The following is a 144,179-nucleotide window of genomic DNA, read 5'->3' as shown; positions in this document are numbered from 1 at the left end:
AAAGCCCCTGCATAGTTCACCTAAGTTTTCTGCCATTTGGCTAACACTTGGTTTCACAAAACTTGTGACCTGGTAACCAGCACCTAATTTCTCCTGAAGCTGCTGGCCTACACCCCCACCATGACTGCTACCAAGAAGCAAAAGTCTTCTTTTCCTATTCTGATTTTATCCTAACCAGTCTTTTATCTTTAAGTTAATTTTCTGCTTCAATCTACATTCAACTACATACGGATGAGGCCCTTTATCCACTACTTCAGACAGCAAGCCAAACTGATTTAATAACTGAATTTCTAAAGTACTTTCAACAGTTTCCCTTTTTCATCTTTGCTTGCTACCTTTTCCCAGCACCCCGTCTCTTTTTCCTCCCTTAGTCTATGTAATTCCAAATTTGCGTTTTCTAATTCAGCCTTAAGGGCACAAATTTTAGCCTCCTGTTTAGCAATTTTTCTGTATTTTCCACATAACCATGGAAGAGTCTTCCTTGGCGCTACATTCGCCCCAACAAAACCATAACCTACAGTCTTCACAGAACAGCCCCTGCTTCAGATTTCTATGGCAACTACCAAATTTGTCACTCGTGGTTTGATGGAAAAATTTACACTAAAGCAGAGAATAACTTGGCACAAGAGCACTGAAGTTTTGTAAACTGTACTAATACATAATGCTAATGTAAATTAACTTTTAGACTTACTTTCAAAAGTTTTAATTAACAACATAAACTTTATGTGACACACATGAATTAAACGTTGAAAAACTAAGTCTAGTCAAAAATAAAGATCTACACTCACACGAAATTTATGCCTAACATGTAATAAACTAATATAAGGTGACAACACATATGTATTACTCTACATGGTTATAATTTTTTAAAAATCTATAGTTATAACAGATACAGGGTGTTTCAAAAATGACCGGTATATTTGAAACGGCAATAAAAACTAAACGAGCAGCGATAGAAATACACCGTTTGTTGCAATATGCTTGGGACAACAGTACATTTTCAGGCGGACAAACTTTCGAAATTACAGTAGTTACAATTTTCAACAACAGATGGTGCTGCAAGTGATATGAAAGATATAGAAGACAACGCAGTCTGTGGGTGCGCCATTCTGTACGTCGTCTTTCTGCTGTAAGCGTGTGCTGTTCACAACGTGCAAGTGTGCTGTGGACAACATGGTTTATTCCTTAGAACAGAGGATTTTTCTGGTGTTGGAATTCCACCGCCTAGAACACAGTGTTGTTGCAACAAGACGAAGTTTTCAACGGAGGTTTAATGTAACCAAAGGACCGAAAAGCGATACAATAAAGGATCTGTTTGAAAAATTTCAATGGACTGGGAACGTGACGGATGAACGTGCTGGAAAGGTAGGGCGACCGCGTACGGCAACCACAGAGGGCAATGCGCAGCTAGTGCAGCAGGTGATTCAACAGCGGCCTCAGGTTTCCGTTCGCCGTGTTGCAGCTGCGGTCCATATGACGCCAACGTCCACGTATTGTCTCATGCGCCAGAGTTTACGCCTCTATCCACACAAAATTCAAACGCGGCAACCCCTCAGCGCCGCTACCATTGCTGCACGAGAGACATTCGCTAACGATATAGTGCATAGGATTGATGACGGCGATATGCATGTGGGCAGCATTTGGTTTACTGACGAAGCTTATTTTTACCTGGACGGCTTCGTCAATAAACAGAACTGGCGCATATGGGGAACCGAAAAGCCCCATGTTGCAGTCCCATCGTCCCTGCATCCTCAAAAAGTACTGGTCTGGACCGCCATTTCTTCCAAAGGAATCATTGGCCCATTTTTCAGATCCGAAACGATTACTGCATCACGGTATCTGGACATTCTTCATGAATTTGTGGCGGTACAAACTGCCTTAGACGACACTGCGAACACCTCGTGGTTTATGCAAGATGGTGCCCGGCCACATCGCACGGCCGACGTCTTTAATTTCCTGAATGAATATTTCAATGATCGTGTGATTGCTTTGGGCTATCCGAAACATACAGGAGGCGGCGTGGATTGGCCTCCCTATTCGCCAGACATGAACCCCTGTGACTTCTTTCTGTGGGGACACGTGAAAGACCAGGTGTACCGCCAGAATCCAGAAACAATTGAACAGCTGAAGCAGTACATCTCATCTGCATGTGAAGCCATTCCGCCAGACACGTTGGCAAAGGTTTCGGGTAATTTCATTCAGAGACTACGCCATATTATTGCTACGCATGGTGGATATGTGGAAAATATCGTACTATAGAGTTTCCCAGACTGCAGCGTCATCTGTTGTTGACAATTGTAACTACTGTAATTTCGAAAGTTTGTCTGCCTGAAAATGTACTGTTGTCCCAAGCATATTGCAACAAACGGTGTATTTCTATCGCTGCTCGTTTAGTTTGTATTGCCGTTTCAAATATACCGGTCATTTTTGAAACACCCTGTATTTTGTTACTTATTTGACAGATACTATATCACATGGTCATCATTCAAGAAATCATCTACACTATATTGTATGTCCACATATATGATTTGCAGTTTGAGACAGATCCTTGGACACTTTCTTACAGTTACCAAACATTCACGCCAAGTTCTGAGTCACCGTTCTAAGGGGTGCTGTTAGTGTTAGCCAGAAACAGTTATAATCAGTTCTTGAAGGCAGTTTCCAGAGATTTTTATATATATATCCACGTGGGAAAAATTATATATAAAAACAAAGATGAGGTGACTTACCGAACAAAAGCGCTGGCAGGTCGATAGACACACAAACAAACACAAACATACACACAAAATGCAAGCTTTCGCAACAAACTGTTGCCTCATCAGGAAAGAGGAAGGAGAGGGGAAGACGAAAGGAAGTGGGTTTTAAAGGAGAGGGTAAGGAGTCATTCCAATCCCGGGAGCGGAAAGACTTACCTTAGGGGGAAAAAAGGACAGGTATACACTCGCACACACGCACATATCCATCCACACATACAGACACATGCAGACATATATATTTCCGCTCCCGGGATTGGAATGACTCCTTACCCTCTCCTTTAAAACCCACTTCCTTTCGTCTTCCCCTCTCCTTCCCTCTTTCCTGATGAGGCAACAGTTTGTTGCGAAAGCTTGAATTTTGTGTGTATGTTTGTGTTTGTTTGTGTGTCTATCGACCTGCCAGCGCTTTTGTTCGGTAAGTCACCTCATCTTTGTTTTTATAAAAGCAAACAGTGCAGATGACAAATTTAACATACCATCAAGTATTATCAGTTCAAATCAAATTTTTATTCTCACATAAAAGCCTCATACAACCAAAGACCAACATTTATTTATTAGTTTATGTATTACTTTACATGGTTGCCATTTTTTTAAAAAATCTATGGTCGTAATAGATATGGTGTTACTGTTGTTGAGAGATACTATATTACATGGTCATCTCTCAACAAATCTTCTACACTATAGTAGCATTTGCTTTTAGAATATTTTTCCTGGTCTCCTTCAGTATTATTATTATTATTTTTATCTGGGTCACTTTTCCCCTTACAAATTTTATTTAGAAATTTCATGCCATGCAGTGTGGACTTTTCCTGAGTCTGTGGGTAGGTACCACGTAATCTGCAACACATCTAACACAATCAACAATGTAACATAATCAACACTATAACACAGGAATCAGCTTAATTTTTCAAGAAACTCCTCAACTGAATAGGAGTGACCCATGAAGAAACTCTTCAATTTCCACTTGAAAGCGCATGGATTCCTGCTAACATTTTTTTAATTCTTGTGGTAGCTTACTGAAAATATATGCAGCATTATACCGCAAACATTTCTGCACACGAGTCGAGGACGCGCGATCCAAATGCAGATTGGATTTCTGCGTAGTATTAAGTGAGTGAAAGCTGCTAATTGAGAATAAGCTGATATTGTTAACAAGAAACGGCACTACAGAATATAAAGGGTGTCCCAAAATAATGTATATTGACATGCCTTTCCTCTGTTATGCCATAGACACTTCCATTGCCTGTTGAATGTCTGTTTCTTCCGCAACATCCCTTCTTCATGTCATGCACCGTTCCTTCGACACCGAACTTATCATGGATTTCTGTAATTGTTACCCTCGTTGGTGGCGGTGTTCCAAATTAAACCCTCCAACGTCGTCGCACTCACATTCTCTGTTTTCCAGTAACATTTGAGCAGCCATTTCTGTTGAGCCAACCAAACACCATGTTTGTTTGTATTCCTGAAACAAAAGAAAGTGTTGTTGTTATGTTTTCCATCAACTTCTGCATTACTGCCCGCAAAAATTATATTTCTACCTCCTTTAATTACAAAGATACTCAGTTTCAGAGTGTGCATACATTATTTTGGGACACACTGTGTATATTGAGATGCCAATCTCAGAATACCCAGACTAGTGAACAGGGGTCGACAAGACGTTCACGAACTTGCACCAGTTATTGCCTGAACTGCCTACTTCTGAGCCAAAAATATCCTTTGAGAATGGGAAGAGTTACCCCACAATATAATACCATACAACATAAGCAAATGAAAATAAACAAAGTAGACTAATTTTCGAGCCAAACGATCACGTACTTCGAATACCATTTGAATATTAAAAATAGCAGTGTTAAGCCTTTGAACATGGCCCTGAATGTGGGCTTCCCATGACAGTTTACTATCTACATGAACACTAGAAATTAGAACTGTTCAGTTTCACCAATCATATGTCCATTCTTGTGAAATTAAAACGTTAGGTTTTGTTGAATTATGTGACAGAATCTGTAAAACCTGAGTCTTACTGTGATTTAGCATTAGTTTATTTTCTACAATCAATGAACTTATGTCACGAACTGCACTATTTCAAACAGACCCAATGTTGCACACATCTTTTACTATCAGGTTTCAACAGGAAGTTCTTTAATTCACTCTGAAACCTATCTTTAATCGCTTACAAGACCTTTGATATGCTCTGGTAAGTTATCGAATATATGAGAACCCGTGTATTTGACTCCTTTTTGTGCTAATGTTAAGCTTTTATAGATCATATCAACACAATCAAACGCCTCAGTTAAATCAAAAAATATGCCTAGCAATTCGAAACCTTTTGTTTAATCCAACCAGTACCTCACAGAGAAAAGAGAATATAGCGTTTTCAGTTGTTGAACCACTTCTAAAGATAAACTGTACATTTGCCAGCAAATTATGTGATATAAAATGATCAATTATCCTTACATGCACAGGCTTTTCAATAACTTTAGCAAGCACTGATGGCATAGAAATAGGTCTAAAATTGTCTACATTACTCCTTTCTCCCTTTTTATAAATCTGTTTTACTACTGAGTACTTTAATCATTCACGAAACTGACCATTCTTAAAGGAAAAAATACGAATATGGCTAAGTACACAGCTAACATGTGCAGCACAGGTAATATTCTGCTAGGCACACCAACATATCCAGAGTCCTTAGTTTGAGGGATTTAATTATACATTCAATCTCCCCCTTATCATTATCACAGAGGAGTATTTCAAATATCAATCTCGGAAAGGCATTTTTCAAGACAGTTATACAAAGGGCGTTCAAAAAGTTTCACACAGTCGTCTCTAATTTATTTATTTATTTATTTGAGGAGGAGAATGAAATTTTTTGTGAACATACTTGGAACATTTAGCTATAGGTTGGTATATAAAAGTATTTCCTTTTATTTACAGGTGAGCCATAATGGACAATGAAGTAAATGTCAGGTTGCGACAACAGTCGGTGATGGAGTTCCTCTTCAAGACTGGCGATGACTGCCACGTTGATTCACAGAAAGTTGCTCCCTGTTTATGGGGAGGGTACAGTGGATCACAGCAGTATGCAGCAGTGATTGCAGAGGTTTAAAGAAGGTGATTTCTCTCTACTGGACAATCCACGATGCGGTAGACCATCGATGGCCGTGAGTGATGTGAATAAGGAGACCACTGATCAAATCATCTGAAATGACAGATGTGTGACGACACAACAGTTTGCTGAAATGACTCATTCGCCACTGGGTAGTGTGGTATCACTGGTACAGTCACTAGGGTACAGAAAAATCTGTGCATGTTAGGTGTCCAGATTATTGACATGAGAAATGAAAACGACGAGGAAGAATGCGTGTGAGGGTCTCATAAAGACCTTTACTGAAGAGTGGAAACAGTATTTTGATGGCGTCATTACCCAGGATGAAACATTGTTGTTTTTCTCCATACCTGAGAGAAAAATCCAATCCATGGAGTGGCATCATCCGGGTTCCCCTCGGAAGAAGAAACCAAGACTTTCACGAAGACTTTTTCAGTGTGGTGTCATTTTCATTGACTTTTTGCAACCTGGCTCCACAATTAACTGAGATCATTACTGTTTGTCATTGGACGAGCTGCGATGTGCCACAAGACCCACAGACCACGGCTTCAGGGATGGCTCATCAGACTGCATTATGACAATGCCAAACCCCATACAGCCCTTATGACGCAGGAGAAAATCAGAAAGAAAATTGTTCCTCATCCTCCCACCAGTCCGGACTTGGCTCTGCCTGATTTTTCTCTCTTTGGTCATCTGAAGCCCCCCCCCCCCCCTGCGCAGTAAAACATTTGATAGTGAGAAAGACCTTATTTCCTGTCTCAAGCAATGATGTAAAAGTCAATCCCTTGAATTTTATAAAAGTGCATTTACATCATGGAAAGAACGTTGGACCAGACACGTCACAGCTGATGGAGGCTACATTGACTAGGCTCAATGTATAGCTAAATGTTCTAAGTATGTTCACAAAAAATTTCATTCTTCTCCTGAAAATAATAAAAAAAATTAGACAACTGTGCAAAACATTTTGAACACCCTTTGTAAAAGTCACCACATGTAACTAATTTTTTGTACTTCCTAGATAGTGAACCCTCTCTAGTTGGGCAGAAATGCTCTGAAGTCACAGTTAGGAGACCAATAAACAACAACAATTAGACGTTTGGTTTCACTAAATTCAACTGCCTGTGCACACCATTCAAATACCTGTTCATTGCAGTGCCATGATACATCTATGGGCTCAAATGGAGTGCAGTTTTTTACGTACATGCCCAGCATGGCTGAGATCTTATTTTTAGCCTAAAGGCTTTGAGCAGATTAGCTTTTCAATATTTTAAACTGGTTTTCTTCAAATGGTCTCTCACTCAATAAAGATAAAATCCTTTATATGAGATTCCATACTGGAAGAAATTAATATTATGTGTAGAGATAAGAAATACAAAAAACTGAGGTTACAAAATTCCTGTGTGCTTATATAGACAGCAAATGTAATTGGTCAGCACACATTCTTCATCTTTATAAAACACTTAGCTCAGCAATATTTGAACTATGGGTTATTGCTTCAGTGGCTGAAGTAGACACCTTTAAGACTTTGTACTTCGGCTATTTTCATTCATTAACGTCATACGCTATTATATTCTGGGGGAACCAGCCTCTCGCAAAGAAAATTTTCACTGCACAAAGAAAAGCCATTAGAATAATGAGTGGTGTCCATCACAGGCACTCTTGCAGGCGCTTGTTTCGAAAGATGGGGATCCTTACCACCTCCTCACAATATATCTTCTCCTTGTCGATCTTTGTCTGTAAAAACCCTTCTGCCTACAAAGATACCAGCCAATTTCATGACTGCAACATAAGAACCAATAACAGTCTGCACATTGAACTGAAAAGCCTAACTATGGTTCAAAAAGGATCTTATTACTCCAGCATTAAGCTGTTTCATGTTCTCCCACCACACATCAAATGCCTTCACAACAGACTGCCAGTATTCAAACACACTCTCACAGTGTACCTGATAGAGAAATATTTTTATAAAGTTGATGAATATGTGAAAGAAAATGTATATAATCACTAAACTTGTAAGTGTTGCAAAATTAGTATAATTAATTTTATTCTGTGTACTATCATAGATATATGACAATTATTTATTGCTATTCCTGTATTTCCTTTGGAATATTTAGTTTATCCCAACTCCTGTATATATTACACATCCTTAAAATGTAAAAACAATTTTTTGTTAATTGATTTTGTTGTTCACCAGAATGAGATTTTCACTCTGCAGCGGAGTGTGCGCTGATATGAAACTTCCTGGCAGATTAAAACTGTGTGCCCGACCGAGACTCGAACTCGGGACCTTTGCCTTTCGCGGGCAAGTGCTCTACCAACTGAGCTACCAAAGCACGACTCACACCCGGTACTCACAGCTTTACTTCTGCCAGTACCTCGTCTCCTACCTTTTGTTGTTGTTTGGTTGATTTTTATTTACATTGTATCTTCATTTGAACTCCCCCCATGAACCATGGACCTTGCCGTTGGTGGGGAGGCTTGTGTGCCTCAGCAGCACAGATGGCCGTACCGTAGGTGCAACCACAACGGAGGGGTATCTGTTGAGAGGCTAGACAAACATGTGGTTCCTGAAGAGGGGCAGCAGCCTTTTCAGTAGTTGCAGGGGCATCAGTCTGTATGATTGACTGACCTGGCCTTGTAACAATAACCAAAACAGCCTTGCTGTGCTGGTACTGCGAACGGCTGAAAGCAAGGGGAAACTACAGCCGTACTTTTTCCCGAGGGCATGCAGCTTTACTGTATGATTGAATGATGATGGCATCCTCTTGGGTAAAATATTACGGAGCTAAAATAGTCCCTCATTCGGATCTCTAGGCAGGGACCACTCAAGAGGACGAAGTTATAAGGAGAAAGAAAACTGGCGTTCTATGGATCGAGGCGCGGAATGTCAGATGCCTTAATCGGGCAGGTAGATTAGAAAATTTAAAAAGGGAAACGGATAGATTAAAGTTAGATATAGTGGGAATTAGTGAAGTTCGGTGGGAGGAGGGACAAAACGTTTGGTCAGGTGAATGCAGGGTTATAAATACAAAATCAAATAGGGGTAATGCAGGAGTAGGTTTAATAGTGAATAAAAAATTGGAGTATGGGTAACCTACTACAAACAGCATAGTGAACGCATTATTGTGGCCAAGATAGACACGAAGCCCACGCCTACTACAGTAGTTCAAGCTTATATGCCAACTAGCTCTGCAGATGACGAAGAAATTGAAGAAATGTCTGAGGAGATGAAAGAAATTATTCAGATAGTGAAGGGAGACGTAAATTTAATACTCAATGGTGACTGGAATTAGATAGTAGGAAAGGGAAGAGAAGGAAACGTAGTAGGTGAATATGGATTGGGGGGAAGAAATGAAAGAGGAAGCCGCCTGGTAGAATTTTGCACAGAGCATAACTTAATCATAGCTAACACTTGGTTCAAGAATCATAAAAGAAGGTTGTATACTTGGAAGAAGCCTGGAGATACTGACAGGTTTCAGATAGGTTATATAATGGTAGACAGAGATTTAGGAACCAGTTTTTAAATTGTAAGACATTTCCAGGGGCAGATGTGTACTCTGACTACAATCTATTGGTTATGAACTGTAGATTAAAACTAATGAAACTGCAAAAAGGAGGAAATTAAAGGAGATGGGACCTGGATAAACTGACAGAAACAGAGGTTGTAGAGAGTTTCAAGGAGAGCATTAGGGAACGATTGACAAGAATGGGGGAAAGAAATACAGTAGAAGAATAATGGGTAGCTTTGAGAGATGAAATAGTGAAGGCAGCAGAGGATCAAGTAGGTAAAAAGACGAGGGCTAATAGAAATCCTTGGGTAACAGAAGAGATACTGAATTTAATTGATGAAAGGATAAAATACAAAAATTGAGTTAACGAAGTAGGCAAAAATGAATACAAACCTCTCAAAAATGAGATCGACAGGAAGTGCAAAATGGCTAAGCAGAGATGGCTAGAGGACCATTGTAAGGATGTAGAGGCTTATCTCACTACGGGTAAGATATATACTGCCTACAGGAAAACTAAAGAGACCTTTGGAGAAAAGAGAGCCACTTGTATGAATATCAAGAGCTCAGATGGAAACCCAGTTCTAAACAAAGAAGGGAAAGCAGAAAGGTGGAAGGAGTACATAGAGGGTCTATACAAGGGCAATGTACTTGAGCATAATATTATGGAAATGGAAGAGAATGTAGATGATGATGAAATGGGAGATATGATACTGCGTGAAGAGTTTGACAGAGCACTGAAAGACCTGAGTCGAAACAAGGCCCCTGGAGTAGACAACATTCCACAAGAACTACTGACAGCCTTGGGAGAGCCACTCCTGACAAAACTGTACCATCTGGTAAGCAAGATGTATGAGACCGGCGAAATACCGTCAGACTTCAAGAAGAATATAATAATTCCAATCCCAAAGAAAGCAGATGTTGACAGATGTGAAAATTACCGAAATGTCACTTTAGTAAGTCATGGCTGCAAAATACTAACACGAATTCTTTACAGACGAATGGAAAAACTAGTAGAAGCCGACCTCGGGGAAAATCAGTTTGGATTACGTAGAAATGTTGGAACACGTGAGGCAATACTGACTTTACGACTTATCTTAGAAGAAAGATTAAGGAAAGCCAAACCTATGTTTCTAGCATTTGTAGACTTAGAGAAAGCTTTTCACAATGTTGACTGGAATACCCTCTTTCAAATTCTAAAGGTGGCAGGGGTAAAATACAGGGAGCGAAAGGCTATTTACAATTTGTACAGAAACCAGATGGCAGTTACAAGAGTCGAGGGGCATGAAAGGGAAGCAGTGGTTGGTAAGGGAGTGAGAGAGGGTTGTAGCCTCTCCCCGATGTTATTCAATCTGTATATTGAGCAAGCAGTAAAAGAAACAAAAGAAAAATTTGGAGTAGGTATTAAAAACCATGGAGAAGAAATTAAAACTTTGAGGTTCGCCGATGACATTGTAATTCTGTCAGAGACAGCAAAGGACTTGGAAGAGCAGTTGAACGGAATCGACAGTGTCTTGAAAGGAGGATATAAGATTAACATCAACAAAAGCAAAACAAGGATAATGAAATGTAGTCTAATTAAGTCAGGTGATGCTGAGGGAATTAGATTAGGAAATGAGACACTTAAAGTAGTAAAGGAGTTTTGCTATTTAGGGAGCAAAATAACTGTTGATGGTTGAAGTAGAGAGGATATAAAATGTAGACTGGAAATGGCAAGGAAAGCGTTTCTGAAGAAGAGGAATTTGTTAACATCGAGTATGGATTTTAGTGTCAGGAAGTCGTTTCTGAAAGTATTTGTATGGAGTGTAGTCATGTATGGAAGTGAAACATGGACGATAAATAGTTTGAACAAGAAGAGAATGTTCTGAGGCATCAAGGGATCACCAATTTAGTATTGGAGGGCAGTGTGGAGGCTAAAAATCGTAGAGGGAGACCAAGAGATGAATACACTAAACAGATACAGAAGGATGTAGGTTGCAGGATAGAGTAGCATGGAGAGCTGCATCAAACCAGTCTCAGGACTGAAGACCACCACCACCACCACCACCACCACCACCACCACAACAACAACAACAACAACAACAACAACAACAACAACATTTGAACAATGTAGAATATGACACGCTCCATATCCTTGTGATTCAAAATGGTTCAATGGCACTGAGTACAATGGGATCATCAGTGCCCTAGAATTTCGAACTACTTAAACCTAACTAAGCTACGGACATCACACACATGCATGCCCGAAGCAGGATTCGAACCTGCGACCATAGCGGTCGCACAGTTCCAGACTTTTAGACGCCTAGAACCGCTCGGCCACTCCGGTCGGCCCTTGTGATTCACTCACTACCAGGATCTATGGAATATGAAATGAAATAGATAAATAAATAAATACTACAAAACATATTCTTATTTATTAACACACCAAGAACTCTGATGCAGCTTGCCATGTCCAATTTTTTGTCCATATAGATTATTTCACTTATACATCATGCTGATTGTTTTGTGGTGAAATGAGCAATTTCTGTTTTTACAAAGTTTAATTGCAAAATATTTTTTATCCATGCCTCCACTGCTAAATATGGCTGACTAACCCTGTTGAGTCATCTGCACGAAGTGTGGTATATGGCTCAACCTGGCTTGGCTTATCATCGATGTAACACAAAAATAGTAGTGGCCCTAATATCAAACCTAGTAAAACACCTAATTATGTGTGTTTCCAGTCAGAAAGGAATTCTGAGTCACCATTAGTAACGAGTACTCTTTGTTTTCTGTTTGCCAAGTATGATGACATCCAACTTGGAGATTTTCCTTGAAAACCATAGCTAGTCAGCTTTTGAAGAAGCCAGTGATGATTTATAGTTTTGAAGGCTTTGGCAAGATCGCAAAAGATGTCCGAGACACACATCCCATTATCAAGATAACTGCTAACTTCTGTGACCAATTCATCTATCGTATGGGTTGTGCTGAAATTTTTCTGAAACCACACTGATGGCATGAAATAATGTTGTGGGACACATTATAATTTTATATCTGGTCGCATGCAGCTCTTTCAAATATCTGCAACAAGTGAGGGTCAATGGAAGCATCCAATACCACACGTCTGCTCTGACCCACGACGTAATGGTGTTGTGGTGTGTGATGTCATTACGGCACGGAATTTTTGAGTTGGTTGTGTTTGTAGATGTGTTGCTGTGTTTGATGGTGCCCCTCCGGTCATGTACGTGTATGGGCTGAGTGTAACATGTTGTACTGAATTCATTTGAGGTTTACTTTCGAAATCTATGATCAACTCTAAGGATAATTCCTGGTGGATCTAAATATGCCTCAGTTACACCCCCCCATAAAACTGGAAACAGGCAAATCACTCACCACTGGAGACTCATTTCACATGTAAGTTTCCTCAAAAATGTTTTAGAAAGTATCCCACAACAAATTTGCATCAGACTCTGCATTTTGGTTCTCTCTGAGAGAGAGAGAGAGAGAGAGAGAGAGAGAGAGAGATGTTACAAATGAATTCCTTGCATGATTATCAAATTAAACAAAAAATAATAATATTAGTGCCAAAGCCCGTGTTGTTTAGTAGATGCAATTCTAGTCAGGAAACTGAAATATTAATGGTGGTGTTCTTGTGAGGATGGGGTGTTGCTTTCTTAACACAAAGTAAATGATCACATTGACAAACTGCACTGTCCATTTACAATTAGACACAAAAAACTGTTTGCAAATGACATAACTATAGAGTGCTGTAGACTGATTTCTTGATGCATGAAATTTTCCTTCATTTTAGGATAAGTACTACAAAAATCAAACATATAAATGGAAATGTTTTGGCAGCAGTGAAAAGTCAATATTAAGTTCTTACTTTGTATTTTATTAATAAATATTTCTGTTAACTTCAATGAGAGACATATTGCATCAGAGTGTGACTGAACTGTGCACCTGTTTATGCAACATACCACTCATTTCATCCACACCTTGGGTGCCCAGTTCTCATTTGGTAGCAACTGCAAACATATAAAACAAATGCAAAGCTTTGGAATGAAACATTTCAGCAGATAAGCAGCCATTGTTTTATCTTTCAATTCTTATTTCAGATTTATGTGAAAATGTATTTACGATGCAACAATACACAACATTGTTACATTATTACTTTGTAAAGCAATTTAAACTTAGACTCTGTAAAAAGGTGAGGCTTGTGCTATGCCTGGATAATGTTCGTCTTGTTGATAACGTAAGTCTAAAATTTAAAAAAAAAAATTTTCAAGATTGTAAACCTAGTTGATGAACACAGTTCCGTGTTAATATTTTGATGTACACTTTAATTCACTTGACAACTATCAATCTCATAAATACATCTCATTGGATATTTTCTTTTGTCTTTGCTTTTGTGGGAGTATACAAATGTTGCTGGTTTTTACTTTGTGTTACAAAAGATTTATGAATTTTGTTAAGTCAATAATGAAATAACTGGACAGAACAATTGTTTTTTCCCCCCCTCTCTCAAAGGTGGTCACAAGTTTCCATTCCATGGAAAAACAGTCTTTATGAACACTGCCATAGTACTTGGTTTTATTTAATTTTTTTATGTGCTATTACAAATATACACAGTGTCTGAAGTTTAGGTAATGCTACTCAAAACAATCATTTGAGACTAGTAGCTGTCACATTAAAAAAAAGACAATTTATATCATTTAGAAATACTGTCATGCTAAATTAACAGGCAAACAGATTTGCCTTTACACTGACATCACAGCCTGGCTGTTTCTAAAACAAATAGAAACTACTATACAACCATTTGAAAACGCAAAGATTTTTACATCTCAACTACAGTTGAGTCTCTCTACAAAGATCCCTACCAGTTGCTCTGTACTAGGCACAGCAGCTTCATGTGAGTACTGCAACCAATCATGTTACACATTTTGTGGAAGGGGAAAGGGGGGGGGGGGGGTAGGGGCAAGCACAATTACTGCAACAACAGAAGCTACCAAACCCTCACTATATACACATACTCTTTGTAGTAGGAGCAATTTGCATGAAACAAATACTTATATTTCTCATTACATATTCTGTAACTACCTCAAACCTAATGGGCTGGAGGAGGGGGAAAGGTGAGAGAGAGGGGGAGGGGGATGATATTAATATGTGTGAAACTAAGGTTTCTGTTCAACTCACCTATTTTCAAGTGATCATTTTCCTATCCTGTCTGAGCTAATATACAACTATATAACCATGACCATTAAAACACTTATCTACATATATTAACATATGTTATGCAGGAATAAAGACAAAGTGGACAACAAAAGACCATTTAAGTTCTACAGAATATCAGATTTTTCCCACAATGAATGTGTTGTTGTGGGTATTAGATCAAGTACAAAGGACATGACCTATGCGCAAATTATGTACACGAACTGTAAAAATGCTTCGATCACATAGAAAAATAGGAACAACGCATACACAGATCAGTGCTTTCTATTACACATGTTCGCAACAAATTTAATCTCATATGTTACATTTCTAGCAGCCTAACGTCTCTTAAATATTAATTTATTTATTACGGAAAATTCTGTTACAGTCACGAAAACTCTGCAAGAGGGAAACTGAAAACTGAGTTTCCTGCTTTTTACATTTATTGAACATGAAATCAGATCTTGTGCACAGTTTTCCGGTTTTCTTGGGCACTGCTTCCACAATGCCAAATATAGATGTAAACCTCTTGGCAAATTATTGAAGTATAAGCATCATTAATTTTCAAATCGCACAAACTTTCACAAAACTGCTTTATGAAACAAATTCATAACCATCATTTGTGTGTGGTAGCAGGTAAGTGTTCTATAAAACTCTCGCACGCCAACAGCAGTAAACGACTTCTAGCATTTGGCATACTGCAATCCTATGTAACAACGCTTTAAATACGAGGCTAAATATGGAGTTCCATAACGTTCGCAAATAAAACTTCGGAACTTAACGTAAACCAAAACTGCTTTCGTCTACACTAAGCATTAAATAGCAACGAATATCAGCACCTAAATGACATTTGCTTTTCCCTGTAACTGACGACTAAACTTAGAAAAAGTCCTTTACCTGCCCATCCTCTTTCTAAAATAGTTGCAACAGGAAATATTGAAGGTCATGAAATATACTACCTACCTTCCTTCCATACTTCATCCGTTCATCGAGTGACCATAATGAAAAATATATATAGCACAACAAAAGAAAGGGAAAAGTTTTACCGCGAGTATCACATTTTACCTATTTTCTGGAACCATTATAGGTACAGGAATTCACGACAAGCGATCAATGCTTCTGGAAGGTTTCAGCAATGCATCGAGATTTCTAGAACCGTGAATCATATCGTCCATTAAGAACCGTGAATCACATCGTCCATTAGCGAAAAATACAGAAATTAGATCTAAAAAAATGAAATGTGGACAGAAACTATCCTATTAGGTCACAAACGCAGACGAATGCATCAATACATTTGAAAATTTCAACAACGCATCTCTCGAAAGCTACAGACCTTTATTGATTTTCTCTGAACAGTGTCTCACTCAGCTGCTAAAATATTTCTACAAATAAAGCAATCAGTAAATCTGTATGTTAACCTCTAATCAACTGGATATACTGCGCGTCGCTAGCATGAACCATTAGTAACGCATTCACATTATTGGTAAACGAACCCACGATTTATTGCAGGGCATAACATGCGCTATTTGTGATCGGTAACTGATGGATTTCAGATCATTTGACACAGATTCGAGACAGCGTACAAAAATAAGTTTCATGTAAATATCATGACGTGGATATCGATGAAGTTACTGTGGCTAATTAAGCGAACAGCAGCGATTTAGCAGAAGTTAGCAAAGTGCCTGGGAATTGAAATATAGCATTTCTGAATTAGGTTGCAAAGTTACGCAATGAATATATCATAACGCGGTCGGAATTATTTCAATTACGTCTACAATTTAATTTCTTTAACACAAAATAGAGCCCACACTACACCATAATACACTAACATTACAGATACAGATCTTTCAAACAACCTTCGGCATAAATAATTTCGTTCGACATACATTAAATAACTTGAAATTAAATATTTTGTCCATTCTAACAACTTAAGTAGCTATTGATCCATTCACACAAAATCTATAATCGGCACAAGGTAGCAGCATGACATGCATTATAGGAAAACATACTACTGCTTTCACGATCAAGTTTTTATGTATAGTCACTTCAAAAACTGATAATCGCTTTAAAATTACCGTTATTAAAAGCCATAATATTGAAAACAGCTAAATATTTCTGGAAATTACTAGATCCGGCGCGAAGGCGTGCAGGATGTTTACACAACACTAGTCAAAACACAGATTCGGAACGATTTTCATTGGGGACTAAACAGCTAAACGGAGCTGAAATAAAAGTTGTGAGCATACCAACGTACCTTGCAGCTTTTGAAAACTTTTACGTTGACATAATTGCTTCATTTGATTCTCTTGGAAGTTTTTTAAAAACTGTATTCGCACTTTGAACAACAAATGTTCTAGAACATGCCAGAACTTTCTGCTTTCCGGTGCGTCGAATGTTCCAGAGAGTTGGCAAAGTCTATATAAGTGTCAGACGAGCCCCGCTCGGCGTTACTTTGCTCGTGGAGACTCGCGAGAAACGGTTGCTGTTGTTTGCGTTGCTATAGTTTCTGAACCGCGGCTGTGAAGGAGCTGTTAAAGGTATGTTGAATTAGACTTCTGTTAGCTAATTTGGTTGTGAAGTTAACTCTGGTAGGGTAAACTTGGTATGTAATTACAACTAACATTATTTTACAGATGCCGGAGGACGTACAGATGCAAGATGCGGCAGAAGTCGAGACCTTCGCCTTCCAGGCGGAGATCGCTCAATTGATGTCACTTATTATCAATACATTCTATTCAAACAAGGAAATATTCCTTAGAGAGCTGATCTCCAACTCGTCAGATGTAAGTTCATAGTAGTATGAGGTACATAGTTACTGCATACTGGGTCCCCGTGACAACTTGAGTAATTTTCATTTGTCTACAGGCCTTGGATAAAATTCGTTACGAATCCCTCACGGATCCTTCGAAACTGGATTCTGGCAAAGATTTGTGGATAAAAATCGTTCCCAACAAGAGTGAGCGGACACTGACAATAATTGATACGTAAGTATTTAATGTAACTTTTTGTATTAGTTCGTGATTGTTCCAGTGGCAATGTAACTGTGTCGCTATGTTCTTCCATTATAGAAAAAAATCCTGTGCTATTGTACATTTACCTCTGTACTCTAAACCATGAGGTGCATGGCGAACTGTAAGCCTCTTCGTAGCAGTTATTTGGGTGTAGGGCCTACTTTACATGTGATAACATAGTGCTTGGTCAGTCGCCATGACCGTTTTCGGTGGTTGCTGTAAAATTTCCGCCTCTTGCTCACGGTTCCCACTTCAAGTGGGAAGATATTGATTTGCATGTAGGGCTCGTTGCTACATATTGTTACATTGTCAGCGGAACATACTAGAGTATTATATTGTTTACCGGAATTTGAGTAGACATAACTTTACAGCTATGTTCCACTTCAATGCACAGTGAGAAAGTCAGTTTGTAGTTTGGTGGGATGACGTTCAGGCTGAGATCGAATTCATGGGTTATGTCCTCGCAATAGCCAATTTTTAAGTTGCAACTTGAATTTGCTCTGTGATTGCCTTGTGGAGTCATTATCTTTGGTACATGGCAAGAAAACATACCTGCCTGACCTACTACTCAAAATAGCATTCAGGATTACATGATAAATGAAAATCACTTTTTGAAGAATTTAGCTAGCAGCAGCAATCACAGTATGTAAATTCTGTTAACAAATAAATGGGAACTACAAGGTGCATTTTAAGTTCAGTTACATTACCAGAATAGGGCAGCTTATATTGTGGGTGAATTGTAAGTCATGGTGGGTGGGATGATACTGTTCCATAATTTTAAATATGGAACTCCCTTGTAAAGTGCAGGTTGCTATTGTTCAAAGTATAGCACTGTATTCATTAAGTAGACATTACATTAGTTGAAACAAAGTACAGTCTGAGGTTTGTGATGCAAGAAATAGAAATTTACCTTGAAGTTAGTTTAGGAAACGTAATTTGGGAATGGCAAGATAAATAAATGTACAGTTCATATCTCTTGATGTTCCACCAAATAGCACTGTTTGGAATGGGTTATCAGTGTTAAAGTTGCTGTCTTAGGAAGGATGAATTTTCAAATTTATGTTCAGTACATGCCATTTACATCTGGACTTAAATAAAACTTAAGCCATATACTGAAGTTAATTCAGTGCAAACTTTCAGAGATAGATGTTACTGCCTCATACCAGGTTACTATTTATGGCAGATTTTAACTACTGTAATTCATCAAAGCTTAATGATGGAGCTGCCTCATAGGGAATTGAAGGCTTTGTGGAAGGAAGTGGTAACCCACAATAAAAGTTGGAAAGGGGACTCCCTAATCTGTAGGCTAGCCTAGGCCTGGATTAAGCTGGAAGGTAATTTGGCAAAGTTAGCAGGTGTGAATGCCAAAGATGGACTTGCAGCAGACCCTAATGTTTCCATTTGTGCCATATATCCAGTAAGTAGAGCTGACGGGTAAACCTAGAATATCTGTATATGGTTAAACAGTTCAAGTTTGGACAAACTTGAAACCAAATTGCCTTTTGATCCTACCTAAGGGTTGTGCTACAGGAAAGTCTTAAACCAGTATTTCAGGGGTTCTAGTGTCCTCATAGGAAGGGGAGGGTTGTTCTTTACTTAACAGTTCTGTAAGATCGCGTAGAGGTCAGGTGCTGTAAATCATATGCACAAAAGTAATTCTTGAAGATTTTGAAAAGTTGTTTCTGACTTTGTTGCTATTAGTCGATAAATACATAATAAATAAATCATACGGCTCTTCACATTGAGTTTGGTCTAAACCATCTGGTCTGGTTACATCAGATTGACACTCACTGTGCATTTATCTTATGTTCAAAAGCTGATAGTTTATGGATCAGGAAACTTGTACTACTTTAGTCTCTTTCCATGTAGTAAGGAATTAGTGTCTCGATTCCACTTCCTTCTAAAGTTACTAGTTCCATTAAATGGTCTTAATATTTAGGGCTGATAATCTGAAGCAGTGGCCTTGTGTTGTCAGCATAAAATGACATCAGGTGAACATAAATTTCTTATCATGAAGCATGATAATCCGTATGCTGGGGAAGGTTTTTGTGTCATGGTAATTATAGTGACTTTACAAAACAAATTCTATTTTGTGCATATCTGATAAAGAAAGTACTAAAGAATTGCAAACTTGAGATAGTGAGTAAATCAATGCATACAGTTGTCCCACTTGAGTCTGAATCATTTCTTGTACGGGTCAGGTTGAGATGAGAAATAATGGCTGTGTAATTAAAATTTGCACATGACAGCTGATTCCATAAGAATTATTAGTGTCGTACGTCAGTGATGGCTTCAGTTGACAAAACAAACTGCAGGTGTAGTTATTCTTGAGATATTGGTTGTCATATCCGTAGACAGGTTGTTCGCTGTGCATCCGAAACTTTCCTGCACTTCGGTACTCAAGTGGTCGTAAAAATTCTCATAAAAAGTTACCAATATAGATGACGAATTTTGGAAGTGACAGCACACAGGAAGGACTATTTCATCATATGATTAACTCAGATCCATTTTGTAAGCACGTAATCAGAGCGAAAACAAGTCCCTGTAACTTAAACCATGAGGGTTTGTCCAAATTTTCATAGCCAAACAAAGAGAAACAGGTAAATGGAGTATCAAAGTGACCAGCATGAGGTCTAGTTTAGCAGCTAAATATTTAACTGCGTGAAAGTAGTCAGGGTAATTAACATAAAAATAGTAAGCTGGGGAAAAATTGAAATATTTCATGACAATATGCTGTAAATAGTGTCAAATTTCATCTGTTCAAGACCTAGCTATTGTGCACATAAAGATAAATTGGTGCATTATTTAAATGTTGAAAAGGTTTCCTTTGAATCAAGTACATTAGGAAGGCAAACGTGGAGTCAAGAAGATCATGCTTTCTGAATAAAACTTCAAATCATAAATATGAAAGAAGTCAAATATTTTTCGAATTGATTTGTGTAAAGTAGGTAGTTCAGAGAAACTTCCTGTGTGTCTTTGAATGATGCTTCAAAACATGAACAGAAACTTGAGGTCTGCAACGTTTCCCTAATATTTCTTACTTCTAGACAAATCAATACACAATGTTTGACTTTATTTTGAAAAATTTGTAAGCTTTACTTTTAAAGACTAGAGTAATTGAAATGCTTGGCCTTGACGTTGACTGCTGATGAATTACATTCATTATTGCAAATTGTGACACACTGGGATAGGTGTGAAGATCAAGTCCTTAATATACTTAGCAGTGTAGTGTAAACAGTAGGCATTAAATGTAACTGAGTCTGTTGTTGTTCTTGTTGTTGTTGTTTTCAGTCCTGAGACTGGTTTGATGCAGCTCTCCATGCTACTCTACCCTGTGCAAGCTTCATCATCTCCCACTACCTACTACAACCTACATCCTTCTGAATCGGCTTAGTGTATTCATCTCTTGGTCTCCCTCTACGATTTTTAGCCTCCACACTGCCCTCCAATGCTAAATTTCTGATCCCTTGACACCTCAGAACATGTCCTACCAACTGATCCCTTCTTCTAGTCAAGTTGTGCCACAAACTTCTCCTCTCCCCAATCGTATTCAATACCTCCTCACTAGTAACGTGATCTACCCACCTTACCTTCAGCATTCTTCTGTAGCACCACATTTAGAAAGCTTCTATTCTCTTCTTGTCCAAACATGGTTATCGTCCATGTTTCACTTCCATACATGGCTACACTCCATACAAATACTTTCAGAAACGCCTTCCTGACACTTAAATCTATATTCGATGTTAACAAATTTCTCTTCTTCAGAAATAATTTCCTTGCCATTGCCAGTCTACATTTTATATCCTCTCTACTTCGACCATCATCAGAGTATTCCAGTTAACGTTGTCAAAAGCTTTCTCCAAGTCTACAAATGCTAGAAACGTAGGTTTGCCTTGTCTTAATCTTTCTTCTAAGATACGTCATAAGGTTAGTATTGCCTCACGTGTTGAGTTTTGTCAGGACTGGCTCTCCCAAGGCCATCAATAGTTCTAATGGAATGTTGTCTACTCCCGGGGCCTTGTTTCGACTCGGGTCTTTCAGTGCTCAGTCAAACTCTTCACGCAGTATCGTATCTCCCATTTCCTCTTCATCTACATCCTCTTCCATTTCTATAATATTGTCCTGAAGTATATTGCCCTTGTATAGACCCTCTATATACTCCCACCTTTCTGCTTACCCTTCTTTGCTTAGAACTGGGTTGCCATCTGAGCTCTTCATATTCATACAAGTGGCTCTCTTTTCTCCAAAGGTCCCTTTAATTTCCTGTAGGCAGTATCTATCTTACCCCTAGTGAGACAAGCCTCTACATCCTTACATTTGTCCTCTAGCCATCCCTGCTTAGCCATTTTGCACTTCCTATCGATCTAATTTTTGAGACGTTTGTATTCGTTTTTGCCTGCTTCATTTACTGCATTTTATATTTTCTCCTTTCATCAATTAAATTCAATATTTCTTCTGTTACCCAAGGATTTCTACTAGTCCTCGTCTTTTTACCTACTTGGTCCTCTGCCGCCTTCACTACTTCTTCCCTCGGATCTACCCATTCTTCTTCTACTGTATTTCTTTGCCCCATTCCTGTCAATTGTTCCCTTATGCTCTCCCTGAAAGTCTCCTACAACCTCTGGTTCTTTCAGTTTATCCAGGTCCCATCTCCTTAAATTCCCACCTTTTTGCAGTTTTTTCAGTTTCAATCTGCAGTTCATAACCAATAGATTGTGGTCAGAATCCACATCTGCCCCTGGAAATGTCTTACAATTTAAAACCTGGTTCCTAAATCTCTGTCTTACCATTATGTAATCTATCTGATACCTTTTAGTATCTCCAGGATTCTTCCAGGTATACAACCTTCTTTCATGATTCTTGAACCAAGTGTTAGCTATGATTAAGTTATGCTCTGTGCAAAATTCTACAAGGCGGCTTCCTCTTTCATTTCTTCCCCCCAATCCATATTCACCTACTATGTTTCCTTCTCTACCTTTTCCTACTGATGAATTCCAGTCACCCATGACTATTAAATTTTCATCTCCTTTCACTACCTGAATAATTTCTTTTATCTCGTCATACATTTCATCAATTTCTTTGTCATCTGCAGAGCTAGTTGGCGTATGAGCTTGTACTACTGTAGTAGGCGTGGACTTTGTGTCAATCTTGGCCACAATAATGCGTTCACTATGCTGTTTGTAGTAGCTAACCTGCACTCCTATTTTTTAATTCATTATTAAACTTACTCCTGCATTACCCCTATTTGATTTTGTATTTATAACCCTGTAATCACCTGACCAAAAGTCTTGTTCCTCCTGCCACCGAACTTCACTTTCCCACTATATCTAACTTTAACCTATTCATTTCCCTTTTTAAATTTTCCAACCTACATGCCTGATTAAGGGATCGGACATTCCACGCTCCGATCCGTAGAGTGCCAGTTTTCTTTCTCTTGATAACGACGTGCTCTTGAGTAGTCCTTGCCCAGAGATCCGAATGGGGGACTATTTTACCTCCGGAATACTTTACCCAAGAGGACGCCATCATCATTTAATCATACAGTAAAGCTGCATGTCCTCGGGGAAAAATTGCGGCTGTAGTTTCCCCTTGCTTTCAGCCGTTCGCAGTACCAGCACAGCAAGGCCGTTTTGGTTAATGTTACAAGGCCAGATAAGTCAATCATCCAGACTGTTGCTCCTGCAACTACTGAAAAGGCTGCTGCCCCTCTTCAGGAACCACATGTTTGTCTGGCCTCTCACAGATTTGCCATTTCTCTCTAGCAGTATTTAATCTGCAAGTTTGAATTCTTTTAAGTTCAGGGATCAGGATAAAAATATAGCATAGCAACAGCTGTAGCATTGAGGTAACAAGGACACACAGTGCAGTGAGTGCAAAATTAAGTAGACAAGAGATTTACCTCAGAATTTAAAAATTGGGTACAGTGTCAGTTTGAAGCCTTTCCTTTTCATTTATTTTCGTTTGTTCTTAAATATCTTTTTGTCTGTTCTGTACAGTCAGTCCCTCTGTAATGACCTCATAAATAACAGTATTCATAGTCAGTCTCATTTACTTGCATGAAAGAACTGCAGCCCTTAGTGATTGAATCTGCAGTGTAACAAGAATGTAAGAAGGAATATGTATTATCTTCACATGGCAAATTTTGTCCAAAAATTTATTAGAGCACATTAGAATCTGTTGACTGCATGTAGAACTCTTAAGAGTTGGAAATTAGAACAAATTGTGGCTTTGGGCTTACAATTAGTTTGTCCACTTTCTTCACCAATATGTGACATTAAAACAAGTAAAGTTTTGTCACTTGTTTCAGCTCCTAAATGCCACCTAAAGATGCAGGGTGTGTTTTAAACTTGGTAGTGTGCTAATGCTTTGTTGGTCCTACCCTTAATGACATAACTGTTTACAAACTTTCTTTAAAAATTTGTAGCTGTGTTCTGCAAATTAGTAAACAGCTGCCTCCCTGCCTTTTCTTTGTTGGCTGTAGTTACTTCGTATTTGCTGGTTATTGTCTTTGCACATTGACCCAATAACAATTTTCATAAATCCTTTCGATGTATCTGGATCCCACTCCACTTACTGCTGGGTCTGGATGTTAAGTCCTCCCACCTCTTCTTCCTCCATTTGCTGCCAGGTCACACCTCTCCTTTCCAGATATTGGGCTCACTCCATTTTCCAGTGTTCTTCTGTGCCCTCTAGGTCTTTTTCCATCCGTCTTTAGTTATTCCATAATTTTTGGAAGTCTCTGCCAACTCATTGTTTTAACATGCCTGTACCATCTTAGTGTGTCTCTCAGGTACTTTCCAATATCTACATTCCTTACTGTTCATTCTTGATTTTTTTCCCTCCCCTTAAGTGTCCTGAAAAACTTAATTCTCCCCACTTGTGGTCTGCTTGAGACCCTTTCTGTCATTGTACATGTTTCTCCCTCATAGGTGACAATAGAGTGATAACTCCTAAGTAGGAGTTTAACTTTTTCTGAAATGTTCTGTATTCCAAATCAGATATTTGTTTCGTAGAAATTGCCTCCCTTCTGTAACCTCAATATTAATTTTGTTGGTTTTTCTTCTGTCGATAAATATTTCATTCCGTAAATAAGTGACTGTACCACTTTGAGGGATTCTCCATTCAAAGTAATATTCCTGTTGATCCCTCTCTCTTCCAAATACCATTACTTCACTCTTACCTTTATTTTTTAATCTGTACTCTTAAAATTATTTCCTTCTATGCATAAAGTTGTAACTTCATCTACCTTTTTATTGCCCGCATATTGCCATACCACCTGCAAAAACCATCTTTCTGTCTCTAAAGTCCTTCTCTTATTTTGAAGTATTCAGTTCCCCAGTGGTGGTCCAATTTTCCTCTGTACAATCTTTTCACTTATTTGATTTAGTAAAATTCTTTCAAAAAATCTTCGCTGTATGACTCATTAGGGCTATTGCTCTAGTTTTTATGAAGTCTTTTTATTGCCTTTTTGAAGATAAGTGTCTCCTCTTTTCCAGTTGTCAGGTATTGTACTATATCTCCACACACGTGACAGTATTCTATACGGCCACTGCATTCCCACTGGACCTGCTGCTCTTTAACCATGTCCACTGATACTTTATCAGGTCCTGGGGCTTCCCTCCCCCTCCCCCATTCATCATCTTCATAACTATTTCCATTTCTTCCCATGTAATTTGACCTAATTCTGAATTCTGCTTCCCAGCTTCTCCAAATTTCTCCATTATCTGTTTTTTTTTTTTTTTTTTTTTTTTTCCCTGTGTACTTGCTCCTTAGTGTTAATCAGTTTTTAAAATATGTTATCTCAAGAGACCTGTTTCCTTCTTTACTGCTACTTCAGAAGCCTGCCTTTTATTTTCATCATTTTTTAGAACATTGCTCTTAACATCAAATTTCTTTGTAAACACTTCCTGTGCCTGTATCTTTGCTGTTTCCACTATTTATTTGCACTTCTTTTTTTTCTGTATCTTTTGTGGTCCTCATGTTTTTCACCACTTTCCCCATGCTCCATTTTCTTCCAACTGCATGGATTGTGGTATCATCTCACAATGTCTTGACTTTCCTTTACAGATGCTCTGCCACATAACTTTTGTGCTGCTTTGACTACAAATAAACTCCATTCTTTTTCTACATCACAGTAAACTTCTTTTGGAAATCTTTGTGTGATTCATTCTCTTCACTTCTCAGCACTTTCACTCTCCTTCAGTTTCCAATCCTGTATCTGCATCACTTTCTTTCCTGTTTTCCACACTCATTTTCCATTATCCCACCAGTAATTTATGGTCTCCATCTGCATTCACACTTGGAATTATCTTCTCCTTGCCCTCCACTTAATTTCTCCTTCCCTTACAAGAGTGTGCGCATGCATGCATAAAGTAAGATTACCTGCAGTAAACATAGAATATGCCAGAATGTGGACAAGCATCAGACCTGCAGACCCTTTCAGAAATGGTACTAAATACCAAATAACTGCTGATCCAGTATTAACTGGCAACCCATGGCAGAAAAGACATATCCCACAACTAAGCCACACTGATGTAATTACATCTGAAGACATTTAATGGAACTAGTCAAAACTTCAGAAGTGTAAGCAACCCACATACAATGATGGTTACAAAACCATTGATTTGCAGAATATTCTACAAACTTTTAGTATAGGAAAGTCTCCATTCAGTAAAATATTAATTTGGTTTTTTCTATTCCAGTGGCATTGGAATGACAAAAGCAGACCTAGTCAACAACCTGGGAACTATTGCCAAATCTGGTACCAAGGCCTTTATGGAAGCATTGCAAGCTGGAGCAGATATTTCAATGATTGGTCAGTTTGGTGTGGGCTTCTACTCTGCATACTTAGTTGCTGACAAGGTGACTGTTGCTTCAAAGCATAATGATGATGAGCAGTACTTGTGGGAGTCATCTGCTGGAGGATCATTCACTATTCGCCCAGATCCTGGTGAGCCATTGGGCAGAGGAACAAAAATTACACTGTACATCAAAGAAGACCAGACGGAATTCTTGGAAGAGAGGAAGATTAAAGAAATAGTGAAAAAGCATTCTCAGTTCATAGGCTACCCAATCAAGTTGGTTGTTGAGAAGGAAAGGGACAAGGAACTCAGTGAAGAAGAGGAAGAAGAAGAAAAGAAGGAAGGTGGTGAAGAAGGTGATAATGAATCTAAGCCAAAGATTGAAGATGTTGGCGAGGATGAAGAAGATGAGTCAGGAGACAAAAAGAAAAAGAAGAAGAAAACCATCAAAGAAAAATATCTGGAGGATGAAGAGTTGAACAAGACAAAGCCAATCTGGACAAGGAATCCAGATGATATATCTCAGGAAGAGTATGGTGAATTCTACAAGTCTCTAACAAATGACTGGGAAGATCATCTTGCAGTGAAACATTTCTCTGTTGAAGGACAACTTGAATTCCGGGCTCTGCTGTTCATTCCTCGACGAGCACCTTTTGATCTCTTTGAAAACAAGAAGAGGAAGAATAATATCAAACTGTATGTCCGCAGGGTGTTCATTATGGACAATTGTGAAGATTTAATTCCTGAGTACTTGAACTTCATTAAGGGAGTTGTGGACAGTGAAGATCTTCCATTGAACATTTCAAGAGAAATGTTGCAGCAGAACAAAATCCTGAAAGTAATCAGGAAGAATCTAGTCAAGAAATGCTTGGAGTTGTTTGAGGAATTGACAGAAGATGCAGACACTTACAAGAAATTCTATGAGCAATTCAGCAAAAACCTTAAGCTTGGCATTCATGAGGACAGTACAAACCGCAAGAAGCTTTCTGATCTTCTGAGGTATGCAACATCAGCATCTGGTGATGAAACTTGTTCACTTAAGGACTATGTTGCAAGAATGAAAGAAAACCAGAAGCACATTTACTACATTACTGGTGAAAACAAGGACCAGGTAGCTAACTCCTCATTTGTTGAACGAGTGAAGAAGCGTGGCTTTGAAGTAGTGTACATGACAGAGCCAATTGATGAGTATGTAGTCCAGCAGATGAAAGAATATGATGGCAAACAACTGGTGTCTGTTACAAAGGAAGGTCTTGAACTTCCAGAGGACGAAGAAGAAAAGAAAAAGAGGGAGGAAGACAAGGCCAAATTTGAGAACCTGTGCAAAGTCATGAAAGACATACTGGACAAAAAAGTGGAGAAGGTTGTTGTTAGCAACAGGCTGGTGGAATCTCCGTGCTGTATTGTAACATCCCAGTATGGATGGACGGCAAATATGGAACGTATCATGAAGGCACAAGCATTGAGGGATACATCCACAATGGGCTACATGGCTGCAAAGAAGCATTTGGAGATAAATCCTGACCATCCTGTTATGGAAACTCTCCGTCAGAAGGCTGAAGCTGACAAGAATGACAAGGCAGTGAAGGACTTGGTGATGCTGCTGTTTGAGACTGCTCTTCTGTCTTCAGGATTTACTCTGGAGGAACCTCAGGTACATGCATCAAGGATTTACCGAATGATTAAGCTGGGTCTGGGCATTGATGAAGAGGAGCCTCAGGCTGCAGAAGAAGAAAAAGTAGATGCTGAAATGCCACCACTTGAAGGTGACAGTGAGGATGCGTCTCGAATGGAGGAAGTTGATTAAATTTGTTTCCATGTGTAATTAAGACTGAATATCATTCCTCATTCTATGAATGCTGTAATTGATGACTGTAATTAGCTGTCGCCTTATTTATGTCCTGTTCATTATAGGCTAGTCATTTTTGTTATTGTTTTTTTGTAAAATAAAGTAATTATTTTACAGTATTTGTGTAGAAATCATTGTCCTGACCAAAGCTATAGCAAGTATCTGTATAATGTTATGAAGTGTGCTGCAATAACAGATGTTTAATGATAAATGTAAGGGCATGTAGTTGTCAAACATTGCTTTTGAGTTGGAAAACTTTGTAGTTTCCAGTATATGTAAGGATGCGATGTATGTTAATGGCATGCATGTTTTGAAAAGTCTATGGGCATTTGGTTACAGGATGGCTATAAAATTAAAAACAGGATTTTATTGAATTTTGTATTTAATAAGGTAAACCCAAATGTATATACAACATCCAAAGTACTTAGTTAGAGCAACTCTGAAATTCTAATGCTACAGAAGGGGTTAACTTGTTTTCTAGTAGGTAACTAATGTTTACTAATGCTGGACAAGTAAAGCTATTCTAGTACTTCAACTAACCTGCAAAGGGCTTAAGTTGTTACTTACTGTACAATTAGAAATGGAATGCACACTTGAAATGGTTTGCTGCCCAATGAATGGGTGGTACTACCCTTTGTATTTGTTCCCATTCCTGTAGGAAATTCTGCTTATTTCCATTAGAATGTTTATGGGATAATTATTCCAGCTGATAGAGGTGGGATGGGTAAGAGCAACAATAAAGTCACTTACAGCTTAACTTCAAAAGCATAAGAATGTACTTTTGTAAGGATTGGGCAAAGAAAGAGCAGAAGCAAATTTTTCTAATTTGCTTGCCTGGATAAAAAATGGCAGGCATCTTCCCTCAATGGCAATTTCATCATGTCCTTATATACGAATTTAATTAATAAAGTTTACTCCTGGTTAAATTTTTGAGCAGTTGGATAAAGTATAGTAAATAGGAATGAAAGTAGCAGTGCCTCAAAGTGCAGTTTGTTCAGTACTTGTAGTGCTCATCTTGGGATGAGCTATGGGGTGAAAACGGTAATAAGCATTGTTTTATAAGTGATGATGTAGTAATAGTAATATATATATTTTTTCACTTAAAAGTGTAAGACACATCACAGATCATTTGAGACCTGAAAAATCTCAAAATTCATGTTACTGTATTATATATGGATCAGTAGCATTTCCTTAGTTTCTCTGTGGAGGTTTTCAGGTGTATAAAGTTACAATGGGTGAAACTTCGGTAGCAGGTGAAGCAGTAAATCGTGTGCAGCCAACTGCCTTCCACTGTTTGCTGTATTTTGGGCGATTGCAATGAAGGTTAAGGGTGTTGCCGAGACAAATAATCATACAGAAACCTTGTAATTCTTCCTGCATTTATGCACCAGAACATAAACACTTGGGTGTTAAGGTGGTGATTGGGTTTTCATAACATTGATATCCCTGACCTGAATACATAAATGTACTAAATCAAGCACAACTGAAACTTGTTAGGGTGATTGGCAGTATATAGTACAAATGACAGGTTACAATTGAGTGCATCTCTGCAGGTAAGAAACAAGGAATCACAATTTTGTGTGAAATTAACATAATCAGTGCCTCAACATACTGTAAAACCTATAAAATTTGTGTTAACAGCATGGCAAGTAACTATTAATAAGGTTAAAGTATTAATAAATCACATAATTGTCCATTTATGAAGGGGTTAATAAGGCTGAGACTGGTTATTTGATAGTTAACCTTCAAAAAAGTGATTATCTCCTGTATTCTTGCACGAAGGAGAAAGTTGCTGCCTGTGGACTCCAAACCAGTATAAAATGGCCTTTTTCATTTCGACAAACCTTTGTTGCATGTGTGAGAGAGAGAGAGGAAAAAGACTAGGTTTAAATGGAGGTTGGATACCCAGTGAGAAGTTAAAATATTCCTATATTGTTCTCTAACCACTCTGAATTATGTAATGAACGTGTGTTGTCCATGGCAAATAAGGCAATCTAATATGAACAGACAGGATATATAAACAAGTTAAAACTAAACAGAAAATGTCTTAGATACATGTTCCAGGTATAAGTTACCTGTGTACTTAAGTTATAGAATTGTAAATCTTTCATTGTAGGGTTCATGGTAAGTAAGCCTCAAGTCATTCGCTACTTCATTAATGATAAATTTGTATGGGATAAAAATATCCTAACTTTATCTTAGATGCACAATATCTGAGTACTTCTATTACAGAAGTTTAAGCATTTTCAATATGCCATGGATATTGGTGAAATTTTGTATGTTGGTGCATGTACTTTCTTAATGGTTTTTATACAATGAACATTTAAGCATGCTGAAGGGATTCTACCCTCTTTAAATCGACCACAGATTTCGTAATTGTTATAAATGAGAGAAGTCGACAACATAAAAATATTCATAAACTTTTGATAAATGTGTCCAGTGATAAACCATCCAAAATGAAACTTTAGTTCTCCCTAAATTCCAGTATCTCCATTTGAATTAAACATGCTAAAGTCAGAATTTCCGTCTAGAACATTTTCATGTTTCCCTTGAAATATTGCCACATTATAGACAGATATTAAAATTTAGCTCTTCTTGCTCCAAACTTTTCTTACACCCCTTTGAAATGGGTGGCCTTGGTAGTTCACAGATTGTACTCTTATAGGTCTTTTAACAGACAAACATTGATGTGTAGCAAACTGTGATAAAATTCCTCATCACAGAAGCATAATTATACCATTTTCATCCCTGAACAGTTGCGGAATGTATATGCAAATGCAACAGCAAATATGAACCATGCTTACCACTCACTTTGGCTCCAAAACAAGTTAGGAAAAATATCTGTAAGTCTGCTTTCAGTGAAAAAATGGGAAGTCTAGGATGGAATAATGGCAGTATTATGAAAAGGATAGATTGCTACTCACCATATGGTGAGATGCTGAGTTGCAGACAGGTACAACAAAAGGACTGCTAACAAGTTGGGCTTTCAGCCAAAAGGCCTTTCTCTGTGTTGGACAACATACACAGACATATTCACACAACGTGCACTCACCTGACCACTGTATCTGGCAGCTGAGGCCAGACTGCGAGCAGCAATGCATGACAACCTAAAGTTGTCTGCATGAATGGCCACCAACAAACTATGGCCAAGATAGATGGACTACGCAGTTGCTGAGCACACTGCCCAGCCCAACATTCTTAGTTTAAGTGACTGGTTCACAGCCTGTGCCATCACCAGCTTTTCTGAATTGCACAGGTAGGCAGTCTCCCTTCTCTTTTTTTTGGCTCCCCTGCCCTCTATCAGCATATCCACTCTACAGTGAATAGCAATCTATCCTTTTCTTGGTATTGTCTGCTTTCAGTGGAGAAGATGAGTTGTTTCTTTTGTAAGTGATACATTGCAATACTCTAACTCATCTTAGTTCTCAGATCATAAAGAAAATGATAAACCATAGATTTTTTTTCCGTATCAACACAAGACCATAACTTGTTTTAGGTATGAAATGGTAAACTGCAAATTTTCATCCCATGTTTTGCCACATTTCGCATACAATCACACTCAAATTTTTACCTCTTTGGGCTAGTTAAGGCATGTAAAGGTGATGGCCTTGATATGAGGTTTTATATCGTAACCGTCCTTGTGTAATTAACTGACCATTCCTCTTCCGCTAAATTTATCGCACGAAAACAATAAATAAAATAAGACTTTAGAAAGGGAAATAATATGAACATGTTTGATTTAGATTTGTTCTCTCCTTTCCTCCCTCATCCTCCTACATTGATTCTGTGAATGGAAAAGAAAGGAGAATAAATAGTAGTGGTCAATATACACTCTATATAGTGCCTTGTGTACAAAAATGGATGCAGATGTAGGTTAAGAGGATGAAAAGATTGGATGACATTCAAGAAATGTGCACAGTATTTGTTGTAGAAAGGGGTAGTGTACTCTGCCTGTCAGAGAATCAGACAAGAAAGAAAATAGCCGAAGTCTCAAAGTGTGTGAAGAAGAGAGAGCTGTAATTCATCAGCCATTTAAATGCTGGGATATGCAGTGTGTAACAGGCTTCCCCTCTTAGAAGCAAACATGCCACCTTTAGCTTGAGTATGCTTTCACTTTGCATTTGTCTTAAGAAAGTGCATTTAATGAATAAATGTTAAATGCCATTGTGTCACCATATTGCTTCCTGCAGGAGACCCTATAAAACCAGAGTTCATATCTTTACTTTGTGGTTGCTGAGTTATATTTTAAGTAGTACCAGTATTAGAATATAAGTCAATAGTGCTCTATATGGAGCAATCGCCCAGAAATAGCACAAAAAAAGTAGGTAGCAAAAGCAAAGGAGAACTATCCACTCCATCCAGCAGATCTTTCAAGTCCCTTGCCAACATTTGCAAGTAAGGGGCAGTCAAATGAAAAAGAGAGAGATAGAAAAAATAAGTAAACTTAAATATTCAAATTGCCATAACTGTTAATACATTTATCTCACTATGAGTCAAGACAGTCACCCTCCATGAAAAATTGTTTGCAGTTGTCCGTGGAACCAAGATTATACCCAGGCATGCACTATCTCTCTCATTTTCATTTGGTTGTCCCTTATAGAATATGAAGGAACCATCCAGGCATATTAGCCTGAAATGATTCGGTAGAACCTAAATCAAGATGGCCAGACAGAGCAAATTCTATCCTCCAGAATATGAAGTCAGTATCTTTACAATTGCACTGTGACAGTCTGTTGTTCCATGTTAGTTTGATAATTCACAATTTCCACCAGATAATTTATAATACAGAACAACTGACTCCAGGCCTGCACACATGTGTAATCTACATCAGTTGTCCGCTGTCATCTTCTGCACTTATGATAAAAATGATCTTTTACGCACCCAATATCCAGTGCTGTAGCCAGTCTGTCATGGAAGGGTCATCATGTACGCTCTTGGTTGTAGCCCCGTAGCAACATAGGGATCGCACTGCTGATGCCTGAGCTGCAAATTCCCCATGTATGCTAAGGAGTAGATGCCTGTCTTGTTGAGGCATCAGGACTCCCGACAACGGCTATTGTGCCAGGCGGCCTTTGTTGTGGCTGGGTTGCTCGCTTGGGGAGAGCCCCTTGGAGTGGGTGGCATCAGGGCGGATGACCTACAATGAATCAGACCATGTCGTCTTTTCTGGTAACTGAATAGTCCCAGCCGTCTCTTAAGAACGGAAGGCTAGAGGTCAGTGCCAAGAAATTTGAGAATGGTTTGAAAAGATCTCAGAATGAAATATAAAAAATGTACTTACATCACTGAAACTTTTTTTTTATTTTTCTGTGCAGTCTCCTTGTAGATGAATGCACTTGGTCCAATGATGTTCCAGTGCCTTGATCCCATTTAAAAATGAGTTTCCTCCAGGCCTGCAAAATAGTTGTCAACTCTGGCTATCGTTTGAAGTGAATCTTCGTCCACCAAGAAAAATGTTCAGTTTTGGGAAGAGATGGAAGTATGATGGAGCCATATCAGGTGAATGAGGCAGCTGTGGCAACAGTTCATACCCTAGTTCGTGTAATTTTGCCATAGCGACGGCACATGTGTGAGGGCACACATTGTCTTGATGGAAGATGACTGTCTTCCTTGATAAACTTGGCCTTTTCTCACGTATCTTTTGTTGCAATTTGTCCAGAAGGTTAATATAGTATTCTCCAGTAATTGTTTGCACGCTGGGGAGGTAATCTACAAACACAATCCCTTTTGCATCCCAGAACACTGATGCCATGATCTTTCCTGCTGAAGGATTGTCTTTGTTTTCTTTGGTGATGGCAAATCAGCATGTTTCCTCTGCTTTGACTGTTGTTTTGTCTCTGGGGTATAGACGTGCACCCAAGTTTTATCTGTGGTCACAAACTGGCGCAAAAAATCTTGTTCGTTTCTCCTAAAACCAGCCAAACATTGTTCTGATATGTCCGTTTCCATGCATGTTTGATCCAGCATCAAGAGTCGTGGCATTCATCTTGCAGATAATTTTTTCATTTCGCTTGGCAACAGTTGAATATGAAGGAGCAGAGTCCCCCAGTACATTCTGGAAATCAGCATGAATGTCCTTTGCTTTCATACCTCTCTTTACGAAGTACTTAATCACTGCTCGAATCTCTATTTTTTTCCATCTTCGCAAATCACTACATGGGAACAACAACAGAGCCACATCAGTGCCACAGCTCTCTTCCAAGAGCACTAATGTGGCACATGTTTACAGGCAACAGTCCAATGAATATCCCTCGAACAACTCATTGCGCTAGTGCTGACCTCTTGTGGTGATTCCGAGAACTTTTCAACCCACCCTTGTATGATCCCAAATTGTTCTCCTCCCTAGCTACACCACAGGAGTAACATAAGTCTACAAAACCAAGAGAGCCATATTTGCCTCAATATTTAGTTTGTGGCAGAATTGATGGGGACTCCTTTCTGGCTACAAAGCCTCTATTTTTTGTTGAAAACATGGAGGATAAATTTGGATAACTGGTGGCACTGTCCAAAATGAGAAACAGGTCAGTCCTGATTAAGGCAGCATCCCCAGCCAAGTCATGGGCGCTGCTCACCTGTGACAAGCTGGGTGATATTCCCATGTTGGCCACTCCCCATAGAACCCTAAACATGGTCCGGGGGATTATTTTTCATCGAGACCTTCTACAGCAGTCCGGTGATGAGCTATATGCAGATTTAGGACAATGGGATGCTCACTTTGTCCAGTGCATCTAGGGGGGAGCAAAAGATAGTAGGGTTGCTACTGTTGCTTTTGTCTTGCCCTTATTGGGTGATTCATTACCTGAAAAGGTCAACATGATGATATGCTGCTGTGGCGTATAACTATACATCCCTCCCCCTATGGAGTGCTTTAAGCACTGGAAATTCAGGCAGTCCCTCCCCAGTGCAATTCCAATGCCAGACTTAAAGATAGTGAATGTCCACTGCATCCGAATACTCCATGTGTCCCTCCTTCCACCTATGTCAGCTGTGGAGAGCACGATTACCAGTGCTGCCCAGACTGCACAGTTCTTCAAATTATGGAGTACAAGACCCTGGACAGGCTGACTTTCCAAGAGACTAAAAAGAAATATTACCAGTTGAACCCCATTTGACTGACGTCCTCCTATGCTGCAGCTACAACAATGTCACCTTTCCTGGCGATAGTAGACCCCTCATCTCTGCTTCATACAGTGGCCCTTCATGGCTGCCCGACCAGCCCCCCCCCACCCCCCCACCCCACCTTGGTGGCTGAGGGACCTTCTTCTTCTGTCACTCCCAAAGCATGTACTTTGAGAGCAATGCCCCCCCAAATGCCGCGGACATCAGTGCCCTACTCCCAGACAGAGAAGCAATAGCCAGCTCCTTTCACACAGAAGGGGTCCCTTGGGACTCTACCTTCCAAGAACCCTCCCCCCCCCCCCCCCCATGCAAAATTGGACACCAGCCAGTAGCTGGAGGTGCCACAAGCTGCCTCACACTGCTGGTCAAAGGGCTTCACAGTCTTCATCACTACTTGAAGCTACTTCAGAGAATCCCTTCCCACGAGCCCCTAAAGAGAAGTGAGAGGGCAAACAGACAAAGTAGAAGTCTGCTAAGAAACAAGAAGCTCTGATGGCCCCCTACACCATCATTTCCAACCAGTTCTGCATCAGAGGACAAGGTGGAGATTTTAGCATCCTCTGAGGACCTAGGTCTCACTGATGCCTCAGCAGCGATGGTCATAGATACAAGCACTCAACTGGTGGCCATAGATGACCCTGAGGTTTAAACTGTCTCGTTGCTTTCATGCCTTCCCAGACTACAGAAAGCATCGTCCTCCAGCAGAATTGAACTTTTTTTTCCCCTGCCTGGCTGAGCTACGACTCTTAAGCATTACACCTGCTTTCTGCATTGTCTTTCATGAACCTTGGTTTCCATCAGTGTGGACCCCCACCCTTTGTGGCTGTTGGAGGCATTACAAAAGCCACATTGACTGTAACAGGATGTCAGGTGTAGTATGTGCATATGTTCTTACCTCCATCTGTAGCAAACCTCTGCCCCTTCAAACACCTTTAGAAGCTGTGGCTGTCAGGATGAGGACAACACAGGAAATTACCATCTGCAACCTCTACCTTCCTCCACCTTTCCTACTTTTGGGTGTTTACAAGCTCCATAACTCTTTGTGGGGTGGAACCAAGATTACTGGCCATGGTAAAGATGTCAAGGATCTACTAACTCAACTCGACCCATGCCTCCTAAATACAGGTGCCCCCACTGGTTTCAGTGTGGCACATGGCACATATTCGGCCCTTGATCTCTCAGTTTGCAGTCCTGACCTCCTACCATCTACACAGGAGAGCCCATGATAACTTGTGTGGCAGTGATCACTTTCTGCTTTTCCTATCCCTCCCCCAGCATCTCTCACCTCGGCAGAAGACAGTGCTTTGGTGGTTGCCAGATATCACTAGGGCCATTAGATATTGTTGGTGGGCCCTCCAACATCATAAGTGGCACCCATCAATGGAGCACCTCATTGCCTTCAAACGGCTCTGTGCTCCAGTCTGTCAGATAATTACAAGACAGAAGCAGGAGTGCTAGGAATGGTGCATCTCCAACACTGGAATAAGAACCTCTCCTTGCCCGGTTTGGACTATGATAAAACGCCTTTATGGATATCAGACCTCTGCAGGCATACCTGGGATTTCCACACATGGAGCTGTATATACCAATCCAGACGCAATCGCAGAGGGTTTTGATGAGCACTATGCTCGAACCTCTGTGTCCGATAATGACCACCCCATCTTTTGTTCCCGAAAACAGCAGATGGAACGACAACAACTATCTTTTACTACACACCACACTGAACCATATAATGCTCCATTCAGTGAGTGGGAATTTCTCAGTGCCCTTGGACATTGTCCTGACAGAACCCATGGGCCAGACTAATCCATCACCATATGATTAAACCTCTATCAGTGGGTTACCAGTGCCACCTACTTGCCGTCTTCAACTGCATCTGGAGTGATGGCGAATTCCCATCACAATTGTGAGAAAGTATAATCGTTCCAGTGCTTAAAACTGTTAAGACCCTATTAGATATGGACAGCTATCATCCTATTAGCCTCATTAACATCCTGTGTAATCTGCTCAAATGTATGGTGAGTTGGCAGTTGTGTTGACTCCTTGAATCTCAGAGCCTTTTGGCTCTGACCCAGGGTGGTTTTCATCAAGGTTGCTCCACCACCGACAACTTGGTATACATGGAGTATGCCATCTGAATGGCTTTTCCCCATTGTCATCACCTTATTGGCGTCTTTTTTGACTTGACAAAAGCCTATGATACCACTTGGCGACTTCACATACTTGCTACACTGCATGAGTGGGGTCTCTGGGGCCCACTCTGACTTTTGTGCAGAACTTTTTTCACTCTGCACCTTCAGATTTTGAGTCAGTGCTTCACACAGTTCCCCTCATATCGAATAGAATGGGGTCCTGCAGGGCTCTGTACTGACCATCCCTCAAAGGCCATTAATGGTCTCACAGCAGCTTTGGGTTCCTCAGTATCAACCTTCTTATATGCTGATGACTTTTGCATTTCCCTTTGCTCATCTATGATTGTTGTGGCTGAATGTTGACTGCAGGGAGCCATCCGAAAGGCTCAGTCATGGGCGTTCATTCATAGCTTCCAGCTTTCAGCCACCAAAACTTTCGTCATGCCCTTCTGTCGCCCTTGTACAATTCACCCGCACACACAACTTTGTCTTGATGATCATCTCCTTAATGTATTGGACTCTTATCGCTTTTTAGGACTGGTTTTCAGCATCTGCTTAATTTGGCTTTCCCATCTTCATCAACTTACACTAAAGTGCTGGCAGCACATTAGCATTATTCAATGCCCGAGTCACACCAACTGGGGTGCAGATCACCCTACACTGTTGCAGCTGTACAAAGCCCTTGTACAGTCCTGTCTTGACTATGGGAGCCTGGTATCTGGTTCAGCATCACGCTCAACATTTCAGATGCTGGACCTTATACACAACTGTGGAGTTGATCTTGCGACAGGAGCTTTCCGAATGAGCCCTGTGAACAGTCTACTCGTGGAAGCTGGGGTTCCTCTATTGCGGATCCAGGACAAAACTGCTTGCCAGTTACGCTGCGCATATTTGCAGCTCACCTAAACATCCAAATTACTGTCAGATCGCCATGTTATCGAAATTGAGTCTCCCACAACAGTGGCCCAAAGTGGGGATTACAATTGCAGTCCGTGTCCGGACCCTTCTCACTGAACTCTAGCCTTTTTCTCTACCATCTGTCCTCCAGATTCACTCACATACATCTCCATGGTGTATAACTCAACCACAGCTTCATCTGGACCTGTTACAAGTGCCAAAAGACTCAGTTCATCTTTCAGCCCTCCGCTGCTTATTTCTCTCTGTTCTTGATGCATGCCAGGGTTCAGACGTAGTTTACACGGATGATTCGATGATTGATTGTCACACTGAGTTCACTTATGCTTATGCAGGACATACTCAACAGTGCTGCTTGCCATATGGCTGCAATGTTTTCACTGCAGAGCTGGTAGCCATCTTTCACGCTCTTGAGCATCTGTTCCTGTGCCGGGGAGGCCTTCCTCATTTGCAGCGACTCCTTGAACACCTTACATGCTCTTGACCAATGCTATCCTTGCCATCCTTAGGTAATGGCCATCCTGTTATAACCTTTAATCACTAATAAAGTGCGTGGAGATACAAAAGTAGAAACACTCGCGGGTTACATGTTACTAACTCCGTATCTGTCACTCGACTGCCGGGCCGTGACATGCGGCCGGCGCCGTTCATAACCAGGTGGCGCTCCCGCGCTCGGCCGAGCTGCGGAGCGCCTCTATCGCCGTGTTCGCGTACTAACGTAGCGGCACTTTTGAATGTCGTGGCACTGTCACAACACTTTTCCCCCCTTGAAAAAAAAAACGCTCACTTTCGTGGAGACACGGACAGTGCGGAGACATCCATGGCCTCTTGGGAGGTCCCGAGAAGATCCCGCGGAGAAACACGAGAGTATGGTCGAAAATGTCCAGGACGGAAGCTGGCGCGTGGAACGTGCCTCCTGGACGAGATGATGGGTGAAAACTCCGGAGCAGCATCCATAGGTGTCGTGGACCTGGGGGTGTGCTCCAGCGAGATGGGTCCCGGAGAAGGCGGCGTCGCGACTGGGGCCGGTTCCGGCGTACTCGGAAGCGGTAGCGACGGCGGCGGCAACAACACGCCCGGAAGATCGGCAGCAGCGACAGGACTGGCTTCTCGGACTGGTGGAGACGAAAGAAGGGGCGGTGGTACCGGCGTGGCCACCACTCGTGGGCGCATCTGGTCGTAATGGCGAACAACCATGCCGCCGTCCGTACGTATTTCACAAAGCCGGCGGCCGCGAAGAGCCTGGACCACCTCTGGAATCCATTTAGGGCGAGATCCATACCCCCGTGCCCACACGTCGGCGCCCACCGGGTATTTTCCCGCACTAGGGGACACAGTACAAGGCCTGACAGGGTGAAGCAGATGCAGTAGGGTGCGCGGTTGGCGGCCATGCAAGAGTTCAGCAGGGCTGCGATCACCCAGAGGCGTGAAGCGATAAGAACTCAGAAATTGCAACAGAGCGTCATCTGTGGAAAAATCACTAAGGAATTTTTTCATTTGGCTTTTGAAAGTGCGGACAAGGCGCTCGACCTCCCCATTCGATTGCGGATGGAAGGGCGGTGCTGTAACATGATGAATCCCTTGTCCAGTACAAAAATCACGGAAGGCCTGCGAAGAGAACTGAGGGCCATTGTCCGTGACAATCGTGGATGGGAGACCTTCTAGCGCAAAGATTTTTGACAAAGCCAGCGTCGTCGCCGCAGTGGTGGGCGACGGACAGCGAACAACAAACGGAAACTTCGAGAAGGCGTCAATCAACAGTAGCCAATAAGTGCCGAGGAAGGGGCCGGCTAAGTCAGCGTGCACCCGTTCCCACGGCTGCGCCGGATCAGGCCACGGAGAGGGCAGAGTACGAGGCGCAGCCAGTTGTTGAACACACTGAGCACACGCAGCGACCATGTGGGCGATGTCCGAATCGATACCGGGCCAATAAACGTGCCTGCGGGCCAGGGACTTAGTCCGAGAAATCCCCCAATGGCCCTCATGCAATAGTTTGAGAACAGCTTTGCGAAGAGAGGCGGGCACCACAACCCGTGGAGATGCGCCATCCGTGGCCAGAAGAACAACACCCTCACGAACAGACAGACGAAGGCGCAAGGCATGGTAGTTGCGAAGGGGATCCGACGCCCGGCCCTTGGTCCTGTCCGGCCAACCCCGCTGAACAAAACCAATCACCTGACGCAGGACCGGATCCCGCGCAGTAGCCGACGCGACCTGCGAACCTGTAAGTGGAAAACCCTCGACCGCACGACGTTCTTCCCCATCAATGTGGAAACAGAGGAGTTCATCGCGATCGAAAACCGGGTCGGGGCCCATCGGCAAACGCGACAACGTGTCAGCGTTGGCGTGCTGGGCCGTGGGGCGATAGTGAATCTCATAGTGAAAACGAGACAAGTATAAGGCCCAACGTTGCAGACGGTGAGCTGCCTTATCCGGAAGCGACGCCGAGGGGCTGAACAGAGAGACCAGCGGCTTGTGGTCAGTGATGAGGTGAAACTTAGAACCATACAAAAAAACGCTGAACTTTTTCAGAGCATAAACGATAGCGAGCGCCTCCTTTTCTATTTGAGAGTAACGCCGTTGGGCATCGTTGAGGGTCTTGGAAGCGTAGGCGATGGGTCGTTCCGACCCATCCTCATACCGATGGGCGAGTACAGCCCCTAGGCCATACTGTGACGCGTCAGTCGCCAGAACCAAGTGCTGACCCGGACGGAATGTGGCAAGACAAGGCGCCGACTGCAAATGAGCCTTCAGGCGGACAAAAGCCTGCTCACACTCGGCGGACCAACAGAAAGGAACGTTTTTGCGTAACAGCTGATGCAGAGGATGAGCCACCGCCGCCGCGGAGGGAATGAATTTGTGATAATAAGCAACCTTGCCTAGAAACGCCTGAAGTTCTTTGACCGTAGACGGCCGGGGTAGAGCGGTAATGGCCGCAACGTGCTGTCGTAGAGGACGTATACCCTCACGGGACAAGTGGAAACCAAGATACACAATGGAGGGTTGGAAGAACTGAGACTTGTCCAGATTGCACTTCAACCCTGCTGAATGCAGAACCCGAAACAGTGAACGCAAATTGCGAAGGTGCTCCTCAGTGGAGGCCCCCGTGACAACAATGTCATCCAGGTAGTTGATGCAGCCGGGAACGGAAGCCGTGAGCTGTTCCAAAAACCGCTGAAAAATGGCCGGCGCGCTAGCGACGCCAAATGGTAACCGCTGGTACTGATACAACCCACAAGGAGTGTTGATGACGAGAAATTCCTTGGAAGATGCATCCAGTGGCAACTGATGGTACGCCTCCGATAAGTCAAGTTTGGAAAAGAACTGGCCCCCAGCGAGCTTGGTAAATAACTCCTCAGGACGGGGAAGAGGATAAGTGTCAATGAGGCTTTGAGCATTGACAGTGGCTTTAAAATCACCACACAATCGCAGACTCCCGTTTGGTTTAGAAACCACCACGACGGGCGATGCCCATTCGCTGGAGGTAACAGGAAGGAGAATCCCCGAAGCTGTTAACCTGTCTATCTCAGCTTTGACAGGCGCACGCAACGCCATCGGAATAGGGCGTGCCCGGAAAAACTTTGGGCGAGCCGTAGGTTTAAGAGTAATGTGGGCTTCAAAATCCTTGGCCCGACCCAGACCCGCAGAGAACACGGACGAGAATTCAGAACACAAGCCATCCAGCTGTTGATACGGAATGTCCTCAGATATGAGGTGCACATCATCATCAATGGAAAACCCGAACAACTGGAAAGCATCATAACCGAACAGGTTTTCAGTGCCCGCATGATCCACCACATAAAACGTGAGGGGCCGAACAACAGACTTGTAGGCAGTGGAAGCATCAAACTGGCCAACGATAGGAATTTTCTGCTTATTATAAGTTCGTAGATTTCGCGTAACTGGAGACAAGGAAGGGGAGCCTAACTCCAAATACGTGCGAGAATTAATGAGAGTTACTGCAGAGCCAGTGTCCACTTGCATGCGAATGTCTTTATCCAGAACACGAACAGTAACAAACAACTTATTCGTTTGAGAAAGCACACAGTTAACATCCATGTCCGATGCCTCGTCCTCGTCGACAGGAACTTTAGGGGACTGACACACAGAAGCAATGTGGCCTTTTTTCCTACATGAATTACACGTGGCCCAACGTTTTGGACACGCGGCTCTGTCATGCTGTACGAAACAACGTGGACAAGAAGGAAGGGCGGAACGAGCCTGCTTCTGTGGTTGCTGTTTTCGCTGCGAGCGTGGCGGCCCAACGCGACGTTGTTGACGCGAGTGCACCGCCGCCACATCGTCGTTTTCCTGTGAAACAGGCACATTGTCTGCGTCGAAAGTGGTGTGTACAGCGCCGACATCACACCACGCGTCTATTTGCGCACCAGCAGCGTGAGACACTTCAAACGATTGAGCGATGCTGAGAACTTCCGACAACGACGGGTTTGGCAATTGTAAGGCACGTTGCCGAACTTCTTTATCAGGAGCAAGCCGTAAAATAGCGTCCCGAACCATTGAATCAGCGTAAGACTCATGATGAGTGTCCGTGACAAACTGACATTTCCGACTCAGACCGTGTAGTTCCGCCGCCCAAGCCCGGTAAGATTGATGGGGCTGTGTACGACACCGGTAGAAAGCCACGCGGGCGGCAACGACATGGGTGTTTTTTCGGTAATAGTTAGACAATAAGTCACACATTTCTTGGAAGGACAGAGAGGCAGGTTCCCGCAGAGGGGCTAACTGAGATAACAGCTGATAGATCCGTGGGGAAATCCAAGATAGAAATAACGACTTACACATAGGAGCGTCGACAACACCGAAAGCCAAGAAGTGTTGCCGCAAACGCTTCTCATAATCCTCCCAGTCTTCAGCGGCCTCGTCATAAGGAGGATACGGAGGCAGAGAAGAGGAAGAAAGAAATCAAAAAACATAATTCCAGCTTATTACATCAACATAAACAGCCATTGGTTAAGAATTTTCAACTGTCAGCAGATATTTTAACTCCATCCAATTTTAAGTCAGTCAATGTGAAATGTCAGCTATCTTTATTGCATCAAAATATTCGAGGACTGAGAAATAAAATTAATGAATTAACTATCTGCATAGATGAATTAGAGTCTTCAAACCCAGCTGACATAATCTGCCTCTCTGAACATCATGTGACCACTGGTATAGAACTTTTAAGTGTTACAGGGTTTAGGTTAGCATCTCACTATTGTAGATCAGAAATGGAGAAAGGAGGAGTTGCCACATTCATCAGGAACTGTCATAAATTTAAGAACATAGACATTCATAAATTTTGCCTAGAACAGCATATGGAAGCATGTGCAACAGAATTAGATTTTCACAAAAAATCTTTCATAATATTAAGTGTATATCGAGCACCTGCAGGTAACTTTAATCTGTTTGTAAACCACCTTGAAGCTGTACTGGCCCATTTAACAACCAAAAACAAAGAAATAGTGGTTGCTGGTGATTTCAATGTAGATTTCCTTAAAGACTCTCCCAATAAGAACCTATTTGAGTTAGTAACACTATCATTCAACTTAATTCCCACAGTAAAGTTCCCCACTAGGATAACCACTTGCTCACAAACAGCCATTGATAATATCTTTATAGAAAAGTCAAATGAACAAAATTATATTACAAAACCAATAGTCAATGGCCTCTCAGACCATGACATGCAGTTCCTTCTGTTAAATGTTAATACTGAACAGGATATAAAATCTGTTAAATCTGAGCTCAAGAGGGTAATCAGTAAGCCAAAAATTGATTATTTTAGGACACTCCTCAGAGACATTCACTGGACTGATGTTTACAGTGCTCATGGCATGAATGAAAAATATAACATTTTTGCTAATAAAGTGCTTACCTTATTTGAACACTGCTTTCCCCCAAAACTTACCAAGGTTAGAGCAAAGTCTACAAAGAAGCCATGGATTACTCGAGGAATAGGGGTATCTTGTAAAACAAAAAGAAAACTGTATCTGTCAATCCGAAACATTTCCAATGTTGATGCTATAGCACATTATAAGAAATACTGCAAAATATTAAAGACTGTAATACGGATGTCAAAGCAAATATATTACAAGGAAAAGATAGTCATATCAGATAACAAAATAAAGACAATATGGGATATAGTGAAGGAGGAGACCGGTAGAACCAGACATGAAGAGGAACAAATAGCATTAAGAGTAAATGATGCATTGGTGACAGATGTGTATAGTGTTGCAGAACTTTTTAACAAACATTTTATAACTGTTACTGAAAAGATGGGGTTGTCAGGTTCGGTAGATGCTGCTATGGATTACCTTAGACCAGACATTTCAAGTAACTTCCATAATATGAATTTGACCCTCACTACCCCAACAGAAATAATGTCCATCATAAAATCTTTAAAATCAAAAACATCTAGTGGGTATGATGAAATATCAACAAAGTTAATTAAAGAATGTGATTCTGAGCTAAGTAACATATTAAGCTATCTGTGTAACCAGTCGTTTATCAGTGGAATATTTCCCGAATGGCTGAAATATGCTGAAGTTAAGCCACTGTTTAAGAAGGGAGATAAAGAAATAGCATCAAATTTCCGTCCAATTTCACTGTCGCCAGCATTCTCAAAAATTTTCGAAAAAGTAATGTACAGTCGTCTTTATAACCATCTTATCCCAAATAACATACTGTCAAAGTCACAGTTTGGATTTCTAAAAGGTTCTGATATTGAGAAGGCTATCTACACTTACAGTGCAAATGTACTTAATTCATTAGACAAAAAATTGCAGGCAACTGGTATATTTTGTGATCTGTCAAAGGCATTTGACTGTGTAAATCACAATATCCTTTTAAGTAAACTAGAATATTATAGTGTAACAGGAAATGCTGCAAAATGGTTCAAATCTTATATCTCTGGCAGGAAACAAAGGGTGTTATTAGGAAAGAGACATGTATCAAGCTATCAGGCATCATCCAACTGGGAACTAATTACATGTGGGGTCCTACAAGATTCCATTTTGGGGCCCTTACTTTTTCTTGTGTATATCAATGACCTTTCATCAGTAACATTACCAGATGCCAAGTTTGTTTTGTTTGCTGATGATACAAACATTGCAATAAATAGCAAATCAAGTGTAGTCTTAGAAAGATCAGCCAATAAAATATTTGTAGACATTAATCACTGGTTCCTAGCCAATTCTTTGTCACTAAACTTTGAAAAAACACACTACATGCAGTTCAGAACTTGTAAGGGGTGTCCCAAGAGTATATGTCTAACATATGATGACAAGAAGATAGAAGAAGTGGACGGTGTTAAATTCTTGGGATTACAGCTTGATAGTAAATTCAACTGGGAGGAGCACACCACAGAACTGCTGAAGCGTCTTAACAAATCTCTGTTTGCAATGCGAATTTTGTCAGACATAGGGGATATAAAAATGAAAAAGCTGGCATACTATGCTTACTTTCATTCCATAATGTCATATGGGATTATTTTCTGGGGTAATTCATCAAGCCAAGCTAAAGTTTTCCGGGCACAAAAACGTGCAGTAAGAATTATATGTGGTGTGAACTCAAGAACATCCTGCAGAAGCCTGTTTAGGGAACTAGGGATACTAACTACAGCTTCCCAATATATTTATTCCTTAATGAAATTTGTCATTAAAAATATATCACTTTTTCAAACCAACAGCTCAATTCATGGAATCAATACTAGAAATAAGAATAATCTTCACAAGGATTTAAAGTGACTTAGTCTTGTACAAAAAGGTGTGCATTATTCAGGAACACACATTTTCAATAACTTGCCAGCAGCCATAAAAAGCTTAACAACCAATGAAATTCAGTTTAAGAGAAGCCTAAAGGATTTATTGGTGGCCAACTCCTTCTACTCCATTGATGAATTTCTGAGGAAAACCAACTGATTTGTATATAAGTACAACATAACTTCTGCACAATTTCAGTGCAGTAATGTGTTCACTGAAAATTTGTGTGTGTGTGTGTGTGTGTGTGTGTGTGTGTGTGTAAGTATAATCTAACTTCTGCACCATTTCAGTGCAGTAATGTGTTCATTGTAAATAAATATTACAGTAGTTGTATTACATATTTCTTACCTTATAAATAAATATAAAACTTTTTTATTTTAAATTCAGTGCAATAGTATTTGTAAAATGACTCTTAGTGTTCATTAAAAAATGACGATCATTCCACTTGGGACCTGTGGAATGGTACATTAGCTTATTTGTTTTAGTTTAAATATTTGTCATGTATTGTTGTTTTTCTGACATGTTCCACATCCTGGAGGACCTCCTCACTACGGATCAATTGGAATGAAAGTAAATCTAATCTAATCTAATCTAAAGACGATGAGTAAGCGACGTCGACAACGCCTGAATAGCAGCCGTCAGCTGTGTTTGTTGCGCCTGAATAGCAGCCGTCAGCTGTGTTTGTTGTTCAATAAGCGCTTGCATAAGCTGTTCCATGTCTGCCCCGACACGAACACACAAGTCCACAACGCAGGGGGAAAAAAAAAAAATATCCGACCTCGTCGCCAAAAAGTGTTATAACCTTTAATCACTAATAAAGTGCGTGGAGATACAAAAGTAGAAACACTCGCGGGTTACATGTTACTAACTCCGTATCTGTCACTTGACTGCCGGGCCGTGACATGCGGCCGGCGCCGTTCATAACCAGGTGGCGCTCCCGCGCTCGGTCGAGCTGCGGAGCGCCTCTATCGCCGTGTTCGCGTACTAACGTAGCGGCACTTTTGAATGTCGTGGCACTGTCACAACACATTCAAGAGTCCATTTACATTATAAAGGGACATCATCCTCTAGCATTACTTTTTCTCAACAGAAGTAGTCTATACCACAAATATTTTCAAATTGTAGGCTGGTCAATATTATCTCAGCTGGTTTTCTGAAAAATTACATATAATTTTATAAACAATTTGTTATGTTTCAAGCTAAAATCTATAAAAAAGAATTACTTTATTTTCATTGTTACAATCAATATGTACTACCTCTGAATGTACAATTCCAATAACTTTTTTTTTTGGAATACTTTTTTTTGGAAACATTCGAAATTATGAAATATTTAGTATACTTAAAATTTCTATTATTAATTATGCAATCTGGTACTGTTTATTATGTTTATTTATGCATCCATTTATAAAATAATAATACAAACTACTAGAAATTCGATTTGTCATGAAAGATTGTAAACCCTTTGGAATATTGATATTACTGCAGAGTGAGGAAGTAGTGGGCATGCCTCTGATGTGATCGGACATGTTTTTCGGCTTTGTTAATGTAAAATTCAAAAGACAGTGTGATATAATAAAATGTGACACAAATAAACATTAAAAAAAAACAAAAGTCTGCACCGGCATTCTTCAAATTTATTTACATCAGTTGGAACGTGAGAACCTAAAATGTGAAAATTTCAGCTTCAAGAATCAGACCCTAGACATGAAGAACTGGAGCCAACTGCTTGAGAAAAGAAAATTAGTAAAAAGTTTATTGTAAATCTTACTCCTCTCAAATCTTATGAGAAGACTTAACCATAAATACAGTAGCGACAACAAAGGAGGGAGGGGTAGATTACAAGTGTGGGTGTCATCCAGGATCAATTGACTAATAATGAAGTATTGTCTGTTGCAGAAGGGAGGGTGATTTTTGTCATTGGCAGTTTATGTATGAATGGTTTCCCAATCACATTAAGAAAGCAGACTGAGGGCTGCCCAACACAGCAAATCATATCAACAGTGACAATGTACTACCGATAATGATGGACCAGATCGAATGAAAGAGGACTTTTACAACTACAGCGGGGATGTCAAAAGAAAATATAAGTACAAACTATTTATAAAGTTAATTTGTTTTTGGAGTTGTGTGCTTGTTAACAAAATGAACAGGGACAAGGGTAGGAGTGAGGTAAAACTGAAAGCTGTAGGATCCATCAGGACATGTCTGAGCCAAGTGAAACTGTATTCAGCAAAGAAGCAGTAAAAACTCATATTTTGCTGTTAATTTCGGCAAAAATAGAGGAAATGAAGACAGATAACAATAGTAAATCAGACAAAGTACAATATTAAATGGACGAACTCAGCAATCAAGTTTCAGAGCTAAAAAATGGGTCGTCAGAGGAGTGAAAAAGTGTGAATGAAAAAGTTGATGTTTTATAAAATAAAGTTATTGTTTTGGAAAATGAGTTGGAAGCTGAGTCAGCGAAACAATCAAAGAATGTTGATGGCATCAGAGTTGAACAGAAGGCTGTAGCGGAAAAAATGGAACAAAATATTGCCAGTTTAAACCAAAAAGATTTTGAATGTTGCAAACAATATGCAGATTAATGTAACTGTTTTAGATAGCAGGAATTTCAGCTGTTTAGGAAATTTATGTGAACCAAAGTTTATGTGCAAACAATGGTACAGCATGGTCAACACTCCTATCAAAATTTTCCATCAAAAAGTTTACATCCAGTGGATTTTCCGCATCACTGTACAGATAGTTTTGTGTCAGGCATGAATGACAGTCAAAAAATTAAATTTGTTAAAAAATGTCTCGATGGTGAAACTCTGTCATGGGTAAATTTAAATTTAAGTCAGTGGGAAACATCAAAGTTTTGAGAAAAGTTTTTTAAATAAATAATACTTGACTTGAAAAATCCTGGTGGCCTTATACTTTTCCCCTGATTTCTCCTGTAATTGAGGGCCTACACCCCTGCTATGACTGTAATTCGGCTGACTTGCAGTAGCAAGAACAAGTTACCTGAAAAAGTGAACTATGTTAGCATCTAAAATAAATGAAATTCAGATAATATAGTGCTAATGGGGATGGAGAAGGGGGAGAGAAAATACTTTTTTTTAAATACGATGGAACAATGTGAACTACTTAGTGTAATGGCATGCAGTATATTCAACAATCTGGTCAATGAGTTTGCTGTTAGCCACAATTTAGCTATGGCATTTGTTCAGATAGACAGCTAGTTGCTTATCTTACCCAAATAGAATGCTGCATAATTACTGCAGTGCAACTCAAATATAATGCAGGTACTTTCACGTGTGGCTCTGCCGTTTGTGTGGCCCTGCTTTTGGAACAATACAAAATACTGGTGACTGGTCTTCAGTAAAGTATGGTGGGTGGCTATACATAAATGGCATGGGTACTGATAGATCAACCCCCTGTGAATTATATTCTGCTCTCAGTGTTTCACCAAAATAAGTCTGTAGATTACCTGTAACACTGGCTTTACGGGAAATAATCCAATAATGTACACTACACAATTTGTGATTAATGTGACTTGTTCCACACTTAATAACACTAAATGTGATAAAATAGCCAGTTTCACCTCTCACATAATATGTGATGCAATATTTTGCAATTAAATCTGTGCCCATTTGATTGGTTTCTGTTTCTGAATGACGATATACTTCAGCCTGCTTACTGTCCTCATACTATGCACATCTGCAGATGAATTCCACAAGAGTAGATAAATGTAAATTGTTGCACAAAAGCACATAGCTTTCCTGTGATGCACCACATTGTGTGCATCTCAACAAAATTATACATCCTCATAGCTGTTCTGTTCTGTTGCACAATTTCCAAATTGATAATTATAGTTGCTCTTGTGAGAAACTTTTAACTTTTTTGTCTCTTACTGTGAGACAAGAGAGCAACACCTCAAGGATTTGTAGGTGGACATATCTGAAAGCTGGCTGAGTCCCTCCACCAGGTAATTCCATTGGTTCAATAACACAGCAATGGAGCCTTACTCGAAATCAAATGGTTCAAATGGCTCTGAGCACTAGGGACTTAACATCTGAGGTCATCAGTCCCCTAGAACTTAGAACTACTTAAACCTAACTAACCTAAGGACATTACACACATCCATGCCCGAGGCAGGATTCGAACCTGCGACCATAGCGGTCACGCGGTTCCAGACTGAAGCGCTCAGCCACACGAGCTGGCAAGCCTTAGTCGGCAGGTATTATTATAATGTTGGGATAAGTTTTAGGTGGTGAATTATCATTATTCCTTACCAATTTTATAAAGTGATACATAGTATTAACCTGATATTTACAACTCTACAGCTACATTAAGAGACTTAGTAGGAGACAAGGCATTCGGTTACTTTAAAAGAGTTTCAAAGTGAGGAGGCATCCCTTGACAGAGGTATAACAAGCTTTTAGAACTCTGTCATGAGCCAAAACTAGTTGTGCAATGCATGATGTGACAAATATTAAGCAAATAAGAACAGATTTCTTTACTTCATGAGCGAATACCTAGAGGAAATATAGCCTATCCATACTGTTGTACAGGATTTTCACAACAAGTAACAATACTTTAGTGATGTGAAAATGTGTGTATGCTCAGATTTCTTCTGACTTTGAAAATAACTGATACAAAAGGGAGGAATTTTGCATGAGAAATTCGAGGTTCATTGATAACAACATCCCTGTTTTGGATTGGGGAAAGTGAATTTTTTAAATGGTGACTATGTGCTGGGGATGTGACTGCAGTTGGAATAGTACATGCAAGCCACACTTGCTTGTCTCACAATATGCAGTAGCCCACAGAAGGAGTGGGTACGAGGCCTTGCTTGACCAGAGCTGTGGCTTAGCCTCATATGACCAGTGGGTACAAAGAAAACTCTGACCTATCAGGTCTTGCCCACAGCTGCAGGGACAAGTCCCAGTGGCAGCGCTCTCTGGATGGCTGAATAGTGGAGCAACCAGTGTGCTGGTTGAGCAATGATGGAAGTGGACATGTCTGTTGCAAGAGAAGGTTCAGGTCGCCAAGTGCTTGCACTGGACAATTATTCCCCCCCTGTAAACTGATTGGCTGACTGCTTGGTGGCCACGGTGACAGTTTCTCCGGCCTTTGAGCATCTGACACAGATGGAGATGTGTGTGTAACTGCCTGATTGGCTGGTGCAGGTGGGAGTCGCTAGTTCCCTCTTCTTCTGGTGTGGCTGCGGCTCCCCGGCAGTCAGCAGACGGCACATGCTTCACGATCACGATTGTGTGCGATTGGATGGTTTTTTGACCAGATATGTTTAGTGTAAGGGGGAAATATTGTGATGGAGAAGGGTGCTTGCGTTCTCAAACGTTGGCACTTACAAGACCTCGGAGATATTTAGTGCTAAAATCTATCTGTGGCAGAAATTTAATTAATTGATTTGCAAAATGTTTGTGTGTGACAGTCAAAAATCGAAAATATGTTTTATTACAAAGAAGAATCGTTGTGAGTTAGTGGTGAGTGTTTTAAGCAATTATTTGACTCCTGTAAATTGTTAAACAATTAATTTGATAGGGTCATGCAAATGGGCTATTTCTCACCATTTTTGATATTGCAAGTGGGGGAGTGGGGGGAGGGGAGGGGAGGGCTGGAAAGGATTTCCGAGGAGTGTTAAAAGTGGCTCAAATTGGGGAGTGGTGACGAGAACAGTGACCCTTTTGCCAGAGGACTCAGAGAGGTGGGGGACCCGTGGGTGCATTTCTCAGGACTGATTATCCTCATGGAGACATAAATCGATCCACAGGGGGTCGTACATCAATTAGCATAACATTAGGTTAAGGGGAGGTGACTAGTTTGCCCCTGAATGCATGCTTGCCCCTGAATGTATGCAACCTGATCAAAGAAAATGGCCCATAACTCTCTTTGCCCCAATACTGCCCTCCTGACACAACCCTGCTGCTTCGGCTCCCGGTCTCTCGTCCCGTCTTGATTACTTGACAATCTCTGCTCATATGAGCTCACCTTCAACCAGTGCTGCTTTCCAGTGGCAAAAACAGGAGTCACCTGGGCCCATCTTCCAAATTTATTATTCATTTTCAGGCTGTTCTTATGAAATTGATGGTTTTTGTAGTATGAACATGGAGATTCATTGTATGTTTTCGACTTTACTACAGACATAAAGTTTATTGCTATTATTCCCAACAGACTTTCATTAGATGTTCTGAATATGTAGACACTGCCAATATGTGCAATATGCGAATATTGGAAGACATGTGCCTATCGGCTTTATAACAATACAGCTGGTTGTTCCCTCCCATTCAAGACTGCAAAAGTTAACATTTCACTTGATCAACTTAGAGAATAGATGCTTAGAACTTCTCCATATTTGCTGTGTGTCTTGCTCTTGCTGATGCAGTTCCCTGAAGCAGCTCTCATAGTGTTTTGTGGTCATCAAGAGTTGCAAATAGTCTACCTGTGGATCTGTAAATGGAAATGCAGCTAGCTAATTTACTTTAAATAAATTCCAGGTTGGCATCATCATGCATTTATTAACAGGCACCATAAAATAATTCACAATGACTCCAAAACCTACAGAAAATTGAGAACATTGGCAATAGAGAGAGAACAGAGCTGAATTTCATCCTAATATCGACAGAAGTGATTGCTGCACAACGAAGTTCTTTACTGTTGTTGTTGTGATCTTCATCTCAAAGACCGGTTTGATGCAGCTCTCCAATTCCTTAGTACACTTTATATAACACTGGAACTATTTGTGTACTGTTAGCAGAATAGTAATTGTAATTTGTTTCCTGATATAGTTTACTGTATAGGAGCACTGTAGTAGCAAAGCTTTAATGATGCTTTGGTTCCCTCCAGCAGTTACTCTGGGATTCACTCTTACAGCTTACTCAGAGTTTCTCACACCACTGGTGCACTTTAGTACATATGGAGTGACCAGTCTCACCCTCTGCTTTCCAAACATGGGAATCAATTCCTACTTGTCACTTTAACACTCTACAGTGCTCTTCAAGAAAGTGAGTTATACCTGTTAACTGCAGCATCTCAATACAATGTTAAAATTAGTAAATAAAATGTCCAAACTAAGAGGAACATCACAAGGTGATCATTATGATAATAAAACACTATACACTACCAATCCATAATTTACCAAAGATTGACAATCTGTAAATATTAAGAAATAACATTAAGTCTAGAACAGGAAGTAACACACTGATGTTGAAATATGTGTTGCGATCACAATTTTTTATTCCACATTATTATTTCAATCACTTTCGGGTAAACATGTGCTTATGTACATACATTTAGCAGTAGCAGATTGTACATTATGTCATACAAGAAACAGAAGATTATGAGAAGCTGACATGGCCTTCGACTTAATTGGTCAGTTTAATGCCTGATCCCATGTGGGTTAGATTAGGAAATGTTATGACCAGAAGTTGGGTTGGTAGTGGGGTTTGCTGCCAAAATTGATTAAATTCATCTGCTGTGATATTTACAGCACTTACGGTTCCTTCATAATTTATATCTGTACCCAGCTCTGCTTTTATAATCCTCTATGGGGTTAACAGAAGTGTACGATTCGACCCCTCTGCTTTGACCCCATGGTGTCTTGGTGTGGTGTGTGACATCATTATGGCATGGAGCCTTTGAATTGGTTGTGATGCTGTATTTGATAGTTGCCTCTGGTGGTGGATGTGGACGTGCTGAGTGTAACCTGTGCTACTGGGTTCATTTGAGTTTTGGTTGTCACCGTGCTAATGTGGTCTTCAATTTAGGTAGTTGGTGTGGTAACGTGGGTTGTGGAAGTGTTTTCAGTCAGTGGTTAAGGTTGTTTTTTGTTTATGTGTTTGGTGTTTTCGTTGGGTTTGATTAGTTTGGTGTTTGTTGTGCAGTAAGAAGCATTAATTTTTTTTTTTTTTTTTTTTTTTTTTGCATTTTCTGTAGGTATAGGTATAATTGAAGTTCATGAGTATATCATTGTATTCTGAGAGGTGTGATGATATGATGCCTGTCTTACAATTTTTATGTGTGTGTGTGTGGGGGGGGGGGGGGGGGTTATTTGGGTTGAGGGGGTTTGGTTCCATTTTTCTGATTTGTAAGTATTGGTTTTTGGTATTGATAACTGCAGTCAAGGGAAATGTCCGATTCCACTTTGGGGTAATTATTTTTGGTATCGGTAGCTGCAGTTGAGCTACAAAGGTCGAGGGAAATGTCTGATTCCACTTTTTTGTGGTTGTACGTATTTGTTTCTTTGTATCGGTAGCTGCAGTTGAGCTATACAGGACAAGGGAAATGTGCACTTCCTGTGGTTTTGTTGGTGTAGCGGAATGCTGCAATTTGGATATTATTTGTTCTCAGATGGTGCACTGCCTTTTTTTTAGTGTTGTGTAGTTAGCTTGTCCCGCCTCCAAACCCCCAATTTCCCACATTTGTCCCATTAGTTTAATTTTGTTTTTGGAATGCAACGTTATTGTGCCATTTTTATTTTTGTTCATGTTTGTTGGCGTGTTTCAATAGTGACGTCAATGTCACCATTTTGTATATGCTCGAAGTAGCCGTTTCCGCTGTATTGATGACGCCATGGGTCAAAGAGATGGGTGGAATCGGGTGCTTATTCAATGCTCCTCCATGTCATTATTTCAGTTTTCATTACCAAACATTTGGCTATTCTAAGTGCACAAGATGCAATAGCATGCCTTGCTTCTTGTCTCATTGCACAATTTTATAGGCTTACAATATTACAAGTAGGTAAGTTTTCAGCAGTGAAGAACTAGAAGCAGTACCAGTAAGCAAACAAGCACTGGTTTCGGAACTACGGCATCATTTGCTATCGATACAAGTATAGTGAAAGTGGAATAAAATTCATTATGAAAGCATCCTTTTCACGTCACATCCCTTCTAGGCTGTTCGAAATATATCAAGAAAAAGAAGGTACATTAAGGTGGCCAAATGTGTCGTATTACTAGACCTATCACGCATTCCAGACAGAGAAACGCTCTAAATTGCTTTCCTTATACTATGTTATTCATGTAAACACTGTCATTTTTAGTACTTAAGACAGCTGTTGCATGTGCACGACAGAAGTAATGAACAAGAAGCAATTGTACATAGTAGTCTGCTAACGTTTAGGGCTGTTAATTATGGTGGCACACACTACCCACTCTTGCTTCAAAACACGTTACAGCATAAAAGTAAAAAGTTTGTAGGGCCACCGCCCTTCTTTCTTTTATCTGCATAGTGATTAGTGATGGTTAAATGTTTGAGCAGTTTCCAAAGAGCGCCAGGCAACAGGCCGTACTGTGTATGCGCAGCTACGATGAAGTAGACACCCCATGTTTGGTGCTTGCTCTGCTCATATGCTTTTTGTCGCATTTCTGTGCATGGTGGGACATCATGTGACCATGTGCAGCCCTGCGGCACGTTGTTGAGAGGACCTAGGGAGTTGCACCTGGAGCAATTGTTTTATCAGTTCTACCCAGATAAAGAATGCAAATAAGGAAACAGTTCTTGGCATATTATTCATTTCAAAACTAGACTCTACAGCTCAAAGTACCATAACATTTTGCTATGTGGTGACTTTGAGAATTTTTTTTTTTTTTTTTTTAATTCATACTCTGCAATATTGTTATGAATCATTTCCAATCAGGTTTACGTCTACACGGCATTGCAAAAAGCTAGTAGGAAGGAATACAAATTTCTTTAAAAAATAGTCCCTTGTGAAGCTTACACCAGTACGAAGGACAATAAATTTCATGCCTATTTCAAAAAGTGTAAAAAATTAACAAGGTTGTCTGTGAGGCAAAGAAACTGTACAACTAACAGATAAGACCATTCTACAATTTAGCATAGCAAGGCATTCTATAAAATGAAGATGGAAATACAAATTATGAAATAACGTCTGGCCTAGAGGAAGTACTAGCAAAGTGTATTGTGATCAAAAAACACTGTTTTACGGAAGGCAGATTTGTAAAATTCTGCTACAGCTGTCAATATATTTGAAACAAAATATTAAGTTCAAAACACTGACAAAATTTGCCTGCTTAGTCACCTTCAAACCTGTTAGCACCAATAGTGCGGAATGATATGTGATTTATTCATCTCATTATGTAGAATTTTCAAATCATTTGGTTTTATGTACAGGAGACATGTCAAGGTTTACAAAAGAAACTTTTTTCACTTTTTAAAGAGAAATACAAAAGTTTACATTATATTTTACTTTTCTAAGTTACAGCTACACATGTACATAAAATAATACATGTAATACAATCCCTGTGTTCAGACTGTGAAGCTGTCCTCATTGATTTCAGAATAACAACACTTTTCCACCAGAAGAGTAAAGAGCAATCTTTTCAGTGAACCAAGGTCCATTTTAAATATATTACTGCCTTTTATCGAAAATTTTTAACCCCATATACTCTGGCATTTGGGCATAAAGTTTCAAATGATGTGTTGAAAGTTTGAAGGTATCTCTGTGGCGAGTGCTGTAGTTGTGATATTTACAACACTTGTGGTTCCTTGTTGATTTTTATATAGGAACAACACCATCTCATATTTGTAAAGTGAGGGGGATAGATAGTATTTTTAGATTTTTTAACAGTGGTCATCAGGATTCCCGTTTTTTTGCAACACACGTTTCTAATTACTTTCTTTTGCAATTCTAGGACCCTAATGACATTTGCTGAATTTCCCCAGAAGATTATGCCATAAAGAATAACTGACTCAAAGTAGCAGTGTTAAACTATCTTTCTGGCATCCATGTTTGTGGCACCTGACAAAATACACATTGCAAATTCTAAGTTGTTCAGTTTATTAGCTAAGTAATCTATGTGTACCTTCCAATTTCAATTTTTGTCAAGATTTAGGCCTAAGAACTTCACATGGTTTGTTTCTGTGATTTCCTGATCATTGCAAGTTATCTTTATTTCAGTCCTTTCTACTGGTTTAGCTTCAAATTGCGTCATTTTGGTTTTAGTTACATTTAGTTTTAGTCCATTTTGATAGAACCAAGATTCGAGTTTTTCTAAAGTATTTTTGGCTTTTTCTGGAATATTTTCAGATACCTCATTTTCAATTAGAAATGATGTATCATCAGCAAATAAGACTGAATGAACATCAATAGCAAGTGGTAGGTCATTTACGTAAAAAATAAACAGATAGGGACCCAATATCAAACCTTGTGGGACTCGTTGGGGGAACTGTTTTCCAGTCTGAGGAATAATTGTTTCCATTTGAAGTTAAAATTACTCTTTGTTTCCTACCTGACAGGTAAGAGCTAAACCATTTTAAAGCAGTGTCCCTGATTCCATAATCTGTAATTTGCGGAGGAGTAATGCATGGTATACTGAATTGAAAGCTTTAGTTAGATCACAGAATGTTCCTGTGACCTTTCTACCTTTATCTAACATGCAGCATATTTTTTGAATAAACTCATTTACAGCATTCACAGTGCTTTTACCCTGTTGGAATCCTAACTAGTTTTTAAAAATTATATCATTTACAGTAAGAATTTTATTAATTTGTTTTGCTGCAATCTTTTCAAACACTTTAGAGAAGACCGGCAAGAGAGAGATAGGACGGTAATTCCCCATATCCTCTGTCGATCCTTTCTTGAATGGAGGTTTGATGTCAGCATATTTCAATACCTTTGGAAAGCATCCCTGTTCAAAGGTTGATTTATAGTAATTGACAGTGGTTGAGTAATAATATCTTACACACATTTGATTACAGATGTTGTTATTTCATCCCACCCATGTGAGGTTTTGTTTTTTAGAGACAATATTTTCTTTTCCACATCCCTTTGGGTGATTTTTTCAAATTGTGTAAAAGCTCTGTTCTGGCTGTTTTCCAAATTTGTGATGCCCTGATAGAATGTCATATCCACTTCCTATCTTACTACATTTAGGAAGAATTCATTGAAACAACTTGACATCTGAACAGGGTTTACTATAATTTCATTTTCAAGTCTAATTTTCAAAATCTCGTGAATTTTCACTTTGGCTCCTAATTCAGACTGAACAACTGACCACACTGCTTTTGTCTTATTTCTGTGTTCTCGTATGAATTTATTATTTGCCATTTTTTTAGCTGCCACTACAACTATCCTAAATACAGCTTTACACTGTTTGACATAAGTAACAAAATCTGGATTTCTGTTTGATTTTAACTCATTGTGGAGCTCTCTCTTTCTGGCACTAGAAATTTTTATTCCTGTTGTAATCAATTTGAGTTTACCATTTACTTCCTTCTGCTTATATCTACGAGGAAATGATTAATTAAATACCTCTGAAAAACTATTTAAGAATTTTTCACAGTTTATTGAGTTTAAACTATTGTGGTCTACAGGCCTGCTTATTATACTTAATTTACTGTGGAATAAATCCATTTTACTTTTACTGAGATCCCTTTTTATATACACTTGTGGAGGCTTTAAGTTGTTTGCTTTTGGGAGCTCAATAAACAGAGCTGAGTGATCTGAAACACCCAAGTCTAAGCAATATTTGTGCTTATTTCCACTGTCAAATTTGCAGTTAGTAAAAATATTATCAATCCAGGTCACTCATCTGCTGTTTTCCCTAGTGCCTTCAGAAAAATTTAGCTTGAAACCAGATTTCTGAATTAAGTCACGAAATTTTGTGGAATCGTTGCTTTCAATAAAGACATTTAAGTTGAAGTCTGCTGCTATAACAACTTTTTTCTTAATTTCTTTCTGGAGTTTTTCTAGGAGGCATTCGAATTTGGCTAAAAACACTTTCGTTACCCCACATCCAGGAATTCTATAGATTGCTATAACCAGTGTGTTCAGATCACTTAGTTCTACAGAGCAACTTTCAAACACGCTCTCTTCTTTTAAATAATTAAAACTATATCTTACTGTATAACTTACAGAAGAATTGCCAAGAATGCAGGAGCCTCCACGAGATTTGCTTATTCTACAAAAGCTAGCAGCTACCTTGACATTATTAATACTATTTAATACTTTTATACTATCTTCTGTTAACCAATGTTCGTTTAGGCAGATTATTTTAATATTTATGGATTCTGAAAGCAGAATTTTTAGTTCGTCGATTTTTGAGTATTTACGATTTGGTAGTTCTGCCCCTAAGCCATTTATATTCCAGTGCATCAACAGATCATTTTTGCTTTTGGTTATTTCACGTGCATCCTTTGTTTGGTGCCTAAACTTTTTATTTTCAGTTTGAGTTTTTCTTTGTCACCCCTATCAGAATGAATTATTTTCCCTTGCTTCTTAGGATTTTACAACCCCCCCCCCCCCCCCCCCCCCCCGCCCCATGAACCATAGACCTTGCCGTTGGTGGGGAGGCTTGCATGCCTCAATGATACAGATAGCCGTTTCGTAGGTGCAACCATAACAGAGGGGTATCTGTTGAGAGGCCAGACAAATGTGTGGTTCCTGAAGAGGGCAGCAGCCTTTTCAGTAGTTGCAGGGGCAACAGTATGGATGATTGACTGACCTGGCCTTGTAACAATAACCAAAATAGCCTTGCTGTTATGGTACTGCGAACGGCTGAAAGCAAGGGGAAACTACACCCGTAATTTTTCCCGAGGGCATGCAGCTTTACTGTATGATTAAATGATGATGGCGTCCTCTTGGGTAAAATATTCCGGAGGTAAAATAGTCCCCCATTCGGATCTCCGGGCGGGGACTACTCAAGAGGACGTCGTTATCAGGAGAAAGAAAACTGGCGTTCTACGGATTGAAGCATGGAATATCAGATCCATTAGTCAGGCAGGTAGGTTAGAAAATTTAAAAAGGGAAATGGATAGGTTAAAGTTAGATATAGTGGGAATTAGTGAAGTTCGGTGGCAGGAGGAACAAGACTTTTGGTTAGATGAATACAGGGTAATAAATTCAAAAGAAAATAGGGGTAATGCAGGAGTAGGTTTAATAATGAATAAAAAAATAGGAGTATGGGTAAGCTACTACAAACATCATAGTGAACGCATTATTGTGGCCAAGATAGACACGAAGCCCACGCCTACTACAGTAGTACAAGTTTATATGCCAACTAGCTCTGCAGATGATGAAGAAATTGATGAAATGTATGATAAGATAAAAGAAAGTATTCATACAGTGAAGGGAGATGAAAATTTAATAGTCACGGGTGACTGGAATTCGACAGTAGGGAAAGGAAAAGTAGTGGGTGAATATAGAATGGGGGTAAGGAATGAAAGAGGAAGCCGCCTGGTAGAATTTTGCACAGAGCATAACTTAATCATAGTTAACACTTGGTTCAAGAATCATGAAAGAAGGTTGTATACATAGAAGAACCCTGGCGATACTAAAAGGTATCAGATGGCTAGAGGACAAATGTAAGGATGTAGAGGCATATCTCACTAGGGTTAAGATAATTACTGCCTACAGGAAAATTAAAGAGACCTTTGGAGAAAAGAGAACCACTTGTATGAATATCAAGAGGTGAGATGGAAACTCAGTTCTTATCAAAGAAGGAAAAGCAGAAAGGTGGAAGGCGTATATAGAGGGTCTATACAAGGGAAATGTACTTGAGGACAATATTATGGAAATGGAAGAGGACATAGATGAAGATAAAGTGGGAGATATGATACTACGTGATGAATTTGACAGAGCACTGGAAGATCTAAGTCGAAACAAGGCCCTGGGAGTAGACAACATTCCATTAGAAATGCTGATAGCCTTGGGAGAGCCAGCCCTGACAAAACTCTACCATCTGGTGAGCAAGATGTATGAGACAGGCAAAATACCATCAGACTTCAAGAAGAATATAATAATTCCAATCCCAAAGAAAGCAGGTGTTGACAGATGCGAAAATTACCGAACTATCAGTTTAATAAGTCATAGCTGCAAAATACTAGCGCACTTTACAGACGAATGGAAAAACTGATAGAAGCCGACCTCGGGGAAGATCGGTTTGGATTCCGTAGAAATAATGGAACACGTGAGGCAATACTGACCCTACGACTTATCTTAGAAGAAAGATTAAGAAAAGACAAACCTACGTTTCTAGCATTTGTAGACTTAGAGAAAGCTTTTGACAATGTTGATTGGAATACTCTCTTTCAAATTCTGAAGGTGGCAAGGGTAAAATACAGGGAGCGAAAGGCTATTTATAATTTGTACAGAAAGCAGATGGCAATTATAAGAGTCGAGGGGTATGAAAGGGAAGCAGTGGTTGGGAAGGGAGTGAGACAAGGTTGTAGCCTATCCCCGATGCTATTCAATCTGTATATTGAGCAAGCAATAAAGGAAACAAAAGAAAAGTTCGGAGTAGATATTAAAATCCATGGAGAAGAAATAAAAACTTTGAGGTTCGCCGATGACATTGTAATTCTGTCAGAGACGGCAAAGGACTTGGAAGAGCAGTTAAACAGAATGGACAGTGTCTTGAAAGTAGGGTATAAGATGAACACCAACAACAGCAAAACGAGGATAATGGAATGTTGTCGAATTAAGTTGGGTGATGCTGAGGGAATTAGATTAGGAAATGAGACACTTAAAGTAGTAAAGGAGTTTTGCTATTTGGGTAGCAAAATAACTGATGATAGTCGAAGTAGAGAGGATATAAAATGTAGACTGGCGATGGTAAGAAAAGCATTTCTGAAGAAGAAAAATCTGTTAACATCGAGTATAGATTTAAATGTCAGGAAGTCATTTCTGGAAGAATTTGTATGGAGTGTAGCCATGTATGGAAGTGAAACATGGACGATAAATAGTTTGGACAAGAAGAGAATAGAAGCCTTCGAAATGTGGTGCTACAGAAGAATGCTGAAGATTAGATGGGTAGATCACATAACTAATGAGGAGGTATTAAATAGAATTGGGGAGAAGAGGAACATGTGGCACAACTTGATTAGAAGAACGGATCGGTTGGTAGGACATGTTCTGAGGCATCGAGGGATCACCAATGTAGTATTGGAGGGCAGCGTGGAGAGTAAAAATCGTAGAGGGAGACCAAGACATGAATAAACTAAACAAATTCAGTACGATGTAGGTTGCAGTAGGTACTGGGAGATGAAGAAGCTTGCACAGGATAGAGCAGCGTGGACAGCTGCATCAAACCAGTCTCAGGACTGACTACCACAACAACAACAACAACAACAACAATTAACATTTTACGAAGGTTCACAGAGCCTAATCTATTCAAGTGCAGGCCGTCTTTTCCCAGACACTTATAGTTTCAGAAACTTCGTTTCAAATAAACTAACTGCCTCAGAAGAAAAACATAGCACAAGCAAATTTCTCCACAAAACCGACAGAAGTTGCGTCATTAAAACATTAATGGTTGATTGCTACTAACGTGGAAATAATATAAAATGAGAAAATTGAAAGTACTAGCTTATTTTAGTCTTTCATGATTATGAGAATGAAATCTGATTGTTTTTATTTGACGTGTGAGCTGTTCTGTGAGAGACTAGCAATATCACGAAACATATACACGCAGGGCAGAATAACCCCCCTACTTTAATTCAGCTTGCTCTGCGCATGCGCGAATCTGGCAGCTTGGGCGCCCCAGAAAAATTTTTCAGAGTAGCATGTGGCTACTTGCTGCTACTGCTCATACGGCAAACAGCCACGTCTTGACGTTACAAGTAGCCAGAAGCGGAAGAAGGCACTGCTCATACGGGAATTCAGCTCTGCGCATGCGCAAGAGCCCGCTGGCAACTGCTCAAACGATTTGTCTACAAAGTAGTGGTGGGCAGGAAATCGCGTATCTGTTAGAAATCGCAGTGACTGAGAAGTCACAGATATCACAGTAGCAACTTTACAGAATCTAACTGCGATTTCAGTCACAGTTAGCAGTCGCAAGTAGTATTTCACATTCAAAGACGTGAGCCATCTATTGGTCGAATTTAGCACTGCTTTCTGCGATTTCAGTGACAAGTCGCAACTAAGAGTCGCAAGTAGCAACTAAAAAGCGCGGTTAACAGTGGCATCTGTTGGCCGAAGTTCGTACTACGTCCATCTCTGCGGTACGCTATGGAGTCTAACTGCGATTTCCGTGACAAGTCGCAACTAAGAGTGGCAAGTAGCAACTAAAAAGCGCAGTTAGCACTGCCATCTGTTGAGCAAAGTTTATACTACGCTATTCGCTACCGAGTCAAACTGCGATTTCTGTGACAAATCGCAACTAAGAGTCGCAAGTAGCAACTAAAAAGCGCAGTTAACATACTTTTCCTAGTGTCATCTGTTGACCGACGTACGTACTTCGTTATGAGAGCCTTGTGCCTCACGAGATCGATGTGCTGTGTGTGCATATGAAGGGCTTATTTCAATAGTGGTACAAGTCCATTTTTGTTAATTTTGAGATATAGAGTCGTTAAGTTAAATGAGTGCTGAAAAATCTGCAGTTGAGATACCAGAAATATTCAAGCATATGGCTTCTTGCTAGAGATGAACCTTTATTTATGTTTGTTTGAATCACTAATTTCAGAAGCATTATAGACAGAAAAGTGTAGGTAATGGACTTGTACCACTATTGAAATAAGGCCTTCATATTATATGACGACATGCACATTCAGCATCAGTTATGGTTGGTCAAATACTGCTGTGACTCTGAATGTATTATATTAATAAGAAGCAACATTGCCTTTTTCTCCTGAAAATATCAAGTAACGTAACAAATGTGTTTGATTCTGCTTCCAATATGACAGTTTTGGTTAATACTCCACATACCTACAGGACTTTGCAATGTTAACACAGCAGAACTCAGACATCTGTATAAGTGTAGAGAAATGAAAACAGTCATGTGAATGCCTCACTTATGTTCCGACACTGCTCAAGACTCGGGAGAAAAGTTTTACACCTGGTGTTCTACATGGCAACTTCACACACAAGAACTTTTTGCCGACACTACTACCACCTACATAAGTAAGCTTTTCCTGTGTCACTTTCAAGTAATGCACTTAAGCTATTCCTGATTTAACTGGAAGATCTGTACTTCCCACTTTCATATCAACAGCCTCAAAATGCATATTGTAGACTTTGGGATATGTTACAGGTCAGTGTCACACCAAGATTGTGGAGAAAGGGGGGTGGGGGGCGGCACCTCGGTATCCAACAAGTGTTTACCAATAAATAAGTGGCGGAAAATTACGGGTATAGGACGGCTTAACATGTGGAAAATGAGATTTTTATTATTCACTCAATGTATTTAACATTTATTATTCCTTTAAATCGCACAACAACTTCAATAAAACACTTTAATCAGTCACACACTTATTTCATAATTATTTCACTTTTAAACTGCAAATCCTCTAAGAGCTGTCTTGAATCTTCACGAGTCTCTCTCAACAGCCTTGATGTGGATAGATATGTACAGCAACCAGTAATCAGTCAGAACCGCGTCTGCAAAAACACAAGGATTATTAAACAATTTTTGCTGTCACTTTACTAGCAATATAATTGACAGAGTAGATTGCTAATATTTGCTATATCACATTTGCTAATATTTGCTATATCACATTCGCAAGAACGATCTCACTGAAGTAATTAAGTCCATCAAAACGCTTAGAAACTAACCTCTCGTCTGACGAAAACGGTCTAAAGACTGGCAATTTCTTCAGCTCTGTTGACAATGATATTTTGAATTATCACTTTACTGAGTGACTGAAATGTAGTTCAGGTACCTATGAACATAACAATATGTTAGAATTCATTTTCTAAACAGGAACTATTATGGTACTGTGCGGCTACTTACATATTAATTACACTATTAATATTTTCACAGTTGTTTCTTTAATACAAAATTAAAGCCAACGGAAGAATAAACGTAAAACATACTTACCAATGACAGGTTTGTTGAGATGCAATTTTCTGTGTGGACAGATGTAACTTTTTCATACGGTAGTACGTCGCAGAAGTAGCAGAAGTCGCAGAAATCGCGGAAGTAGCAGAAATAACAGTGGCGGAGGGATACGCGACTTAGGTTCCTTAACTGCGACTCTTAACTGCGACTAATCGCAGTTAAGAATAACAGATACTGAAAAGTAGCATTCACAGAAATCACTGATATCGGAAAATCGCAGTGTAGCCCATCACTACTACAAAGTTATCAGTACCCAACGAGTTAAAACTCGTTGCCAGTACCAGTCTCAGAGTACATACAAACCTGTGATGCGAAGTTCACGGTAGGAACTAAATTGAGTGACATTTTACTGATGGCAATAATTGTAGACTGACATAACTTTGCAATAAATTCACATTAAAATCACCAACAACCACTATTTCATTTTTTTATCAGTGAGATAGGACAACGGAGCTTCCAGATTTTTAACGAAGAGGTGGAAGTTTCCTGAGATGCTCTGTATATACTTAGTATTATAAAACACTTCTAATGAAATTATACAAATGTCTAAATGGATCAGTAACGTGCACTGCAATAAATACTAAGTTAATTGGCACCAGATAACTGTCTTAGCGCCTGCAGACAACATCAGGTATGGAATGTTGGTACAACTGTAACCCTGCCAGCTGTGGAACAACTTTGGTGCAGATAGTATTTTGTCAACATGACTATAAACATAACCAAAGAGAAATCGATAAGTTTAGGAAAGTTGTAGTGAAAAGCGAAATGCATATTCGTTCTCGTGTATCATAATGTCATTGATATAGGTGTACTAACAATGTGGTTTTTTTATTTATTGAGTTGGTTTGCTTTGTTGGTGCAAGTGTGCTTTGTGACTGTGGCTGTTGGTAAGTGAAGAACTGTTTATTTGTTGGAGTTGCTTTCATAATACTAAAACTGTTAAGTAAGCACTCACATAATGTTAATAAGAGAGTTTACTTCTAGTAGAGATGCGGAGCGTAGTGGTCCGACATTCCTAGGTTTCCTGTAATAGATGGAGTGGAAGGGACACTTCTGCCCATGCCACTTTTCGTGACCGCTGTGGCTTCTGACTACCTGGTTTCCTTAATGTTTTGTGTGGCTTTTGCTACGTCTTCCCAAAATAGATTTCCCCATATGTTTCAACGCCATCATTAACAATGAAATCAATTTACCTGACACATAATTTATTAGTAGTTTAATAGAAAATTCATGTAATACACCGGACGAAGTTCTGTAGTGGTTAAAATGGTGAGTTTGAATTCGGAACGAATGGGTCTCCAATTCTACCTACCGCCATCCAGCGTGTACATTAAACCCTTATGTTTCCATTATTAACATCTCTTCCCCGTCCCTCTTCCTGGAGGCCTTCACACTGGAGTATGGACCTTCATTCTGAAGCGGAGACAAAAATCCAAATTCGAAATTATCTTTGTTCCTCGTATTGTTGGTATGTAAATCACAGATTAAGTATAACTGATGTTTTGTTGTTAGCATCAAGTAGCACTACACTGCCAATGTGCTGGAAAGAATTTCGAAGTCTATGATGTGGAGTTATTAATTTTACTTGGTGCTCTTATTACAGGCTTCGGTTCATTTAATACTGCTTCTGAAGATAATTCCATAAAATGACAGAGTGAGAGTATGTTAAGTATTCTAGTGTTCAAGTAGTGCACAAAGTGATAGGTACTTCAAGAAGAAAAACTTTCTTAACTGATTTCCCTGTTTATTTTGAAAAATACAGTGACAAGACTGTGTTGTTGTTGTTGTTGTTGTTGTTGTTGTTGTGGTCTTCAGTCCTTAGACTGGTTTGATGCAGCTCTCCATGCTACTCTATCCTGTGCAAGCTTCTTCATCTCCAAGTACGTACTGCAGCCTACATCCTTCCGAATCTGCTTAGTTCATTTGTCTCTTGGTCTCCCTCTACGATTTTTGCCCTCTATGCTGCCTTCCAAAACTAAATTGGTGATCCCTTGATGCCTCAGAACATGTCCTACCAACCGATCCCTTCTTCTAGTCAAGTTGTGCCGCAAACTCCTCTTCTCCCCAATCCTATTCAGTAGCTCCTCATTAGTTATGTGATCTACCCATCTAATCTTCAGCATTCTTCTGTAGCACCGCATTTCAAAAGCTTTTATTCTCTTCTTGTCTGAACTATTTATCGTTCATGTTTCACTTCCATACATGGCTACACTCCATACGAATACTTTCAGAAACGACTTCCTGACACTTAGATCTATATCCGATGTTAACAAATTTCTCTTCTTCAGAAACGCTTTCCTTGCCATTGCCAGTCTACATTTTATATCCTCTCTACTTTGACCATCATCAGTTATTTTGCTCCCCAAATAGCAAAACTCCTTTACTGCTTTAAGGGTCTAATTTCTTAAGTGACAAGAGTGTAGGTGTCAAATAGTGTGCATCACATCGGAAGGCATCTCAGTTTTGAACTGTTTGCATGGCCACTCTCCAGTAGCCTCTGGCAACGAATGAGACTTAGTCCTTCACTAGGTGCCTTACTGTGAGTAACAGAGGAGGCAATAAATGCTCTCCTGTAGAGTGTGACTTGGTTATACTTTGCTGCTGATGCTATTTTATTCAATGTTGCATGCACTTTGTATGACATGACAACATGGAAAGTATTTACCTTTTCTCTACCACCATGCACAAAGAAACCTCACCCCCTTCCACACTTTTTCTCAGTTCAGAGGTTTCTTCCGCACTGATTGTGTTGTCTCTGATTTAGCTTCTTACTCATGTAGCTGCTAGGGTACTTCACGCATGACATTTACTGAAATGTAATATGTGACAACTGATCTTTATTTCTGGTGCCAACTGGTCATCTGTATTTGTCTGAAACAGTATAGTACAAATCTTTGTGAGACCAGACCCTACACTGTTCCTTGTAAACCAATCAGTTCATTCCAATTGAAGTCAACCAATAAAAAAAAATTAAAAAAAATGTGAAGTGTGATGATTTAGGATTTCATAATTTTTTCCAACTTTCAAAAAAAGCTAAAATCCAAATTAAGATTTTTTGGACAGTATATTTCTGAATTATTAGTTTGTGAATTTTCTAAAAGTGTGCAATTTCTGCCACATTTTGAAATCTTAAACTGACCATATCCCTAACTATTTTGCACACAGAGGTGAAATGCATACCATTTTATTCAGTTTATTAAAAGCATTGAAATGTGTTCTATTTGACAAAATTCATTAAAATTCTAAGTTTTGCCAATTTTTTAAATTTAGAATTATTTTCCTTTTTAGTTGTACACTGTCAGTGTGTGGCAAGTTTCATGTTGGCATTCCAAATGAGGCATATTGAAAGAACAGCAGGAAATTTATATTACAAATATATAACGAAACAAAAACATTCACATCTATTGACAGTAATTCACTTCATTGGAGATGAAATGTTTAGAAAAAACTAGCAAAGCACTGGTGTGGCAAATGAGAGCAAGTTGGTGCATACATGTGTAACTCATTAAGCATGCTCAGGGGGTTTGGCAGAAAACTGCTGTTGTGATGATTTGAAATGCTTAATAGGGCAATAAAAGCACATGCTGGAATGCAACAAGTGGCAACCACGAAGTGTATAATCCAACATGTGCCTTTCAGTTTTTTGTTGGGTTGTTAAACACTTTAATTCATAGCACTCATACATTTTGGCCACTTTGTTACCGGTTAAATAAATGCACCTAAAATAACAGTTGAGGTTGTTTTCTTAAACATTGGTTGGTTGGTTGGTTTGGGGAAGGAGACCAGACAGCGTGGTCATCGGTCTCATCGGATTCGGGAAGGATGGGGAAGGAAGTCGGCCGTGCCCTTGTCAGAGGAACCATCCCGGCATTTGCCTGGAGTGATTTAGGGAAATCACGGAAAACCTTAATCTGGATGGCCGGACGCGGGATTGAACCGTCGTCCTCCCGAATGCGAGTCCAGTGTCTAACCACTGCGCCACCTCGCTCGGTCTCTTAAACATTCATAATAATCAGTTGTGGAAATGCAATATTAGCTTCCTTCCAATTGTTTGAATGGGGAAAAGGAAATATGGGCAAAATCGAAGATTGTGGTATCATCTGCTGGCTTTGACACACTGCGTCATCAAGGGGGCGGACACTCGGTTTCAGTATGGCAACCATGATGGCACTCGCTAGACACATGAACAAATACAATTAATTTAAAAAAAATTAATCGCAGAATATGAAACTGTCAAGACAACTGGAGGGATATAGGGAGTTTTGGGCAGGGACATAGTAAGTATATGACAGTTGTAACAATGGAGACATACCAAAACAAATACTAACCCAAAAATGAAGCAGAAACTCTTATCAGATATTTCACACATGACCTTTCTAGCTGAGATGAAGTCCACAATACCGTGAACCCACACATAGCTGTAAAACCTGGTATCCTAAATTTCACTTGACCTATGAAGCTAAATGAAATCCATGATTCCACAAAGCCACACAAAAGTCAATAATTCCAGTATCTAATATTTCACTTGACGTATGTAGCTAAAACAAAGCCCAAGGTACCATAAAGCCTAACATAACTAATGTAGGTAAAACAAATTCCACAATACCTACCAATCACATTCCAAAGCAATTACTAGCAACTAACAACCTAACTCAAAAATACATAAGAAAATGTCATCAACACTGTATTCAATATGCAAGAAACACACGCTTAACCCCCACCCGCCACACACACTCTGTATCGTATATACTACAATGAAATCATAAAAATATATTTGCCAACAAAAGTCAGCTGACACCCACATCTATTGATAGCAAAAATGTGCCATTAACACAATCTCCCCAATGGCCAGTGTAGACTTCTCAATCTTTGGTCAGTTTCATACCTTCTGCACAAATGTAACGCTTCAAGTAATTGACAGTTAAACTTAATAACTGCAGGAATTTAATTATGGTCAACAATTCGAGCATGCAGAGACCTACCCATCAAATTTGTTATCCACAACTAATAAGAAATGAGACATAAATTGAAATCTCGTACCATAAACAACACACTGCACCAATAATTCCACACCCAAGAATGAACTATCAACATCAAAATAACTCTCTAACAAACTGCCACAAACCCCTCCGATATTATTCTCGCAAACAGCACTCAAGGAGTGCAGTGAGTCACTGATATCACAAACAATTTAGAAAGATAAATATCACACACTAGAGTGCACCACCACTTAACATCAATACACCCTCTACAAATGTGATCCATTTCAAATATGCCACGCCTTCTTGATGTCACACAACACAACACATTTATATCATGGGTCATAGCAGACATGTGTTATGCAAACTTCGGTTGGCCCTAAGCATGCCCTCAGTCACTTTTTTGTTTGTGACAGATTATGAACAGGCAGCATATGAAAAAGAGTTTGGCAAAAAGATTTTATGAAGCCATAGCAGTCACAGGGACTTGGCAGTAACATGCATTTATTCCTATGAGCATTGCCACAGGTACAGCAAGAATTGTTTCTGATTTTAAGGATTTTGGGGTTCATAAAATTCAAGTGAGTCCAGATGCAGATAGCACGTTTTCGAACAAATTGCAGTACGTGTTGCTTGTGCCTATGACAGTAACTTGTGGGTGGCTTGTCTGTCCAGAGATAAAAATGAGAAGTAAACCTTTAATTTATGCATCATCGTGGACTGCTTCTTTCTTTTCCGTAACCAGGAAAACTTGATAAACGGCCGTTCCGAAAAAAGTCTTAATTTGTATACTAAATTATATTACTGCCATGGAAGAATGTAAAGATTATCAGATGAAGAGTTGTGGAAGATGTAGATGTAGGATTATACTAGAAATGAACATATTGTTACATCAATAATATGGTATTATTGCTTGGGAGAACTAGGTTATGTTATTTAAGAGAAAACTGCAATATATCAGCTTAAATTAATAGGACTGTCATTGGATAGCTATAATGTCTTACTTGGTGAAGATAATAAAATGTTGCTCATTGTACTGAAATAAAGCATTGTTAAATCATAACAGCTGCACCATTGTTTGATTAATTATATTGGGTACATTAATTTAATGGTAAAATAAAGGCATAATTAACTAAATTATTCATAGTCTTAATTGATGATTTGTTATTATGGTGTATGCTAAAATATTTTCAAAGTTAACATGGGAAAGCTGTATCTGAAGTTAAGTGTGTGATTCTAATAAAGTAATATATTGACTGCCACTGAATAAAAATTAATAATGATTTGAGCTCCTTGTTTGATTTTAGACGTGGAAGGATTGCAGTAAAATTGGTAATAAGTTCAAAGGACTACAGACTATGCACAAGATGTTGCACTTATCAGCAAAATAAAATTTATTTTAACATGTTCCCACTGGAATAGCATAGCGTCATGATATTTGGCAAGCACGTGACTTACATAAATTTTAAATTCAGCATTGCTTCATCAAATAGCAAGTACTTTGAAAGCTTACTAGAAACTGGATAAAATTTTACAAAATTTAGGTCTGTAAATCATACAGCCTTGAAGATTTGGTGGTTCAATGTAACAACCATTGCGTAATTTGGAAGTTTTAAAAATTTATTAGTAAAATAATGAAAGGTCAAATTTTTTTTTTAATTTATGATATTTCATGCAAACACTGCTACTACAAATGTACAAAAAATTATCAAAATTTGGTATATTGATAACAAGACTATTTTTTGATTTCCCATTTCCTGACCCACTTGTAGACCCACTCAGTTGTAATATATATTGGGTTTGATATGGTTCAATTTGGGCCATTAATTAATATAGTTGTCATCGGCAAACATTAGTTTTCGAACATACTTTAAAGGCATTGGTGGTTATTTATTTAGGTTCAGAAGAGGAGTGACCACATTACAGAATTTTTTTGAGACTTCACATTTATTTTTTCTCACTGTGAGTTAAGTTTCATTCCTTTCCTGGTTATTGTTGTGACCCCTCTGCTTTCTGTTATGAAAAGATGGCTCTACCCAAGCAAGGAGGGCACCAGATTAGTACTCCACATTAGAATTTTATTTTCTACATTGCCTTCTTAGCAAAGTTGTGAAGTATCCCAACAAATCAGTTTAAAGACTTAGCGGTATTTCTTCAATGAGTCATGTTGATGACAAGCTCATTGATTTTCAGCCAGATTGCAGCAAACTTTTTATTTTTATTTTTTTTTTCAGTTGAGTATTAAAAACCACAACATTTCAACAAGTGTCTTACCAACTTGAGATATTACAGATGTTATACAAGAGGTGAAAATACCATTTCCTCTTGGTATAGGTGCCAAAGTCTTGTGAGGTTGTGCCAGAGTAGGAGGCTGCTTTCAGTCTGTGCATGGGCATTCATGATCCATCTTGTGCTGTCCACTGTTGGACACACTAGAAGTGGATAGATGCTTATACAGTATCCCACGCCAAACTGAGTTAATAACCCTAGTCTCTGTTGATCAATGGATCCTAATGTTTATCGATTCTTTTATTTTGCCATCCTAGTAAGTGCTGGCTTGGCACAGTAACTTTGTGTTCTCAAACTCAATTGTATGTTCTTCATTCCGGCTGTACTTGCCACACCTTATTTGCCTTTCTGTTCTAGGGACACATGCCTAATATATTCTTTGCTTCCATTTACAGTGATTCATTTGCCTAGTATATTGGTGACCCAACCTCACCAGCAGGGTGAGGAGATAGCAATCCCCCCCCCCCCCCCCCCATGCCACACACACACACACACACACACACACACACACACACACACACACACACACACACACACACACACAAACAGGGTTACATTTGCAATATCTTTACACTTTGGCAAGAAGATGGTGTGAACAACAGTGGTTCTGCTGCTTTCAAGTCGTATGTAAATCATTTATAAAAAGTGAGAATAACCAAAGGCCCAACAGAGGGCAATGAGGTGCTCCATAATTAACTTTCCAGTATCCTGAAAAGTAATTCTTATTTTCTTGAGATGCTGAGTCGCAGATAGGCACAACAAAAAGACTGTAACAAATAAATAGGCTTTCGGGTAGTAAGGCCTTTGTCAAAAATAGAACTCACACACACACACACACACACACACACACACACACACACACAGGCACGCGCACACAAATGCAACTCATGCACGTGACCCCAGTCTCAGGCAACTGAAACCACACTGCCAGCAGCAGCACCAGTGCATGATGGGAGTGGCGACTGGGTGGGGGTTAGGAGGAGGCTGGGGTGGGGATGAGGGGTATAGTATGGTAGGGGTGCCAGACAGTCTAGTGCTGTAGGTTAGACGGAGGGCAGGGGAGAGGTGGAAAGGGGAGGGTGGGGGGGGGGGACTAGCAGAAAAGGAGAGAATTAAAAAGACAGGGTGTGATGGTGGAATGATGGCTGTCTAGTGCTGGAATGGGGACAGGGAAGGGGCTGGATGGGTGAGGACAGTGACTGACGAAGGTTGAGGCCAGGAGGGTTACAGGAACGTAGGAGGTATTGCAGGAAAAGTTCCAACCTGTGCAATTCAGAACAGCTGGTGTTAGTGCGAAGGGTCGATATGGTGCAGGCTGTAAAGCAGTCATTGAGATGAAGGATGTCATGTTTGGAAGCATGCTCAGTAACAGGGTGGTCCACTTGTTTCTTGGCCACTGTTTGTCAGTGGCCTTTCATGCAGACAGATCTCCTGTTGGTTGTCATGCCCACATAGAATGCAGCGCAGTGGTTGCAGCTTAGCTTGTAGATCACATGACTGGTTTAACAAGTAGCCCTGCCTTTGATGGGATAGGTGATGTTTGTGACTGAAGTGGTGTAGGTGGTGGTGGGAGGATGTATGGGACAGATCCTTGCATCTAGGTCTATTACAAGGGTATGAGCCACGAGGTAAGGCGTTGGGAGCAGGGGTTGTGTAAGGGTGGACTAGTATACAAGGTGTTTCAAAAAGAATATACGTATTTCAAATTCATATATTTATTAAACTTTAAGACATACGAATATGAAACTTTACACACATATTTGAAAACCTCTCAAGTTCAGATTACCGATGTTCAATATGTCCTCCATCAGCGACATGAACAATATGACATCGAAACTCAAATACCTCCCATACTCGGGCAAGCAAGTCCTTCGTCACTAGTGTTATGGCAATACGGATCCGGTTCTTCAACTCTTCCAGGTTCTGTGGGAGTGGTGGTACATAAACGTTGTCTTTGACGAAACCCTACAGGAAGAAGTCAGAGGGTGTCAAATCCGGTGACTGTGGAGACCATCTGAGACATGCTAAGTTGCCAGCTCCTTGATGACAAATCCAATGGTTCGGTAGAGTTTCGTTCAGATATTCACGCACTTGGCACCTCCAGTGAGAGAGTGCCCCATCTTGTTGAAAAATGAAGTTGTCTTCGTACTGCCTCAGAAACGACCTGTTTTGTAACATAGCAAGATACTGCCGACCGTTAACCATGTTGCCATCAAAGAAGAATGGGCCGTAAACAGATGATCGGGATATCGCACAAAACACATTGACTTTGGGTGGATCTCATACATGTTCAATGACTGCATATGGGTTCTGTAGGCCCCAAATTCGAACATTGTGTTTGCTTACCTGACCACCAATGTGAAAAGTCGCTTCATCACTGAACACAATGTGTTGTGCAAAGATGTTACCATTGTCAGTAGCATCAAGAATCTCATTACAAAATGCCACACATTTGCATTTGTCATCAGGATGCAGAGCTTGAAACATAACCAACTGACGCCTCAAAACGCGCCAAAGTGTTGTTGTAGGTAGTTCTAACTCCCGACTGGCACGATGAGTTGGTTCTGCAGGACTATGTTGGAAAGCAGTTTGAATTTGTGGAACATTTTCTTCATGAACGTAGGACGGCCAGGACTTTTTCCTTTAGATACACATTCTGTATCTAGAAACTGTCGATACCATCTGCAAATGTTCCACCCATTTGTAGGATCAATTTGGTACTTCAGCCCGAAACATCTTTGCACTGTAATCACGGAATTGCACTTTGCAAACTTGAGAACACAAAATGATTTCTGCTGCAGAGTAGCCGTTTTAAATATATGACAATTACCAAGCAAGACAGAAGACAACTGGCATCTAGTGGCTATTAATATAAATGAAACTATGTATTTGTTTCTCCAATAGCCGAGCCGAGGCGCAGTGATCGATAGTTTGGACAAAATAATACTTTGTAATACGTATATTCTTTTTTAAACACCCTGTATTGTGTAGGTTTAGTGGATGGCGGAATACCACTGTGGGAGGGGTGGGAAGGATAGTGGGCAGGACATTTCTCATTGCAGGGCGCGACGAGAGGTAGTCGAAACCTTGGTGGTGCTGAATTACAAGTGGAATGTTCCTCTGTCTGGACTGGATGGTGGTACTTGGGAGGTGGTGGGAGACTGGAACGCTAGGGGACGGGCTATTTGATTGTGTAAAAGGTTGGGAGGACAATTACTGTCTGAATGCTTCAGTGAGACCCACAGTATGTCTCGAGAGGGACCGCTCGTCATTGCAGATGCGACGACTGCAGGTGGGTGGGCTTGGTATAGAATGGGTGGCAGCTGTCAAAATAGAGGTATTGCTGGTAGTTAGTAGGTTTGATGTGGACGGAGGTGCCGATGTAGCCATTTTTGAGGTGGAGTTCAACATCTGGGAAGGTGGCTTGTTGGGTTGAGTAGGACCAGGTGAACCAAATGGGGGAGAAGTTTTTTAGGTTTTGGAGGAATGTGGATAGGGTGTCCTCTCTCTCAATCCAGATCGCAAAGATGTCATCAATGAATTTCTAACCAGGTGGAGGGGGGGGGGGGGTTAGGATTCTGGGTGTTTAGGAAGGATTCCTCTAGATGGCCCATGAAAAGGTTGGCATAGGATGGTGCCATGCGGGTGCCAATGGCTGTACACCGGATCTGTTTGTAGGTATTGCCTTCAAAGGAGAAGTAGGTGTGGGTGAGAATGTAGTTGGTCATGGTGACTGGGAAGGAGATTGTTGGTTTGGAATCCATTGGGTGTTGGGAAAGGTAGTATTCAATAGCAGTAAGGCCCCGGGCATTAGGAATGTTAGTGTAGAGGGAGATGGCATCAGTAATGACGAGCAGGGCACCCTGTGGTAAAGGGACAGGAACTGTGGAGAGCCGATGGAGGAGGTGGTTGGTATTTTTTATATAGGAGGGTAGGTTCTGGGTAATAGGTTGAAGGTGTTGGTCTATGAGAACAGAGATTCTCTCAGTGGGGCACAGTAACCAGACCCAATAGGGTGTCAGGGGTGGTTAGGTTTATGAGGTTTAGGAAGCATGTAGAAGGTAGGAGTGTGGGGAGTGGTAAGGGTGAGCAGACAGATGGACTCCAGGGAGAGGTTCTGGGATGGTCCTAAGGATTTGAGGAGAGGCTGGAGATCCTGCTGGGTTTCTGGAGTAGGGTCACTGTGGCAAGGTTTGTAGGTGCAACAGCTGGCAGAGTCCTCCCAGGTAATCCCTGCGGTTCGAAACAGCAGTGATGGTGCCTACATCTACATCTACATCGATACTCCGCAAGCCACCCAACGGTGTGTGGCGGAGGGCACTTTACGTGCCACTGTCATTACCTCCCTTTCCTGTTCCAGTCGCGTATGGTTCGCGGGAAGAACGACTGTCTGAAAGCCTCCGTGCGCGTTCTAATCTCTCTAATTTTACATTCGTGATCTCCTCGGGAAGTATAAGTAGGGGGAAGCAATATATTCGATACCTCATCCAGAAACGCACCCTCTCGAAACCTGGCGAGCAAGCTACACCGCGATGCAGAGTGCCTCTCTTGCGGAGTCTGCCACTTGAGTTTATTAAACATCTCCGTAACGCTATCATGGTTACCAAATAACCCAGTGACGAAACGCGCCGCTCTTCTTTGGATCTTCTCTATCTCCTCCGTCAACCCGACCTGGTACGGATCCCACACTGATGAGCAATACTCAAGTATAGGTCGAACGAGTGTTTTGTAAGCCACCTCCTTTGTTGATGGACTACATTTTCTAAGCACTCTCCCAATGAATCTCAACCTGGTACCCGCCTTACCAACAATTAGTTTTATATGATCATTCCACTTCAAATCGTTCCGTACGCATACTCCCAGATATTTTACAGAAGTAACTGCTACCAGTGTTTGTTCCGCTATCATATAATCATACAATAAGGGATCCTTCTTTCTATGTATTCGCAATACATTACATTTGTCTATGTTAAGGGTCAGTTGCCACTCCCTGCACCAAGTGCCTATCCGCTGCAGATCTTCCTGTATTTCGCTACAATTTTCTAATGCAGCAACTTCTCTGTATACTACAGCATCATCCGCGAAAAGCCGCATGGAACTTCCGACACTATCTACTAAGTCATTTATATATATTGTGAAAAGCAATGGTCCCATAACACTCCCCTGTGGCACGCCAGAGGTTACTTTAACGTCTGTAGACGTCTCTCCATTGATAACAACATGCTGTGTTGTTACCAGCCTCTGTCAGCAGGTAGGATTATAAGGCCGAGATCAGTTTTTAGATGATGGACTGAGGTTCTTTCTGTGGATGTAAGGATGGTTTGCATGTTGAGGGATTTGGGGAATGATGGTGAGGCAAGGTTCGGGTTTAAGAAATTCTGGAAAGTTAACAGGAAGTAGTTTGGGGGCAGAGGGGGTGGATCATGGTTGGATGGAGGACTGAAATGAGTTAGGCAGTGATCAGTATTGGTGTTTGGTTGAGTCTGATTGGTAGGGCTGGTGGCAAAAAAGAATTTCCACTGTAGGGACTGGGAGAAGGAGAGAAGCTCTATGACAAGGTGTGCATGATTGAATTTGGGAGAGGGGCAAAAGGTGAGGTCTTTGGAATGGGCTGATTTTCTGTGGGACTAAGGCTTCTGGAGGAAAGGTTCATTACTGTGTTACGGGTCTGTTTAGGTTCTGGATTCTGTGCGTTGGTGGGAGGGAGTTTTGGAGGGTGGGGTAAGTGTAGTAGGTCTGCAAGACAGGGTTTGTCAGATATGAGGGGACGTGGGGGAAGTTTGGAGGTTGTTGTAGAGGTGGTGGACAGTGGTACTCCAAGGCAGGAATAGGACTTGAGCAGGGTGGAGAACTTTATGAGGTGGCATTGTGCATGTTGCTCAAGTTCCTGCAGGGCAAGAGTTTAAATGTGTGTTATGGGTTCCAGGTATTTAGGATTGCATAGCAGTCTTTCTGTTGTCCCTGTCTGCGACTCAGCATCTCCGCTATATGATGACCAGTATCTTTCCTTTTCATAATATTGTTACATTCCATCTTGGATTTTCCACTGTTTGATCTTATTTTATTGGCATATTTCTACCATGTGTTGCATGCTAGAAAGGTGTGACTTAAGTCAGTTGTAGGAAAACTTCTTTGCACTTTCCTAAGCAGCAGACTGTGACTGATCATATCACATGAGATCAAATGGTTTAGATAGATCTAGAAACAGCCCACAGATTGAATATTTGTGGAATCTCCATGGGGTTAAATTATTGGAACTATTGTCTGCCAGTGAAGTAAATAGTGTCTGCAGAATGAATATAATGTATCTGTACTTTCTTGGTTATTAGCAGGTGCAGTTTTTTCTGTCACCATGCTGAATTAGTTATTGAAATTGGTGATGCAGTAATGCTTGCTTTTGGAACTTGAGACTCATTTCTCTGACAGTGGAGGAGGGTGTAGTAGATGAGTTACCAAGCAAATCAATTCTAAGGACACACACCAGGAAAAGATGAGAGAGATATTCATAAAGTGTGAGAAAGATTTTTATTTTGGATGCTGCCTGTTTTTAATGTACAGGGAAGTTTTTCATTGAAACAGCCCAAAAGAAGTCAAAGCACAAATCTGAGTCTTGCGTTCATCCATCAGTGAAAATCAAAAAATGGCCCTTCAGTGCTTGGTCCCTTGATATTAGTACCATGCCGGATGAAGAAGTTGCTCACATTTAATGGTGTACAGCTTTAAACTGGGCTTCACATTATGTGACATTCCTTGTGTTCTAAAAGGAAAAAAAGAAGCAAAATAGCCTCTGAACTTTTTATTTTAAGTCCAGTAAATTAGAAATGTAAATATGAAATAGTTGGATAATATAACAGGAAAAAGGTGTGGCTAACGTGATGATACGTGTTGAAGGGAGTCCAAGAACTACTGCTTCTAGCATGCTGAAACTAAATAAACTGGAACAAGGCTGATAGCTCGGCTAATGGGAAAAAAACACACATCGAATCTTAAGCCCCCTGAGATTTACAAGTAGTTACAGGATTGGAACAAGGTATATGTAATAATTCTAGAAAACACATTCAGTTATGTGATGGAAGGAGCAGTTGGTCTTCATGTGTACTCCATAACCCACCTTATTGTCTGTATGTGCGTGCATGTCCATGCTTGCGTATGTATGTAAGTGTGTGCCACTGTCATTTTGTTGTAAGACGAGTGACATATTTTGAGCACCTAAAAACTCTTTCATCCTCCTCCCCCTATTCTCTGAATGTTGGAGCTGCCAGTATTAGGAGCTTTTAGCTTCAAATTTTAAAAAGTTGTGAACCCATTTTTCCAACTAGATAACCTTAGGAGTGAAATAAAGTTTTCTCATGCTGATGACATGTTACATGTATTCAATATTTGTGCCTCTCCAAGATGTACTGGTGCTGAGCAAAACTGTACAACAGCCAAGAACGTGGTTTTCTGTTAGGAAGAAGTGGGGCTTAAATCCTTGTCAATTCATCTAGATTTCTGTTTGTCAGTTTGGTTATCACTTTTTTCCTAACTGATCACAGTGTTGAACTCCAGATTATGTAGATGAAGTTAAGGTTCTCGTCATTTTTCTTGCAATCCATTGAAAAGGCAGCTATATCTGTTATATATTGAAGAGTTATCCTGTGACTAATTACTTCCTCATTGCCTTCTCTTTGGCTGCATACCATGTTCTTCATTTGCTTTGACTCCTGCAACTTAGAACTTTGGCTGAAGCTCAGAAACAGAAATTTGCACACGTGTAAACTAATGCTAAGACTTCAAGCTGTTCTTTGTCATGCCCAAAACAAAATTTTTGCTACTGTAGTCCACAAGACCTGCTGCCACACACCCCTACTTTTTTTCCTGCGTCTCTTGAAGATTGTCAGAAAGTTGTCCCCAGTCCATCTTATTTTACATCTAACTTGTTTGTGGGACTGTTACACTATTAAACACAGGTTCTGCTTCCACTGGAACCAATCATTTTCATTGTGAAATGTTATGTGCCAGGTGAGTCACCCTTGAAACTATTACAGATAGTTGTCACTCATCAAATTCTTTCATTGACCACCATTCTCCCTTTGTCTGTTCTAGTGGTATTATGCCTAGGAACACCACAGAAAAAATGTTACACAGTGTCCTTGCTGTTTGAAGAGCTAGTAAATCTTAGTTCGGGCTGTTGCATAATAGTGTTCTCCACTGTAGCAAACAAAACCCCAATTGAAACACTATATTAAGAAGTTCCTTACACTGTCTGTTGATGAACCCTACTGGTGCCTGTTAAGAGAAGGCCCAGACAGATGGTGGTTGCAGTGGAAGGTTTCACTTCATATGGTGCCTGATAGTGGATGTAATCAGTCAGCTGCTTGTGTTGTCTCCAGAACTGGTACTATGCTGCACATTCAGGACACAGCTACAATTCTCACTTAGCTGAACTCTGTCGCCTATATAGGCTGTATGAATGTAAACTTCTTGTAAGTGTATTCACATAAATTGTTCGCTTGTAAGTGTATTCACATAAATTGTTCTCTGTGTCCAGCATTGTTGTTTTTGTGTTGTTATGTGTGTACACTATAACGTACAAAATATGTTCTCATGAATATGAGGGCTGTGAAATTTTGAACGTATGTAGAAAATTAGGAAATATGTATCACATCTCATTTTTACAGCTGCTGGACTGTATTATCTAGCGGAACTTGTGGAAGAATATACCGTCGCATCAAAAAAAGTAATTTGGTGGATGATAATTGTAAGTCAAAATTTGATATTACCTCATAACATTAACACTACACCTACAAAGTATGTTTGTTGATTTTTTTTAATTAGCATTTTTAAGTTATTATTGTTTTATTACTAGAAGAAATAGAGCCATAAGCCACTTTTACCATAGTTCTATTTATGTGAAGACACATTTTGGGCTCTCAATGATCTTAAATTAGCATAATAAATTTATATCTTTGTGAGTACACCATTTTTATTGACTGCATTTTGAATTCTTCGGCTGTCTTTTGTCCTGTAATTTTTGGCTCCTTTTTCCCACTTCTACGTGCATAGCACCAACACTTCAAGCCTCACTGGTACAGCACAGTATTCACCATGTAGCTGATTACTGCATTATAAAAAAAAGTGACTGGCTGCTCTATTTATTCAAGCAATTCAATCGACAGCCATGGATCGTATCCAACATTAACATGAATAAATTAGCTAATTGTTACTGTAGTCATACTGCATCTATAATTGTATAATCAAACAAGTAATCAGTCTTGTAAGTGCAATACTTAATGGAGAAAGGTAATAAATGAATGGGGAAAACACTTGCAACTCTGGAATTGCCTAACTATGATGTTTTGCTATTTAAGCGAAAATGAACACAATATGGAAGGTGGGGTGTTTAACACAGTGCTAATCAGGCCTTGAAGTCTTCAGTAGAACAATAGTTCATAAGAAAACCAAGCTAACATGACATGCTGTAAGTCATTATACAGCCGACAGTAGCAGCTGTAGGCAGGAAATCGTGAAATGCCAGAACAGTTAGTTTCTGCTTGTGGAGAAAAATAAGCAAAGGGATAGAGAAGACATATAAGTGGCTTAGTTGCAAGTACTGAAAAATGGAATGAGAGGCAACAGAGTTTAGTGGGAAGATGGTAGTGGGTTACAAGCTACTCAAGATCAAAATTTAGTGAACAAAGCAGAAAATAAAAATAACCAACAAAATGACACTTAAAATTTGAAGGTCGCTTGTTTGGTCAGAGAAATCAGAATCTAAGATAAGTATTCAGAAGATGTAAATGTTGTTTTTTTTCCAGCAGTCAGAGGGAAAGGGGGGGGGGGCGGGAGAGGAAATAAGAACGTTAAGCATACAGTTGGTCAAGAATGGAAATAGCGTCAGACGATTAATTCCACTGATGGTACTACTGGTAATACTATCATGTGAGCAGAAAAGAAGAATAAAACATAGCCATGGCAACAGCACAGACTTGGGAGACTAGAAACAGGTTAGTTCACATTAACAGAGAGGTCACCTGATCAGAGTGCAGATTCAATTTGGAGAATGTTTGGTAGGATATTGGGTACTGCTTTTTGTAAGGGAGATTTTCAACATAAACCTTGGTAATAAAGGTATTCATGAACGAATGCATTTTTACTGATTTTGGAATATGGTATATTCTGAATATAAAGAGGGGAGACATCCAGGAATAGTAAAATTGTGTGCAAGACCAGGGCATGAACACATGCATTTTCCAGGCAACTGTCTTGTTGTCTGGCATTTCACACAGCCACATTAAAAGTTTCAATGTGCCAGTACCTCTCATTTAATGTATTTAACTACCATAAGACTATGGGTTGCCATCCACTTCCTCTATTGCTGATTACATATTTTGAAGAATTGCCAGCAGTTGCATCTGCACCATCCCCCAGATCCCCATGATTTCATGCTACTTTCTCAGTCTTTCAAGTCAATGAAAAACATTAAAGAGGAATACATACCCTTGCAAATGGCTTTCCTAGAGATGAAGAAGCATTTTGGCATGTTCCACACCATCTGTTTTGATATATTCTCTGTGACAACAGATTGGCTATTCATCTTGTTCTCTGGGTTAAAATGTTGTAAAGAAAACAGTAAACTACTTGTGTTGTCCATGTGGCCTAGACATCAGCTTCACAGTGACAGGTGGTATGAACCAAGGTTCCTCAGTGTCACTGCTGCTCATCTTGATTGCAGACACAATCACATCAGACCTGCCACAGAACGTATCTTTGACCTGGTTCCACACTGATGCCGCTCACTGCCACGATTGCTGCTTGTCACGGGAATTGAAGCAGCCTGTGCAGGCATGGTATGAAGTGTTAGACTCACATTGAATGTTGCAAAAATTGAGCACTTGGAAACAGGTTTGAATTCTGGAAACCTCCATATCAGATCACAAAATCAAAAGAAGGTGGACATATTCCAGCAATTTTTAATTATTATTTTTATTTATTTTTGAAAGAGATTTCCACCATTTGACTGTTAATTGTTCATTCATTTCGCACAATCATGATTTCGGCTTTTTAGCCATTCTGAACTACATGTTAAAATATTAAAATAAGTCTGGCCTTAACATACACTTAAGAATGGCAACAAACCAGAAATAAAAACCATGCGAAATAAATGAACAATTAACAGTCAGACGGCGAAAATGTCTTTCAAAAGCTTCTATATGACTGTGGGCCACCGCAAAGGGAAGATATTCTACTATCATGCAATCCATCAGCAAAGTGATGACAAAATTGAAGGCCTCTGTGAGGGGGAGGAATTGTCTTATGACATGATAGAAGATATTGGTGTGGATACAGAAGAGGTAGGGGGTCCAGTATTAGTCAGAATTTAAAAGAGCTTTGGAAGACTTGAGATTGAATAAGGCAGAAAGGATAGGTAACATTCCATCAGAATTTCTAAAATCATTGGAAGAAGTGGCAACCAAAGTTGGAGTGTAGAATCTAGAGACAGGCAACATACCATCAGACTTTCAGAAAAATAGCATCTACACAATTCTGAAGATAGAAAGAGTAGATACATATGAGAACTGTTGCTCGATCATATTAACAATTCATGCATCCAAGTTGCTGAAAAGAACAACATACAAAAGAATGGAAAACAGAATGGAGCAGATTCGTTTGCCACGAAGACCTAGGCTGTAGGGAAGGGACCGTTTGATGTGGAATGGGTGGCAGCTGTCATAATGGAGGTACTGTTGCTTGTTGGTGGGTTTGATGTGGACGGATGTGTGAAGCTGGTCATTGGACAGATGGAGGTCAACGTCAAGGAAAGTGGCATGGGATTTGGAGTAGGACCAGGTGAATCTGATGGAACCAAAGGAGTTGAGGTTGGAGAGGAAATTCTGGAGTTCTTCTTCACTGTGAGTCCAGATCATGAAGATGTCATCAATAAATCTGTGCCAAACTTTGGGTTGGCAGGCCTGGGTAACCAAGAAGGCTTCCTCTAAGTGACCCATAAATAGGTTGGCGTACGAGGGGGCCATCCTGGTACCCATGGCTGTTCCCTTTAATTGTTGGTATGTCTGGCCTTCGAAAGTGAAGAAATTGTGAGTTAGGATGAAGCTGGCTAGGGTAATGAGGAAAGAGGTTTTAGGTAGGGTGGCAGGTGATCGGCGTGAAAGGAAGTGCTCCATCACAGCAAGGCCCTGGACGTGCGGAATATTTGTGTATAAGGAAGTGGCATCAATGTTTACAAGGATGGTTTCCGGGGGTAACAGATTGGGTAAGGATTCCAGGCGTTCGAGAAAGTGGTTGGTGTCTTTGATGAAGGATGGGAGACTGCATGTAATGGGTTGAAGGTGTCGATCTACGTAGGCAGAGATACGTTCTGTGGGGGCTTGGTAACCAGCTATAATGGGGCGGCCGGGATGATTGGGTTTGTGAATTTTAGGAAGTAGGTAGAAGGTAGGGGTGTGGGGTGTCGGTGGGGTCAGGAGGTTGATGGAGTCAGGTGAAAGGTTTTGTAGGGGGCCTAAGGCTCTGAGGATTCCTTGAAGCTCCACCTGGACATCAGGAATGGGATTATCTTGGCAAACTTTGTGTGTAGTGTTGTCTGACAGCTGACGCAGTCCCTCAGCCACATACTCCCGACGATCATGTACCACGGTCGTGGAACCCTTGTCCGCCGGAAGAATAACGATGGATCGGTCAGCCTTCAGATCACGGATAGCCTGGGCTTCAGCAGTGGTGATGTTGGGAGTAGGATTAAGGTTTTTTAAGTAGGATTGAGAGGCAAGGCTGGAAGTGAGAAATTCCTAGTAGGTTTGGAGAGGGTGATTTTGAGGAAGAGGAGGTGGGTCCCGCTGTGACGGAGGACAGAACTGTTCCAGGCAGGATTCAATTTGGATAGTGTCTTGGGGAGTTGGATCATTAGGAGTAGGATTAGGATCATTTTTCTTCATGGCAAAGTGATATTTCCAGCAGAGAGTACGAGTGTAGGACAGTAAATCTTTGACGAGGGCTGTTTGGTTGAATCTGGGAGTAGGGCTGAAGGTGAGGCCTTTGGATAGGACAGAGGTTTCGGATTGGGAGAGAGGTTTGGAGGAAAGGTTAACTACTGAATTAGGGTGTTGTGGTTCCAGATTGTGTTGATTGGAATTTTGATGTTTTGGGGGGAGTGGAGCTGGAAGTGGGAGATTGAGTAGATGGGAGAGACTGGGTCTGTGTGCAATGAGAGGAAGTTGAGGTTTGCTGGAAAGGTTGTGAAGGGTGAGTGAGTTGCCTTTCCGGAGGTGGGAAACCAGGAGATTGGATAGTTTTTTGGGGTGGAGGGTGGCATGCTGTTCTAATTTGCGGTTGGCCTGTAGGAGGGTGCTCTGAACAGCCGGTGTGGATGTGGGAGAGGAGAGATTGAGGACTTTTATTAAGGATAGGAGTTGACGGGTATGTTCATTGGCTGAGTTGATGTGTAGGTGAAGGATTAGGTGGGTGAGGGCAATGGATTGTTCAGTTTGGAACTGGTATAGGGACTGATGGAAAGAAGGGTTACAGCCAGAGATGGGAACTTTAAGTGTGAGTCCTTTGGGGGTAATGCCAAATGTCAGACAAGCCTGAGTAAATGTAATGGGAGCGTAATCTGGCTAGGGCGAAGGCATGTTTGTGGAGGGAATGTAAATAAAACTTAATGGGATCTTTGTGGGGAAGCTGTGAGGGTGACATGGTATTAGAAGGTGGAAAGTGTAACATGAAGCTGAAATGAAAATGAAAATAAAAATATATGGGGAGAGATAAAGGTGAACTAGAAAGCAACTGGAGGTCTGGTGTGAAAAAAGTCGAAAAAGTGTTGGTTAAAGCTGAGCTATGTTGATCCTCTGGTGAACTTGGGTTGGTAAACAACGATGTGCACAAAGGTTAGGTGGTTCTGTTTCCGCCAAAACACGTTAAAGGGTGGAGAAATTTGGGAAAATTTCGAAAAAACTGCGTGTAAATGTATTAAAAGGAGTGGTTTTGTGGTGGCAGATTATGAAAATGAGGCTAACAATTGTCTGGCGAAGAAATAACGACGCTAAAACCTGTGGGAAGCGGCTAAAAATGGTCAGTGATGTGGGAAAAATGGAAATGGAAATAAAGCGAAAGTTATTAGAACTAGCCGAAATGGTTGTTTAATAGGTGAAAGGAACTGTTTGTGAACTGGAAACGGTGGATTCTTACTTTTTAGACCTTGATGCCTCATATTTATCAGATTTCTGATAAATATGAGGCATCAAGGTCTAAAAAGTAAGAATCCACCGTTTCCAGTTCACAAACAGTTCCTTTCACCTATTAAACAACCATTTCGGCTAGTTCTAATATGTAAGAAACACGTGTATCATTCTGACAAGTAAAAAGTATGTTTTAAAATTTGAAGATGATGAGTGGGTTGAGAGGGAGATTTATTTTTGCGTGTAATACCACTCCACATTGATTCTCCTTAGCAGTTCAAAAGAAATATCAGCAATTAAGAAATATGTATGTAATGTTGCAGTTTTTATTCTGCACTTAGATGATGTTGGTCATTTTTAATATCTACATCTACATCTACATCTACATTGATACTCCGCAAGCCACCCAACGGTGTGTGGCGGAGGGCGCTTTACGTGCCACTGTCATTACCTCCCTTTCCTGTTCCAGTCGCGTATGGTTCGCGGGAAGAACGACTGTCTGAAAGCCTCCGTGCGCGCTCTAATCTCTCTAATTTTACATTCGTGATCTCCTCGGGAGGTATAAGCAGGGGGAAGCAATATATTCGATACCTCATCCAGAAACGCACCCTCTCGAAACCTGGCGAGCAAGTTACACCGCGATGCAGAGCGCCTCTCTTGCAGAGTCTGCCACTTGAGTTTATTAAACATCTCCGTAACGCTATCACGGTTACCAAATAACCCGGTAACGAAACGCGCCGCTCTTCTTTGGATCTTCTCTATCTCTTCCGTCAACCCGACCTGGTACGGATCCCACACTGATGAGCAATACTCAAGTATAGGTCGAACGAGTGTTTTGTAAGCCACCTCCTTTGTTGATGGACTACATTTTCTAAGCACTCTCCCAATGAATCTCAACCTGGTACCCGCCTTACCAACAATTAATTTTATATTTTATTTTTTGCATGTGTAAGTTAAGTGTGCCTTGTGATGAAAGCTAACTGAAGTGTGAACATTAGTTGTGATATAAATAAAACTTGAAAATGCAGTTTTATTGATAGAGGGTTTATATTAAGGTGTGGGGAGCATATGAAGTTTTCCAAAGGGATGTGTCAGTTTGGCATCGCACAAGGGAAGTATGGAGTTCATCTATCACAAACAGCAACACTCATGTACACATTCAGCAATCTATTACACTGTTAAACATGGTAAACAGGAAATTAATATTTTCTTTTAAAGGTGGGAAGTGAACTGGTAGCAGCAATGTACCTCTTGGGAACATCCCATGTATGCCCTTTGGAGAGATCTAGCTGGCTTCCCATGTTGCCTGTGTGGTCAAGTATTATCTTCTTGTAGGACAATGCCAGAAGGTATTGGTCTGGCATAAGGATTTCCATAAGCATCATGAATATTTTTGTTATAGATGTGCACAGTCACTGTCCCATGTGGAATGACATGGAGCTTCATTTAAAGATCTACCATGCCATACATAAACATTACCTCATTCATCTGTTTCACTGAAGTTCGACGAATGATACTTAGTTCAAGCTTCTTGGCAAGTTGAAACACATTTGCCCTCTCTCTGCAAGCAAAATTGAGACTCTTCAATTGATCTGAAATCTGTTGTACACATTGACATGCTCACATCACAGACAAGTCCCGTGACTTATTATGACTGGCACATGCATGACTTACCAAGATGTACTTACAGTTCTTCATGGAGCCTTCTGTAAATGGTGTTCGGTTATGGCTCCCTTCTGGTTGCTGCATTGAGAAAAAGAGTGTAGTTGATATGGGAATATAATCGTGTTCCTTTGAGCCCTAAAGAATACCATCCAGTCATTGCCATGTGCTGCTGTCTTTAAATGGCCATGCTTGTATCTTTCTCGAAGTAAAAGCTTGAATTAGAAACTATCCCACAGTCTGTTGTAACTGACAAGAGGTTAGATATATAAGCACCTCGTCATATTGTCTGCCTACACTATATAGAGCTCCGTCACTGTTCATCAGAAAAGTGCTGCCTCACCATAATTTAACTTTATCTCCCCCCCCCCCCCCTCCCCCACGCGCACACACACACACACACACACACACACACACACACACACACACACACACACACACACACACACACACACGCTCACAGATGGCCACAGTCTCTGGCTGTTGAGGCCAGACTGTGAGCAGCAGTCCATGATGGGAGAGGCAACTGGGTGGTGGGGGTGTAAGGAGGAGGCTGGGGGAGGGGAGGGGGAGGGAAAGCAGGATAGGGCTGGGGGATGGTAAGGTGCTGCACGTGGGAGCATACTGGGACGAGGTGGAGAGCGGCTACAGCAGCTAGATGGAGTTGGATAGTTAGGTGGGGAAGGGGGTAGCGGAAAAGGAGAGAAGTAAAAGGACTGTGGATGTGTTGGTGGAATAGAGGGCTTTATAGTGCTGGAAAGGCAACAGGGAAGGGCTAGATGGGTAGGAACAATGACTGATGAAGGTTGAGGCCAGGAGGACTTTGGGAATGTTGGTTTTATTGCATGTAGAGTTCCCACTTAGTAGCCGTTTGCCTTCTGTGTCTTCTGTGTTGATTGTCCTTGGTGCCGAAGTACTTGCTGAATAAATAGGGGGTGGAAGTGCAACTACTGTCTACTGTAAATGATGTATCCGACAGATGTACATTTGCATTTCACTGTCATTTACTTTCTCTTTTCAAAACCCCCCATATACACATTTATATGGTCAATGCACTATTGCTTAACTTTCTGTAAGCCTCATTAATAGTTTGCAGGCGAACACCCACATACTGCTAAAATAGTTAATTCTTGAACATCTACGAGCAGTAAAAAACATAACCACACAGTTCAGTCTTTCAAATAAACTTAACAGGCATTTTTATTGCTTTAACACACAGCCTATTGGTGTAACACTTATTTCACTGTTAAGTTGATGCATTGTTGTTGTTCTAACCAACACAGGTTCCTCGTGTGAAACTTGTCCGTGGACTGACTTGTCTCGTGATCAAAATTCGGGCTCTTATATATCATCATAATAATAGGCACTGAAGTAGGTTTGAAGTTAAAGTTACAGAAATTACGATTAAAACTTAACTCATTAAATTAACTGAATACATCAAAACATTGGTTCTTGTAACAGTTTCTTCTACTGCAGGAGTTAGGCCAAATTATTTGTTTAAATGATGAAATTAACATATATAGTTATGTAAACAATACTTTTGACAAAATTGTTAATTACTTTGGAATTAGTGAAGGGCTGGTTTTGCTAACATGTTTTCGAATAGAGCCAAATAGATCCTTTAAGACTGCCATTGTTTCGTCTCCCAAATGTTTATATTTGTTTATACGTCACCAGTAAAATTTAAGTTACGTAAGAATTACTGATTTTGCCCTATAATAAAGGATACTAACTAGGAATGGTCAAAATAATTTAGAAAATCAATTACATCCCTAAAACTAAGCACAAAATTAGATCTGGTTTTATATTCTTTAAAACTGAGGGCCAATCTTTCTCTTGTATGAAAATGCAGATTATACTCTCTTATGTTAATGGTAATTAGTTAAAACTGAAAAAATGAATTTTAAAGAGGCAGATCGAAAAACAAGAGGGGAAGTAAAACTATCCCATCTTGCTTCGTCACATCACTCCCTCATTGGATTGACCAGATAGATATTGCAAATGGCTAACTGGACAATTCAATGACCACAAGTGACGCCAGAAATTGGGTTTAAAATCTACACACACAAAAATATTACATAAGAAATCCTTTAAAAAACTACAGTGCATATGAAGGGCTTTTTTCAATAGTGGTACAAGTCCATTTTTCTTTATTTTGAGATACAGAGTCCTAAAGTTAAATGAGCGCTGAAAATCTGCAGTTGAGATACAAGAGATATTCAAGCATATGGCTTCCTGCTAGAGATGAACTTTTCTTTCTGTTTGTTTGGATCATTAATTTCAGAAGCATTATAGGCAGAAAAGTGGAGGTAATGGACTTGTACCACTACTGAAATTAGGCCTTCATATATTTTTCAAATTCCTACTTATAATAACTGGCTGTATGAAAATCCACATACAAAATATTTACATACAATGCATTGTACATTTACATAAAAATCCAAAAGTTATACTTTTAACAAAAATTAGGCATCTTCATCATAAGTTATGTCCTTTTTTGGTAAGCAAAGATTACATTTTAAGATACATATCACTTTGTACAAGTCCTGTCTTGCTGCTAAACAAAATAGATCCTCGTGGGTTGGGAGGGGGGGGGGGGGGGGGGGAACTAAATTATATTGTGTGATTGCAATTTTTCACCAAGTTGTCCACGCCTTCAACAGGTCCAAGTGGCAGTTACGAAATGCACTGTGATCGGTTCCCTTGCAGGTGGTTCTCCTCCACCACAGTACATGAAAAAATGAGGCAAAATACCCTACATTAGTACACATACTTTTGCTTCTAACTTAAGTCTAAGAAAAAAATGTTTAACACTAATGGCAAATAATAGTCATTACGTCATATAGTCCACATGACTTCACAATAATTAGCACTAAAATTGACTATAATATGAAAGGTGTGGACTAGAAATTTTTTAAAATAAATTGCACATACACCACAAAATATTACTCTTTAAGTCATAAATGTCTGAAATTCGTTAAACTTGAAAGACTTTTGTTTCTTTCCCATTGTCAAAATAAGAAAAACTCAAGATGTGCAGTAGCATAGATTTCTAATCATCACTTTATGAAAAAAGATAATCACCATCACATAACTTAATTACTATTCAGATGAAAATAAAGGGGATGGAAGTTGTACGAAATCATAGCCCCACTTATCTATTCAACTTTGAGCACTACTCTTATTCAACTAGAAAATTAAATTCTCAAAAAATTACAAAATGTTACCAAATAGTTGACGTGTCAGAATATTCAGTCTAGCATCATAGTTATCAGTCAGTCAGCAAAATTAATGTTTCATCATCCCAGTATTACCATTTCAAGCTCTTAATTCCTCAGAACACAAATAGAAGCTTTCAGGTAACCTATAGATCCAGTGATGCAGCATTATATGATTTGTACCTCACTAAAATATTACTCTTTCTGTTAAACTTTCATTCCCAGCTGCAGTGTCATGAATTGCACTATATACACAATACCCAATGTTGCCTAGTTCAAAAATAGATTATCAATACAGTTACACCACATTTGTTTGTACACAGTTATTTTTTGCATTAATCATGTCTGTCAGCACCATTATTTCACTTACATTTCTTACCTTGTTAGCTAGTGGAATGCATTCTCAAAAAATGTCCGTACTGCAGAGACAGGTTCCCTAACCATTAAGACCCTAACATTATGCATTATTTTATTATTTCCTTATTGTTTCATTATCTAGTAAATAAACACCTGTTCTGCTTAGCTAATGCAAAATTGATTCTACCAAAAAACACTCCACAGCAACAGAACCTTATGCTAAGGCAAACTTAACTCTCATTACCGATCAGACAAAATTATCACTTAGAAAAACTATCATTTGTTTGGCATTCTAGCCTGAAGGGCGATATATGAGGCGGGACCCAAAAATAATCGGAATTTCTTCCTAGAAAGCATATACTGTATTGTTTGCAAATATACAACCTTAATCTCCTTCTCCATTAGCTTTAATACACTTGTCCAAACGTTCATTCCAGTGTTCGAAGCACCTTTTAAATTTGTCCTCTTTGATACCTGCTAGCACTTTCATGACTTCGCGTTTTACGTCTTCCACATCTGCAAAACCCTTCCCTCTCAAGTCTCTTTTCATCCTCAGGAATAGGAAGAAGTCCGAGGGTGCTAAATCCGGCGAATAGGGCGCGTGGGTCAAGGTAGTCGTCTTCGTTGAGGCCAAAAACTGGCGACCGCTGAGAGCCGCGTGCACGGCAGTGCTGTCGTTATGCAGGAACTACACACCAGAATCCCACAAAGCAGGACGTTGTCGCGACAAACTTCTGCGAAGCCATTTCATAACCTCCAAATAGAATTGTTGGTTTACTGTCTGGTTTTGAGGGACAAATTCAGAGTGTATGGTTTTGGGCGAGGTGAGCCAGGTGACTTCCATTGTGATGACTGTTGTTTACTTTCTGGATCGTACCCATAGCACCATGACTCATCACCTGTAGTGATTTTGTTGAAAAAATGTGGATCATCTTTGAACGCGTCCTTCATTTTGAGACAGACTTGAACACGATTCCTTTGATCTCTGGTAAGAAACTTCGGCATGAATTTTGCTGCCACTCTTCGCATCCTCAAATCAATGGTCAGTATGCACTGAATTGAGCTCCAGGACAATCCGGACAAGTTCTCGAGTTTGTCGATTGTCCTGCGTCGATCTTCACTGATGAGATCACAGATTTTGTAGATGTTGGCTTCGCTTCAAGCAGTTGAAGGTTGACTGGAACGGGGCTGATCTTCAACCACCATTTCTCCCTTTTTAAACCGAGAAAACCATTCATAAACTTGTGTTTTACTAAGAGCATGGTCTTTGTAGGCTGTCTGAATCATTGCAACAGTTTCTGCTGCATTCTTGCCGAGCAAGAAACAAAACTTCACTGCCGCACGTTGTTCGTAAGAACTAGCCATTTCCTTGTGTCACGTCTGCACTGTACGCTCTCTCGAAGAATTGCCAAAGAAACCACACTTCTCACTGTTGGGTGGCACTGCGTGGCAGAATGACTCAACAGAGATCCTACTACAACCCTCTGGCGGCACAACCTGCTACTACAAGTACACGATGTGCAGCATTACTATTCCGGTTACTTCTGGGTCCCCCCTCTACATAAAAATCTTGCTTATACATTCCACACATTAGTCCAGGCAACTATGTTTAAAGTTGGAATTCCTTAATGTTAGAGAAGGCTGTACCATGACACGCTTCTATGGGTAGATAGTTATCTCCATATACTGATTGCACTTAACACAAACACTTCAATTATAGCCCAATTAATATTAAGATCTCATAATTTAAGATGGTTTTTACTGCGTATGCCTCTGTTGCTGCACCAATGAGCTGTTTACTTCAGATGTTAATTATCCTCCACATATGCTGACACCTTTCATTTTCTGTTTAACTTACCTCTTTAACAAAATTCTTTAACCATAGTACCAATTTACTTTCTCCCATCCTCATATGATTCCATTATTTATAACTAACACAACATAATATATATAAATAATACTGGAGAAACCTTTTCCTAGAATATTTCTATACTAAAGTGTGCTACTGTATAAAATTGCATGAAAGTAGAAGATATAATGTTTCTGATTCACTTATAAACTACAGATAGGATAGGAGAAGAGTTTGACTGCCTCAGGAAACATGGGAAATGAGACAGACAGCTGGAGTAAGTATTATCACCACATAATCAATCCAACACAGAATGTTGAACCCCCTACTTGCTAATTGCACAAGAAATTAATTCCAAATATTAAATCAATGCTGAGATTTTGAATCACCACCTAATTGCACTCCAACATCTGTCCTGCCAACTCCCCACTTAATAGTACCTCGTGTTTCACACTCTTTGATAGCTAACCAGTAGCACCAATAATTTCTATTCCAGAAACATGTATTACTACTATACTTCCTGTGTTCTTAACAGATTCAAAATTTGCCTGTGAAATACCACTCAAATCACTACCACTGTCCAGTAAACATTTAACATGTACGCCTTGTACACTTGCTGCTGTTACAGGCTGACCCACTTCCTTCTTACTCACCATGTGATCTTCTTCATACAAAAAATCCTAATCCTTTCCCTGGGAAAACTATCACCTGTGTACCAAAACGATTATCAGACCCACTGTCACTTACTCTATGGTTTAGATTTTGTACATCTTCCACCTTTTTCTCAATTGCAGCCAATTTTTAATCTACATTTTTATTTAATTTTTCCAATTTTCCTCTACCACTACTGCATACTTGGTTTCTACCTTAAATCATTTTTACTCTGATCGATTTGGTTCTCAAGTTTAACCCTATTTTCAGCACATTGTTTCTCGAAAACCTCCACCTTCCTACTATTGTCATCACAAATTTTCTCTCTCTCTTCCACACATTTACGACTCAATATTGATTTCTCATTAGTATTATCACAATCTTTAACTACTGCATCAAACTTCTTTTTAATTCTGAAAGGTTAGCGCTAACTACATTAATTTCCTTTTAATTTCTTTCTTCAGTTCATCTTTTAAGCTAACCGTGTCAGTTCTAATGCTATCAGTTTTCTTTTCCACCCTGATAATGTCATCTCTCACACTACTAATGCCTTCTTTCGTTGCTATATTACTCAAAAAAACAACATTGCTTCCACTTCTACGTTACCACTATTGCCCTGCGACTCAGTCCCCATTAAGTCTTTCTGTTTATATAACAACTTAACCTCTACAGCTTTGTCCTCAGTGACACTGTCTTGTTCGTGAAGGCCACTCATTATGTATCACTTAATACACAACAGGTTTTGCTACAAAATTACCGTGGTTTTTAATCACTTGTCTCCTGTTGCTTCTGCAGTTGTCAACTCTATTTGTTGTCTGCTGCAAGTTGTAATTCTCTTGGCAAGGCGTCTTGTTTATCTCCTGTCAGCTGTGTCCACCTGCATGCTGATTGGCTGCTCCTGTATTCAGTGGCTGCTTCCATTGGATGCACTCACTGATTGGTTGCTGTTATACTGTGGCCATGAAACCTATGCATTGATCGGCTGTTGCACCACTGCACTGTAAACTACTGTTGAGTTCACTGTTTAAATTTCACGAGTCCTTGTTTTTTTAGGCTACGTACAATATTCCTCATGCGGGGGCACCACATGTAGCGATTCACCTTCTTTGTCTCCTATGTTGATTGTCCCCGGTGTCGACATACTGGCTGAAAAAATAGGGGGTGGATGTGCAACTACTTTCTGCTGTAAATGATGTACCCGTCAGGTGCACATTTGCGTTTCACTGTCTTTTACTTTCACTTTTAACAACCCCCCGTATATTGCCAAAGCACCATTGTTTAACTTTCGATAAGCCTCATTGATAGTTTGCAGGTGAACATCCACGTACTGCTACAATAGTTTATTGTTGAACATCTAGGAGCAGTAAAAAACATAACCACATAGTTCAGTCTTTCAAGTAAATTGAACAGACACTGTCACAGCTTGTTGGTGTAACACTAATTTCACTGTTAAGTTGATGCATTGTTGTCATTCTAACCAACACAAGTTTCTCGTCTGAAACTTGGTCGTGGACTGACTATCTCATGATCAAAATTGGGGTTTTATATATCATCACAATAATAGGTACTGAAGTAGGTTTGAAGTTAAAAGTTACAGAAATTACAATTAAAACTTAAGTCATTAAATAACTGAATACATCGAAACATTGGTTCTTTTTAACAGTTTCTTCTACTGCAAGAGTTAGGCCAAATTATTTGTTTAAATGATGAAATTAACATATGTAGTTACGTAAACAATACTTTTGATAAAACTGCTAATTACTTTGGAATTAATGAAAGGCTGATTTTGCTAACATGTTTTCGAATAGAGCCAAATAAATCCCTTATGAATACTATTTTGTCTCCCAAATGTTTCTAATTTGTACAGAATTTATTTTTGTTTATATGTCAGCAATAGAATTTAAGTTACAAAACAATACTGATTTCGCCCTATAATAAAAGATACTAACTAGTAATAGTCAAAATAAATTAGAAAATCAATTACATACCTAAAACTAAGCAAAAAATTATATCTGGTTTTATATTCTTTAAAACTGAGGGCCAATCTTTCTCTTTTATGAAAATGCAGATTATACTCACTTATGTTAATGGTAATCAGTTAAAATTGAAAAAAATGAATTTTAAAGAGGCAGATGGAAAAAGAAGAGGGGAAGTAAAAATATCCCAGCTTGCTTCATCACAACCAGCACAACTTAGAAAAGCTGGTGTTGGTGGGAAGGATCCAGATGGCACTGGCTGTGAAGCAGTCATTGAAATTAAGAACATCATGTTGGGCAGTGTGCTCAGCAACAGGGTGGACCAGCTGTTTTTTGATCACAGCTTGTTGGTGGCCTTTTATGTGGATTGGTTGTCAAGCCCCTGTAGACTGCAGCACAGTGATGGCAGCTTACCTTGTAGATCACATGACTCGTTTCACAGATAGCCCTGCCTTTGTTGGGATAGGTGATGCTTGTGACCGGACTGGAGCAGGTGTTGGTGGAAGAATGTATGGGGGTAGGTCTTGCATCTGGATCTATTGCAGGGATGGGAGCTATGAGAGAAGTGGTTGGGAGCAGGGGTTGTGAAGTGATGAATGAGGATATTGTGAAGGTTCGGTAGGCAACATAATACCGTTGTGGGAAGATAGTCGGTAGGACATTTCTCATTCCAGGGAATGATGAGAGGTAGTTGAAACCCTGGCAGAGAATGTAATTCAGTTGCTCCAGTCCTTGGTGTTAGTGAGTCACGAAGGGAATGCTCCTCTGTGGCTGGACGGTGGGACTTCGAGAGGTGGTGGGTGATTGGAGAGATAAGGCAAGGGACGTCTGTTTTTGTGCAAGTTTGGAGGGTAATTACAGTCTGTGAAGGCCCCAGTGAGACCCTTGGTATATTTCGAGAGTGACCATTTGTCTCTGCAGATACGAAGGCTATGGGTGGTTGGGTTGTATGGAAGGGATATCATGGTTTTTACTGGTGGCAGCTGTCGAAGTGGAGGTATTGCTGGTGGGTGGTGGGTTTGATATGGATGGAGGTAATGATGTATCAATCTTTGAGGTGGAGATCAACATTTTGGTAGGTGGCTTGATGAATTGAGTAGGACCAGGTGAAGTGAATTGGAGGGAGTGGGGTGGGGGGTGTTTAGGTTCTGGAGCATTGTTAATGGGGTGTTCTCACTCTCTATCAAGATCACAAAGATGCCATCAATGAATCTGAACTAGGTGAGAGATTTGGGGCTCTGGGTGGTTAGGGAGGATTCCTGTGGATGGCTCATGAATAGATTGGCATAGGATGGTGTCATGCTGGTGCCCATAGCCATACCGTGGATTTGTTTGTAGGTAATACCTTCAAAGGAGAAGTAATTGTAGGTGAGGAGGTGTAGGAGGTCATGGCGACTAGGAAGGAGGTTGCAGGTTTGGAATTCGTCGGGTGTTGGGAAAAGTAGTGTCCAACAGCAGTAAGGCTGTGGGCATTAGGAATGTTAGTGTAAAGGGAAGTGTCATCAATAATCATGAGCAGAGTACCATGTAGTAAAGGAACAGGAACTGTGGAGAGTTGTTGGAGGAGATAGTTGGTATCTTTTATGTAGGAGAGTAGGTTGCAGGCAATAGCTTGAAGTTGTTAGTCTGTGAGAGCAGAGACTCTCTCAGTGGGGGCACATTAACCAGGCACAATGGGTTGTCCTGGCTGGTTGGGTTTATAGACTTTAGGAATTATGTAGAAGGTAGGGGTGTGGGGAAAGGTTCTGGAGTGGGCCTAAGGATTTGAGGAGAGACTGGAGATTGTGCTGGATTTCTGGAATGGAGTTGCTGTGGCAGGGTTTGTAGGTGGATGAATCTGGCAGCTGGTGGAGTCCTTCTGCCAAGTAATCCTTGAGGTTCCAAACAACAGTGGTGGAGCCTTTCTCAGTAGGTCAGGAGGGAGTGATTTGGGGACAGTGGGGATGGATCATGATTGGATGAAGGAGTGAACTGAGTCAGGCAGTGTTCAATATTTGTCTTTGGTTGAGTTCGATTGGTTGAGTTGGTGGCAAAAATTGAAGGAGAGAAGGTCTTCAACAATTCGTGCATGATTGAATTAGGGAGTGGTGCAAAAGGTGAGGCCTTTGGAAATGACTGATACTTCTGTGGGGCTAAGACTTTGGAGGAAAGTTTCAGGACACTGTTTTTGGTCTGTTTGGGTCTTGGATTCTATATGGTGGTGGGAGGGAGTTTATGAGGGTCGGTTAAATGTAGTAGGTCTGCAAGGCATGATTTTTCAGCTATGAGGGGATGTGTGGGAGGTTGGGATGTTGTTGTCAGGATGGTGGGTAGTGGTAGTTCATGGTGGGATTAGGAAGTGAACTGGGTGGAGAGTTTTTTGAGGTGGTGTTTTGCATATTTCTCTAGTTCCTGGAGGGCAAGAGTTTCATTAGGTGAAGTGGGAGCCTGGCTGCATAGCAGGAGAGAATTATGCGGATGGAGAGGAGGTATTGTAAGGTGGTTTGGACCTGATTGATATGCATGTTGAGGGATTTGGGGAAAAATTTTGGCCGTTGCGTCTTCAGTGATGAGCGGTCCCTCTTAAAATAAACCAAGGGTCTCACTGAGGCGTCACAGACCTTAATTACCCTCCCAACCTTGTACAAAAACAGATATCCCATGCCTTATTTCTCATGACCCACCATCTCCTATAGTCCCACCGTCTAACTACAGAACAGCATTCCACTTGTGACCCGGTACCACTGAGGACTGGAGCAACTGAATCACATTCTCCTCCAGGACTTCAACTACCTCTCATCATACCCTGAAATCAGAATGTCCTACTCATGATCCTCACCATCCCTCCCACAGTGGTATTATGCCACCCACCGAACCTACACAATATCATCACCCACCCCTACACAACCCCTGCCCTAACCCTTTGCCTCACGGCTCATATCCCTGTATTAGATCTAGATGCTAGACCTGTCCCATACATCCTCCCACCTCCACCTACTCCAGTCCGGTCACAAGCATCACCTATATTGTTAAAGGCAGGGTTACCTGTGAAACCATTCATGTAATCTACAAGCTAAGCTGCATTCTACATGAGCTTGATAACCAAGAAGCCGTTTATCCACATGAATGGCTGCCGACAAACTGTGGCTTAAAAACAGCTGGACCACTTGATTGCTGAGCACGCTGCCCAACACCACAGTCTTCATTTAAATGACTGCTTCACAGCCTGTGCCATCTGGATCCTTTCCATCAACACCAGCTTTTCTGAATTCGTGGATGGGAACTCACCCTGCGATATATCCTACATTTCTGTTACCCTCCTGGCCTCAACCTTCGCCAGTCATTGTCATTACTCATCTTGCCCCTTTCCTGTTCCCATTCCTGCACTATACAGCCCTCTATTCCACCAACACACTCACAGTATTTTTACTTCTCTCCTTTTCTGCTACTCCCGCCCTTCATCTAACCTCCCAACTGCACCTAGCTGCTGTACCCTCCTTCACCTCCTCTTTACACCCACCACTCAGTTGACTTTCCCATCATGCGCTGCTGCTCACAGTCTGGCCTTAACAGCCACAGACTGTAGTTGTGTGTGTGTGTGTGTGTGTGTGTGTGTGTGTGTGTGTGTGTGTGTGTGTGTGTGTGTATCTATCTATCTAAGACTTTTATCCATTGTGGATGTGGAACACTGCGACTGTGGTGTGAAAAGGTTTTCAGAAATTACTGCAACCAGTCGCCTTTTATGTAGATGTATTTTATTTAACCATGACCGGTTTCGAGCTGCCTAGCAACTCATCATCAGATGGTATATACATTTAGTGCTTTTTTGTACCCATTGTGTGGGTGGTTGAGTATCTGTGGCTAGACAGAACCGAGAACAAATAATCGCTACATGTGGTACAGTAACACGAAATATTTACAGCATAATTTATGTTTAACGTATAAGAACAAATAATCACTACATGTGGTACAGTTACACGAAATATTTACAGTTTAATTTACGTTTTGAGGTGTTACTTACAGATAAATCTTTCTGCAGGTATATATATATCTCTTTTAAGACGTATTTTTGAAACCATTGTGTCTTGTTTTTCACAATTTCACAAGTTAAAACTTTCACTAGATGTATATTACTTTTATGAGGCACTGTTGGAAACATATATCTTGTTTTTCGTAAACATCGGTGAACACACTTAGCCACAGATACGAATACAGGATTTACACATTATAAACAAGCCAAAGATTGCAATATAACTACAGTATCAAAGATTTCAAGTTGACCAGAGGCATTATTAGTCATCACACACACTGACAAGAGATTTGTCTTTATTACATAGAAAATAAATGTAAATTAGCTTAAACTAGTAAAATGTTTATTTATAAATTAACTGTGCAATTTTAACAGGTATATAAAAAAAAACTAGATTTTTTTACATTATATTTCAGTTACATTTAAGATAATTGGTATTGAGAGTATTATGACAGCTAATTTCTTGCTCCTTCCATTGGCTGATCCTGGCATATGATGTCTGGGATGAGAGGTTGATGGTTAACTTGAAATAATAAGTGATGCTGATACTTGAAAGGGTGTGGAAAAGGAGTTGGCGGTGGGGGGTTGTATAGGAAAGAGGAGAGGGGGGGGGGGGTTGAGAGGGTGATGTGGAGAGAGAAGAGGGGGGGGGGGCATTTTGTTTCTGAATGACTGTTTAGTTTTTTAAGTTCAAAGAATCCTTAAAATTCTGAAAGAAGGAGTTATTCGCCAATTCTGTCTGCTCATTTAAAATGGTATGTGGGGAATTATGTTTGTGGGTAAAAATCTCTAATTGTTCGAGAAGATCCATCTTGAATCCCTTGTCTACAGTGTGTAGGATTTGAAGGTTAGTTTTAATGTCTGTTATGGAATGTTTATTATCTGCTAGATGGGTAGCAAAAGTGGATCTATTTAAGTTGTTTAGGCGAAGTGCATCAGTGTGCTCTTTGTATCGGATCTCAAAATTTCTACCTGTTTGCCCTATGTAGTAGCAGGAGCAGCTGTCACATCTTAATTTATATATACCAGATTTTTGGTAGGGTGTGCTGGCTCTTTTGGTGTTGTGGACTATTTTGTTCTGTATTTTGTTGTTAGTGTGAAAACTTATTTTGACATTATGTGGTTTGAATAGCTTAGCAAGTTTGTATGAGATATTGCCGAGAAACGGCATTGATTTCATTAATTTTTGCAGTAGGATCAGCTTGAATCTTGTTGATACGGTTAAGTGCTGATTTGAAAAAAGCTAGTTTATGCTGATTTGGGTGGCATGATGTATTGTTTATTATGACATCTGAAGTGGTGGGTTTCCTATATATCTGAAATTTATGTTTGTTGTTGTGATGTGTTATGTTTAGGTCAAGAAAATAGATACCTTTTTGGGTTTGGTGTTCTACTGTGAACTGTATTTTGGGGTGAACATTATTAAGTTTACCAGCTAAGGCCTCAATTTCAGTGGCTGTCCCATCATATAATATCAGGGTGTCATCAACATATCGTTTATAATAAATGATTTTGTCTGTTTCTATTGGGTTTGCTTTAAAGAATTTAATTTCGAGATCATTAATGTAGATGTCAGCAAGAAGGCCAGCTAGACTACTGCCCATTGCTAGACCATCATGTTGAATATATATTTTGTTGTTGAAGGTGAAGTAATTGTGGGACAGCACTAATTCAAGTAAATCCATCAGCTCACAGATTTCCATGTCACTTAACTTTTTATGTTGTAATAAGTTATTTTTTATTATTCGGAGTGTGTCTATTATAGGTATGTTTGTGTACAGGTTGATAATATCAAGGGATGCAAAGTTAGCTGCATTGGGAATGGAAATTTCTCTGATACTGTCAATCAAATCATAGGTGTTTTTTATGGAATAATTGGTTGGGAATGTATAATATTTCTTGAGTATTTCATGCAGTTTTTTAGTCACTTTGTACCCTGGGCTATTTATGGAATTCACAATCGGGCATATCGGGTGTCCATCTTTATGAATTTTAGGTTGTGATCTAAGCTTTGGTGCTGTAGGGTTCATTATAACACATTGTTTGGCTTCAATGGATGTCAGCAGAAAGTTACAATTTTTTAACATGTCTTTTATTTTAGCTTGGTATTTGGGAGTGGGGTCAGATTTCAACTCAGTTATGTTATTATTCTTGAAAAATTCTAGGGTTTTCTTAATGTAATCAGACTCGTACATTATCACGGCTGTGCTGCCTTTGTCAGATTTAACAACAAGGGCACTACTGTTTGTTAGCTTTTTGTTAATTTGTTTCAGTGTTGCAGATTCATCACGTTTATTACTGTGGAGCCTTTGTGCATCTATGGTTTTCTTTATTATTTTGTTTGCATCATGGGCTAGAGCATTTTGATCATTCTGATCTAGTTTTGATGCTATACATGCTATTTTGGTGTTAGTTATTAGGTCTTTAACACTGTTGTAATCAAGTTTTGTGGCAATATTATGTTTAAGTCCCTTATTTAACAAATTTAATTCTGTGCTATTGAAATTAATGCTTGTTGTGTTAACTAATCTCTCAAAGAATTTATGTTGCACGGGAGGGCATTCATTTGGTGGAATGGGGGATTTTTTGGCAATCAGGAGTGAGAGCTTTTCTTTTTGTTTATGTGCAATTTTCAACATCTCTTTATTCACATTTAGTTGGGTTAGATCTAAGAAATTCGTGATTTGGCTTAGAGTGAGATAGTTGCTTAACTCTAAGTGCAGCATGTAGATGTCCCTGTTTAACAAGTCTTTTCGTTTGTAATGTGATCTAATTTCATTTTTGATCCATACAATTTCACATTTTCTCTTGGCTGCTTGTGCAGATTCACTCTGGTCTTTAACTACAACTCTTATGTAATTAGGAGTTACATTCTCTAAGATACATTGCTTATTAAATTTGATGGCAAGAATAGTTTTCATTAGTTTCACTTTGCACTTCCTGTATTTGTTCATTGTTCCTTTTACCTGGCTAGGTAGCAAAATAAGACTTTTACTAACAAAGAGATAGAGGGGCTGGCCAGTACTTACCTCAGCTCAGTACAGCCGATAGATACACATAAAACAGAACTGAAAATTTACATTCCTAGCTTTCGGAACTTTGTTCCTTCATCAGGGAGGAGAGAGGGGAAAAAAGGGAAGAAGGGAAAGTGGATTCAGTTACTCACAACCCAGGTTATGAAGCAACAGGGAAAGGTAAACAGGGAGGGTAGCAAGGATGGAGGCATGGTTGTCAGAGGGAAGCCAAAGATATTCTACTGTAAGTACTGTGCCAGCTTCAAACCAAAGAGGATGCATACAGAAGTAAAGAGGTATATAGTATAAAGATAAACACAACTATGTAGGATGAAAAGATGCGTGAATGGCTAAAGAGGAAAGGGAAAGAGGAGAAGACTGAAGAGTGAATGGGAGTGAGGTGGTTTAACGTAGGTTCAGTCCAGGGGGATGGCGGGATGAAAGGATGTGTTGGAGTGCAAGTTCCCATCTCCGCAGTTCAGAGGGACTGGTGTTGGGTGGGAGAAGCCAAATGGCACATACGGTGTAGCAGGTTCCTAGGTCCCTAGAATTATGCTGGAGGGCATGCTCCGCTACTGGGTATTGGGCATCTCCTAGGCGGACAGTTCGTCTGTGTCCGTTCATGCGCTCAGCCAGTTTGGTTGTTGTCATGCCGATGTAAAAGGCTGTGCAGTGCAGGCATGTCAGTTGATAAATGACATGTGTGGTTTCACACGTAGCCCTGCCTTGAATTGTGTATGTTTTACCAGTAGCGGGGCTGGAGTAGGTGGTTGTGGGGGGATGCATGGGGCAGGTTTTGCAACGGGGTCGGTTACAGGGGTAGGAACCGCTGGGTAGAGAAGGTAGTCTGGGAATATTGTAGGGTTTAACAAGGATGTTACGGAGGTTAGGGGGGCGACGAAAGGCAACTCTGGGTGGTGTGGGGAGAATTTTGTCAAGGGATGATCTCATTTCAGGGGTTGACTTGAGAAAGTCATATCCCTGGCGGAGTAATTTGTTGAAGCTCACATCCACACCTCTGTCCATATCAAACCCACAAACAAACAACAGTACCTTCACTTTGATAGCTGCCATCCTTTCCACATCAAACGCTCCCTTCCCTACAGCCTAGGTATTCGTGGCAAACGTATCTGCTCCAGTGACGAATCCCTCAACAACTACACCAATAACCTGACCAGTGCTTTCCTCTCCCGCAACTATCCTGCAGACCTTGTCCACAAACAGATATCCCGAGCAATACATTCCTCCCCGTCCAACAACAATGTTACTACCCCCAGACCACACAGAAGCATCCCCCTTATCACCCAATATTATCCTGGCCTCGAAAACATCAACAAATTACTCCGCCAGGGATATGACTTTCTCAAGTCAACCCCTGAAATGAGATCATCCCTTGACAAAATTCTCCCCACACCACCCAGAGTTGCCTTTCGTCGCCCCCCTAACCTCCGTAACATCCTTGTTAAACCCTACAATATTCCCAGACTACCTTCTCTACCCAGCGGTTCCTACCCCTGTAACCGACCCCGTTGCAAAACCTGCCCCATGCATCCCCCCACAACCACCTACTCCAGCCCCGCTACTGGTAAAACATACACAATTCAAGGCAGGGCTACGTGTGAAACCACACATGTCATTTATCAACTGACATGCCTGCACTGCACAGCCTTTTACATCGGCATGACAACAACCAAACTGGCTGAGCGCATGAACGGACACAGACGAACTGTCCGCCTAGGAGATGCCCAATACCCAGTAGCGGAGCATGCCCTCCAGCATAATTCTAGGGACCTAGGAACCTGCTACACCGTATGTGCCATTTGGCTTCTCCCACCCAACACCAGTCCCTCTGAACTGCGAAGATGGGAACTTGCACTCCAACACATCCTTTCATCCCGCCATCCCCCTGGACTGAACCTACGTTAAACCACCTCACTCCCATTCACTCTTCAGTCTTCTCCTCTTTCCCTTTCCTCTTTAGCCATTCACGCATCTTTTCATCCTACATAGTTGTGTTTATCTTTATACTATATACCTCTTTACTTCTGTATGCATCCTCTTTGGTTTGAAGCTGGCACAGTACTTACAGTAGAATATCTTTGGCTTCCCTCTGACAACCATGCCTCCATCCTTGCTACCCTCCCTGTTTACCTTTCCCTGTTGCTTCATAACCTGGGTTGTGAGTAACTGAATCCACTTTCCCTTCTTCCCTTTTTTCCCCTCTCTCCTCCCTGATGAAGGAACAAAGTTCCGAAAGCTAGGAATGTAAATTTTCAGTTCTGTTTTATGTGTATCTATCGGCTGTACTGAGCTGAGGTAAGTACTGGCCAGCCCCTCTATCTCTTTGTTAGTATTTGTTTCATATCTTATATGAGATTTTCCATTAATCATTTAAAATAAGACTTTTATCCATTGTGGATGTGGAACACTGCGACTGTGGTGTGAAAAGGTTTTCAGAAATTACTGCAACCAGTCGCCTTTTATGTAGATGTATTTTATTTAACCATGACCGGTTTCGAGCTGCCTAGCAACTCATCATCAGATGGTATATACATTTAGTGCTTTTTTGTACCCATTGTGTGGGTGGTTGAGTATCTGTGGCTAGACAGAACCGAGAACAAATAATCGCTACATGTGGTACAGTAACACGAAATATTTACAGCATAATTTATGTTTAACGTATAAGAACAAATAATCACTACATGTGGTACAGTTACACGAAATATTTACAGTTTAATTTACGTTTTGAGGTGTTACTTACAGATAAATCTTTCTGCAGGTATATATATATCTCTTTTAGGACGTATTTTTGAAACCATTGTGTCTTGTTTTTCACAAGTTAAAACTTTCACTAGATGTATATTACTTTTATGAGGCACTGTTGGAAACATATATCTTGTTTTTCGTAAACATCGGTGAACACACTTAGCCACAGATACGAATACAGGATTTACACATTATAAACAAGCCAAAGATTGCAATATAACTACAGTATCAAAGATTTCAAGTTGACCAGAGGCATTATTAGTCATCACACACACTGACAAGAGATTTGTCTTTATTACATAGAAAATAAATGTAAATTAGCTTAAACTAGTAAAATGTTTATTTATAAATTAACTGTGCAATTTTAACAGGTACATAAAAAAAACTAGATTTTTTTTTACATTATATTTCAGTTACATTTAAGATAATTGGTATTGAGAGTATTATGACAGCTAATTTCTTGCTCCTTCCATTGGCTGATCCTGGCATATGATGTCTGGGATGAGAGGTTGATGGTTAACTTGAAATAATAAGTGATGCTGATACTTGAAAGGGTGTGGAAAAGGAGTTGGCGGTGGGGGGGGGGGGGGGGGTTGTATAGGAAAGAGGAGAGGGGGGGGGGGTTGAGAGGGTGATGTGGAGAGAGAAGAGGGGGGGGGGCATTTTGTTTCTGAATGACTGTTTAGTTTTTTAAGTTCAAAGAATCCTTAAAATTCTGAAAGAAGGAGTTATTCGCCAATTCTGTCTGCTCATTTAAAATGGTATGTGGGGAATTATGTTTGTGGGTAAAAATCTCTAATTGTTCGAGAAGATCCATCTTGAATCCCTTGTCTACAGTGTGTAGGATTTGAAGGTTAGTTTTAATGTCTGTTATGGAATGTTTATTATCTGCTAGATGGGTAGCAAAAGTGGATCTATTTAAGTTGTTTAGGCGAAGTGCATCAGTGTGCTCTTTGTATCGGATCTCAAAATTTCTACCTGTTTGCCCTATGTAGTAGCAGGAGCAGCTGTCACATCTTAATTTATATATACCAGATTTTTGGTAGGGTGTGCTGGCTCTTTTGGTGTTGTGGACTATTTTGTTCTGTATTTTGTTGTTAGTGTGAAAACTTATTTTGACATTATGTGGTTTGAATAGCTTAGCAAGTTTGTATGAGATATTGCCGAGAAACGGCATTGATTTCATTAATTTTTGCAGTAGGATCAGCTTGAATCTTGTTGATACGGTTAAGTGCTGATTTGAAAAAAGCTAGTTTATGCTGATTTGGGTGGCATGATGTATTGTTTATTATGACATCTGAAGTGGTGGGTTTCCTATATATCTGAAATTTATGTTTGTTGTTGTGATGTGTTATGTTTAGGGTCAAGAAAATAGATACCTTTTTGGGTTTGGTGTTCTACTGTGAACTGTATTTTGGGGTGAACATTATTAAGTTTACCAGCTAAGGCCTCAATTTCAGTGGCTGTCCCATCATATAATATCAGGGTGTCATCAACATATCGTTTATAATAAATGATTTTGTCTGTTTCTATTGGGTTTGCTTTAAAGAATTTAATTTCGAGATCATTAATGTAGATGTCAGCAAGAAGGCCAGCTAGACTACTGCCCATTGCTAGACCATCATGTTGAATATATATTTTGTTGTTGAAGGTGAAGTAATTGTGGGACAGCACTAATTCAAGTAAATCCATCAGCTCACAGATTTCCATGTCACTTAACTTTTTATGTTGTAATAAGTTATTTTTTATTATTCGGAGTGTGTCTATTATAGGTATGTTTGTGTACAGGTTGATAATATCAAGGGATGCAAAGTTAGCTGCATTGGGAATGGAAATTTCTCTGATACTGTCAATCAAATCATAGGTGTTTTTTATGGAATAATTGGTTGGGAATGTATAATATTTCTTGAGTATTTCATGCAGTTTTTTAGTCACTTTGTACCCTGGGCTATTTATGGAATTCACAATCGGGCATATCGGGTGTCCATCTTTATGAATTTTAGGTTGTGATCTAAGCTTTGGTGCTGTAGGGTTCATTATAACACATTGTTTGGCTTCAATGGATGTCAGCAGAAAGTTACAATTTTTTAACATGTCTTTTATTTTAGCTTGGTATTTGGGAGTGGGGTCAGATTTCAACTCAGTTATGTTATTATTCTTGAAAAATTCTAGGGTTTTCTTAATGTAATCAGACTCGTACATTATCACGGCTGTGCTGCCTTTGTCAGATTTAACAACAAGGGCACTACTGTTTGTTAGCTTTTTGTTAATTTGTTTCAGTGTTGCAGATTCATCACGTTTATTACTGTGGAGCCTTTGTGCATCTATGGTTTTCTTTATTATTTTGTTTGCATCATGGGCTAGAGCATTTTGATCATTCTGATCTAGTTTTGATGCTATACATGCTATTTTGGTGTTAGTTATTAGGTCTTTAACACTGTTGTAATCAAGTTTTGTGGCAATATTATGTTTAAGTCCCTTATTTAACAAATTTAATTCTGTGCTATTGAAATTAATGCTTGTTGTGTTAACTAATCTCTCAAAGAATTTATGTTGCACGGGAGGGCATTCATTTGGTGGAATGGGGGATTTTTTGGCAATCAGGAGTGAGAGCTTTTCTTTTTGTTTATGTGCAATTTTCAACATCTCTTTATTCACATTTAGTTGGGTTAGATCTAAGAAATTCGTGATTTGGCTTAGAGTGAGATAGTTGCTTAACTCTAAGTGCAGCATGTAGATGTCCCTGTTTAACAAGTCTTTTCGTTTGTAATGTGATCTAATTTCATTTTTGATCCATACAATTTCACATTTTCTCTTGGCTGCTTGTGCAGATTCACTCTGGTCTTTAACTACAACTCTTATGTAATTAGGAGTTACATTCTCTAAGATACATTGCTTATTAAATTTGATGGCAAGAATAGTTTTCATTAGTTTCACTTTGCACTTCCTGTATTTGTTCATTGTTCCTTTTACCTGGCTAGGTAGCAAAATAAGACTTTTATCCATTGTGGATGTGGAACACTGCGACTGTGGTGTGAAAAGGTTTTCAGAAATTACTGCAACCAGTCGCCTTTTATGTAGATGGATCTTCTCGAACAATTAGAGATTTTTACCCACAAACATAATTCCCCACATACCATTTTAAATGAGCAGACAGAATTGGCGAATAACTCCTTCTTTCAGAATTTTAAGGATTCTTTGAACTTAAAAAACTAAACAGTCATTCAGAAACAAAATGCCCCCCCCCCCCCTCTTCTCTCTCCACATCACCCTCTCACCCCCCCCCCCTCTCCTCTTTCCTATACAACCCCCCCCCCCCCCACCGCCAACTCCTTTTCCACACCCTTTCAAGTATCAGCATCACTTATTATTTCAAGTTAACCATCAACCTCTCATCCCAGACATCATATGCCAGGATCAGCCAATGGAAGGAGCAAGAAATTAGCTGTCATGATACTCTCAATACCAATTATCTTAAATGTAACTGAAATATAATGTAAAAAAATCTAGTTTTTTTTATATACCTGTTAAAATTGCACAGTTAATTTATAAATAAACATTTTACTAGTTTAAGCTAATTTACATTTATTTTCTATGTAATAAAGACAAATCTCTTGTCAGTGTGTGTGATGACTAATAATGCCTCTGGTCAACTTGAAATCTTTGATACTGTAGTTATATTGCAATCTTTGGCTTGTTTATAATGTGTAAATCCTGTATTCGTATCTGTGGCTAAGTGTGTTCACCGATGTTTACGAAAAACAAGATATATGTTTCCAACAGTGCCTCATAAAAGTAATATACATCTAGTGAAAGTTTTAACTTGTGAAATTGTGAAAAACAAGACACAATGGTTTCAAAAATACGTCCTAAAAGAGATATATATATACCTGCAGAAAGATTTATCTGTAAGTAACACCTCAAAACGTAAATTAAACTGTAAATATTTCGTGTAACTGTACCACATGTAGTGATTATTTGTTCTTATACGTTAAACATAAATTATGCTGTAAATATTTCGTGTTACTGTACCACATGTAGCGATTATTTGTTCTCGGTTCTGTCTAGCCACAGATACTCAACCACCCACACAATGGGTACAAAAAAGCACTAAATGTATATACCATCTGATGATGAGTTGCTAGGCAGCTCGAAACCGGTCATGGTTAAATAAAATACATCTACATAAAAGGCGACTGGTTGCAGTAATTTCTGAAAACCTTATCTATCTATCTATCTATCTATCTTGTCTATCTCCGTTATATGGTCAGTAGCATTTATCCTTTTCATAATATTGATACTACTATTAAACATGCACTAATGTACTTCTCTACTTTAGTGCTGGTCCTTTGATTGTGGTGGTTTATATCGAAGCACTAATATGGCAATGTAATACTCATTCATCTTAGCTCAAGGAACAGTCTTTTTGTGATTTTTTTTCTTTGTAATATGGGAAGCAGTATTAAATGTTTAAACAGTTTCGCCAAACAGAAAGTGTCTTTTCATTAAAATTTTTCCAGCATACAGAAATTTTTCAGATGGTAGTTAAGACATGTACATTTTTAAAAGGTGCATATTATTGACAGCAAAGCAGTAATACTAATAATTCAGTTATTTATTTATGATAAGAAATTAGCAGAAAATAAAATTCATAAATAATAAGTTATAGTACCCAGGAAACATCTGTGGTCAGTTTTTCTGTTTTAATATGTGATAAGCACTTTCATATTCAATTTGTGTATTATAACTTTGATATTTCATGAACATGCATATTTACTTCATACATATTTGATTCATTTTATCTTATTTTTTGCAGGGAACTTTGCTTATATACATTGGCTTCATCCTCTTTGAAGATTTACCCCGCACTCTAACTGTGTGTGGCATTATTAGTCAGATCTCTCATCTTTTTATCCTGAAAACATATCCGTATGTTGTGATCACATCACCTTCATTTATAATTGCAGTTATTATGTTGGTTGTGAACCACTATTTAGCATTCCAATATTTTGCTGCTGTGTACCATTCATTTTCGGAGGTGAGTGTCATATTTTGTGTCTGTGCTATAGAATAATACCGACTTGTCTCTTTATATGATAAGAACAATATTAATGTGCAACTGCTGTAACAATAATAACTTTAGTTAATGTGAGTGATGGTATGTAACAAGGAAACAAAGGATGCACATGCTTTTATTATATTTCAGCAGTTGTCAAAATATGGTGCAGATTTCAGTGTGTGAATTCTGTATTGCAATAGTTTTGGACATACAAGAGCATAGATTGTAGAGCATTTTTTGTGTGATTCTTAGAATAACAGGAGTAAATTTCATACTTAATGTAGGAGCTTATGCCTCACAAAACATGTAACATCATGAGCATACCTGTAGATGTAGATATCCTTTGATTTTGTTAGTTTGGGAGAGTTTTTATGAGACTGCAGATTCAGTTTAGTTTGGGCAGTTGCCCAGATAGAGGACAGAGATGAGAGAGAGCAAGATGGCAAGAGTACTCTCTGTGCCAAATTGAAACATGAATGCCACCTGTTATGTGAGACATTAGAGAAATGTTTTCATCCAGCAGTAGAAGCAAACAGAGTGCTTCAAACCAGTAGCAAGAATGTTTCAAACAGGGAAGAAATAAAATAACTACAAAAAAATGGCAATCTAAGGATGTGTACTAGTTAACAGATACAAGAATAATTAGTCTTGTGCTGCCAGGTAATAAGCTTTGTGGAAGCTAGAGCTGTAGAGCTAACTTGCTTAAGTAATATGTGGCAGTACATTACATTATATGACATATTCCCTAGAGCTTGTAGAGAGGATGTGGAAATATTTGTATTTTATTTAAGTACAATCTCTTGAAGTATAAAATAGTATACTATAAATTGTGAAATGGAATTAGTGAAAAGACAGGCTGAGAGTAGAGACTCACAGTTTACTCTCACTTTGCCTTCATCTAACATCATCCGCAGTGCAAGTGGTTTGTTTTCGCCCTAACACCTGAATGCTGTGCCCTTTCTTTTTAACCTTCTTGAACCTATCCCACTCTCCTCCTCAAGCGAGGAACAGTTGGCTCTGAGAGCTAGGGTAGTGTGTCACTTTTACTTGTGACTGTTGGCAGTGCTACATATTTCACCTCTGGAAGGTAAGTACCATTAAGTACCTGTGCACTTTGTTTCCAATGTTTCAGTCATGGTAGTATAATTATCCTTTGCTCTCTCTCTCTCTCTCTCTCTCTCTCTCTCTCTCTCTCTCTCTCTCTCTTAATGAGAGAGATTGGCTGTGAATGGGAGTATTAGTGGCTACATACTGTACATTGTGGTGTAAGTGGCAGGTCAGCAGAGTCTGCTCATACGAGTTTTCATATGACATCCAGTGGAAAGCATAATTTTGGTTCCCTTAATAAAAAGGTATGAATATTTTATTTGGAACTAAATTCTGGAATCACCATAATTCTATTTTCTCTTTATCATAGAAAACAATCTATGACTGGACAAACAAATATGTCATTGGAATACATCGTCATTATTACAGTGTGTTTGTATTAAATGTTCACCATTGAAGATGTGCCAAGAGAGATCAAAATCAGTATGATATTGCTGATCATAAAAGTAAATGGAAAAAACAGGGAAATAGTGGCTGGGTACAGTTTATTTTATTTAAAAAAAACATTAATAATTCAATGTTATGTACCCAGTTGACAGTGTGGAATTATGTTGGTCTACTGCTGTATTCACTGGATCACCTATAGCCAAGAATGAGCCTACCACTCTGATCCAGCCCCACCGTCAACCTCTCATAGCATCGTGGCCATGTATTGCTGACATACTTTACTTTCCACCTGCCCCAATACTTCCTCTATGCTCCATGAAACACACTGCTCCTGAACAAACATCCCATAATACTGTTGTCAACCTGTCTGCTGAAACTCTATACCTTGTAGAAGTCTCAGAACTTTCTAAGGGCCTCACCTTTAGCCCAAAACCTAAGTTCAACCATGCTGGACTAACCTTCTTTCCTTAACTCCGTCTCATCTCCTCTGACAACAATAAACCTGTGAATCAGCCATCGACCAGCATCCTCTGATCACTCTGGTCTTCAAAAGCTCAACTACATCCTCCACCAGGGCTTCAGTTACCTCTGTGCCCAGAGAAGAGGTACATCATACCTAAAATCCTATCCACATCACCCATAGTTGTGTTCCACCACCAAGACAACTTAAAGAATATCCATTTTCATTCCTGTTCCAATTGTGCTCCCAATACTGGAGCCCGTGGGTCATTCCATTATAGTCAGTTCAAGTGCAAGACCTCCCACATACACCCACCCACCACCTCCTACTGCAGGCCAGTTGCAGGCATTTCGTACCCAGTAAAAGGAAACGCCACATGTGAAAACAGCCATGTCATACATAAGCTATGTTGTAATTACTGCACAGCATTCTATGTTGGCATGACAAGTAACCAAATGTCTACTCGCATGAATGCTCGCTGCCAAACTGTGGTGAACCACAAACGTGACCAGTAAGTTGCTGAATATGTTGCCCACAACAACACAAGTAACTTCAACAGCAACTTCACTATGCAAGCCATTTATATACCCCTCCCAACACAAGTGGGATTTCTCTCTCCAGCATATCCTGCACTGTCACAGTCCCCTGCCCTAAATCTCTGCTAAACTGTTTCCCTCAGCCTCATCTTTTTCCCTCCCACTCTCCCTTCCTCACTCTATATCTCTTGTATGTAGGGACAAGAATATTTTTTGTCACATTCGCTGCCGTTGGATAAGCAGCAACCAGCAGTAAATCGCACTCTTAGCTCACTTATTTGTTTTATAGTTTAATTCATAATTTCTTTGCGTGCTTTTGAGTATTTGCATAGTTTAATTCACAAATTTCGGGCATATTATAGTATTTGAGAGTTGTAGCATTGCGTTTTAGTACCTGAATAGTGTAAATTTGCATAGTCGTCAGTCATCTGTTTGTTTTGAACAGTTTGTGAGATAAAAGAGAGGAAAAAATCGTGAGGGATGGATAGGAACTGCGCCCATTGTGTACGGTTTCAGGGGGAATTGGCCACCGTCCATAAACTGCTGGAAGCTGTGTTGGCCATTGTCGACAGGCTCCAGGCTGTTGCCCTGAGCTGCGTTGACATTGGAACACCCGAGGCGAGTGCTTTGGCGCCTCTGGAACTTGTAGCCTGGGATCCCTGAAGCCACTTCGCCCTTGGATTCGGGTGCCCCTGCTGGTTGACACTTGCCTGATGGTGATTGGCGAACTGTGATGGTCGCGAATCCCTGGGCGGAAGGCGAAAGTTGGTGCTGGCCGCAAGGCTGTACCCTTACGCCTCCGTAACAGGTTTGAGGTACTGCCCATTGCTGGAAGTACTTCTGAGTCAGCAAGGGCGGCCTCGCCTGTTGTGGCAGTGGCTGGCCTTCCTGAGAGGTCTGGACAAGCACAGATGGTGGGATTGCTTGTCATTGGGAGCTCCAGTGTTAGGTGGATGATGGAGCCCCTTAGGGATATGGCAGCTAAGGATGGGAAGAAAGCCAGTATGCACTCCATGTGGGAGGGGGGAGTCATCCAAGATGTGGAAAGGGTCTTTCTGGATGCCATGAAGGGTACAGGGTGCAGCCAACTGCAGGTGGTGGCTCATGTCAGCACTAATGACGCGTGTCACTATGGTTCGGAAGAGATTCTCTCTGGTTTCCGGCAGCTATCTGAGTTGGTGAAGACTGCCAGTCTTGCTAGTGAGATGAAGGCTGAGCTCACCATCTGCAGCATTGTCACCAGGACCGGTTGTGGACCTTTGATACAGAGCCGAGTGGAGGGCCTGTATCAGAGGCTCAGGCGGTTCTGTGACCGTGTAGGCTGCAGATTCCTCAACTTGCGCCATAGGGTACCGCTAAATAGGTCAGGTGTCTACTACAAACAGGAGGTGGGTACACGGGTAGCAGGGGCTGTGTGTCGTGGACTGTGCAGTTTTTTAGGTTAGACAGTCTTGGGAGAGATCAAAAAGGGCTTCAGTCTCAAAGGGTACAGGGCAAAGAAATGACGAGAATCGGCCAAGTAACAGTCAGTATTGTTGTTGTACATTGTCGTAGCTATGTTGGAAAAGTACCAGAGCTGATAGAAAGCACTGAAGCTGAAATCATTATAGGAACAGAAAGCTGGCTAAAGCCGGAGATAAAATCTGCCGGAATTTTTACAGAGGCGCAAACTGTGTTCAGAAAGGTCAGATTAAATAAGTAGGTGGTGGTGTGTTTGTGTCTGCTGGTAGTAGTTTATCTTGTAGTGAAGTTGAAATAGATAGTACCTGCGAATTACTATGTGTAGAGGTTATACTCAACAGCCGTACCAAAATAATAATTGGCTCCTTCTACCAACCCCCCCCCACCCTACCCCCCCCCCCCCCCCCCCCCCCCCCACCGACTCGGTTGATATAATAGCTGAACAGTTCAAAGAAAACTTGAATCTCATTACAAATAAGTACCCCACTCATACAGCTATAATTGGTGGAGACTTCAATTTACCCTCAATTTGTTGGCGAAAATACATGTTCAAAGCTGGTGGTAGACAGAAAACATCTTCCAAAATCGTACTAAATGCTTTCTCTGAGAAATACTTTGAACAATTAGTTCATGAGTCCACACGAATGTAAATGGTTGCGAAAACACACTTGACCTCTTAGCCGCAAATAATCCTGATCTAATAGAGAGCATCATGACGGATTCAAGGATTAGTGAACACAAGGTCATTGTAACGAGGCTCAAAACTGTATCAACCAAAACCACTAAAAATAAACGCAAAATATATCTATTTAAAACAGCAGATAAAAATTCATTGATGCCTTGCCAAGAGTGAGTCTCCATTCCTTCCAAGCTAATTATGTAAGTGTAGACCAGATATGGCTCAAATTCAAAGATACAGTATCGACAGCAATAGATAGATTCATACCGCATAAGTTAATAAGAGACGGGACTGATCCACCATGGTACACAAAACACGACAGAACACTGTTGCAGAAGCAACGAAAAAAACATGCAAAATTCAGAAGAACGCAAAATGCCCAAGACTGGCTATGTTTCATGGAAGCTCAAAATTTAGTGCAGACATCAATGCGAGATGCTTTTAATAGTTTCCACAATGAAACATTGTCTCAAAATATGGTAGAAACCCCAAAGAGATTCTGGTCATATGTAAAGTACACCAGTGGCAAAAAAACAGCCAATACCATCACTGCATGATAGCGATGGAATGTTACCGATGATGGTGCCACTAAAGCGGAGTTACTGAATACAGTTTTCCATAATTCCCTCGTGAAAGAAGACAAAGTAAATATTCCAGAATTCAAAACCAGAACAGCAGTTAGCATGAGTGACATAAAAGTAGAGATCTTAGGTGTTGCAAATCAACTCGAATCACTTAGGAAAGGCAAGTCTTCTGGTCCAGATGGTATACCAATCAGGTTCCTTTCAGAGTATGCAGACACAATAGCGCCTTTCTTAGCAATCATACACAACCACTCACTCGACGAAAGGTCTGTTCCTAAAGACTGAAAAGTAGCACAGGTCACACCAATATTCAAGAAAGGAAATAGGAGTAACCCATTGAATTACATACCCATATCACTGACCTCAATTTGCAGTAGGGTTTTGGAGCACATACTGTACTCGAACATTATGAATCACCTTGAAGAAAAGGCTTATTGATACATAACCAATACGGATTCAGAAAATATCGTTCTTGTGCAACACAGCTAGCTCTTTGTTCCAATGAAGTAATGAGTGCTGTCGACAAGGGATCTCAGATGAATTCCATATTGCTAGATTTCCAGAAGGCTTTTGATACCGTTCCTCACAAGCGACTGTTAACCAAATTGTGTGCATATGGAGTGTCGTCTCAGTTGTGTGATTGGACTTGTGATTTCCTCTCAGAGAAATCACAGTTCGTAGTGAATGATGGTAAATCATAAAGTAGAACAGAAGTGATATCTGGCATTCCGCAAAGTGGTGTCGTAGGCCCTCTGCTGTTTCTGATTTACATAAATGATCTAGGTGACAATCTGAGCAGCCCCCTTAGATTGTTTGCAGATGATGCTGTAATTTACCATCTAGTAAAATCATCAGACGATCACTTCCAATTACAAAATGATCTAGAGAGAATTTCTGTATAGTGCAAAAAGTGGCATTTGGCACTAAACATAAAAAAGTGCAAGATCGTCCATCTGGGTTCTAAAAGAACTCCAATAAATTTAGGGTATACGATAAATCGCACAAATCTAAGGGCTGTCAATTCGACTAAATACCTAGGAATTACAATTACGAGTAACTTAAATTGGAAAGACCACATAGATAATATTGTGGGGAAGGCAAAGCAAAGACTGTGCTTTGTTGACAGAACACTTAGAAGATGCAACAAACCCACTAAAGAGACAGCCTACGTTAAACTTGTCTGTCCTCCGCTGGAATATTGCTTTGCGGTATGGGATCCTTACCAGGTAGGATTGACGGAGGGTATCGAAAAAGTGCAAAGAAGGGCAGCTCGTTTTGTGTTATCATGCAATAGGGGTGAGAGTGTCACTGATAAGAGAGTAACCATGTAGATGTAGATGCACTTTTTGCCAAATTTTGTGCTACTTCTTTGACAAATATTGTTCTAGTTTAGGCCAGATTTTGTGCTAGGTTTTTTCTGGCAAATTCGGTTTTACCAAATTTGCAGTTTTTTCTTTTTGAGTCATATTCGGTGTCACTTTTTGCCATGTTTGACTTTCTTGCCATATTCATTGTAATTTTTTGCCAAATTTAGTGTTACCTTTTTGCCAAAGTTGATGTTGTTTATTTATCCAAATTTGGTGCTTATTTTGCCAAATTTGGCTTTTTTTTGTCATATTCTTTGTTATTTTTACTAAGTTTGAAGCTATTTTAATTGTCGCATCAAAGTTCGTTACGCGGGAAATGAACTGTCAGTTTCAGATTATACACAAACATTGTCCTAGAGGAGATGCAGTTTTAACATCCAATAAGTGTCAGTTACTAATATTAGTAAACTGCTGTCCTCAGAGCTATAACACTTTTTATGGCAGGATTGCAAATTCGCAATATCTCATAAAAATTGCTGATTTGTGTTCTTTTGCCCTGTTGTTGTTGTGGTCTTCAGTCCTGAGACTGGTTTGATGCAGCTCTCCATGTTACTCTATCATGTGCAAGCTGCTTCATCTCCCAGTACATACTGCAGCCTACATCCTTCTAAATCTGCTTAGTGTATTCATCTTTTGGTCTCCCTCTACGACTTTTACCCTCCACGCTGCCCTCCAATATTTAATTGGTGATCCCTTGATGCCTCAGAACATGTCCTACCAACCGATGCCTTCTTCTAGTCAAGTTGTGCCACAAACTCCTCTTCTCCCCAATTCTATTCAAAACCTCCTCATTAGTTATGTGATCTACCCATCTAATCTTCAGCATTCTTCTGTAGCACCACATTTCGAAAGCTTCTATTCTCTTCCTGTCCAAACTATTTATCACCCATGTTTCACTTCCATACATGGCTACACTCCATACAAATACTTTCAGAAACGACATCCTTACACTTAAATCTATACTCAATGTTAACAAATTTCTCTTCTTCAGAAATGCTTTCCTTGCCATTGCCAGTCTACATTTTATATCGTCTCTACTTCGACCATCATCAGTTATTTTGCTCTCCAAATAGCAAAACTCCTTTACTACTTTAAGTGTCTCATTTCCTAATCTAATTCCCTCAGCATCACCTGACTTAATTCGACTACATTCCATTATCCTCGTTTTGCTTTTGTTGATGTTCATCTTATATCCTCCTTTCAAGACACTGTCCATTCCGTTCAACTGCTCTTCCAAGTCCTGTGCTGTGTCTGACAGAATTACAATCTCATTGGCGAACCTTAAAGTTTTTATTTCTTCTCCATGGATTTTAATACCTACTCTGAATTTTTCTTTTGTTTCCTTTACTGCTTGCTCAATATACAGATTGAATAACATCGGGGAGAGGCTACAACCCTGTCTCACTCCCTTCCCAACCACTGCTTCCCTTTCATGTCCCTCAACTCTTATAACTGCCGTCTGGTTTCTGTACAAATTGTAAATAGCCTTTTGCTCCCTGTATTTTACCCCTGCCACCTTCAGAATTTGAAAGAGAGTATTCCAGTCAACATTGTCAAAAGCTTTCTCTAAGTCTACAAATGCTAGAAATGTAGGTTTGCCTTTTCTTAATCTAGCTTCTAAGATAAGTCGTAGGGTTTTAAACTGCTAATTACATGTTATTTTTCATGTTATCATTTTTACAAAATTTTCCCTTTTGTCTTGTTGTGCAGCCAGTGAATCATCTGTCATCAGGTCTTCTGTCAACCATGTTACCCCCTCCTTGCCTTCTGTGTCCTTCCCTCCTCCCTCCCAACCTCTACCAGCCCATGCTCCTGCTTTCAATTATTGATAATGAATAATCAGTTGCACCACGGCCATAGGAGTGTACATTTGGGTGTCTGTGTGGGCATGTGTGTGAATGTGTGTACTACTACTAGAAAAAGAGCGATGGCTTGAAAGTTAGAGTGAGTACCGTTTCCTGTTAGGTATTTTTATGCTGCACACATCAGTCTGCTGTAGGTGTTGCCTTTACCTTATTTTATGTAATGCAGTATTTGGTTTCACATTATTCGTTAATAATGAAGCTATTTATTGTTGGCAGCAACACTTGTTACAAGGTGTCTTATGACAATAATATGAAGACAATGCAGTACTGCATGTGTCTCTTGCATCAGCTTTTCTCTGCTGCAGCTGCTGCTGCAAACACTCATTGAAACAACATTTTGTTTGTAGTGAGAACCAATATGCCATATTTAGGTACTGTTCATTTTCTTAATCATTATATAGGGACTCTTTTGATTGGCTTTGCTTAAAAATCTCTGAAAGAAATTTGAAAATATTTTCAAAACCATCAGAGAAAAAAAACACCTGTTAAACACTGGTCATCTACCTGCCATTGATGGATCACATTCCTTAAACTTCATAAATGTTAAGCTTATAAGTACAGCAGAGTCCCGATAATCTGAACGTTCGGTTAATCCGAACATGACAAGTGTTAGTCTAAGTGTGGAAAACTGTGCAGTAAACTGCTGTACATACACACTATTTTAATTTATGCAGTACAGTAAACATGTATTAGAAAAATTGGCAAGAAAACGTTAGGTTTAAGCACTGCATAACAGTGAAAGAAAAGCTGTCAAACTTACTAACATACAGTGGACATTTTATCCCTACTTTTTAGATGACAAAAACTCAGTCATTGTTTTTTTGATGTAATGAAGACAATCTGTTATATGACGCATAGTTGAGCCATCGCCTCGTAAACATCAAATCAGCAGGTGTAGCAGTGGGCCATTGCTCCAAATAACGTAGCGTGAGGTCAAGGGCTTCTGCTGTGTCACTGTGTGCCACCAACTCTCCTTTGTTGCTTTCAGGCTCATTGTCACTTCTGTCACAGCAGTCCACTTCTTCCTGGTCTTGAGTCACAGCAGCAACTAAATCAGTGTCAGCAAGGTTCTCCACACATGCGCCATCCGCTGCCATCCACTCATCTACGTCTCCTTCACTAGCTTCTTCACATCCAAGGATTGTCTGTATCATTTGTAGTAGATTTTCCTCTTCATTTTCAACTAGGTTGTCCACAGTCGTCTCCATGATTTTCTCAGAGTATTTTCTGAAATATTCTACCATGCCTCAGCCGCCCAATAAACAACATCCTTCACACTGATCTTTTTTATTTCGTGCACTAAAGAAATGCTATCACCTTGGATCAGCATTCTTAAAAATTGTTTTCTATAAATTAGTTTTAATGTTTGCAGTACAATCTGGTCCATCGGCTGTAGAAGTGGTGTAACATTCAGTGGCAAAAACTTCGCCACAATTTCTCCATCACATAATTCCTTAGTGCTGGGGTGAGGTGGCGCGTTACCAATCAAAAGGATTGAATGAGGAAACAAATGATTTTCCTTAGAAAATCGTTGAACAGAGGGAACAAACTGGCCATGAAACCATTCTTTGAACAGCTTACTATCCATCCATACTTTTTTCTGGTTGCGATAATATATGGGCAGGGACTTCATGTTGCAGTTTTTAAAAGCTCGGAGCCAGCAGATTTCCTGATCAGCATTAAAGGCAGCTTGTGATTACCAGCAGCGTTGCTGCATGCTAATAAACTCGCAGGATCTTTGCACATTTTAAAACCAAGAACATGGTCCTCTGCTTTTGATGCCAGGCTTTTTGCTGGCAGTGGCCTAAAATTAAGCCCAGTCTCTTCAGCATTATAAATTTCGTGGGGAAAATACTTTCCCTCTCTTATCATTTTTTCAAACTTGCCCAAATATTCCTTCGCTGCATCGTGGTCAGAAGAAAGCTTCTCTCCAGTAATTGTTACCTGAGAGATTCCATGATGTTTTTTGAATCAGTCCAACCAACTTGTACTTGCACTAAAAGACTCATCACCATTCGTTAACTTGTTCAGGTAAGCAGCCTTCTTCTGAACGAGTGCTCCACTCAAAGGGGTTCCCCTTTCTTTTTCCTGCGTAAACCAAAGGATAAGAGCTTCATCCACTTTGTCGTACTGGGACTGTTTCAAAGTCTGCCGAATTTCGAGTGTTTTTCCCGAAGACATTGCACAGGACTGTTCAAGCTTCACTCGGTTCTTCTTCCAAACATTGCCAGTTTAGGTACATTCTCACCATTGTCTGTCAGCTTCAAAGCATTCAGTTTTTCTTTGAGAGTTAACATTGTATGTTTGTGTTTACTCATGATGAAAATACGTACAACACTACACTTGAACGAATACAATACAACTGTTATGCATGCCAGCAATAGGTAATTAACATAACCAAGCGCTTTGCGAGCCGACTGGCTGTGTACTGACCTCAGACACTACAAAGGTCTCAACAATGCACAACAACAAGGGTAGGGAGTGATAGTGAGCCATTGTTCCCACACTTGTTCCCGTTTGTTACCATTTTGTACCTACTTGTCTGCATGGTATACTTCATTCTAGAAACTTGTCACCGTAATTCCAACTAATGCGAACAAATCGGTGATCCGAACAAGGTCCAGTCCCAATTAGTTCAGATTAACGGGACTCTACTTCATTAAAATTTCTGTTTTGTGGAATAGGTACAGTTACATATTGTTCTCACTAGCACACAGTTCCTTTTCCTTATTTAGTTTTATAACAATTAAAATTGCCAGAGTTTGTTCTCATGCTTGTGAATGTCTTTTCAGGTACTTTCATATTTTACATTATGCCTATGGCTAGTTCCATTTGCATTATTCGTCTCATTGTCTGCAAACGAAAATGTTCTCCCTACAGTGGCAGAAACAAGACCACTTCTTGGTAAGTAAAAAACAAAAAATCTTAAAATCAGTTTCACAGTTGCTTGTGCTCCTTAATGTACTGTTAGCATCCCTTCATGTTGTTGCAGCCATTTGTCAAGTTAGAAAATTGTTTTCCTTGGATGTAAACACACTCAAAACTACAGGGTTTGTCTGACACTGAAAATCTATACATGTCATGCTGAGAAACTATACAAACAATCAGCAAACATAAAAAATAGACCAAAAGAGTATTATGATAGGCACAAATTACTACCCATTTGCATATAGTGTAAGCAAATGGATCCCTTTCACTATGGCAAGAAAATAAGTATCACAATAACTAGCTGCAAGAGCTAACTCTTTGCAACCATACCTTTTTCATATGTTTGCAATTCTTTAGTTTGAACCAGTACTTAAATGCACTGATTCCAAGTTTATAATTGTAATTTGTCGTACCTTTAAAATGTTGCCAAGAATCTAGCTTAGCTTTAATGAATGTTGCAGTTTGGGTTATGAAAATCCTTACTTCAACGCAGAGAATGGCTGTGTAGTGGTCCAGAGAATGGCTATGTAGTGGTCATAATATCTTTGGTCTTCGACTGTCAATCTGCACCATTAAACCTTTGTGGAGTTAACAGCTATTTTTGAGTTTAGGTTAATGAAACACTGAGGAAATACATTTAGGACTGATGCAGGTATAAAACACATGCATCACATGGATTTTTTGAGATAATAAAATCACAAGATTAGTAAATGCAGTCAGCTCTCTAGACCACAAAAGTGAAGTACACTTAAGTGTTCACAGTATTACTTTGGTCAATTCTACAATACATTCAGTACAAACATGTTGCAGATTTTAACAGTTTTGCAGAAACAAAACTTCCTGGCAGATTAAAACTGTGTGCTGGACCTGGACTCAAACTCAGGACCTTGGCCTTCTGCAGGCAAGTGCTCTACCAATTGAGCTACCTAAGGATGACTTATGACCCATCCTCACAGCGTCAATTCTGCCAGTACCTTGTCTCCTACCTTCCCAACTTCACAGAAGCTCATGGATTGCTAGTTCTGCAGGTTAGGAGGAGAGCTTCTGTGAAGTTTGGAAGGTAGGAGATGAGGTACTGGCAGAATACTGGCAGAATTGAAGCTGTGAGGGCGTGTCGTGACTCATCCTTGAGTAGCTCAATTGGTAGAGCACTTTCCCGCAAAAGCAAAGGTCCCGAGTTCAAGTCTCTGTCCACCAGACAGTTTTAATCTCCCAGGAAGTTTCATATCAGTGCACACTCAGCTGCAGATTGAAAATTTCAACCAGTTTTGCAGAAATTTATTACTCTATTCTGTTCCTTGTTCTAATTTGAGAACTCTGCAACCACTGTTTCAAACATTTTTTTGTTCCACACCGTTAACTAAGAGGGTTGTTTGGAACATAAGTTCCAGTGCTCTCTGCTGTGATGAGGAGTGGAAATTGCTGTTTGTGTTGTAACTGTAAATCAGAATGGCCATTGTTATTGAAAATACTGGTCATCTTTCTAAATTATATGCTGTAACGTGTTTTCTGCATGCAAAAACATGAAATATGCAGAAATTTGTGGTGAACATTGTGGGTTATATAGTGAGAACTTTGAGTAATTGTGCTGGAAGAAAATGATGCCGTTTGTTTCAGGAAGATTGGGTGAACAGCCATAATAAAGAAAGAAGTAGAAAACCATCTGTTGTGACAAACAAGCACGTTACAGAGATTAATGACAGAGTCGGCAGTTCACAATTACAGAATTATCAGTTTCCCTCAGGTATTGTAGACATTGTTGTGTGAACACAGTTATCACAAATGTTGTGCCAAATGGGTCCCAAAATTTAAAATGATGCCCACAAAATGAAAGGGTTGGAAGCCGCATTAATTTTCCTGATGTGGTGCAATATCAAAGGAGACTAATTTCTCAATCACATTGTGAAACATGGGTTGCATGCATCAACATGGAGACCAAAAGAAATTTAGTGGAGCAAAACTGTTGTGGTGTGTAAGTCTCTGAAGTAGTGCCAAAGATTTTCTATGCGGAATCCGGTGACAGCTGTTTTATGGAGCAGAAAGGAAGTACTCATTGTTGAAGTTTGGGAAAGAGATACTACAGTGAACTCTGAAATTTACTGTGAAACCCTAAAAGAGCTCAGTAGGGTCATCCAGAACAAAACACATTGGATGTCAGAGTTCTGGTCTTGTTTCGTTTAAAATAATGGTAGACCACATAATGCCACACATTCAAAAACATTGTTTAACAGTTTTAACTGGGAATTGTTTGATCATCTTCCATCTTCTGATTTGTTACCCAGTAACTGTCACCTATTTCTAAAGATGAAGAAATGGATAGGGTGACAGCAGTTCAAAGAGACTGTGAGTTAAAGGAGAGTGTCAAAGCTTGGATTAGCTCACAGGTGGCAGAATTTTACAGTGAGGCCATTGACAAACTCAATGCAGAGAAAAGTAGCTGACAGTTGTAGCTTTGAATTACACAGTATATGATAAAATACCTCTTTTTGTATACTCTTAACAAACACCAACTGTTATCACAAATTACACAGATTTGTTTGCATACAGAAGTACATTTTAATAGTAACATTGAAAGGGTGTGTAAAAGTTTTGTCCAGAAAGTAATGTTGCTGGTTCTATTCTGATGCTACTGTTGGTTGGAGCCCGATCAACCCAATAGGCTAGTTTGTGGGGCTTGTTAGCTTCTCAATGCAAACAACACTAGTTTCCTCTGAGCTCCCGGAGACTCAACCCGTGCCCTTACGTGAACCTCTGTTTGGTGATCTTGCACCAGCCGCGATGCAGTGTTCACGTGAACAAAGGTCTTCGGTCAGATTCTGCTTGAAACTTGGGAAGTCCACTGCGAAAACATTTTCAACAATTAAGCAGGCATTTGGAAATAAATACATGTCAAAAATGCAGGTGTTTTGTGGCCCAAGGCGTTTTTGGAAGGCTGAGGTGACATTGATGAAGAAACATGATATGGAGACCTTTTAATGTTGAAAGTTGAAGGTAGTGTGATTTGTGTGCATGGACCGTTGAACATAGGCCCTAGCATAAGCGTTCTCTGATAGCTCTGACTCTGGATATACCCAAAACCATTTTCCACAATATTGGAACCAAACAATTACAGATGAAGGAAATGTGTTGCAAAACTAGTCCTGAAAATCTTTAGTGAATACCACAAAGTCCAACCAAGTGCCTTTTTGTAAAGAACTTCTTGAATTCTGTAAAAATGATGTTAAGTTTTTGTACAGTGTTATAGGAACTAAGACATAGGGTTTGGATACAACACTGAGACAAAGATACAGAGCTCCGAGTGATGCACCTCATTATCACCGTGCCCCAAGAAGGCATGCATGTAGAGATCCAAACTGAAAGCAGTGCTCATTTTTTGTCCAATGCTGGTGGTACGATAGACCGTGAGTTTGTGCCTGCTGGACCCGCCCTGCCTGTTATGTGGAAGTGCTCAAAAGGCTGAAAAAAAAGAATGTGTGAGGAATTTGTGCTCTTCGGACCATACTTCAGTAGTTCCTGAATCCTGAAACTTCCACCAAGGCAATTCACCCAGCCACATCATCAAAAATGACCTGCAACATTGCTCACCCCCCCCTCCCCCCCTCCCCCCTACGGCGTGCGCGCGCGCGCGCGCGCGCGCGCACACACACACACACACACACACACACACACACACACACACACACACTCGTTACAGTCATAACTCACACCAGCGTCCTCGTGCAACAATCTGTCTGTGCACATCACATCTGCACAGACAGATCATTGGATGTGAACAGGAGATGTGTGCATATATGAGATACATGTAAACCTGGAAGTTGGAGTTGGAGGTTTGAGCAAAATTGCTCAAATTTATGGGTACCAACCACATTTATGCTAATAAATTGTAGTGGATGGGCAGGAGAGTGCCACAAATCTGCCAGGCGAAATGTGTTTGAGTCAGGTGTTTGAATCAGCTGTTCGTTCAGTCTAGTGTTTCTTGTCTGCGTTTGTACAGTGAATTTCAAAATGGCAGATTCATATAATTACTCTGGAGAGTTCATTTCTGAAGTTACTGAAATGCTCATAAGTCACATGTTCATGGAAGATTAAGAGTAATGGATACAGCGATAGAGATAAGAAGGCAGCTGCTTGTTATTCTTTAATAGGGAAATTAAGATCAGTTGATCCTACACCCTATACGGAAACAATAATTAAAAAAAATTGTTTCAAACTATTTATTAAAAAGAGATAAGTAACAAAACTATTCGAACGGGCACTGAGTATGATAAAATACGTAAGCCAGGTTTGTGATATTTTGACATCCTCTGCTTTCTGAGTGATTCCGATGAAGATGGATCATATAAAAAAGAGTTTAAGGTTTATCTTGGAGGTAACAGTAACTGTTACTTGTCTTTTGCAGCTCTATTCACTTAGCTACAAGGTAATAAGCAAGTAAGTAACCACCAAGTAAAATTACTGCAGATATTAACACATAGCTTTACCCAGTTCCCATTTTAGATGCTGCTCGTAGCAATCGTTCAATCAAGCAGAGATGGTACTAGTATGTGGATAACTGAACCAGAGCCGCAGTTCTGCTTGCCTTGTGCATAGAAATCTCTCTCATTATGTTGACTGGCAAAAGGGACTGCTAGCATACTTTCATTCGGTATATGGTCAATGCATTACGTGGGACAAAATAAAGACTAAAATACTAAATTTAAAAAAAAGGTGTGATTCAGAATTTTAGGACATGTTCAAGGTGAATACAATTTATGTCAAAATAACTGAGATATGTGCAGCTCTCAGAAAACTCAGTACTAAAAACCTAAAAATTACGAAAACGATGTCACTGAAATGTGGAAGTATAGTTCATTGTCGAATGTAGACGCCATAGTGCTGCACCGATAAAAGGTGTTGTTTTATTGTGATGAAATAAACAATTGCATTTTTGAAAGTGTAGAGTATATTAGCATGTTGCAGCTTATTGTAAACATATTCAGTCCAAAATTGCTGAAAACAAACACAAATTACCCTTTTTTGAAGACATGCTGACAATATGATAAACAACTTCCTTCAAGCAGGTGCTGCAACCTACTGGAAACATGGAGGAATGAAAACAAATGATGTACACAAAAGCACATGGTGTAAAGTATATGCTGCAATCCCAAGCAAGGAAATAAATGAAAGTTGGATGTAGTGTATATGCTACATAAGGACTGAGGAGGATCCATCTCTTCACTTTTCTCAACTGTTCTCCTTGAGCATATTCTGTGTTCCAAAAGATTGTATATTCTCAGCTTGTCCTTTCATGTACAACAATATCTCATATTCACGATTTATTCATTGTTACATTTTGTGATGTTTTTCACACATGCTTGATACTCCTACCTCAAGAGCATGGATGGTGTTGCTATCTGATGTTGTAAATATTAAAGTCCATTGGCATTTTTAATAGTTCTTTTGAAAACACTTCAGGTTCTTTCAGTTAATGTGGTTTGAGAGAAAGCATTACACGTCCGAAACAAAGCAGTCTTTACAGTGTGGAAGTTTTTCTCATCTTCACCTCCAAAAAAATTCATAGTGACACAGTCTGTAAAGATTGTGTGCAAATGACTATATACACAGCTGATGGAGTTTGAAAGTTATGCACCACTAAGAAATATGTGCCAAGAAACTTGGAGCATGTGCTGAAAAATAGCCAGGGAAATTAATATCAGTTTATACACTGACGGAAATGGAAAATATTATGCCATGAAGCACAAGTCTGGTATTTATCAGCCTTTGTAGAGATGTCCATCACATATTGGTACAAATACTTAAAATTTTGTTCCATTCAGAACTGAGGTCTCATCACCAGTATCAGTATGTGGTGTACCCCCATTGGCATCAATACATTCTTGTATTTGTTCCAGTATGCAAACAAGCAGTCTCCACATGTCGTTTTGACAAATTCATTACCCTGCCTGAAACACATGCTGTGTCAGTTTAAGAAGGTTTCTGGCCGGAGGCTGGAATGAAAGTATGTGTCTTCCCATCATATTGCTAATGTCCTCTAAGTGTAACAAATCCGGGAACTGGGCAGACCATTCTAAGATCTGTACATTTATCAAGGTCTTTATTAACAAACTACAGTGTGACGTTTTCACTATCCTGCTGAAATATGCCATTTGCTACACTGGTCATAAAGTACATGACTACAGGAGTTAACCATTCTTGTCACGCACTGGCACGCATTCAGCCTCTTTTGAACAGTTAACATATCAGTCAGTCAGTCAGTCAGTCCTGACAAAACTCTACCATCTGGTGAGGAAGATGTATGAAACACGCGAAATACCCTCAGACTTCAAGAAGAATATAATAATTCCAATCCCAAAGAAAGCAGGTGTTGACAGATGTGAAAATTACCGAACAATCAGTTTAATGAGGCACAGCTGCAAAATACTAACACGAATTCTTTACAGACGAATGGAAAAACTAGTAGAAGCCGACCTCGGGGAAGATCAGTTTGGATTTCGTAGAAATACTGGAACACGTGAGGCAATACTGACCTTACGACTTATCTTAAAAGAAAGATTAAGGAAAGGCAAACCTACGTTTCTAGCATTTGTAGACTTAGAGAAAGCTTTTGACAATGTTGACTGGAATACTCTCTTTCAAATTCTAAAGGTGGCAGGGGTAAAATACAGGGAGCGAAAGGCTATTTGCAATTTGTTCAGAAACCAGATAGCAGTTATAAGAGTCGAGGGGCATGAAAGGGAAACAGTGGTTGGGAACGGAGTAAGACAGGGTTGTAGCCTCTCCCCGATGTTATTCAATCTGTATATTGAGCAAGCAGTAAAGGAAACAAAAGAAAAATTCAGAGTAGGTATTAAAATCCATGGAGAAGAAATAAAAACTTTGAGGTTCGCCAATGACATTGTAATTCTGGCAGAGACAGCAAAGGACTTGGAAGAGCAGTTGAATGGAATGGACAGTGTCTTGAAAGGAGGATATAAGATGAACATCAACAAAATCAAAACAAGGATAATGGAATGTAGTCTAATTAAATCGGGTGATGCTGAGGGAATTAGATTAGGAAATGAGGCACTTAAAGTAGTAAAGGAGTTTTGCTATTTGGGGAGCAAAATAACTGATGATGGTCAAAGTAGAGAGGATATAAAATGTAGACTGGCAATGGCAAGGAAAGCGTTTCTGAAGAAGAGAAATTTGTTAACATCGAGTATAGATTTAAGTGTCAGGAAGTCTTTTCTGAAAGTATTTGTATGGAGTGTAGCCATGTATGGAAGTGAAACATGGACGATAAATAGTTTGGACAAGAAGAGAATAGAAGCTTTCGAAATGTGGTGCTACAGAAGAATGCTGAAGATTAGGTGGATAGATCACATAACTAATGAGGAAGTATTGAATAGAATTGGGGAGAAGAGAAGTTTGTGGCACAACTTGACCAGAAGAAGGGATCGGTTGGTAGGACATGTTCTGAGGCATCAAGGGATCACCAATTTAGTATTGGAGGGCAGCGTGGAGGGTAAAAATCGTAGAGGAAGGCCAAGAGATGAATACACTAAGCAGATTCAGAAGGATGTAGGTTGCAGTAGGTACTGGGAGATGAAGAAGCTTGCACAGGATAGAGTAGCATGGAGAGCTGCATCAAACCAGTCTCAGGACTGAAGACCACAACAACAACCATATCAGTACCTGTTAACATATCCAGTAACCTCCAACACCTTAATTACAGGAATTGCAGGGGTATGAGTCCCAAGAATCATTGCATCCTGTGACCTTTCATCAGGTTGTCTACAAATACTTTGGTGTCAATCTGACCACCACAGACAGAAGTGAGACTTGTCACTGGACACCGCAGAAAGCCACTTAATGTCTCAGTTGACCCTACACCATGCAAGTCTGTGTTGTCTGTGGTATGGTGCCAGTGTTTGATGGTGCGTGACATCTAGAGGCCTCAGCCTAGACAAAAATAGAGGGAAGACAGCAGCTAAAATCCAGGTAGAGTGTACAGGTGACCACAAACTGTTGGGACTAGGTTGTTGGTAGTAAGTAATCTGTTCTTGATGGTTTATGATGACACTGTGCCTGTAAGTTCTTCCCACATATCAGCTGTTGTCATATATCTGTTCATCGGAGTCAGTAAACAGACATACAATCATGTAGTGTAGTCCTTCGGGAAGAAACTGTGCCACCTCTTCTCGCCACACAGTTCTCCTGAGACCATCTCATCACCACTTATTCTGGAATTATTGAGCCACATCCTACTATCTCAGTATGATTCCAGCATGTCTTTCATGCCAATGATTCAACCTTTCTCAAAGTTCAAAAGATGGCTGTAGGCTACATGTGGACATCCTGTGGTCTTATTGTGTTGTGATTTCTATTTGAAAACTTCCAGTAGTGTTTTACACACACACACACACACACACACACACACACACACACACACACATACAAAATTTCTGTCATGTGCTCTCACCAGAATTGGCTTTTTTCTGTACTGAAAATAAGCTTGCTCAAGGCTAAATTTGTGATCAACATATTCCCCAGGCACTGAAATACTGAAGTAATAGTTGGGTAACATTCAGTCTAGGTGATCATGGCGTAACACTTTCTTTTTCGATCAGTTTATGTTTTTGGGTCTGTTGAAGATATTAAGTGACTAATGAAATGATTTCTGTATATTACTATTTGATTCATCTCTGTAAATGAAGGGTTAAGTAAGAAGACATTTTGTAAAACATTCAGAATTTGAACTTGAGAATGAGGAATGCAGCTGAAAACAGGAATTAACACAGAGACTGGAGCCAATGTAAATCTCATGTTCAGTTAAGGCTGTGGTGATCAGTCATACAAAAATTCAACTGTTCTTTTTAACTTGCTTATTCTCATGGACAGTGGACAAAGGAGTTCACACAGTGAAATTGACTTTATTGTGGTGAAGTGGTTTTGCCCATACTATTCATTTCCTTTTTTAAGTTTGTGGCATAAGAGAACATCTATAACATGTATTTAAGTAGTAATAGTTTCTCTTCTTTGATTGCAGATGACAGTGATGTGGTTACCAACTACTTTTCAAGGAAAGGAAAGAAATACGGACTATTGTCATTCTTCAATTATGCAAAGGATTCTATACTACCTCAGCGAACTAAGAAGGCATTTTAACTGGTTTGGGTGAATGGTTTTGTGTAATAATTTGCAATGAAAATGTCATGTGGCAACAGAAATGACAATTGTGTTTGTAACCTGTGATACATATATTTTTTGAAAAGGACGGAATTGTTTATAATTTTATGTGTTGTTAACATTGGTGATTAAGGTGATCACTGAATTTTGTACCTTTCTGCTACCTATGAGACTGCTTTAGTGTTTTTATGTAATTAAGATGATGATAACAAACACCATCAGTGATTTTTACTACAAGAGCTAGTCAAGAGCATTAATTCAGAAGTTACACATTCTGATTTAATTCTGTTTCGTACATTTCAGGAAGTCTGTGTTGTACGTTACTTATTTCTGAATTTCCAATTTAAATAAAAAATGGTTGAATACTCTTTGTAAAAGTAGTTAATTTACGTATACAGTGTGTTTCTGAGTAAATACTGAGTGTTTTAGGTTTTTGAAAAAGTCATGTACATATGTGTAATATTTCAGTTGAAATACAGTTGCTAGGAGTTTATACATACTGTTCTGAGACTAGCAACCTAAGTCTGAAAGAGACTTCAAACTCATGACTCTGATGTCTTAAAGGAACAATATTGCAGTTGAAATTGTCTTTCTGTGGTAATAAAAATGTTTCAAACAGTGTGACAGACGTTACACATTCTGAATATACCAGTATAGTATTTGTTTTGTTGGTTTTGTAGTGGAAGCACTGTTACTGCTTGTGAAGAATACTATATATGGTTTTCCAATGTCAGAATACTGAGTCGAACAAAATGGATAGGATGAGGTTGCAATTTCTCTGTCAGTAGAACTTAGTCCCATTACAAACAGCAGAAACTCCAGGTGGGAATATCAACAATATAAGGAAAAAAATAGATTGCTATTCACCATAAAGAAGACATGTTGGGTTGCAGACAGGTACAACGAAGGCCCAGCTCTGTAACAACTGAAAATCACACACACATGCTGAAGTGTTGGCAGAAGAGCCAACACCGTGTTGCTATAGGAGGCCGAAATGCACGTTTTTAAGCTCACGCAGATTGGCGTGAGGTCTGGAACAAGGTAAAGTAATTATCCTATAAAGAAAAGAACGTAGTTCTTGGAATACTTAACTTTAATCCACAATTGGAGAACATCGCTCTTGATGGTACATGTTTTATAATTTCAATATTAACTGGTAATGGCACCTTGCTAGGTCGTAGCAAATGACGTAGCTGAAGGCTATGCCAACTATCGTCTCGGCAAATGAGAGCGTATGTGTCAGTGAACCATTGCTATTAACGTCGGCTGTACAACTGGGGCGAGTGCTAGTAAGTCTCTCTAAACCTGCCGTGTGGTGGCGCTCGGTCTGCAATCACTGACAGTGGCGACACGCGGGTCCGACGTATACTAACGGACCGCGGCCGATTTAAAGGCTACCACCTAGCAAGTGTGGTGTCTGGCGGTGACACCACACATGCATAGGACTTTTTCAGTTTATTTTCGCATGCAGAATCACCTCACAAATTATGTGACTTCTCCTGAATCACCCTATATATTGTTTATTTGAACAGTATCCCTCTCAAAATAATCATTCCATAGAAAGATACCTCTATTCATGGGTAATAAATTTGACACAGTTTGTTATTGAAATAATTTAGTAAAGATTGTTCCTTGTCTAATCTTTCATCTGGTTTTGGGTGTCTTGGCAGTGGATTATTGACAATGTAACAAATTTCTGAAGAAGAAAAGTATTTCTTCTAAACTTGTATATTTCCAGTTACAAATCGTATACCCGAACACTGTAATATTACTCAGAAGCACATTCACTGCATTTGTTTGTCTTATCAACTACAAATTGAAGTGCATCATCTGTAAGCAGAAGCTTAAAGAAAACAGTTTTTATATTTCTAATAAAATGAATAGCCATATGTTCTTGTTTTGTAAATAGTTGATGCTGAATATTATGCTGTTCTTTATGTCAAGTCTCAGCTGATTTGTTTGTTTTTGACAGTGCAGGCTCTTTGTCATCAACTTCATTACCATCATTGGCTGTGTTTTCTGATTCTGCAGTGTCAAGAACAGATTTAAAAGTCCTGCTTCCACACTGTCATTCCCAAGAATGCAGTCACCGTCCTGCGAATCATAATCTCTGATCTCGTAATTACTATCATCCTAATACATTCAGCCAAGCAAGATGGTGCATTGACAAGACACTGGACTGCTATTTTGAAGGACACTGATTCAAATCCCTGTCCAGCCATCTAGATTTAGATTTTCCCTAAATCGTGTAATTTGAATGTCGGGTTGTTTCTTGTTAGGTAATGTGGCTGATTTCCCTCACCTGTCTGAGAATTTGTTGCTTGTACAAACATCTATTCTCAGCTGTGAAACTAATTTCAGTTAGACACTTTGCACTGGTTAAGTGTCAGCTGCAGGTTGTAACCACAGACTATGGTGCATGTGTTCAAAAACCGCAGTTAACACAGATGTTATTGTGAAAGATGTGCATTTTAATGTTCATGATTAACATGTAAAGTGGTGAATAACATCAATATGTATAAATAATGTAGGAATGAAGGAGACAAGTCACCGAATAGCAGAAGTGTTTTGACAGGCCAACCCAGCAAGATGGATTGAGCAGGACCAGGTGAAGCAGATAATGGGGAATGTACTGAGTTTGTGGAGGAATGATAAGGTGTCTTCATGGTGAGTCCAGGTAATGAAGATACCATAAATGAACTTGAAGTAGACCAATCATTTGGGGTTTTGGAAGGCTAGGAAGGTTTCCTCTAGGTGGCCCATAAAATGTCAGCATAGAAGTGTGCCAAGTAGGTCCCCTTGGCTGTGCCTCTGATTTCATATACTTTCCACTGCAGGGAGACATAGTTGTGTGTGAGGCTATACTTGGTAACGTACATGAGGACTGAGATAGTGGACTTGAAGGATTTTGGGAGAGGTAGTGTTCGATAGCAGTGAGGCCATGGACATGAGGGTTGTTGGTGTATAGGGAGGTGGCGTCAACAATTATGAACGGGGATCCTGGTGGTAAAGGGGTGGGAATGGTTGAGAGTTGGTGAAGGAAGTGATTAGTATCTTTAATTTGAGTGACTAAGTTTTATGCAATTAATGTGTGACGCTCTCGCATGGTGTTGTTGTTGTGGTCTACAGTCCTGAGACTGGTTTGATGCAGCTCTCCATGCTACTCTATCCTGTGCAAGCTTCTTCATCTCCCAGTACTTACTGCAACCTACATCCTTCTGAATCTGCTTAGTGTATTCATCTCTTGGTCTCCCTCTACGATTTTTACCCTCCACGCTGCCCTCTGATGCTAAATTTGTGATCCCTTGATGCCTCAGAACATGTCCTACCAAACGGTCCCTTCTTCTTGTCAAGTTGCGCCACAAACTCCTCTTCTCCCCAATTCTATTCAATACCTCCTCATTAGTTATGTGATCTACCCATCTAATCTTCAGCATTCTTCTGTAGCACCACATTTCGGAAGCTTCTATTCTCTTCTTGTCCAAACTATTTATCGTCAATGTTTCACTTCCATACATGGCTACACTCCATATAAATACTTTCAGAAACGACTTCCTGACACTTACATCAATACTCGATGTTAACAAGTTGCTTTTCTTCAGAAACACTTTCCTTGCCATTGCCAGTCTACATTTTATATCCTCTCTACTTCAACGATCATCAGTTACTTTGCTCCCCAAATAGCAAAACTACTTTACTACTTTAAGTGACTTATTTTCTAATCTAATTCCCTCAGCATCACCCGACTTAATTCGACGGACGCTGTCTCATAGGACATTGTTTAACTGCACCAAAACAAACTGCATACAGTTACTTACGCAAGTCTAAACAAAAAGTGAGAATTTACTATCACTGAATGATCAAATAATCAGTGGAGTACAATAAATTCTTAGGACTGAGATTAGTTGAAAGCTTTTATGTATGCACCACATTTAGAATCTTAACATAGAAGTTGAATAATGTGAGCGTCATTGTAAGAATAGTCTCTGCAATGATTGAGAATGTAAGTATCAGGGCTTGTTTATTGTTACTAATATTTAGTGTGGTATCATATCTGAAGTAGACCTGTGCATTCACAAAGAATATTCTTTGCAGGAAAAAATGTATCTCAGAAAGGTGGTGTCTGTTTAAGAAGGCCATTGCAAAAGTAAACTGTAGTTGTAACGCGCTGGGTGTCTCAGTGGATAAGTGACATAATATAAATCCAAGGATCCTCTGTTAGTGTAACAAGTTTTGCTGTCACTGACAACCTCTAGCAAAGACTTACGTGTGTGGAAAATGCTAAGGTGCATCGCTGTTTGGAGAACGAAGGCCCGTTTGAGTAGCCAACAGTAATTCCAATTTGTTTACTATGTTATATAAATCAAAAGCTTTTCTTCTTTCACTTCAATCACTTGCTTTCTCGAACCCCATGCTTGGTCCATCATCCTTATTAGATTCAGTGGATTTTGATTTAGATGTACTAGCTGTTGGCTGCACTGAAATCTGAAGTTTTTTTACTACTTGTCCAAACAATCTGTGAAGTAAATAATGGATTTATTGTGAAGATTTTGCATCACATTGTAAGGTTTTTAGCTAATTAAAATTAAATTTCCGTATTTCTGTATTAAAGTCAATATTCACACTACTAACCACAGCAAAAGAAAGCCACTCTTTATAGTTTGAAGAAACCTTTCTGTTGTTCTTTGGGATTGTTTCTATCTCCACGTAGGTATGAACAAAAACAACTTGAAAGATTGTCTATCCTCGTCAAATGTTTCACAACAGTTTATCATCTTTGTTGCTAAATGTTGCTCCAAACTCAATTAGCATGTCCAAGTTTGAAATGAAATTGTTCTGGAAAACATCGAGCAGCTCTCATTGAGTGCAGATTATTTTATCAACATGTGAATGTAAAATACAGACATAATGTGATGTAATATTAGTAACTGCTCTCTACCATGACAAATGTTGTTGTTGTGGTCTTCAGTCCTGAGACTGGTTTGATGCAGCTCTCCATGCTACTCTATCCTGTGCAAGCTTCTTCATCTCCCAGTACCTACTGCAACCTACATCCTTCTGAATCTGCTTAGTGTATTCATCTCTTGGTCTCCCTCTACGATTTTTACCCTCCACGCTGCCCTCCAATACTAAATTGGTGATCCCTTGATGCCTCAGAACATGTCCTACCAACCGATCCCTTCTTCTGGTCAAGTTGTGCCACAAACTTCTCTTCTCCCCAATCCTATTCAATACTTCCTCATTAGTTATGTGATCTACCCATCTAATCTTCAGCATTCTTCTGTAGCACCACATTTCGAAAGCTTCTATTCTCTTCTTGTCCAAACTATTTACCGTCCATGTTTCACTTCCATACATGGCTACACTCCATACGAATACTTTCAGAAATGACTTCCTGACACTTAAATCAATACTGGATGTTAACAAATTTCTCTTCTTCAGAAATGCTTTCCTTGCCATTGCCAGCCTACATTTTATATCCTCTCTACTTCGACCATCATCAGTTATTTTGCTACCCAAATAGCAAAACTCCTTTACTACTTTAAGTGCCTCATTTCCTAATCTAATTCCCTCAGCATCACCCGACTTAATTAGACTACATTCCATTATCCTCGTTTTGCTTTTGTTGATGTTCATCTTATATCCTCCTTTCAAGACACTGTCCATTCCATTCAAGTGCTCTTCCAAGTCCTTTGCTGTCTCTGACAGAATTACAATGTCATCGGCGAACCTCAAAGTTTTTATTTCTTCTCCATGAATTTTAATACCTACTCCGAATTTTTCTTTTGTTTCCTTTACTGCTTGCTCAATATACAGATTGAACAACATCGGGGAGAGGCTACAACCCTGTCTTACTCCCTTCCCAACCACTGCTTCCCTTTCAAGTCCCTCGACTCTTATAACTGCCATCTGGTTTCTGTACAAATTGTAAATAGCCTTTCGCTCCCTGTATTTTACCCCTGCCACCTTTAGAATTTGAAAGAGAGTATTCCAGTCAACATTGTCAAAAGCTTTCTCTAAGTCTACAAATGCTAGAAATGTGGGTTTGCCTTTCCTTAATCTTTCTTCTAAGATAAGTCGTAAGGTCAGTATTGCCTCACGTGTTCCAGTGTTTCTACGGAATCCAAACTGATCTTCCCCGAGGTTGGCTTCTACTAGTTTTTCCATTCGTCTGTAAAGAATTCGTGTTAGTATTTTGCAGCTGTGACTTATTAAGCTGATAGTTCGGTAATTTTCACATCTGTCAACACCTGCTTTCTTTGGGATTGGAATTATTATATTCTTCTTGAAGTCTGAGGGTATTTCGCCTGTTTCATACATCTTGCTCACCAGATGGTAGAGTTTTGTCAGGACTGGCTCTCCCACGGCCGTCAGTAGTTCCAATGGAATATTGTCTACTCCGGGGGCCTTGTTTCGACTCAGGTCTTTCAGTGCTCTGTCAAACTCTTCACGCAGTATCATATCTCCCATTTCATCTTCATCTACATCCTCTTCCATTTCCATAATATTGTCCTCAAGTACATCGCCCTTGTATAGACCCTCTATATACTTCTTCCACCTTTCTGCTTTCCCTTCTTTGCTTAGAACTGGGTTTCCATCTGAGCTCTTGATATTCATACAAGTCGTTCTCTTATCTCCAAAGGTCTCTTTAATTTTCCTGTAGGCAGTATCTATCTTACCCCTAGTGAGATAGGCCTCTACATCCTTACATTTGTCCTCTAGCCATCCCTGCTTAGCCATTTTGCACTTCCTGTCGATCTCATTTTTGAGACGTTTGTATTCCTTTTTGCCTGTTTCACTTACTGCATTTTTATATTTTCTCCTTTCATCAATTAAATTCAATATTTCTTCTGTTACCCAAGGATTTCTACTAGCCCTCGTCTTTTTACCTACTTGATCCTCTGCTGCCTTCACTACTTCATCCCTCAAAGCTACCCATTCTTCTTCTACTGTATTTATTTCCCCCATTCCTGTCAATTGCTCCCTTATGCTCTCCCTGAATCTCTGTACAACCTCTGGTTCTTTTAGTTTATCCAGGTCCCATCTCCTTAAATTCCCACCTTTTTGCAGTTTCTTCAGTTTTAATCTACAGCTCATAACCAATAGATTGTGGTCAGAGTCCACATCTGCCCCTGGAAATGTCTTACAATTTAAAACCTGGTTCCTAAATCTCTGTCTTACCATTATATAATCTATCTGATACCTTTTAGTATCTCCAGGGTTCTTCCATGTATACAACCTTCTTTCATGATTCTTAAACCAAGTGTTAGTTATGATTATGTTGTGCTCTGTGCAAAATTCGACCAGGCGGCTTCCTCTTTCATTTCTGTCCCCCAATCCATATTCACCTACTATGTTTCCTTCTCTCCCTTTTCCTACACTCGAATTCCAGTCACCCATGACTATTAAATTTTCGTCCCCCTTCACAATCTGAATAATTTCTTTTATTTCATCATACATTTCTTCAATTTCTTCGTCATCTGCAGAGCTAGTCGGCATATAAACTTGTACTACTGTAGTAGGTGTGGGCTTCGTATCTATCTTGGCCACAATAATGCGTTCACTATGCTGTTTGTAGTAGCTTACCCGCATTCCTATTTTCCTATTCATTATTAAACCTACTCCTGCATTACCCCTATTTGATTTTGTGTTTATAACCCTGTAGTCACCTGACCAGAAGTCTTGTTCCTCCTGCCACCGAACTTCACTAATTCCCACTATATCCAACTTCAACCTATCCATTTCTACTAAAATTTTTTCCTGCTAACCCTGCTGGAGTGCAGCACTCTGGAGATTAGATACCACTTACTTTCATATTTTCATGTAGGCTCTGTTAGAATTATTAGTTAGACAAATGAAAATAATAATAATAATAATAATAATAATAATAAGTTCAAATAATATCACATCACAGCCAATACAGATTAAGTGTGAAATATACCAAGGAGACTCATTAAGTCCTTTCTGGTTCTGCCTTGCTCTGAACCCACTATCCAACATGCTAAATAATACAAATTATGGATACAATATTACTGGAACATACCCACACAAAATCACACATTTGCTATACATGGATGATCTAAAACTACTGGCAGCAACAAATCAACAACTCATCCAATTACTAGAGATAATAGAAATATTCAGCAATGATATAAATATGGCTTCTGGAACAGACAAATGTAAGAAAAATAGCATTGTCAAGGGAAAACACACTAAACAAGAAGATTACATATTGGATAACCACAGCAACTGCATAGAAGCGATGGAAAAAACAGATGCCTATAAATATCTAGGATACAGACAAAAAATAGGAATAGCTAATACAAATATTAAAGAAGAACTAAAAGAAAAATATAGACAAAGACTAACAAAAATACTGAAAACAGAATTGACAGCAAGAAACAAGACAAAAGCTATAAATACTTACACTATACCAATATTGACCTACTCATTTGGAGTAGTGAAATGGAGTAACACAGACCTAGAAGCACTCAATACACTTACACGATCACAATGCCACAAACATAGAATACATCACATACATTCAGCAACAGAAAGATTCACATTAAGCAGAAAGGAAGGAGGAAGGGGATTTATCGATATAAAAAACCTACATTATGGACAGGTAGACAATTTAAGAAAATTCTTTCTAGAACGAGCAGAAACTAGCAAAATACACAAAGCAATCACTCATATAAATACACTGGCTACACCACTGCAATATCATAACCACTTCTACAACCCTTTAGATCACATAACATCAACATATACGACGAAAGTAAATTGGAAAAAGAAAACACTACATGGCAAGCACCCGTATCATCTAACACAGCCACACATCGATCAAGATGCATCCAACATATGGCTAAGAAAAGGCAATATATACAGTGAGATGGAAGGATTCATGATTGCAATACAGGATCAAACAATAAACACCAGATATTACAGCAAGCATATTATTAAAGATCCCAATACCACAACAGATAAATGCAGACTTTGCAAACAACAAATAGAAACAGTAGATCACATCACAAGCGGATGTACAATACTAGCAAATACAGAATACCCCAGAAGACATGACAATGTAGCAAAAATAATACATCAACAGCTTGCCTTACAACATAAACTTATAAAACAACACGTTCCCACATACAAGTATGCACCACAAAGTGTACTGGAGAATGATGATTTCAAATTATACTGGAACAGAACCATTATAACAGATAAAACAACACCACATAACAAACCTGACATCATACTCACCAATAAAAAGAAGAAATTAACACAACTAATCGAAATATCCATACCCAATACAACAAATATACAAAAGAAAACAGGAAATAAAATTGAAAAATACATCCAACTGGCTGAGGAAGTCAAGGACATGTGGCATCAGGATAAAGTTGACATTATACCAATTATACTATCAACTACAGGAGTCATACCACACAATATCCACCAGTACATCAATGCAATACAGCTACATCCAAACTTATATATACAACTACAGAAATCTGTAATTATTGATACATGTTCAATTACCTGAAAGTTCCTAAATGCAATATAACACATACCATACAGTTAAAAGGAAGTGACGCTTGATCAAGGTCCGCGTCACTTTCCATTTTTAACCAGACTTAACGTCTGAGAAAGTAAAGAAATGGTAATAGTAATAGTAAATTTAAAAAAAGACAACCAGTATATTTAAATTTTAAAAAAGCAACAAAGGCCATAGCAGTTGACCCTAACTTGTCTAAACAGCTGCCCAGCATAGCTCAATTTTGAGTATTTCTAATCTCAAAAGTATGGAGCAGAGATGAACAGAATTTTCTTTTACATTCCATGAAAAAACATCAGAAGCTATATGCCCCTGTCAGAAATTTCTGAATAACACTGAAAACAATGTTTTGCTGATTTTTGTTAAAATTTTTTACAAGGAAAGCCATTATGTAGGCACATTTTTGACAATGATTTCTGACACACAGTAGTATAAATGAAAACTTTATATATGCTAATATTCTAGAAACCATCCTTAATACCCTCCATCAAACAGAACTGAAATAGGACACTTGCGTAAAAAGTTACAGGCACTTCCAATAATGTGATATTAAGGAGCCACTGCACATCATTAATACTATGCCAGGTGTATGAGGTACTGAATATATCCCACTTTCCATTGAGAGTAACATGTACCAAAGCCTCCTCTACAAGACTGTATAGTAGTCAACGTATTTGGTGAGGCTTTTTTTGTCCGCACCTTTTTTTCAGATCCAGACCACTATGCAACATGATTAGTTGTGCAGCTCAGCATTTCATACTGTGTTTTATCTTTTCCACATGTGATTAAAATGATCATTTCCACTGTTCTGATCAGTTGTGTTTTAGTAATTGTTAATTGTATGCAAAGAAGCACCAAAAGTTTTTCTTACATACCCTTAGAAAGGCTCAAGTTTCTCACAGTTGAGTAAATTATGACAGAACTGTTACATCCACATCTTCTTCGGTATTGTTTTACCAGTCTCATTTCTTGCCTTCCTTTCATAGGGTATGCAGGAAGAGGAATTAGTCAGATAAGGGTATTGTAAGCAATATTATGAGAAGGCATGTTGCTAGTCACCATATAGTGCAGATGCTGAGTCACAGATAGGCACAACAAAAAGACTTTCACACTTAAAGCTTTCGGCCAACAGCCTTCGTCAACAATAGACACACATACGTGAGAGCGCATGTGTGCGCCCCCCCCCCCCCCCCCCCACACACACACACACGTGCGTGCGCATGCAAACACAACTCACACAAATGACTGCAGTATCAGGCAACTGAGTGTGATTTCAGTTGCCTGAGACTGCAGTCATGTGTGTGAGTTGCATTTACGTGTGTGTGTGTGTGTGTGTGTGTGTGTGTATTGTAGACAAAGGCCATTGGCCAAAAGCCTTATGTGTGAAAGTCTTTTTTCTTGTGTCTGTCTGCAACTCAGCATCTCTGGTGAGTAGCTACTTTCCTTCTCGTAATATTGTTACATTCCGTCCTGAATTTTCCATTGTTTGGTATTGTAAGCAACCTCTTTCATGTGGTAATTACACTTTTTTCAGAATTCTTTCAGTAAATTTAAGGCTGTCATTTTTGTTCTCCATCATTAGATTTATATTGTTGTCCCAGCTCAAATCTCTCTGTCCAGAAACTCCTACACCCTTTAAGGTTACACCAGATTCCACTAACTGATTAATCAAATGATATTGCATCTTTTTGTCTATTCTATTTATCCTCATTACGTTACCTTTATTTACGTTTATTGTCAGCCACCAATCTTTGCATCATTTGGCAATCATGTGTAAGTCATTTGTATCTTATAAATTTTTTTTAACAATGTCACCTCTGTGCACACAACTTTGTCGTCTGCAAATAGCCTCGTAAGGCTACAGACATAATAAGGAACAGCTGTGGCCTATTTGCAATATCTTGAAGTATGCCACAGCTACCTTGGTTCTGATGATGTCTGCCAATTAAGAATGACATATTGAGTTCTGTGTGCTTACAGATCTTAAATCCCATTCCATATCTGATCAGATGTTCTGTTTGCGTGTGTTTCATTTACTGGACAGTGTTGTGGAACTGTACAAAAGACTGTCTGGAAGTCAAGGAACACAGCTGTGATTTGAGCTAAACAAACAGCTGCCTACTAAAGCTCATGAATGACAAGAGAAAACAGGATTTCCAACCATCAGTGCTTGTGGAAATGAAATGATTGAATGGCATTATTGACCAGGAGACAGCATCTGGGATTGTTCAGCTACCTGATGCAAGTCTTTCTGTTTGACACCACTTACCGTATTTAGTCGAATCTAAGTCGCACTCGAATGTAAGCCGCACCTGAAAAATGAGACTCAAAATCAAGGGGAAAAAATTTTCCCGAATCTAAGCCGCACTTGAAATTTGAGACTTGATATTCAAGGGGAGAGAAAAGTTTTAGGCCGCACCTCCAAATCGAAACAAAGTTGGTCCATTGTAATATGAGACAAAATTTAGGTTGAATGAATGATGATACAGCTACAGTAGTTTGGTTCAAGTCTTAAGCTTAGCAGTTAAGCTTTGCCAGGTAGCCACTGCTATGCGTCAGGCGCTCCATCCGTATTTATACCGGTACCCTTCCTTTTTCACGTGCTTCGTCTGGTTTGAATTGATTGCTCATTTTTCTTTGATCTGATAAGTGCCGTTCTCTTTGTTATAGGTGTTTACCTCACTCTAAGCTGAAAATGCATTACTGTACTGTCATGCATTGTTTGTTGCATTCTGATAACGAGTGTTTACGGCCTGTTGCTGCTCGCGGGGTGGCTTGCTTCTGTGCACGCTACCGCCGCTTATAATAGAGAGAGAGAGAGAGAGAGAGAGAGAGAGAGAGAGAGAGAGAGAGAGAGGAATCGTTTCGTTGGCGAAACAATGGCAAGAGACTGCTATTTGTTGTTACTTACACTTCTGCTTTCTTTGATAATGGTCAACAAGAACCAAATAATAGACTGCATATGGTAGAAGATGTTCTGAATGAGAGTTTAGCAAAAATTTTTCTCTGTTCGAAGCTCTTTGCAGACGCCTCTTTAGTACATTACATTTTGCACAGAAATTAGAGTCATCTTAGATTTATATATCCAGTCAATTGCCATGCTTCATTTCTGACTGTATCACTATTAAGCATAAGA

General features: G+C 39.8%; 2 protein-coding genes and 2 long non-coding RNA genes across 4 annotated transcripts; 2 read left to right on the top strand and 2 right to left on the bottom strand.

The window, feature by feature from the left end:
* Positions 1-3,161: 3,161 nt before the first annotated feature.
* LOC126419267 (uncharacterized) lies at positions 3,162-15,877 on the bottom strand. The gene is made up of 3 exons (XR_007575949.1): positions 15,519-15,877; positions 13,231-13,372; positions 3,162-4,218 (listed from the first exon to the last, which is right to left on the bottom strand). It is a non-coding gene; the product is annotated as an uncharacterized LOC126419267 (long non-coding RNA).
* Positions 15,878-16,940: 1,063 nt separating this feature from the next.
* On the top strand, positions 16,941-28,335 carry LOC126419257 (heat shock protein 83). The gene is made up of 4 exons (XM_050086417.1): positions 16,941-17,092; positions 17,189-17,338; positions 17,421-17,539; positions 26,269-28,335. The coding sequence occupies exons 2-4, from the start codon at positions 17,189-17,191 to the stop codon at positions 28,172-28,174; spliced, it is 2,175 nt and encodes a 724-aa protein (XP_049942374.1). The 5' UTR covers positions 16,941-17,092; the 3' UTR covers positions 28,175-28,335.
* A 35,944-nt stretch (positions 28,336-64,279) lies between these two features.
* On the bottom strand, positions 64,280-65,049 carry LOC126459847 (uncharacterized). The gene is made up of 3 exons (XR_007585931.1): positions 64,922-65,049; positions 64,657-64,763; positions 64,280-64,482 (listed from the first exon to the last, which is right to left on the bottom strand). It is a non-coding gene; the product is annotated as an uncharacterized LOC126459847 (long non-coding RNA).
* A 568-nt stretch (positions 65,050-65,617) lies between these two features.
* LOC126419248 (protein TEX261) lies at positions 65,618-132,128 on the top strand. Its single transcript, XM_050086407.1, has 5 exons — positions 65,618-65,829; positions 80,871-80,950; positions 110,700-110,921; positions 122,181-122,292; positions 131,345-132,128. The coding sequence occupies exons 1-5, from the start codon at positions 65,760-65,762 to the stop codon at positions 131,461-131,463; spliced, it is 603 nt and encodes a 200-aa protein (XP_049942364.1). The 5' UTR covers positions 65,618-65,759; the 3' UTR covers positions 131,464-132,128.
* Positions 132,129-144,179: the final 12,051 nt, after the last annotated feature.

The sequence above is a fragment of the Schistocerca serialis genome, chromosome 1 (genome assembly GCF_023864345.2).
Source record: "Schistocerca serialis cubense isolate TAMUIC-IGC-003099 chromosome 1, iqSchSeri2.2, whole genome shotgun sequence".
Classification (NCBI taxonomy): domain Eukaryota; kingdom Metazoa; phylum Arthropoda; class Insecta; order Orthoptera; family Acrididae; genus Schistocerca; species Schistocerca serialis.
The sequence above is the reverse complement of the archived record's forward strand: the minus strand, read 5'-3'. Positions and strand labels throughout refer to the sequence as shown.

Bases quoted from the DNA above. Each gene is read 5' to 3' on its own strand.
- LOC126419248 (XM_050086407.1), top strand. From the start codon at position 65,760: ATGTGGTTTTTTTATTTATTGAGTTGGTTTGCTTTGTTGGTGCAAGTG. The intron at 110,922-122,180 runs GTGAGTGTCATA...ATGTCTTTTCAG, and splicing joins TGTACCATTCATTTTCGGAG to GTACTTTCATATTTTACATT. The intron at 122,293-131,344 runs GTAAGTAAAAAA...CTTTGATTGCAG, and splicing joins AGAAACAAGACCACTTCTTG to ATGACAGTGATGTGGTTACC.
- LOC126419257 (XM_050086417.1), top strand. From the start codon at position 17,189: ATGCCGGAGGACGTACAGATGCAAGATGCGGCAGAAGTCGAGACCTTC. The intron at 17,339-17,420 runs GTAAGTTCATAG...ATTTGTCTACAG, and splicing joins TGATCTCCAACTCGTCAGAT to GCCTTGGATAAAATTCGTTA. The intron at 17,540-26,268 runs GTAAGTATTTAA...TTTCTATTCCAG, and splicing joins ACACTGACAATAATTGATAC to TGGCATTGGAATGACAAAAG.